Below are 144,179 nucleotides of genomic sequence, written 5' to 3' on the forward strand. Positions count from 1 at the left end.
CAAAACCTTTTTGCTACCACAGAGGGTAACATTCACAGGCCCAGGGATTAAGACATGAACAATGTCAGTCACTAATCTTCAGCCTAACCGTGATGTTGAACATTGTTTGCTTTCATCTGTCAGTCAGCATGCTTTGTTAACGAGGGATGCTCTTCACCCACCATGTTATTACCCAAAAAGTTCATGTAGAAAACTGAAGGATAAATGCTCAAATCTTTCCTTTGTTTACTTGTTTTCAATATAATGAATTGATTTCCTGTAATGTGCATCAAGTGATCGATTTTTTAAAATGTCATAATTAACCCTAGACCTGGAATCTGCTATTTTCCAAGAAGCCATGATTTCTTTTAGATAAATGATAATTTAAGATTGTAATTTGGGCCCTTCAGGATGCCCACTGCTTTTGAGTTGGTTGTTTGTAGAAGTTACCAAAAAACACAATGTAATATGAGAAGCTAGTCTGTGGACTCATATTGATACTTCTCATTCTAAGTCAAGACTTCTGAGCCTTGTTTTCTTTAACCTTGTGTCTGCTCTATCAATATGTTCTCTCTTCATTCCAGGAAATGTAGGATTCAAGGTCATAAGGGATGAAAACAATTAGAATAGACCATAACTTTTCACTTCTTTTATCCAAATACACAAGTCTGAATCTGATAATAATTCCATGATAACTGAAAACATCTCGATGGTTGATGTACACTCTTCCTGCCCACCTCCTTGTCTTAATACTGAGACAGCATTTACATGCAGCAAGTTACCCAGTTTAGGTATGCAGACATATACTTCTGACAAACTGACAGGGAGCTTCTGCCTTTTTTATTTTAAGAGATTTATTCATCATTCTAAGTGAAATACACCAGTCCCCAAAAGATGGGTATCATGTTTTCTCCAATTTCTGGTAACTAATATGTAGAGTGCAAAAAAAAAAAGTGATGTGTAAGAGTGAAATTGATATTTTGAGGTTTGATTATTGGTTAGAGCCCCTATCTATACTCCTGAGGAACAGTGGTTTTTCTACTTACTACTTGTTGAATTCTTTATTTAGTGGAGGATTAAGCTTATGATTATAAAGTAAATTGAAAGTATGTCATTGCAAAAATTGAGGAGGGAGGGTATGTGTAGGGTAGTGTGGGAAGTATCATTTTGTTCTTAAAACTATACATATGGAATACATGAAATCTGTTCCATTTATGTGAATAAATAATTTTTTAAAGATTTATTTATTTATTTGAAAGGGAGAGTGAAAGGCAGAGATGTAGAGATAGAAGGAGGGAAACAGAGATTCCATCCACTGGTTCGCTCCCCAAATGGGCACAACAGCCAGCAGGACCAGTCCAAAGCCAGGAGCCAGTAACTCCGTCTGGGTCCCCCATGCGGGTGACAGGGGCCCAGGCACTTGGGCCATCTCCTGCTGCTTTCCCAGGCACTACTAGTAGTGAGGAGCTAGATCAGAAATGGAGCAGCTGGGACTCAAACCTTTCTCTGATATGGGGATGCTGTTGTTTTCAAGTGGCGGCTTAATCCTGCACACCACAGTGCTGACTCCCAACACCCTGTATTCTGGTATTTAGTTGTACTATAGTTACATTGTCAGAGCATGAAGTCATTTCCTAGTATTTTCTTTGCCTTGTCCTCATCTTGTCTCGGTTCTCTTTGTCCTAGTAGCTATTTATTTAATGCTCATTACCAATCATTAGTCATTGCCCATTTAGTTATTTTGGTTGTCCAAGATTCTATAGATTACTCAGGAAAGGTTTAAGGGAACAATATTTCTTAAGTGTTTATACTTTGATAAGTGTTTCTCTGTCCTTTGTACTTAAACATCAATTTTTTCTGCTGGATACAACACTTCTGATGCTATTTTCTTGAGTATCTTAAATATATTACTCAATTTTCTTCTGGCATGAAACATCGCTTTCAGTGCCACTAATGATCTCATTTTCTTTTCCTTAAAAAAGCACACTTTTTGGTAGCTATGAAATGGGTTTTTAATGTCCCATATGATATTACTCATTGTGGGTCAGTATTCTTGTATATGCATTGTGTTCTTTCAAGCTGTAATTTCAAATTATTTTTTAATTTCTGGGATGTTTTCTTGAAACATAGTTTTTAGTATTTCTTTTGTTCCCTTGTTTTGGTTTTCACCTTCAAAAATTCCTGTTTTTGGTGTGTTCAATCTTCTTTGCCTGTTTTTTAAAAAAGATTTATTTATTTGAAAGGCAGGGTTACAGACAGGAAGAGAGAGAGAGGAGAGAGTGAGATATCTCTTATCTACTGGTTCACTCCCCATTTGGTTGCAATGGCTAGGGCTAGGCTGGGCCAAAGTCAGGAGCCATGAGCTTCATCCAGATCTCCCACACGGGTGCAGGGACCCAAGTGTTTGGGCCATCCTCCACTGCTTTCTCAGGCACATTAGCCGGGAGCTGAATTGGAAGTAGAGCAGCCAGGACATGACCCAGTACCCATGTGGGATGCTGTCATTGCATGTAGCAGCTTAACCTGCTGCACCGTAGTGCTGGCCCCTCTTTGTCTGTTTTCAGCACTTGTTACTGTCAATTATCTCTTTCTTCACAATTTTAAAATTATAACGTGTGTGTAACATAAACTACCATTTTTAACTATCTTAAGTCTTAATGTCAGTAATATTAGACGTGTCTGTGATGTTGGGCTGACTGGTACAGCAAGAGAACCCACAGTTCAAGGACCAAGTTCTGCATCTGTGACGGTGATGACCCTCGAGAGGACAGGCAGCCGAGGGTACTTCCTATACATTCATCATTGTGCAAGTATCTTTGAAATCCACATACAGTTTTACCATAAAGATATTTTCCACTAAGTTTTTGAAGACCCTTTGTATGGGTATCAGAATTTTTTAATCAAAGTTTACCTTTAATTCCATTTTCCAAGACCTTTTAAAAAATGTTCTTTGGTTTTTATTTATTTGGAAGGCATTGAGGGAGATGGAGTATGGCAAGAGGGATGAAGAAGGAGAATATACTCTGTTTTACTGTTTCACTCTCCAAATGCCCCCAAACGGCCAGGGCTGGGCCACACTGAAAGTAGGAGTCTGGATTTCAATGTAAGTCTCTCACATGGGAGGCAGGAATCCAGTTACCTGTGGCATCTCTGCTGCCTCCCAGTGTGTGCATTAGCAGGAAGCTGGAATTAGAAGTAGATCTAGGACTCAGACCCAGGCACTCTGATATGGGATGAGGGTGTCCAAGCAGCAAGTTAACCAAACACCTGCCCTTCTATTAACTTTTTCAAGTACAGTTACATGGCTGAAGCGACAGATAGAGGAGAAATGCAGGAATGCAGAGAGATCCTGTGCATCTGAGAGCCTGGGTCATTAGTTGATCATGGGAGAGCATGTGGGTAGTGATGTTTCATATTTGCCATGCTGTCCATTGCAAGGATTCTGCAGACAGTGGGAGTGGACTATGGGGAACTGACCCTTGAGTTTTTATCTGGGCTTTCAGTGTTTCTGACATTTGCTTTTGCTTGCCCTATCTTCTGTTTAATTTTCCATGAAGAGCCCAGAGACTTCTTGGTAGCATGGTTATGATAGCCCTGGACAACAATATGAGCTTTTCTGAGCTTCTCCCCCTACATCTCCATCAAAACTTGTCTCTCCTATGACCCCCTCTTTGTGAACTTTCTCGACCTTGCAAATTGGACACAAATCTCTGTGCTGAACTGTGGCATGTAGGTGGATCTGTTTCTTCTCCTTCGAGGAATGTTTTAATGAGCACTTTCTAAAAATCTCATTGTGTGAGCCCAAGCATGGCATTGATTCTCTCCAGTGTGTTCTCTCCCATCTAGAGCTGGCAAAGTGGAGAGAAACCGCGTCACTCACACATTGCTGGTGGGATTACAAAATGGCACAGCCACTCTGAATAATAGTTTGGCAGTTTCCTAAAAGACTAAACACCGAGCTACCTTACAACCAAGAATTTCATTCCTGGCATTTATTCCAAAGAAATGAAAACTTGTGTTTGCAAAAAAAAACTCTTCATGTAAATGTTTACAATGTTTTACACATAGTATCTCCAAACTGGAAACAGCCTGTGTGTCCTTTAATGAAGAATGGTTAAATAAGATGTGGAACAGCCATACCATGGAATAGTATTCAGCCGTGAGGAAGAACAAAATGTTAATGCATGCAACAATGTGGACAAGTCTTCAGAAAACTGCTGAAGGAAAAAAGCTTGGTTTTCAAAAGTTTACAAAAATCTGTAATTCGATTTATAAAACATTCTTAAAATGCAAATTTATAGATATAAGAAAGGAAATGGGAATGGTTATTCAAGAGAAATATTAGTGGCTTGTGTAGAGATAGATATATGCTTTATCTTTACTGTACCAATGTCAATTTTCCTAGTTATGATATTGGGCTAGACTTTTGCAGTAGCCTACCATTGGGGGAAACTGAATTAAAGGGTACATGGGATATCTATTATTTCTTTTTTAAATATTTATTTGAAAGGCAGAGTTACAGAGAGGCAGAGGCAGAAGTGGAGGGGGAGGTAGGGAGGTCTTCCATTCACTAGTTTACTCCCCAAATGGCTGCAATGTCTGGGGCTGGACCAATCTGGAGCCAGGAGCTTCTTCCAGGTCTCCCATGTGGGTGCAGGGGTCCATCCTCCTGGGCCATCTTCCCCTGCTTTCCCAGGCCATAGCAGAGAGCTGGATTGGGAGTGGTGCAGCCGGGACTTGAACTGGCGCCCATATCGGATGCCAGCACTACAGGTGGCGGCTTTACCTGCTACACCACAGCAACTGCCCCTCTGTTATTTCTTTCAGCTGCACGTGAATCCACAGTTATCTAAAAATTCAACAAGTTTTATTTTAAAAGTGTAAATATATAAGTCCTCAGGATAGTGATTGGCACAAGGCTGTAGCTATTTAAACATGGCTATTATTGATCATGACAACATTTTAATTTTTCTTCCCCACTGGGTCCCAATCCCATAGATAATAAGAAGTGGAATAACCTCTGTCCTGGAGGCTGAGGGTGCAGAAGTGATTATCATAGACCAGCGCCTATAAAGGCAGCTAGAGGAAACCTTTTTGTTGTTCATGAACCTCCCTGTCTTAGGGTCACTGAAAGCTGAGCCCTTCCATTCTTCTCCTTGGCCTCCAGAGGACCTTTCATACTATCATGGGCTAATGTCAGCTTTGCTAGGAGCTGTTTAGGCTTGTAGCTATGGGGTTCATCCAGCCTTTGGGAAAGAAATCTCCTCTCCGGTTTTTTCTAAAAAAGTTTAAGCAGAACCCAAAGCCTGATTGACTACCACGTAGATGGTGTAACCTCTTCCTCTCCCTCTCCCTCTCCCTCTCCCTCTATCCCCTTTTCCCTCCCTCCCTCCCGCCCCCCCATGCCTTGCTAATGTTTGTATTCAAGCCCATGGAACTGGCAATGCCATTTCCTGGGGACTGGGGCATTTGAGAAAACACTGCCAGGGTTTTGGTGGTCAAAATGAAAACCGTCACCCCACCACAGTGTTCCTAGCTCAGAAAAAGTGGTGTTTTCCTTGGTTTGACTGCGTGGTGCATTTCCCTCTAGCTTTGATTTCAGTCACAACCTGAAATCATGCAACATGATTAAGAAGCCACGAAGACTCTGCATGCTGTGATGGAATGCAGTGTTGACATTAAGCAAAATTTCCAACCAAGTGATCTGACACCTATTTAATGATAAGCATCATCACTGTCGCTGGGCTGCAGGGCAGCTGGGTATACATTGTGTGTCTTCTTCACGAAAATGAAAGCAACTTCTCTGTCCAAATGCCAGACCGGGCACTCCTGGAGTTAAGGGAATGCTGGGTGGGAACGGAGGGTGAGGCAACACTGCCTCCATCCTTGCTGGAGAGAGGTATTTCCCTGCCTTGTCCCCATCTGAGTCTAACTTCTCACAGCTCTGAAGCTCCTGTCAGAACCAACACCAGCAGGGGCCTGAACTAGCAACTCTCCTGTCCACCCTGTATTTATATCCTTAGGAAACATACTAAAATTCAGATTCCTGGCCTATCTCCAAAATTAGGTAATGGAAAATTGCCCAATGTGTGGGTTTCCACTTTTAAGTGTTTGGTACATTCTGTCCCAGGAACTTAAACTGTCTAAAGTGATTAGAAAGGAGATTTTGAACAGACAAGAACTCACTCCCGTAGGAGTGAAGGTCTGAAAGGTACTGTCTGCAGCTGGAGAGATCCATGTTCTTGGTTCCTCTGTGAACTGAGACTTTGTCCTTGCCTCCCTGAACTTCAGGGTCATTAATTCCAAAGTGTGAACATCAATACTGACTTGGCTAAGTTTGTTTTGCAGGTTTATATTATTTGTGTTAAGTTCCTGATACATAGTAGACATTCAGCAGCTATGAACTATCATTACTTATCAAAATTCAGAGAGAAGTAGAGAGATGACAGCCAAAATCCCATGATAATTATTGCTGATATGTGTAAACTTGATGTCCACTGGGGTTACTTTGATGTTTGGAATTCCAATGGAAGCAGCTTTACTTTCACGCTATCTCTGGTAGGGGAGCCAGGTCCTTTCCAGTCCCCAGGGGACTCTTGGAGTGGTGCTGATTGGTTCTTTTGCTTCTCAAGTCACTCTGTATTGGCATTTCTGCTTTCATAGAATTAGGTTGGCTTTGGACCACTTAGTTGAATCACAAGCACCAGCCACAAAAGGTAGAACCCTCATCTTTTCACTTCTCCAAGTTTGTTTCAAAGTTATGTTTGTTACATTGTTGGTAAAAGTTTTAAGACCAAAATATTGGACTTACTTTTTCCTTACACACACACACACACCCCTATGACCACCTGCCAATAGGAACTTAGCACTGATTATTAGACTTCTCTACAGGTGCCATCTTTCTCTTCTGTTACCTCTCTTCTTTCTCACCCCTCTGCTCTTACCTTAGCCTAACCATCTTTGCTTGCCTCCCATCAAACTCCCCATCAACCAGAGAGAGCCTCTACCAAAGAAGCCATCTCCAGGTAGGATCTGTCCACACCTAAGGTACCCCTCAACCTTTTTCCTAATCAACTTAGCTCTTGCCGTTAGAGGGTGTCTTGTGCCAAGCTATTGAAATAGCAATTTTTATTAGACAACATGTGAAAATTCAGAAGCACAAGCATCTTAGGACTCTGGGTCTGGGCTGCCATTTATTTATTTGTGTGTGTGTGTGTGTGTGTGTGTTACTTTATTTAATTTTTTTTATTTTTTTTTAACTTTTATTTAATGAATATAAATTTCCAAAGTACAGTTTATGGATTACAATGGCTTCCCCCCCATAACGTCCCTCCCACCCGCAACCCTCCCCTTTCCCACTCCCTCTCCCCTTCCATTCACATCATGATTCATTTTCAATTCTCTTTATATACAGAAGATCAGTTTAGCATACATTAAGTAAGATTTCAACAGTTTGCTCCCACACAGAAACATAAAGTGAAAAATACTGTTTGAGTACTAGTTATAGCATTAAATCTCAATGTACAGACCACTAAGGACAAAGATCCTACATGAGGAGTAAGTGCACAGTGACTCCTGTTGTTAACTTAACAAATTGACACGCTTTTTTATGGCATCAGTAATCACCCTAGGCTCTTGTCATGAGTTGCCAAGGCTATGGAAGCCCCCTGAGTTCACCGACTCTGATCATATTTAGACAAGGCCATGGTCAAAGTGGAAGTTCTCTCCTCCCTTCAGAGAAAGGTACCTCCTTCTTTGATGACCCATTCTTTCCACTGGGATCTCACTTGTGGAGATCTTTCATTTAGGTTTTTTTTTTTCCCCCAGAGTGTCTTGGCTTTCCATGCCTGAAATACTCTCATGGGCTTTTCAGCCAGATCCGCATACCTTAAGGGCTGATTCTGAGGCCAGAGTGCTGTTTAGGACATCTGCCATTCTATGGGTCTGCTGTGTATCTCACTTCCCATGTTGGATCGTTCTCTCCCTTTTTTATTCTATCAGCTAGTATTTGCAGACACTATTCTTGTTTATGTGATCCCTTTGGTTCTTAGTCCTATCATTACGATCAATTGTGAACAGAAATTGATCACTGGGACTAGTGAGATGGCATTGGTACATGCCACCTCAATGGGATTGAATTTGAATCGCCTGGTATGTTTCTAACTCTACTGTTTGAGGTAAGTCAGCTTGAGCATGTCCCGAATTGCACATCTCTTCCCTCTCTTATTCCCACTCTTATATTTAACAGTGATCACTTTTCAGTTAGGTTTCAGCACTTAAGAATAATTGTGTATTGATTACAGTATTCAACCAAAAGTATTAAGTAGAACAAACAAAAAAGTACTAAGAGGGATAACATATTAAGTTGCTCATCAACAGTCAGGGTGAGGGCTGATCAAGTCACCATTTCTCATAGTGTTCATTTCACTTTAACAGGTTTCCTTTTTGGTGCTCAGTTAGTTGTCACCTATCAGGGAGAACAAGTGGTATTTGTCCCTTTGGGATTGGCTTATTTCACTCAGCATAATGTTTTCCAAATTCCTAACAGGGATCACTTTTCAGTTAAAATTTAAACACCTAAGAATAATTGTGTGTTGATTACAGAGTTCAACCAATGGTACTAGAACAAAAACATACTAAAATGGATAAAGTATTACATTGTACATCAACCGTCAGGACAAGAGCTGATCAAGTCACTGTTTCTCGTAGTGTCCATTTCACTTCAACAAGTTTTCCCTTTGGTGCTCAGTTAGTTGTCGCTGATCAGGGAGAACATATGATATTTGTCCCTTTGGGACTGGCTTAATTCACTCAACATGATGTTTTCCAAATTCCTCCATCTTGTTGCAAATGACCGGGTTTCATTGTTTTTGACTGCTGTATAGTATTCGATAGAGTACATGTCCCATAATTTCTTTATCCAGTCTACTGTTGATGGGCATTTAGGTTGGTTCCAGGTCTTAGCTATTGTGAATTGAGCTGCAATAAACATTAATGTGCAGACAGCTTGTTTTTTTGCCAATTTCATTTCCTTTGGGTAAATTCCAAGGAGTGGGATGGCTGGGTTGAGTGGTAGGGTTATCTTCAGGTTTCTGAGGAATCTCCAGACTGACTTCCATAGTGGCTTAACCAATTTGCATTCCCACCAACAGTAGGTTAGTGTCCCTTTTTCCCCACATCCTCGCCAGCATCTATTGTTGGTAGATTTCTGAATGTGAGCCATTCTAACCGGGGTGAGGTGAAACCTTATTGTGGTTTTGATTTGCATTTCCCTGATTGCTAGTGATCTTGAACATTTTTTCATGTGCCTGTCAGCCATTTGGATTTCCTCTTTTGAAAAATGTCTATTGAGGTCCTTGGCCCATCTCTTAAGTGGGTTGTTTGTTTTGATGTTATGGAGTTTCTTGATTTCTTTGTAGATTCTGGTTATCAACCCTTTATCTGTTGCATAGTTTGCAAATATATTTTCCCATTCTGTCGGTTGCCTCTTCACTTTCCTGTTTCTTTTGCAGTACAGAAACTTCTCAATTTGATGCAATCCCAAATGTTAATTTTGGCTTTGACTGCCTGTGCTTCTGGGGTGTTTTCCAAGAAGTCATTGCCGGTACCTATATCTTGCAGGGTTTCTCCAATGCTCTCTAATAATTTGATGGTGTCAGGTCATAGATTTAAGTCTTTAATCCATGTTGAGTGAATTTTTGTGTAAGGTGAAAGGTAGGGGTCTTGCTTCATGATTCCGCATGTGGAAATCCAATTTTCCCAGCACCATTTATTGAATAGACTGTCCTTACTCCAGGGATTGGTTTTGGATCCTTGATCAAATATGAGTTGGCTGTAGATGTTTGGATTGATTTATGGTGTTTCTATTCTGTTGCATTGGTCTATCCATCTGTTTCTGTACCAGTACCATGCTGTTTTGATTACAACTGCTCGGCTGCCATTTAAGATTTTTCAGATTGTTCACCATACAAAGATGTCTGGTCAAGAGTGTGAGTAGGGGTCCAAAGGCAGTCAGTTCTCCACTCTCTAAGCCGTGGGCCTGTTGGTGTAGGGTAGGGGTGCTTGTTAGCCACTGAGATGGGAAAGCACTTTTCCTGATTCTCTCCTGGGGCTGGGGGAGTAGTGGTGGTGACACATGCTTCTAGTTTAGGTGTCCATTTTCCAGTTCTCACAAAGATGGTGTTTGTGTCAGCAGTGGCCTTGTTTGGAGCATTTGTGATCAAATTGGGTACACGAGAGCTCAGAATTGAGGTAATGCAGTGTCAGTGACAGAGCGGAACAGCAGTAGGGCTTGTCGTGTTGAGGGAAAGACATTGGCAGTCCTCCCCAAGCTGTCACCAGGAGGTATCATTTGCATATTGAACAAATATTTAAAATTAGCCATGCAGCAAACACTGCAAACATCACTCCTTCACAGCAACAGCAGGGACTAAAAAGTGCCTCCAGGTGAGTTCATCTGGGGATTGCAGTGGTACAGCTTGAGTGCAGACTAGTTCTGTGATAGGTGACTTTTCAGGTAACAAAGGGAAATGAATAGAATAGAATACTGTCTTCCTTATAACCCCAAATTCAGAGGGTTATTTTGAGGATTAAATGCATACAGAATCTTGTCTGGTCACTTTAAGGTGTCAATACTGTTAGCTATAGCTGTGATTATCCCCTGGGTGACAGCCAAAATATTTGAAAACTGACCAATCAAGTCAGACAACACTTAAGCACAGTCAGCACAGCTACTCTCTGACCTGATTGCCTCACTTGGTCAAAGTATATTGTTTCAGTAAAAGCCCAGTTTCTTTGAGCAGCCTAAGAGCTGTCCATGTTCCATTTAATCTTTGTGAGAACTTCATCTAGTAGGGAATAGTATTATCCCCATGGTACAGATGAGGAAACTCAAAGAGAAGTTGGCCCAAAGCCCTACTGCAAGTGTTGGAACCAGAGTTCCTATCCTAAGGCCACTCTGCTGTACTGTTTGCCTCCTTCAAGCCTGCTCAAGGCACAGAATATACAAAGCCATCCATGATTTAATAGGAAGGCCTTTTTGATGATGTAGTCTTGTGCCTGGGTAAGTAAATGTTTTTAACCACTTCAGACTTTTTTTTAATCCAATTGTTCCTCAGTTGTCATAGGAGTTGTATAAGTAGCAAAAGAGTGATAAATAAGAGGATGTTAGTAAGATTTAAAGGAGGAATAAATGGAAGCTTCCCACCCAACCAAATGGGCTATCGATTTGTGTCATTGATTAGAGTGCTTTTAGGCACATGTAGTGCTTATCCACAAGCTCCTTTCTCTCACGCACGTTGGGAGGGTGGTAGGCCCTTACGCATACTTGAATGAGATTAAACATCCCAGAGGGACCTGGACACGGGCAGTGCACTGGCATGCAGCTTTGATTCTCGCGTTCCCAGTCCTCCAGGGCCTACATCTTTGATGCCGAGCATGGGTGAGGAGCACCATTGCAGGCATGCGGAGCAGGGCGCTACACACTCGTGCTTTAAAATTGCTGTTTATTCATTCTCCAACTAGAGAAATGTGTTTGTTTACACTTAGTGAACAGAAGAACGATGTAGGGTGCTCATTGAAAAATGCAGATCCTCACGTTAATAAATTCTAACTTCTTAAAGCTGGAGTGGGTTCAGAGAGTGCTCTTTCCCACCCTAGAAGGTTCAGCTGAGCGTTCTCCTTCCACTTGGCATCACATGAAGATTGCAGAGGTGCGGTACAGAGTGGGAACTTTGGGCAAAGCCCGAGCCAAGCCTTCTAGGAGCTTTTTTCCCTCCATATAATCGATACAACTTAGGACCACTTTGTAGATAAGTAAATTGAGTTTCAGAAAATTTAAGCCAATGGCACAGCCAGAGTTCTGACCCAGACCCTAAGGCCTGCCTTGTTGACCCATGTGTTAACAGTGATTTCCAAGTCAGGTTCACTACCAGCTGGTCAATTCATGCTCACTAAGGACTTTCGTCAAAAAGATATTAGACCCGCCCTAGAATCACTGAATCCAAACCTGAATGTCAGAGCCAGAATCTGATTTTTCATTAAGTGAGCAGGTGGTTTCTATGGCACAAACTTACACCCTCTCTTTTGGTCCCAGCAGTATTGTTATCCAACCATCTAACTTGGTTAGAGATTGAAATTCTTCCATCTGACTTGCAAATCTGGGGTCTCCCGAGGCTCCACTTCCTTATAGCTCCTGCATCCTCCAAGATTTCCCATGATCCACCAAACCATCAAATAGAGAACTCTTGCCCAGCTTACGGAGTTACCAGGTGCCAAAGCCTTATCTGTTGGGGTTTGTGTGTTCATGTGCTACCACTGTTATGTGGTTTTGAAAATCATCCTGAATAGGAGTTCATCTCCCTCATTAGATTGTCCTGCAACACAGGGAAGATGACTTACATGTGTTGAATTAACAAACGGGATACTCGGCATAGTTGGATGTTTATCAAATTTAATAAGCTTTTTATTTCAAATAATGACTGTATGATTTTTGTCATATTATAATCAGGCAGATAATCTGAGAGCTCTTCTTTAATGTGTATGCCGATGGAAACATGCAGACAATAAGCTTAGTTACAAGCTGAAGGGAATATATTTGGGTTGTCTAAGCCAAGGAGCATGATGGCCTCTTGACCAAAAACCAGACTCCCTGAGCTGCCAGGATCTGCAAGATTATTATGTTTTGAGGGAAGTTATACTATTCATTAAGTTTGGAGAAAATTCCAGGAAGGCTTATGCATATCCAAAAATGGGCAAGAGTGCATGCCTACTGAGTCATCATGGGTTGTGGCATGTGTTTCTTGTTCAGGTAGGAGTGGAAGTTTAACACAGTAGTAAGGGGGCTGTGCCACCAGACTCAGAATGGCAAATGCCCTAAACAGCACTCCGGACTCAGAATCAACCCTTGGGGCATTCACATCTGGCTAAAAGGCCTATGAGAATCTCACAGGCATGGAAAGCCAAGACACTGTGGCAAAAACAACCTAAAAGAAAGATCTCAGTGAACAAGACCCTAGCAGAAAGAACAGGCCATTAAAGAAGGAGGCACCTTTCTCTGAAGGGAGGAAGGAACCTCCACTCTGATATGGCCTTGACTAAACAAGTTTAGAGTTGGTGAACTCAAGGGGCTTCCATAGCCTCGACAGCTCATGGCAGGAGCCTTGGGTGATTACTGACGTCATAAATAAGAGTGTCAATTGTTAAATCAACAACAGGGGTTACTGGGCACTTGCTCCCCATGCAGGATCTTTGTGCTTAATGTGTTTTACTATGAGAGTTAAAGATAACACTACTAGTAGAACAGTTCTCTATATCTTGTGTGGTTGTGTGGGTGCAGTCTGTTGAAATCTTTGCTTAGTATATACTAAGTTGATCTTCTGTATATAAAGATAATTGAAAATGAAACTTGATGAAGAGTGGGATGGGAGAGGGAGTGGGAGATGGGAGGGCCATGGGGGTGGGGGTGGGGGGAAGCCACAACAATGTAAAAGTTGCACTTTGTAAATTCACATTTATTAAATAAAAAAAAAAAAAAGAGAAAAAAGGGGGGCGTGTGCCAGACAGGGGAAACTGAGGATGCCACTGCTGCTCATGTGCAGAACCCATAACCCAGCTTCTGTTGTGTAGGGGCTCGGGTTGCTTATCGTTGGGGAGTTCCCCACAGTGATGTGTCTTCATCAAGTCGGCTGTGACTTATGTGCACCTGGAAGAACACCTGGTTGTTTTTTTATTAAAGATGTATTTATTTGTTTGAAAGGCAGAGTTTCAGAGAGAACTTCAACTGCTGGTTCACTACCCAGGTGGCCACAATGGCTGGAGCTGGGCTGATCTGATAAAAGGAAGCTAGGAGCTTCTTCCAGATCTCCCACGTGAGTGCATGGGCTCAAGCACTTGAGCCATCTTTTGCTGCTTTCCCAGGCACATTAGTAGGGAGCTGGATTGGAAGTGGAGCTGCTGGGGCCTGAACTGGTGTCCACATGTGGTGCTGGTGCTGCAGGTGGCAGCTTTACCTGCTAGCCACAGCACATGTGGTTAACTTTAGGATTAAAACAGAGAATGTTAATATGTGTAGTAAGAGGGAGCCCATGTAGAATGGGCTACAGTGGAGGTAGAACACAGAGCTTATTCCTGGAGCCTGTTCATCAAGGTGGACCTGAGAAGTCTGGACCAAATAAGGGCTCCAGTGTTTGAGAGACTTGGGACAAGGCTAGCAGTGATGTGGCTAACAGTGAGGTGCTCATCAGGCCACAGACCATCAAAGAGTCATTTGCTCAGTGTTAGGTAAGGAAACATAACAAGAGAATTGCAATGGGACTCATTTTTCACATAATCTAAAGGGAAGAAAGGGGCCTGTGGGTAGAAGTATGTCAGGTTCAATTCCATCATAGCCATGGCATGTGAAAAAGACATGAAAATCCCTGGAAGGAACCCATTACACCAAATAAACGTCACAGTAGCCAAACATGATTGCCTCCCTGACTTCCACAGATAACTTTGAAGATGGTTATTTTCTGTAGTTGAGAAATTATGACCAGGTCTTTTAGATGGAAATGAATTTTGCCAACCTCTAACATGTTTGTGGAAAAGAAATATTTTGACACTCCATTCCATTAATAGATAATGCAAAGTAATCTGCCAGGTAAATCAGCAATGTGGAACAATTTGCTTCATCACAGAGAGGCTGCTTCTCCCCTGCCCCCACCTTTTCTTTCTGGAATGTCTGTATCATCTCCCATGCTGCTCTCAGTGCTTCAGGAAAGTAATAGGAAATTTAGGATAATATACTGTAAACGTGTGTGTGGCACCAAGCCGCATTTCTGCACGGCTGGCACGCCTGCAGCTTCCCTGGCACCAGGTTAGGGTGTTGCAATGGAATCTAAGGACGTCTAACTAATTAACCCCTGATTATGGCAAAATAAGGTTTATAATAGAGGTGATTATGCCAAAGCTGCATTTGGGAGACATAGAGGAAAACTGAAAAGTAAGACTGTCACCCAGCCAACTCAGAGCATGAGAAAGAAATCGAGCCAAATGCAAACAGATGACCGGACTACTCCCTGCTGATCAGATACAGGATTTCCAAGGTGAGGTCAACTTTGAAAATACATTCTCCAACCCAGCCATCCAGTGCCAGTTCCTAACCATCCTAGACCTTCATAGCAGGAAATGGATGCAGCATCACTCTGACCCTAGTGAGGATTCTCAAGGCAGCTCTGGGGTGGGCAGCCTTTTGTCCCCTAGGAAAAGCGGCACTGTTAGAGGAGGGCAGCTGACGCCCTACATCTCTGCCTCCTCTGTTTTGATTTCTTCTGCCTGTTGGAAAAACCGAGGTCATAAACCTTCTTGGCGAGGAAGCTTTTCCATTCCTTGCTGCCGAAATGAGCTCAGTGTTTTCGTTTTCTTTCCACAGCAGTGAGTTGTTGCCGGAGAATGAAGTCACAGGGTTTGCTGATGTCTTGAAATCACTTGAAGAACTTTCTCGACAGGAAGCCATTCTTAGGTATCCAGAAATACTGATGTCAGGGAGATATTAACCAAAGATAAAAAATACCAGAGATCTCTGCTGTCCTATTTCCAGTTCCCCAAAGTGCCATGGTTTCTTCAGAAAAAAGGAATCTGAGTTCAGATCCCAGCTCCATCCCTTCCCACTGAGTGACACTGGGAAAATCCCTAAGTTTGCCTAAGCACCAATGGTCTCTGTTGTAAAATGGGGATTGCCATTTCTGGCCCAAGGTAGTCCAGAGTCCTGGGACTGGAGGAAGGGAGAACGGGCTTCTCCCTAGGTTGACTTTGTACTTCGTCATCTGCTCCTGAATTAACGCTGAAAATATCCAGAGTCCATGAAGGCCCTATGGCCAAGGTAGTTTGTGAGCTTCCGGCACATGCAGGAAAGGGGAAATCTAAGGGACTCGATGAAGATGGACACTCATGTATTCTCACCCAAAGTAATCGTCTTTCTCTCCACATTTAATCCAACAACACGCTTGCCCCAAGTTCTTCCCTGATTCTAAAACAAAGTTTCCTTGTGTATCAATAAGTGCATTCCCAATTCTTGAGAAGAAAGACAGCTTACAGGGCTGGCGCCGCAGCTCAATAGGCTAATCCTCCACCTTGCGGCACCGGCACACCGGGTTCTAGTCCCGGTCGGGGTGCCGGATTCTGTCCCGGTTGCCCCTCTTCCAGGCCAGCTCTCTGCTGTGGCCCGGGAGTGCAGTGGAGGATGGCCCAAGTCCTTGGGCCCTGCACCCGCATGGGAGACCACGAGAAGCACCTGGCTCCCAGCTTCAGATCAGCATGGTGCGCCAGCCGCAGCGGCCATTCGAGGGTGAACCAACGATAAAGGAAGACCTTTCTCTCTGTCTCTCTTTCTCTCTCACTGTCCACTCTGCCTGTCAAAAAAAAAAAAAAAAAGACAGCTTACCGTATTCCATATGTGAACAGCAGAATGTCCTGACACTTTGTCATCATCGTAATTATTAACATTATGATCAAAATAGATCACCCCGAAATATACTGCTTTGGCAAAATTTCAAGACAGCTACTGAAAGGGATGCAGACACAGGAACAGCTATGCAAAGCCTCAGGGGAGATTGCATCTGGAATAGAAGTAAACAGCAGATGCAGACACGCTTTCTCTGAGGCCCCTTTATCTACCTTATCCAGACCCACCTGAGATTGCCACAGGATGTCACATATTCCAAAAGCTGGTACCTATACAGCCTTATCTGCATAATAAGACAACCTTTGTGGTGCTTTTCTCCCTCTTCCATGAGTTGCACTGCCACCCTATTCCCAGCAGTCTCAAGCCTCTGTTTCTCTCCGTAACTCAAAATGCTATGTAAGAGAAAACCATCTGGCACATTCTTTGAGTCTCAGATTTCGTGTGTGCCTCCTGTGTTTCTGCACATTGATACATGCCTTTTCTGTTAAGCTGTCTATTGTCAGTTTATCTCTCAGGCTGGCATTATCCAACCTGCAGAGGGAAACTTTGAACTTTGCCGTTGTTGAAAAGATATGCCTCCCCCTTGCTTTTCACTCAGGACTGTTGCAGAATTTTCAGAACAAAGAACAATGATGTTCTGAACTTCAGAAAAAGTTAGTCTTCAAAGCTGAGCACAAAATGCACATGGACATAGTTAATATTTTCACAGTAAACTTTAAAAGCAATCACAAGACCAATATGGGCCATGCTGATTAGACAACAGAGTCTGAGAGCGATTTTAACCCTTGTATCCCAGCACTGCCTAAACCTTACGAAGCTGATTTAATTGGTCTGGGAAAAGACCAAGGCATTTGTAATATCATAGCCCATAAGACAATTCCAACATGCCGTTGATGTTGAGAGCTGCTCTGATAGTTTCTGCTGTGGTTTATGAATGTGTGAGGTGTTGGCAGTTGTGAAGCCCTTTCTGATTCTGATACCTAGTGAAAACAACCTAGAGTGCTCTGTCCAGGGACTATTGGCACTATTGGATAGGATTACAGATTCAGAGGACCAGACGCAGAGCAAAGATAATTTAGCTCAGGAAGTTGCTTTGGCCATGGTTGTAATCTCTGGTGGACAGAAGAGATTGGAGGTATCTGTTGAGGATGCAAATAGTGGGCCAGATATTTGGCACAGCATTTAAGTTGCTGGTTGAGTCCTTGATTGAGTTCCTGACTTCCAGCTTTGGCCTTGCCCGGTGCCAGTATTGTGGTCATTTAGGGAGTGAACAAGCAGATGGGAGCTCTCTTTGTCTATCTGTCTCTCTCATCTCTCAACTAATTTTAAAACATTGAGATGCTTCCCATAAGAATAAATAGCCCTAACATAGCCATCCTGGTAGTGAAGACACTTTCTGAACACAAATTTGACCGTTTGTCCGTAGAAAGATAGCCTGAGAACCCTTCCAGAAATGGAGGAAAGCTAAGCATCTCTGTATGACCTTGAACATCACAGCTTCATTACTTTCACCTGGCCTGAACCAGTTTCAGTACATGAATCTTGAGTGAGTCTTCACACCAGGGTACCTTAGAAATAGCTGTGGCCTATCTCCTATATGCATCCAGGCTTGGGAGAAATGCCCTGTCTGTCATTCACTCCACCATAAACCTGCTCAACTCCTTGCACTCTTCTTCGTTTCCCCTCTCCAACACAGAAAGCACTCTCTCTCTCTCACCTTCCTTCTTATATCATTGTTAAGCAAACAAAGGCTATCTTTGAGGGCTTAATTGTTGGTCTTAATTATTCCCTCTCCTGGAATAGTATTAGAAGCCCAACCACTTTCCATGACCATGTGGTGCACAGTGTTTTAAGCCGTGGCCTTTAGGCTTGGCCATATGAGTTCCTTTGGTGAAAGACTTGAAATATCATTGTATGATTTCACTTGCTCTTGTTATTGCCATGATATAAACCCACCCTGGCCTGATAGCCCAGCAGACATGTAGAGCTGCCCTGAGCTCAGCTCACTGCTCATAGCAGAATGTCGCGTAAGTTGTGGTGGAATGAGAAGGCCATGCCAAGATGGCCGCTGGCAAGCGAGCATCAGTTACTCAGGAATGGCTTTGGAAACCCCCTGGGAAACCACCTGGCAGTGGAGCCTGCCTGACAACAGGCTGTGATTGGTTAGGGCATAAACTGCCCCTTTACAAGATTAGCTGCCTTGGCTATATAAACTGCTGTACCAACTGAAATAAACGAGTCTGCGGGCTGCTCGCCTCTGGCCCACTTTCACCCGACTCCCGGTGACGGTGTGGTGACTCCGCACCTCTTGCCCCACTGCGCTTCTCTTCTCAGAACGAGTCCACAGCAACATCTGGCGCCAAACGTGACTGAGACGCAGCATGACAGACTTGGCGAGGTCCCCTCTTCATTTCGACAAGTAGGCCCCTCAGTGTTGTGTGTGCTGTTCATTTCTGTGAGGGTGAGCACAGAATCCTCTCCTACGCCCCTGTCCTTGTCCTTGTCCTTGGTTGAAGTGACCCCAGGTTAGGCACACAGTGCTCAGAAAGCGTAACTTCTCGGCTCCTCCTTTTACTTTCAGTTTGCCCAGCGAATTCACATAAGGGGCTGATCATCCCCGAATTTGGAACCAAGTCATCTTCCCTCACTCAAGAGAGGTGACACTCCGGAGACACCGTGTGGGCATACAGCCTTGACCTAATGAATCAAGGAAGTCCCCCACTAAGCCAGGACATACTTACAATCTGATACATCACTGTCTGTTCGTCTAACATAGGGAACCCCCTGCATAATGCCATCAGCCACTGAGGTGCTGGGAATTTGTTTTGTTATGGCAGCAGTGCTGTGGTTGTCTTTCCTTTGGCTAGAGTTGGCATGGCATGCCGCTCTTAAGTGCTCAAACATGGGAAAGATACCCCTCTCAGAAGCCCACATGGATTACCAAACATAATAAATCTGTGGGTGATAAGAGCCTGTCACTCCAGGCCTCTGCCTCACAGGTAACAGTTAATGACTTAGGGAGAGAGAGCTCCGACAGTGAAAATGACATGACAACAGACAACACAGCAATGCCTAGTCAGCCACCCTACAAATATCTGTGGGATGAACTTAGATGACCTCGAGGCGATAATCCATGTGGGGTCATCCTATCCGCATCCAGTGAGGATCCCCATATTTGTGGCAGTTTCTGGGCAACCCAGGCTCTTAGGGCAGCCACTAGACCCCATCCCACCTGCATATTTGCTGTAAATGTCAGAGTGGACACAGAATTCAGGCCCTGGATTCCAACACCCATAGAAAGGCTTCTGTTAACCAAGGGCCAAGGATATGCTTGTGACTTTGTAGAGAATGCGGGACAGCCCATTTGGGTCCCAGCCAGAAACATCAAGCCTGCAACTGTCAACCAGAACCTGCTGAACAAGACTGAGAGTCCGCCTTGTTAGCAGATGCACCTGCTACCAACTGTCAAGCTGCTGCCCCATCATCCTGCCCTGAGGAACTGCCCATAGCCACATCAGCTACTGCTTTATACCCCACTAGCTCTGGTCAGCCACTCAAATGGCCCACAGCCTGTGTGTGGTCATGCCATTCATGATTACCATTGTTCCTCATTCCTACCCCTATCTGAGAAAGCACTCCTGTGGTCTTCCATTTTGAGGGCTGGTTAGTCAATGACGGGTAAGATCCCCTGGGGGACAACCTAAGATAGGCACAGCCACGTACGGAGACCACATGGAAATGGGGTCAACAATGGTATGGCCAAGGATCATGCCTCCCATTGCTCAAAAATAAATGAAAAGGGGGAAATGTGGTGGAATGAGAAGGCTATGCCAAAATGGCTGCTGGCAAGCGAGCGCCAGTTAAAGGAATGGCTTTGAAACCCACCTGGCAACAGAGCCTGCCTGGCAACAGGCTGTGATTGGTTAGGACATAAACTGCTCCTTGACTGAATTGGATGCCTCGGCTATATAAGCTGCTGTACCAACTGAAATAAATGAGTCTGCGAGCTGCTCACCTCTGGCCTGCTTTCACCCAACTCCTGGTGTCTGTGTGGTGACTCTGTGCCTCTTGCCCGCACCGCGCTCCTCCTCCTCAGAACAAATCTACAGCAGCAATACGTAACTGAACCCAGCTGGCCCACAAGTGTGTGAATAGCAAATAAATGCTTGTTGCATGCCACTGAGCTTTGGCATGATTTCTTACATAGCATCTTTGGGACAATACACATCTAGCGTTGGACTCTTTACATGAATATGCAGGCTTTAACTGTTATGGCTTTCCTAATTTGATACGTGTGTTCTCATTCTGTAGTCCCATTCTGAAATAGTGTCTTCAACCCACCCTGTCAACTGGCTGACATGGTCCCATCTCTGTGACCTGTGATCTTTATCTTGCTCTGTTGAAAAGGTGCTCATGATTGCCTCTCTGGTTTTGCCTTCTGCTCCCTATAAGGCAATAATGCTATTTGGTTTCACCTCAGCTTTGCTTGTATTGTTTCAGCATTCATTGTGGATACTGGGACTCTACAGCCATTCTTAGAGCCTTGGAAGCAATTCATGATCTGTGCTCCTCTGTTCTGTGAATGGGATCATAATTCCATTTCCCCAGTATTCTCCCAAGCATGACATGAAGATGCAGTATAACTTAGTGACTAAAGCACAGATTCAGGGGCTAAGATGTGTGACTTTGAGCAATGCTTTTCTAGTTCTTTACCTATAAACTGAGGAAGCCGATTCTTACCTTCTAGGATTAACTTACAGAAATCTCTTAACACAAAACCTGGAACATAGCAAGCATTATGTACATTTTTGCTATTATAATTGCCATCCCTCAACTCATTGGAGCCACTGTTTGCTACATCTGATCTCTCAATAGCCTCCTCTGTGACTGTGTGGAAGACAGACATGAATAATCAAACAACAGTTCTTGTTTAGGAAAATCATTGAGAAAAGTTCTCCCTGAAATAAAAGTGGTGACTTAATTCTTTAGTGCCAGGCTTCTCTTTCTGGAGTCTGCCCATTCCTGTGGTATAAGATCCTGTGAGAGCGAGTTTGGAGAAGTCACAAAATAAATATGGGACAACTTTCTAGAATATTCTCTTTTCTTGATGTATTAGAAACTTATTTTTGTGTAGTAAAAATTTTTTCTCTTCCTAGGTAGAGGGAAATTCCTCCTGAGGAATAAAAAGGCTTGATTCAACTTGGAGTGAAATTGAGGTCCTTGAGACAGAGTAAATACGAGTTAAAGATATTTTTAATTTTCAGGTGCCAGAAAATCCAACTCCAAAGGACGTTTCCAAAGAGGATCCACTTGTTCTTGTATTTAAGAATAAGGAATATCTAGCTTCAGATAAGACTCATCAAGTACCTCAAGTAACTGTGCCAAGGATCCAGGTTGTTCAACTCCTTTGCTTTCTGTGGTGTTTGGCTTCATCATCAATTTCTGATGGTTTCTCTGTCCTAAGACAGGAGCTATCTTCTTGTGATAGTAAAATGGCTTAAATAGTTCCTATCTTATAATATGCTGTCCAAAGAAAAGGAGTACATCTCTTCTGATATTTCTTCCTTAAGTTTTGGAATTCTCTCTCTGAGATTGGGGTTTGTGTTTGGCTTTGAACCAATCCCTGTGGCTATGGAGTTGGAACACACTGATTAGCTTAAGTCCATCAGAGCCAATTCTTCAAACTGGGCAGTGGGATTAATTCTACCCAAACAATAGTACTGGGAATAGAAGAAGGGTGTCTTCCCCATGAAAGAGCAGATATTTGAGGCCAGTGCTGTGATGTAGTGGGTAAAGCTGCCACCTGCATGCCAGCATCCCATATGGGCACTGGTTTGAGTGCTGGCTGCTGCACTTCCAATCCAGCTCCCTGCTATGCTATGGGAAAGAAGTGGAAGATGGCCCAAATGCTTGGGCTTCTGCACCCACGTGGGAGACCCAGAAGAAGCTCCTGGCTTCAGACTTGGGATCAGCCCAGCTTCAGCTGTTGGAGCCATTTGGGGAGTGTACCAGCAGATGGAAGACCTACCTCTCTCTTTCCCTCTCCCTCTCTCCCTCTCTCGCTTTCGCTCTCTTTGCATCTGTGCCTTTCAAATAAATAAATAAATATTTTTTTAAAAAGATGTTGTAAGGAGAAAGGGAGAGATTCAGGTGGTAACCCATAAATGTCCAATACATTGATAAAAGAGATATAAGAATATACAGAAAAGAATTAGGAGGAAAATTGCATGTGATGAGGTGAGAAAGTATATATACCTCTCAGGGTATTTAATGTTCAGTGTATTTATGTTATTGTAATATACCCTGCTTCCACGTGGTGGACTGGTGTATATTTAACAACTAGGTGTCTGGGGAAACATATGTATGTTTCTTATGAGTTTTACTGACATACAACTTACAGTAAGAATAAATCATACAGTATTCTTTACCATATAGTCAATTGATTTCACAGGTGCTTTTGTGGAATTTGTCTATAGCTGGTCTGTAGTCTCAGTGTAACTATGATTTGACAAAAATCATTCTATAAACCAATATTCTGGTAAAAATGTAGCTCCAGTATGAATGTTGATTGATATTTTCCTTTTTGTTAATGAATAATATGAAACCAAAACAAGGATAACTTGTGTCAGAACTTCATTTATCATTAACATGAATAATTTGCTTACTGAAACATGTTTTCCAACACTGAGAAAAATATTTCTTTGATTTTTGTGCTGTTCATAATAGAACAGCTATAGTTTTTTAAAAGTTTTGATTTTTTAAAAGATTTATTTATTTGAAAGGCAGAGTTGCAGAGAGGCAGAGAGGCAGAGAGAGAGAGAGAGGTGTCTTCCATTTGTTGGTCCACTTTCCAAATGGCTGCAATGGCTGGAGCTGTACCTATCCAAAGCCAGGAGCCAGGGACTTCCTCCAGGTCTCCCATATGGGTGCAGGGGCCCAACAACTTGGGCCATCTTCCACTGCTTTCCCAGGCCACAGCAGAGAGCCAGATCAGAAATGGAGCTGCCGGGACTCATATCAGTGCCCATGTGGGATGCGGGCACTGCAGGCAGTGGCTTTACATACTACACCGCAGTGCTGGTCCCTACAGCCATAGTTATAACACATAGTTTGTATGGCTAACATTTCCTCCACTGATTTTTAGGTTTAGAAAACCAATAAAGTAATAAATAAAGACTCAGCTTGTAGATCTACCGGTTTCTATGGTGTAAATACTCCTGTGATGGCCAATCTCAAGCTACTCAGAGATGTGTAAGGATACCTTATTTTATAGTATTTCTACACAGATACAATTAACATGAATAATTTTAAAAGCCTAGATAATATTTAGTAGAACAACTGGCAAATGATGAGTTTCTAATACTTATTCCTTTTGTTAATCATATAATTTATGTGATTGTATATCCATAGAAAGTTTAGTAGTGACCATGTTTAACAACGAGGTTGTTAAATTCCTGAGAACTTCACAGGGCCCCCTCATAGTCCTGTCTGAGCCAGGGCAAGAATCATCGTTAGAGTGCACTGTAGAGATCAATACCTTCTGAGAATGGCTTTTAGAGGAAGTCACGTGTAGTTCACTGTGTATGCATCAAAAAGTAGAGATGGTCCCACACTGGGAGGATTTGGAAATGGAACAAATTTAGTGGAAGGAGTTCAGAGCCCATAAGTGAACCAGAGGCTATTTGTACCCTACCCCTAAGCCCACCAGGGATTTGTAAAAATCTTGGGCAAGCCTGTGTTTGACCACTGGGTGGTGCTAGGCAGTGGAACAGTCTCCAGGGATAAACACATATGCAAGCAATGGTACATATACACATGTAGATATACATGTGAATATATCTGTCTGTACATATATGTGTATTAGGATGGAATACAAAATTATACCAATCCTGGGTGATTGGTGCAACACTTAAGTTGCCACTTGGGGTGACCACATCCCACATCAGAGTGGCTGCTTTGAGTCCCAGTTGCTCTGCTTCTGATCCAGCTTCCTGCTGGTGCACACCCTGGGCGGCAGCAATTATGGTTCAGATAGTTGGGTTCCTGCCACTCTTGTGGAAGATCCAGATGGAGTTCCTGTTTCCTTGCTTCAGGCTGGCCCATCTTGGCTGTTACTGGCATTTAGAGAGTGAACCAGAGGATGGAAGATTTTTCTCTGTCTCTCTGCCTTTCAGATATAATGAAAATAAATAAAAACTTTAAAAATATTCAGGACAAATGGTAAGATGTCAACGAAATTCCCCTGTGGGAAGCTACCTTAGCTAGAATCTCTATTCTCCCATGGTTGAGTCCCGTCTCTGCTACTTAGTACTCTTGGTGCCTTCCTTGTTCCTTGAAAACTTGTGGTTTTGCCCTGGTCTCACTATTTTAATCAGCTGGCTCCTTTGCCCTGCTGGTGACCATCATCTCTCTGGAGGATGCTTGAGAAACACAGATTCCAGGATCCTGATCAAGAGGTTGTGATTCAGTAGATTCCAAACTCCACCCAGATGGCTCAGTCATGCTTGGTAGACAAAGTGCTGGTGGGGTTTAGGGTCAAGATTGGAGGCCCAGTGTGCCCTGCCTTGGATTTCCCGGGGTGCCAATCCTGTCTTCTGCCCCTCGGGAGAGCTCCTGTTTCAGGCCCTGTGGGGTGGAAGGACCCCTCACTTTGTTCCAGTGGGAAGGCCTTTTCTACCTTCGCATCAGCCCACCTCTGTTAGCAAGGCTGGGTTCTATTTGACAGAAAAACCCTCATTCTCTCATTGCAGTGAGATGTCCTGATTGAAAAAAAAAAAAAAAAAAAAAAAAACTTCAAAGTTTCTCTCTAACAAGGAAAACTTGGCTCCTATCTAATTTGCCTGGACCAGAGGGACTCTGCAAGTCAGACTTCATTTCATGTTGGAAAAAAAAAAAAGTTGGCCTGAACTTTTAAATCAGCTGAAAAAATTATTTTTAATCTGTCTCATGGGACACACCAGGGTCTGACCAAGTGCAGGCAGAGTAAGGAGCCCCAAGTATCTAATTTAACACCCAGAAATTCCCAAGGATGATTATACCATGGAAAGAAGACATATTGAGGATTGTAAGGAAAGGTTTAATAAAAAAAATGTAAACGGAAAGGCCATAAAATTCAAATGAGTCTCATTCTCTGGGTTATAACAAGCTCCATGCTCACACCTTGTTAATAGCTTTTATAAAAAAAATAATTTTATTGTGCCTTCTATTTTTTCTGTCGGTGTAATTAGAGCTTAATTAATTCCCCCCTAAAGGGGAGAAAGAGGACAAAATGATATTTGATCTGAGACGCGTACAGCAGGCAGAGTAATTAGCATCAGCAAGTTCCCTTCCCTTTGCTCTGTTCCTCGTTGGCTCTTCCAGATGACAGGCAGCTCTGGACAGCCGCACCACAGTCGCCCTGGACCAGAGACTCGGCAGTGCCAGGGCATGCATTTGGGCCGAATAATCTTATTTTGATAGAGATCACACAATTAACAATAGAAAATGGAAAGAGAAAAAAAGAAACCACAGCTGCAAAAGCCTGTTGCCTCAGCTCTCTGGAGAAGATAAGGATTGATTCGGTTTTGGATGTAAAACACAGTTCAGAGTACTAGAAGGGCAGCTCAGCTAGGGGACCAGAAAGGACATGACCTCAGTAATAACCCAGTCATGGCACTGCGTCCCACCTCCAGCACTGAAGCCGTGTGACTCAGCAGACCTCTAGGCCTTAGTTTCTTCAGCTGTAAAACAAGAATAGCAATTGGGAAAAAAAAAAACCTGCAAATGAGGAGGACATGAGGGTCATATAACTGAAAGTATCAAGTGTAGGAAGTTGCTCATTGATAGTATGATTTTCCATTTGGTCCTCAATTCTGAATATGTTTTAATAGAATTCATTTTGAGCTGTTCCCAATATTAGAATTAAATATCTTTGCTTGTATGGCAACAACTGATTACACCAAGCCCATTGATGTGACCTCTGGTGGCCCCACAGCCTCAGAAGCCACTGGCAGTACTGGTGCACTGGCTAATTAGAGGAGAAATTGTGTGCTCCAGAATGCCAGTCAGATGGGGAGCTGTGTGTTGCACACCAGGCACTGGTGTGCTAGGGTGGGTTGGGGTGGGAGTGACAGCAGGACACACATTTGCCTCCCAGAAGCAGTCTAGGACCTTTGACCCTGTAGCATCCTGCCAGGGCCTCCAAGATGATGGTCAGAAGCAAGACCAAGGCAGTGAGTCACTCTGCTTCAGTCCCTAGCAGGACTTGAGATGAAAATCTGGAGTCAGGGCTGACCTCTGGCTCTCGCTTCTTGGCCTGTACATAATACTTCTTTCTTTGCTGTTACTGTTCTCTGGGCAGCTCACTCTGATGCCAATGTTATCCCCTAACATAGTAAATCCAGGCCACCTGTGATAAGCGCTCCTGTTGCCCTGTAGCACTTTATGCACAGGTGAGCGTATTCCCTGAAGATCTGTAAGCCCCACTCGTGTGGGCATTGCTTTGCTGTTACTTTTGCTCCTCTCTTTGTTCTCTGTCTCTGGCACCAGTTTGTTGAATAAGCAAACAAGTAGGAAGAGAGAACAGCAAACGAAGGGCTGAGTCAGCAGTGAGAAATTCCCTTCTTCCACGTGCCCCTACCTCCTCTTTCAGATCCTGTTTTATCCCCTACATCTTTCCTGACTCTCCCAGACAATATACCTCTTTTTGCAGTTTGAGGCCACTCTCATTTAAAAAAAATTTTTTTCTCTGTATTCATTTATTTGACAGGGAGAGAGACCATCCAGCTGCTGATTAACTCCTGAAGCCAGGAACCATGAGCTTCATCTGGGTCTCCCATGTGGGTGGCAGGGGCCCAAGGACTTGGGGCATCATCTGATGATTTCCCAGGCACATTAGCAGGAAACTGGATGGGAAATGGAGCAGCCAGGATGTCAACTGGTGCTCCAGTATGGGATGCCAGTATCTCAAGTGGTAGCTTAACCTGGTCTACTACAACACTGACCCCACGGCCTCTCTTCTGAAAGAACAGTGGACCATGTTTGGAATTCGGCAAGGAACAGGAGGAGGTTGGAATTTGTCTCTGCGTTTTCTTTTCTTTTTAACTTTTATTTAATGAATATAAATTTCCAAAGTACAGCTTATGGATTACAATGGCTTCCTCCCACCCGCAACCCTCCCCTTTCCCTCTCCCTCTCCCTCTCCCCTTCAATTCACATCAAGCTTTATTTTCAATTCTCTTTATATACAGAAGATCAGTTTAGCATACATTAAGTAAAGATTTCAACAGTTTGCTCCCACACAGAAACATAAAGTGAAAAATAATAGATGATTTTTAAATGGTGATGAAATCAGAGCAGACCTATTGTCATGTTTAATCCCAGTGAGAGTCAAGTTGGGAATTGATAATTTCTTTTTTTTTTTTTTTTACAGAAGATCAGTTTAGTATACATTAAGTAAAGATTTCAACAGTTTGCTCCCCCATAGAAACACAAAGTGAAATATACTGTTTGAGTACTCGTTATAGCATTAAGTCTCAATGTACAGCACATTAAGGACAGAGATCCTACATGAGGAGTAAGTGCACAGTGACTCCTGTTGTTGACTTTACCAATTGACACTCCTGTCTATGGCATCAGTAATCTCCCTATGCTCCAGTCATGAGTTTCCAAGGCTATGGAAGACTTTTGAGTTCTCCGACTCTTATCTTGTTTAGACAAGGTCATAGTCAAAGTGGAGGTTCTCTCCTCCCTTCAGAGAAAGGTACTTCCTTCTTTGAAGACCTGTTCTTTCCACTGGGATCTCACTCGCGCGAGATCTTTCATTTAGGTTGGTTGGTTGGTTGGTTGGTTTATTTATTTATTTATTTATTTATTTATTTTGCCAGTGTCTCTGCGTTTTCTGATATGGCCTGAGTGTTTGTGTCCTCCAAGACTGGTGTGGACACGTGTTCTCCAAGGTCATCTATTACTGACTTCTGGAGGTGGGGTTCTTTGGAAGTGTCAGGATTAGATGAATTCATGAGGGTGGAGCCCCCATGACTGATTCGTAGCTGTGTAAGGAAAAATGAGACCCAGGTGGGCCAGCTTGCTCTGCCTCCGCATGTGACACCCTCTGCCACATCATGAGCCTGCAGGCGAGCTCCCCTCTCTGCCGAGCAGGTGCAGGTGCTGTCCTGGTGGGCTTCCTGAGTCACAAGCTGAGAAAACCCTTCTTAAAATAGGCTGCCGCACCCCAGGTATTATAACAACTGAAAACAGACTGAAGCATTCTTTTTAAAAAAAATTCCCAATTGGTAAGGTTTACATATATTCATGTCTTCTTCATGGCTCCTTCCCAGAGCTTAGCTCTGCCTTGGATCAGTAGATCACTTGAGGGGCTCACACGAAAGAGAAGGATCGGAGTTCCTCGATTGATTTCTGGGTGTTCATGGTTTGTGTTGTCTACGCCATGCTCGCGTAGAAGGCCAGCTTCTGTGTTCATAGCTACTGTGTGGTAACCAAACGTACTGCTACTGAACTGAAGGCAGAATTAAGGTCTGAGAGCCTCGACCTCCTCTCTGCTCACCTGTTTTTCATTTGGAAGCAGTGCACCATCAGAGATTGAACAAACAGTTGTATCTTGGGAACTACCCCCAAGGTATAGCTGGAACATCCACCAACTCAACCTTCATCCAAACAAGGTGGAATAACAGAAGCTGGATTTAGTCTCAAAAGGGCCCAAACCAGCTGCAGACACAATACATACAACCTTTTCTTAATGTACTGGAGGTATTAGGTAAAGAAGATCAGTGAAGCCCGACAAGCAAGGAACAGATGAAGAAATCCCTACAGTTGCTCCCAGCTTACTGCCTTGAGGAAGTCTCTAGGCTCTAGCAAGGCAGGAAGATCCCAGGAAGAGCCCGTGGGAATTTTAAGAGCAAGAGACTCATCAGCACTTAGATTTATGAGAGTTCAAGGGCAGCAAAGTTCCCAGGGCAAGTGTCAAACAGGAGAGAACTCACAGAAAGACACCCCTGAATGTCTGTGAGGGTTCCCCTTGACTACGACCAAGCACTGACCTATGCCTTTGTGAGAGGACACTCCTCGAGGCCAAGGAAAAGGCCACCTGCGAGGGTTAGCAGGAGCAGTGCCCAGTACTTGAAGAGGGCTAAGGACACAGCATGCTCCCACCATGTGGCTTAAACACACTCAGAATGCATGGGCATTTGGTAAAGTGCAAGTGGTGGGCAAAATTAATGCTATATAAAACACCGCCTTGATCCTGCCTAGCCAATCTTAAATATGAGACTGAAGAGGCTCAAACTGTTCCTAACTGATATAACTATGTCCCAAAACAAAACTCTAGAATAAATATGGGATACAAAAAAAAAAAAACCACCCCAGTGCCTAATAAGTTAAAATGTACAATGCCTGACACCCACTCAAAATTACTAGCATGCAAAGGAGAAAGCACACTATAATGAGGAAAAAAAAAATCAAAACTGATCCAGAAATGACACTGATGTTAGATTTATCAGATGGAAACATTGCAACAAATAATATAGCAATATTCTCTCTGTTCAAAAGGTTAAGAAGAGACATGGAGATATTTGTTAACTCCAGATTAGATTTCTAGTAATGGAAACTCTAATACACCAGGCAGAATTAATGGCAGATTAGACATTGCAGAGTATAAAGAAACCTGAAAATAGAGTGACAGAAAATTTACAAAGTGAAACACAAGACAGAGAAAATGGACAGAGCATCAGTGAACAGCAGGAAGTCCTCTAGCAGCCTGATGCACACCCAGGTGGAGTAGCTAAAGGGCAGGTGCTGTGGCGTACTTGGGATGCTCCCATCAGCATCAGAATGCCTGCCTTCAACACCACTTCCTGCTTATGGGCACTCTGGGAGACAGCAGATAGCTTAAGTGATAGCTTAAGTTCTTTGGTCCCTGCCACCCACGTGGGAGACTCAGATGCAGTTGTGGGCTGCTGGCTCAATTAGTTCTCTGTTTTTATAAAGGTTTCATTTATTTGAGAGGCAGATTAACAGAGAGAAAGACACAGAGAGGTCTTCCATCTGCTGGTTCACTCCCCAGATGACCACAATGGCCAGAGCTGGGCCAATTGGAAGCCAGGAGCTTCTTCTGGGTCTCCCACATGGCCACAGGGTCCCAAGCACTTGGGCCATCTTTTACTGCTTTCCCAGGCCATTAGCAGAGAGCTGGACTGGAAGAGGAGCAGCCAGGACACAAAGTGACGCCCAAATGGGATGCTGGCACTTCAGGCGGGGGCTTTACCTGCTGTGCCACGGCACTGGCCCCAATTCTAGATTTTAAAACACACTTCAAAGATAGGAAAATCAAGACAGTGTAGTACTGGCATAAGGCTAGAAATACAGATCAGTGAAATGGAAGTCAGAGTTCAAAATTAAACTCTTTCATTAATGATCAACTGATTTTGACAAAGGTGCTAAGATAATTCAATGGAAAAGCATAGTCTTTTCAATAAATGATGTTAGAATTGGATACTCACAGATAAAAGAGTGAAACTGAAGTAGACAGGCATACAGGTTAAAATCGATTAGGTTTGTGAGCTGGAAGACCACACCTTCACCACACCCCTGTGTGACCTCATGCCCCTACCTGGCCACATCTGGGTGCCCACCAGCCAATCAGGTTAATTAACCACTCCCCTTTGGAAGTGGGTTAAAAGCCTGGGACATGGTGTGTACCGCCCTTCTCTTCTTCCCTGGCCTCTTGCCAGGAGGGGGCTTGCTGTAGCCCTGCGCCTCCAGGCCACCAGCCCTAGGCTTCCTGGCCTAGATGCTCCTCCACGTGGCTGGTTCCTGGTGCTTGGTATGAACCCCTATTTACCTCTCTCTCTTAGATAAAGCTCTCACTCTCCTATGCATCTTTCTCCCTAAATAAAGCTTAAAATGTACCATGCTGCCTTGTTTATCTGTGCCGGTATTTAGAATTCTTCTCTAAATATTAGGCAAGAACTCTCTCAAGCTTATTAATATTGGGGATTTATTAATAAGCATATGGAGATATAGAATGGCAACCCCAATTCCAGTAGCATATGTGGCACCCCAGATGGCACTTCTGGGGAACTTTATTTTTTTTTAACTTTTATTTAATGAATATAAATTTCCAAAGTACAGCTTATGGATTACAATGGCTTCCCCCCCCCATAACTTCCCTCCCACCCGCAACCCTCCCCTTTCCCTCTCCCTCTCCCCTTCCATTCACATCAAGATTCATTTTCAATTCTCTTTATATACAGAAGATCAGTTTAGTATACATTAAGTAAAGATTTCCACAGTTTGCACCCACACAGAAACACAAAGTGTAAAATACTGTTTGAGTACTAGTTATAGCATTAAATCACAATGTACAGCACATTAAGGACAGAGATCCTACATGAGGAGTAAGTGCACAGTGACTCCTGTTGTTGACTTAACAAATTGACACTCTTGTTTATGGCATCAGTAATCACCCTAAGCACTTGTGATGAGTTGCCAAGGCTATGGAAGCCTTTTGAGTTCACCGACTCTGATCATATTTAGACAAGGTCATAGTCAAAGTGGAAGTTCTCTCCTCCCTTCAGAGAAAGGTACCTCTTTCTTTGATCACCTGTTCTTTCCACTGGGATCTCACTCACAGAGATCTTGTTGTGTGTGTTTGTTGTTGTTGTTGTTTTTTTTTTTTTTTTTTGCCAGAGTGTCTTGGCTTTCCATGCCTGAAATACTCTCATGGGCTTTTCAGCCAGATTCACATGACTTTTAGGGCTGATTCTGAGGCCAGAGTGCTGTTTAGGACATCTGCCATTCTATGGGTCTGCTGTGTATCTCACTTCCCATGTTGGATTGTTCTCTCCCTTTTTTATCCTATCAGCTAGTATTTGCAGACACTAGTCTTGTTTGTGTGCTCCCTTTGGCTCTTAGTCCTATCATTATGATCAATTGTGAACAAATTGATCACTTCTGGGGAACTTTAAAGGACCAGATTTTGGTGTAGATTTTAGGGAGTCATCACCAATATCAAAACTGTACCACTACCTCACACCATACACAGAAAATAAAGTATGTGTTATCAGTCTAAATGTAAGAATTAAAACTATAGAATATCTGGGAAACAGGAGTATAGATTTGTAGCCTTCTGGTAGGTAATGTCTTGTTAGATATGAACACCCAAAATGCAAGTGAAACTTTATCAAAATTCAAAATCTTTGTGCTATAGTCAAAAAATCGAAAGGTAATGTGTAGCATGGTATATAATGTTTACAAAGTCACATACCAGACAATGAATTTATATCCAGAAAATAAAGTCTCACAGTGCAGCAATAGTAATTATTAAAACTGAACATCAAAAGGGAGAAGGGCAAAAAAGAGGAAAGTATTTGAAGGATTTCTCCAAAGGCAATGAACAAATGGTCAGTAGCATACAAGAAGATACTCAATATTTTTCAGTAGAGAAATGATTATCAGAATCATAATGTGACACTACTTCACACTTTGACAACTACTGACAAGAAGATCATAACAAGTGTTGGCGAGGACACAGAAATTAGAACATAAATAATAACCAATGAGATTGTGAAATTGTGCAACTACCTTTGGCAAAAGTTGGCAATTTCTCACAATGTTAAACATGACTACCATATGGTAGCAATTCCATACACACACACACACACACAGATTTGAAAACATATGTCCACACAAAAATGTGTAGACAAAAGTTTGTATCAACATGATTCATGTTAGCTAAAAACTGAATTAACCTGAGTGCTCATCAATTTATGAATGGAAAAGTACCATCTGGTATATCCGTGCAATGTAATACTAGTACCGTATTATTCGGTCATAGAAAGACATGCAGTGCTGATGCTTGAGACGACAGGGATGGACCCTGAAAACCCTGTGTTAACTGGAAGAACTCTGGCACGTGAGGTCACATATGTTTCATGCCATTGGTGTGGGATGTCTGGAACAAACAAATCCAGAGATCCAGCAAGTCGAACAGTCGTTGTCAGGAGCTGGGGACAAGACAAGAGGGCAGTCACTACTGAATGGGTATGGTGTTTCTTTTTGGGATTATGGAATGTTCCAGAGAGTAGCAATGGTTGAGCAATTCTGAATTTATTACAACCCACTGAATTTTATACTCTAAAAGGCTGAGTTTTATGGTGTGAATTACATTTCAATAAAACTATTAGTTTTTATCTATTGAAATCATAAAATTATTTGATTAAGAAAAGGAAGAAACAGAAGAGAGGGAAACAGAACAAATGAGCCTGATTAAAAAACAAACAGCAGATGACTGATATCACCCTATCAACATTACATTAAATTTAAACCATCTAACCATCCCTATTAACGTGCAACAACGTCCAGGAGGATAAAAAAGTTCAAGGTCTAACTATAAACTACACACTGCCTACAAGAAACGCACTTTAAATACACAAGTAGGCTGAATGTAAAAGGATAGAGAAAGACATGCCATGCTAATAGTATTTTTTTTATAAGAAGCTTAAGTGATTATATCAACATCAGAGAATAGAATAAAGGTTAGTTCCAAATAATGAAGGGGTCACTTATTCAAGAGGGCATGCATGTTTCTCCAGTAATAGAGCTTGAAAATGCATGAAGCAAACACTGATGGAAATGCAAAGAGAAAGAATTCCACAAATATAGTCAGAAAAAGCAAACTCCTCTCTCAGTAATGGATGGAACAATAAATGGAAAAGCAACAAGGATACAGGAAACTTGAACAATAGGATGAACCAACCTCACTGAATTAACGTTAGAGAACACTCCACCCAGTAGCAACAGCATAGACTTTTGCTTCTGAATTTTCACACAGAAAATTTACCACATAGATTATATCCTGAATCAAAATGCAAGTACCAACAGTTTAAAAGATTCAAGAAATTCAAACTATATGTTCTAACCACAATGGAGTTAAACTAGAAATCAATAACAGAAGACCCCAAATATTTGGGGATCTTTGGAAAACCTAAAATACTTAGAAACTTAAGAGCATATTCCTAAATAACTCATGAGTCAAAAAAGAAATCAAAGGGAAATACAGTATATATGACTGAGTGAAAGTGAAAACACACCAACGTTTGTGGCATGTATTCAAGCAGTACTGGAGGATATTTGCAGTGTTAAATGCCTGTACTTAGAACATTACAAAGGTCTGAAATCAATGGCCTGAGTTTCCACCTTAGGAAAATAGAAAATGAGGAATAAATTAAACTGAAAGTAAGCAAGAGAATGGATACAATAAACATCAGAGCAGAAGCAAATGAAATAGAAAACAGAGAAAATCAATAAGATGAAAGGCTGGTTCTTTGAGAAGATCAATACAATTGATACACATCTAGCCAGACTGATAATGAAGAAGAAATACTGATGTTAGGAATGAGAGGGGTGATCTCATTACAGATGATACAGATATTTAAAATTGTAAAGGAGGTGGAGTATTTGGCACAGCTTGGGAAGCTCATATCCTGTGAGAGTACCAGGGTTCAAGTCCCAGCTCTGCTTCCAATTCCAGCTTCCTGCTAATGCACTCTGGCGTGCAGCTGGTGATGGCTCAGGTGCTTGAGGTCTGTCATCTGCATCGCAGGCCTGGATTGAGTTTTGGGCTCTTGGCCTTGACCTGGTCCAATCCCAGTTGCAAGCATTTATGGAGTGAACCAGTAGGCAGAAAGGTGAATCAATAGTCATTCTCTATCTCTTTCTCTCTCTCTCACTCTTCCCTCCATCCCCTGTCTTTCAAATAAATCAAGACTAAAATATTTTTAAAAATAGAAGAATAATTGGATGGATACTTAAAACATTCCTAGCAGCCTTGAACAATGCATAGGACATAATGGACAATACGCTATCTGTTAACTATGAAAAGATTGTATTCTGGTTAAGGTGAAGGAGACGTAGGCCTTTTGTGCTGTGAATGTTTGCAGCCAGCAGTTATTTTTCAATCAACAAAGCGATTTCAAAACTGTTGGCTTTTGAAAGGAAGAGTTAAATCCTCTGTAACTACATATGTGACTTATCGCTTATACAGGAAGCACTAGTCGTTTTCATTTTTCTTCTGAACTAGGAGAATGGGAGTTTTTTTTTTCTCTCTCTCTCTCTAATCCAGTGGACAAATTCCTTTTGGTCATTTTCTGTCCTGCTGGCCGAGGACCTGACTTTACCATAGAGCAGGCACTGAGTCCGCGCTAAGAGGTCCATGCTAAGAAGTTCCTCTGGCTGGAATCACCTGGTTTGCCCAGGGCCTCATGGCTCTGGAGAGCATTACATTACATGGTTCCTAACTGAGCCCTCCCATGACTTGAGGAACAAAAACCAAGAGAAAGCCCTGAGTGCTTAACTCTGCCTTATTTCACCCCACATTCCTGTTACTGAGACACCAAAGTGCAAAACATAGATGGCATGCAGGACAGGTTTGGAGTCCAGTCCTGAGCATTTGAATTCGAGGCTTCCATGGCCGGTCTCCTCTCTACTCCTGCTGGCCTCAGCAGGGGTCTCCTGTTGCTTAATTTTACTGCATGGGCCGGTGCTGCAGCTCACTAGGCTAATCCTCCGCCTTGCGGTGCCGGCACACCGGGTTCTAGTCCCGGTCGGGGCGCCAGATTCTGTCCCGGTTGCCCCTCTTCCAGGCCAGCTCTCTGCTGTGGCCAGGGAGTGCAGTGGAGGATGGCCCAAGTACTTGGGCCCTGCACCCCATGGGAGACCAGGAGAAGTACCTGGCTCCTGCCATCGGATCAGCGCGGTGCACCGGTTGCAGCGCGCCGGCCGCGGCAGCCATTGGAAGGTGAACCAACGGCAAAAGGAAGACCTTTCTCTCTGTCTCTCTCTCTCACTGTCCACTCTGCCTGTCAAAAAATAAATAAATAAATAAATAATAAAAAAATTTACTGCATGGATAGACAGCAGGAGAGGGGGAAGAGGACTTGCTGTGTGCGAAGGCAGATGTGACCAGAGGACGCAGGTAGCCTGTTGCTTGTGGTGGGAACTTTGGAAGCACGAAGACTGCTTATTGACATGCCTCTGTAATTGCCCAGCTCTCTCATGGAGTGGACCACCTAAGTCAGTAGAGAAGCAGACTGAACTTTCTGGGATGTTCTTTCCTCCTTTTTGGGGCCTAGGCCAGGGTTTCTTCACTGTGGCATCATTAACATTTTGGACAAGATAATTCTCTGTTGTGGCAGGACTATTCTGTGAATCCTAGAACGTTTAGCTGGATCCCAGGTTCCTTCCCAACTTGTAATAACCAAAATACTTGCCAACATTGCCAAGAAGTCTCTGGGAGCAGCAGTGGGGGCAAAAACGCCTGACCTGTGCAAAAGCACGTGAGTAGAGGTGGTTCTCCTGGTAGCCACTGTGGCCTTCACTTTGGAGAAAGAGGAGAGGGATACAGACCCCTGAAGCTGACTCAGCAAATCCATGGTGGGTGGGGGTGGGGGTGGGGGTGGGGGTGGGAGAGAAAAAGCCTTGTCTTCCAAATGATCAGAATCTGCCCAAGTAGGAAATAAAGCACAAGTTTATTCCATAAGAATGTAGATCATACAAAGACCTTTGTTTTCAGGGTTCTATGGTCTTTGCTTAGCTAAAGATGTGGAAGTTGTCAAAAACTAAAATGGAGTGTGTTGTGTGAAACCATCACAAAAATAAGGAAATAAAGCCAGTAGGTTATAAAGGAAGTGTGTTCTCTTTCCTCTCCCTTCCTCTCCCCTGCTCCCCTCCTCTCCCCCTTCTTTCCACCTTCCTTCCCCCTTCTCCCTCCCCTCTCCTTCTCCCCCCTTCTCCCTCCCCTCTCCTCCCTCCCCTCTGCTTTCTCCCTCCTTCCCCTTTCCCCTCCCCTCCCCTCCCCTCCCCTCCCTTCCTCTCCCTCTCTCTTACACACACACACACACACACACACATACACCCTCACACAGAAGCACACCTGCCATCAATAACTATTCACAAACAACTCTGCCGGAACCACAACCTTGCACAAAGGCCACAGCAACCTTGCAAGAGAATACTTCTGCCAGGATGTCTGCCTGAGACTGCCTGTCCAACCTTGGAGTGACACCACTCATGTTATGGACTGATACCACCCATGTTATTGATCCTTTTAGCCAATTATTGCTCCAAAATGGTTTACATAATCCTTCTCTTTTGCATTCAGAAACTTCCCCATGCCTCAGTCTCCTTGAACATGTCTGCTTTTACTCTCGATGCTATGTCCTCTTCTCAAAAAATGTCTTAACCTTTAGAGAATTTTGCTTTATCTAGAATGACAGAGGGCACAGGATTACTGTGTAGGAAGGCTAGGAATACAAGACAAGCCCAGCATACATGGGCAGGTGGGATAGGAGGGCAGTGTACACAGAGCTTTATCAGTCGTAAGTGTACTGTTCTCCCCTCTGATAAATACAACCCAGTGTGGCCGTCCCTTATCAACCAAACTAGCAGGGGACCAGTCCAAGAAACAAACTTGGAAATGGGGACACAGTCCCTTCCTCTTCCACTGTCATCATTGTGGGTTTGTGACACAGCACAAATAGGAGCTGACCTTGCAAACTCATGCAGGTATGCGTGGTGAATGGATGGAGCCATGGCAGGGTTAATAATGGCTTCCTGAAGATGTGCATGTCCTAAGCCCCAAGCCTGTGGGTAGGTCCCCTTACCTTACATACGGAAGGAAGTTTTGCAATTTTGATAAATTTACAAATCTTGAGATGGTGAGATTATCCTGATATAATCACAGCGATGCAGAAGTCCCAGGTGTACAGAAGGCAACATAACAGCAGAGACAGCTGGGAAAGGGAGAAATATTGAAGATGTTATGTTCCTGGCTTTGAATATGAAGCGGGGGCAGAGGGCCGCTGAGCAAAAAGAGGTGGGCGACTCCTGTAAATTGGAGAAAGCAAGGAAGTGGATCCTCCTGGAGCCCCCAGCAGGAGTGGGGTCCTGCAGACCATTTGAGGCTCCGGCCTCTGGATCTGGAAGATCTCTTTTAAGCCATTATGTGGGTGACAGTGTTATGGCAGCCATGGGAAACGAACACGGAACCATCCAGACGATCTCCATGGTTTAGGCGTAGATGCCCAGCTTTCAGGCTATGCATCTCTGAGCCTCATTTCACTGCTCTGTGAGTGTGCCATTGGCAGCACCCCTCCTGCAGGCACCCTTCACATTCTGCCATCTGACCTCTCTGCAGATACCCAGGAGCCTCTCAAGGGACATGCTCGGGTAACAGAGCGGAGGCTGTGCTATAATTGGTGGGAGGAAGATGTGATCTTTGTCCTTGGTTCCTGGCACAGGGCTTCAAAAGCCACTGGAATTCTCTGCAGGATCGGAATGTGCATTTTTGCCCCTAAGGAGCTCCTCTGGACCATGGCTGCACTCAGGCTCATGCAGTGACCCAGCCTGGATCCTGAGATGGTGTCAAGCAGCAGCTGGCCAAGCATGTGATTTGGATGTTGAAACTTTTAACCTCAGGCCAGACCTATAGGGAGCAGGGAGTGCTGGGGATGGTGTTCAGTCATGTGACCAATGACGCAGTCCTGTCTATGGAGTGGAACCTGGGCAAAGACTCTGGACCACAGGTTCGGAGAGCTTCCTGACGGGTGAGGGTATTGACGTCAAATGCACCCTGACTCCACAGGCACAGAAACTCCTGAACAGGAGATGCTTCCAATCCTTGCCACCTCCTGCATCTCTCATCTTGGGATTCATGTGGATCCTTTATAATGCAGTAATTGTAATGGCCCTGACTCAGTATCTGTGGGGTATTGGTTCCAGTATCCCCATCTCCCTGCAATTCCAAAATCCATACATGCTCAAGTACCTTATATAAAACACTTGTGTAGAGCCTCAGTATGTCTTTCCATAAAATTTAAGTCATCTCTAGATTACTTGTAATGCCAACACAATGTCAATGTTATCTAAGTCCTCGTACTGTATTATCTAGGGAGCAATGGCAGGGAAAAGAGTCTGTTCACTTTCAGAAAGATGCGGTGTTTAAAATGTGTTCAACCCCTCGTATGTTCAACCCTGTATGTGGAGACTGAATATACAGAGGGCTGAGTGGATAGCTCTTTCCTGAATTGTATAAATCGTTCTAGCGTATTTTTGAACCTAAAGTTGTTCATGGGACTCCTCAAGTTTGGGGCCAACTTGGCCACTTGGCCAGGCAGAACTACAGATGGCTCGTGGAACTTAGAGCTGGCATTGAAAGGTGGAGTGGTTCTGTGGCCCCAAGTGCCTTAACAAATGGAATCTGGCACTAATTCCAAGCAGTTTACATTGGAATTGAATTGAGGGGCTGAATGGAGTTGGAGTGTACATTACCTCCTTGGAGCCCAGCTGCCTTCAACTCAGATTAGGGACGTGCATGACTCAGCAAAAACCTTTTGTCTCTAAGGAATATTTTTTCCCACAACACAGACACTAAAACAAAGCAAATTGCAGGCCCTCATTGCTTTCCAAAAATTCTTTCTCCCTGCCCTTAAGATACCTTTGTAGAAACTCAGGATCCTGCTCAGGGACTGGAAAGACACTGGCCCTGGTGACCCTGGATCCTTGTCCTCTCAGGGAATTTTCTTGAGCATTCTTAGTCTAATACACAGAGATGTGATTTCCCTGGCTCTGAGTGCCTCTACACCATCCCCTCACTCGCTGCAGTTAGGGGGTGGTATGCTTGTTGGCTGACTTGGAAATGAGCCCTCTCCCCTCTACATTTCCCACCCTGGGACCCAAGGTCAAATGTGTATGGTCACAGAGCCCAGTTCTCTATTACCAAAAATAAAATAAGCTCTCACTTCCCTCTCCTCCCTGATGCGAGGCAGTTGGATGTGCTGGCCCTATCTCCAGTAATATCAGGTTTATAAGAACAGTTTCTCACTTGTATTCATTTGAGAATTGAATTAGCTTTCACATTTGCCTCCACAGCTTCAAAGAACATCTCCCAGCCATCAGTTAGCACACTATTAGATCGAGGAGCATCTTGTCGGTGCATCTGATAATTTGATTCTGAGTGATGTTTGTGTTGTTGCTAAGCAGTCTCGCCAGCAAGAGCAGTGCTACCAAGGTGTGGTTGGACCTTTTAACAACCAACTCAAAAGAGATTTCAACAGCTGGATGGAGTGCTGGTAATGAAGAGACTGGATGACTTTAACAGTTGTTATGTTTCGATAGGGAGAACTGGATTCAATTTAAAGATACTCCCAGTTCCAGACGAAGTAACATCTCTAGTTTCTCACATGAAACTAGGTAAGATCGGATGTGTCCACAGCTGGAAATTCCTCAGTCTCAGCGTATTAAATAGGCTTAAGGCTGCTCTACTGAAGTTCTCTGGTTAGTTCAACCCTATAGGCAAGACTTACAAAGAGTCATAAAATAGAGGGTAAGAAGACAGAGTTTAGATGCAAAAGGCTGAGGTTCAAATCTCAGCCCTGCTACTTGGGCAGCTTACATATTCTTCAGTTTCCCGACTGTAAAACCAGGAAAATAATAATATTTGTCGCAATAACAGTAATTGAATTTTTCAGGGGGTTGACTTATATCAGGATTTCTTAAACTTGGCACTCATGAAATTGGGGGCTGGACCATTCTATGTTGAGGGACCAGCTCCTGTGTATAGGATCCCTGGCTTCTTCCCACTAGATGCCAGCAGCAGATTCTCTCTCCCTGGCAGGAGGACAAGTGGAACTGTGTCCACACATCTTCAGATATCCCCAGTGGGGGAACATGGCCCTCAGAGTCCTGAGATGGTGCCTGGTGCCCCTGATGCCCTGTAAGGACTTAGTAATTGGTGACTGTTATGTAAGTGTTGTGAAGTATCTCTTTGCTCAGCTGGACTACTGACAGTAGTACTCCTGGGCTGAGTGTGTTGTCACTGAGCCTCTGTTCCCCTTGGTTTATCATCTAGCCCTAGAGAGCATCTAAGGAGAAGCAAATTCTGGTGGTCTTTGTAGGTTGTGACAGCCTGAGCTCTCCGTTCTTTGGACTTACATTGCGAAAGTCAGTGTGGTTACCACTTTGCTGAGAACAGTAATTTCCATGGATAAGTGAGGTTGGCCAATGTAGATTTCTTCACCCCATCCGTTTGTTCCATCAACTTTTTAAAATTTATTTCAGAGAATTACTGAGAGAGATCTTTCATCCACTGGTTCACTCCCCAAATGGCTGCAACCCCCCCGGAGCTGAGCTGATCCAAAGCCAGGAGCCAGGAACTTCTTCACATGGGTGCAGGGGCCCAAGCATATGGGCCATCTTCTGTTCTCTGCAGTTTTTCCAGGCTGTAGCAGAGAGTTGGATCGGAAAAGGAGCATCTGGGACACAAACCGTTGGCCATAGGGGATGCCAGTGCCGCAGGCAGTGGCTTAGCCCACTACACCACAGCGCTAGGCCCTGTTCCATAAACTTTTAATGAGTGTCTATTTTCTACTAAGCACTGTGTTGAACATGTGGAATAATGAATAAGCACTGGTGTTAACTTTCTAGAAGTTACAGGGTAGCATGAAAGACAGAAAGATAAGACAATCATCATGTATAGAACAGAATTCATAGCTGTTTCTAGTGTGATGTGTGGTTACCAGAGGGGAGGTAGAGTTGGAGGGAAGGAGGAGGAGGGGAATGTTAACTAAGAGAGCAGTAGGCTATAGTTAGATAGAAGTAAGATGTCCTGGTATTGGGTTGCACAGTACAGTGACCACAGATAATGATACTGTATTGTGTATTTCTCTTGAACAATTAGAAGAAATAACTTTAAATGTTTTCACCATAAGGAAATGTTAAATGAGACAAATACATTTATCCTGATTGGATGTTACTCTGTGCATTTATGTCTAGAAACATTGCACAGTGTCCCAGATTAATGTACAGTTTTTTAATGTGTCAGTTAAGAATAAAAGAAAAACAGAAAAGAAGGGAAGAGTTTGGTTGTCAGAGAAACAGTCCCTAATGAGGCATCAGCTTAAGATTTAGCACTGGCTGTTCATCCATCCCAAAAATGGTTGCAAAAATCTCTCTTCACTTTTCATGTGGGAAAACCCACAGAGGGAAAACCAATGAGTTTGTGCCATCTTTGAGTTCAGGTTTCTGCATACCTTTGGTCTCCCCTTGGTAGCAAATCAATCAATGCCAGAGAGTGAATTCGTTCAATGAAAGGTTGTATTCCCCAGAGGGAAGTCAAGTGGTTTCTCAATGTCTGAGCACATGGGTGTGTGTTTGTGTGTGTGTGTATTAGAGAGAAAGAGAGCAAGTGCCTATTAAGAGTTTGGCTAGATCTGTATTAGATCTGTATGAGATATGTCTGTCCATTGCTGGATTTTTTTCAAGTGAAACTCATTGAGGCAAGGGAGTCCTCATATGTCCACCTGCAGAACAGAGGTGTAGTGTTCACCCCGTTGTTTGGTCTGTCCAGCTTGGCTCTTTTTCTGGGCATTGGTCCAGTAACAACATCTGTTTAGTTTCCTTTTGAAAGATAGTTTTCTCAAATGATCCTGTATCTATAACCATTGTTAATTGGTCCATGAGTCTGGTCCAGAATGGATCATAGTACATTACTATACTGGAGACAGCTGATTGGCCCAAGAAGGGGCATCTGACCTAGCTAAGTCAATGAGTCCCTTCATTAGGAAATTACAGCTTGACATTGAGGGAATGAACTCATAGAACTAACCTCCTAGGTTGAAAACTCAGGAGCTGTGAGAAGGTCACCTTTCTGCCATATAGTCAAAATCAGCTCGTGTAGATAAGAACTCAAAGAAAGAAGTAGACAGTTGCTACAATAAATACAAAGAGATTCCAAATCTGCCTTCTCTTTGACTTGGTTGCTCCAATTCTTTCACAAGCTTCCTCAGTGTCTTTACAATTCCATTTTTCCTTCACCTATTTTGAGTCATGTCTCTGTCACTCTGAAGCTCCCTGGCTAAACACACAGGCTAGACATCAAGAAAGTTAATTTCCTTTGCATAATTTGTCTCTTCTGTGGGTAATACCAGGCAGGTACGCCCCCTCCAAATCATAAATCATACACACAAAGCCCTTGGTCTATAATAAAGCAACATTCTTCTTCAAGTGTATTCAATACACCTCTGTAAGAGCAATAGATCAGAAGTTGCTTTATAACAAAGATGCCAATAGTTTAGAAGCTCAAGATGGAGAATTTACTAGGGAGGAAAGAGTGGTCTATTGACTCACTACAAATGTTCTGGCTCTGCCGTTACTCAAATATTTCCATTGCCTGGAGTCCTGAGTTTTTTTGCCTCTACCCTACAAACATGCTCTTATGTGAATGGAAGAAACAATCAACCAAGCCTTCCCTACCTGTGTCATTTTGAATTAACACTGCATTGTGGAAATGGCTGTTCATGGTATAGTAGTTTGTAGCAGCTAATAGCTTAAGCTGGTGATTAATCTACACAGTTTAGATGCTTCCACTGGGACAGCAAGGAAAACCAGTCTTTATCCACTGCCAACTGCTTTTTTACATATTTGGCAGTATCCAAATAGTGTCTGTTATTTGATTCCCAGAAATGTACAGGGAGCTTTTAGCATCCTCATTTTGTAAAGGAAGAAACCGGGCCCAGGGTGATTAAGGAAGTGGTCCAGCTGGGCAGTTGTGGGGAAGCAGCTGGAAGTCAGACCTGCCCAGCTCCACAATCAATGCTCTTTACTTGGTGTGTTTCATCAGAGACACAGAAGGACCACTGGGGAATTCTGGACTCCCTAGGGTTGCAGGGAGTCCTGGTTTGTACCCCCAGGCTCTTCTTACTGAAACACAGGCACCTGTAGGCTCAGACAGGTCTAGGCACTTTGTGAAGTCCACCACAGGGGACCTAAAGTTTTATAAAATAGGAGAAAAACATGCAAATGCTTTTTGTCCCATAACTCCCATCACTTCTGGCTTCTCCCCGTAGATGCTTATGTCACATTCCTCCCACACAGGTAGGTTCAAAGCCTGGGAAATCTTTGGCCAACTTTTCTCTCGCTGTTTCTATGTCACAGCTCATAGCAAAACTGACATCTCAAAAAGTGCAAGTCTGAATGGTGTTGCTGCTTTGCTTGAAAGAAATTCTCCCGTTCATGGGACTTTGAATAAAGTCTGAGACCCTGAACTAGACTTCGGTCCTCCACAACCACACAGGGCTTCTCTTCCCTTGTGTTTCATTGCTCTGCTTTGTTTTTATCTCGAGCAAATCCTATTATGTTGAACTCCTGCCCATCCCTCCCAGTCTCTCTCTTCCATTCCTGTCCTCCTCTACCCTGAAGGTACCAGCTTCACGGTGTTTTGTGAGCCCTGAGACAGGTTAGGAAGCCACTCTAGGCTCCCTTGGCACCCACATCTCACCTTTGGTGATGTCACGTTCCTGCTTTTTCAATATCTTCTGTCCTTGTTAAACTGCAGAATGATGAAGACATAGCTGTTGTGTTCCCAGGCACCTGCACTGGTTACCTGTAATTGCCAGGTAATTCTTCCTACAGAGAATCCTTGGTATTTGATGTTTTATTTCCATTCTTTTCACCCCCAAGTATTATATATCATACAATTTGTCCCAGGTCTTGCTCTTTTTTTTTTTTTCTGTGCTGGACAGCAACTCCTTAAAATACTGCTTTGAACTTGAAGAGTCCTTGCTCTGAAATGTTCATTGACTTTAAGTTGCCTACCCAAGAAGAGCAGAATGATATTCAGAGCTCCTCAAATGTGGCCCCAGTGTTGATTTCTGGATTTAATAACTTTTCCTTTTATGAGTCCCAGTCTAGCAAGAGACTTCATTTCTCTTCATTTTCTTTCTGTTGCCTCTCTTCCTCGCTTTTTCTGTTTTCCTTTTTCACTTCTTTTCCTGCCTCTTCTCTCTCCCTCACTCTTTCTCTCACATTAACTCAACAAATGTTTCACCCTTGGATGCCTGCCCTGTGATCACCACCCACAGTGCAACATGACAGTAACTTGAGAAGGGTTCTATTTTCTGTGGATTTCTAGGCCTTAATTCCCCCACTCAGATTCCACACAGAGATTCCAGTGTGGGGTCAGATCCTGTGGTAGAAAATTTAAAGCTGCCTCCATGAAACCACAGTTGAGAAACACAGATGAACATTTACCAGACATTGAAATTATTTCTTTCTCCCATGGACCTCACAGTTTAGTAGACTATGAAGTAGTGATATTCGTTGGAGACAATTTTATGTCTCCCCCAGGGGTCATTTGTGCAATGTCTGGAGGCATGGTTGCATGACACCACTTGCGGAGGAGATACTTCCGGAATTTACAAGGTAGAAACCAGAAGTGCTGCTAAATGTGCTATGACGCACCAGGGCAGAGTTTGCTCCATCTTCCCCAATCCTTTCACACACAGCAGGAAGTTATCTGGCCAAAGCATCTTTAGAACCAGTGTTGAGATACTTTGCCAAAGAGAAAAGTCACCATAGAAATAATCACCAAATAAAAATGTAGGGTGACAATGAGTGGGCCGCACAAGCAGCTCTGAACTGCCCTGGCTAGTATTCCCAGAGAGATATCCAAAGGAACGGAGTAAACTAATCATTATTCTCAAGGATTGGGAATGGTAGAGTCAATTCTGGTGGCCTCCACAGCCTGACAGAGCATTGGAGAATTTGTTGAACTCAGAGCAGATCAGATGGGCTGAAGGAGCAAGAAAGAGAGGTGGCTGGAGAAGAATTTTAATCTCAAACATCAGAGCAATGGGAAACTGACTGAGAGGCAAGGAGGGCAGCGTTTTTAGCAGATCTGCATTTGCAGAAGATCATTCTGGCTGGCAAGTGGAGATTGTGTTGCAGTAGAGCAAGAGTGGGTGTCCCAGGAGTCTAGGTGAGATACACAGCTGAGGTGCTGGTGGGACACCCAGGGAGAAATAGAGGCAAGAAATATTTAGGGGGTAAGTCTGATCCCCTCTGTGTATACCTGTGCTTCTCAGTCTGTTAGATGGTGTCATTCTTTACTTGGAGCTTTGTTCCTGTTTTGACATCCTAACCACTTGAAATTCTCATGGTTAGGATTTTTGTTTGAAACCTTTAATCCCCAAGATAGATAAATGCCATGAGAACCTCCTGATGGCCTCATTAGCACCTTTGAAATCCTGGGGTGGGGTGTTCTTGGGACCAAGCTCTCACTTGGAATGTACAGTTTGTATGCCTTGGGTTGATCTTATACAATGCGAAGACATCTGTCTTACTCACCTTTATTCCCTCCTCCCCTTGCACAGCACTTTGGGAAGATTTTTTTCTAGATATCTAGTCAAGGGACTGTTTGGTTAGCCAAAAACCAGAAACCTGCTCAGACTAATTTAAAACAGTGCTTTCTTTTAAGGTGCCTAGTGTGAGACTGGTGCCTCCTGATGCCTGTCCAGCCAGCATCCACTGCCCAGTCACCATCATCCTAATGTTCCTCTGAGCAGTGGCTGTTTGCTTTCCCTTAGTCCTCTTGATTTGGCTGGGGCTGGTTCCACACCTCAGGGAGCTTAAGCGTAGACTGAGAAGTCAACTTGACCCACTCAGTGGGCCATGGCTTCTTGGTTCTCAGGTAAATATGGGACCCAAACTATCCAATGAGTATCAAGATCCCCATTTTTCTAAACCTATTAGGAACCTGAGGTGCTTTCCTGAGATCTTTCAGTGAACTCCTCTGAAAGTGAAGCCACCTCAGAGGAAGACAGACACTAGAGATGGAGAAAACCAGTGGTGGTGATGTCTGAGCACCTTATCATATCTGCTTGGACTTTGCAGCTCTGTGAACCAACAAACTCCCTTCATATTTGAACTGGTTTGAGCTGTGTAGGTTCTTTTGTCAACCAACCTAACCCCAACTAGCGCTGTGGGTATCATTTAGAAAATTCCAGCCCCATCTCAGAGGAGCCGAGAACTGGGAATTCAGGAGGCCAAGTCCATATTGCCATATTAGGAATGTGCCTGGATAGGGAACACATATGTCTCCCCTCTGTCGTCATGCATGTTTGTCTGTTTCATTCTTCTTGTTTGCTCTCTCTGCATGTCAGCTGTGTCTTTTTGAGCCAGATAAGCGTCAGAATCGGATGACTCCTGACTCAAGTGCCTAGCAGCAATAGTGCATAGCCCCTGAGCTTCATTCTCAATCTCTGAGTAATGCCCTGGTGATCTCAAATCAGATTTATGCTCCATGTCTACTCTTGGCCCAATCTGCAGTCATGGGGCAAAATCAGAAGGTTCACTATACACTCTGTAGGTTCATAGAGGCAGGGTGTGGGTACAGCATGCAAGCGATGACCGTGCCAGTTACATGAAGGGCTCCTGCTCACCATTATTAAGTACAGATGCAAATCACATGGACTTGTACCAGCTTCAGTTCCTGAGCTACAGCCAAGCTGGTTGGAAGGTCAGGTGAGCATTCCAGTAAAAAGGATGGCTGTATTCTGGCACTTCTGTTACTGTGTGTAATTATGCATTCAAAGCAAAATCCAATGATATCTCCCCTTTGCTTATCCAACACACAAGCTGTGAAGTGCCTCCCCCATCTGTCTATGGAGATGCGTATAACAAAGCAACCAGTCAGGATTCCTAACTATGGAGCTTTGAGGAGGATATGCCTTTGTCACGTACTCTACCCTTTTGGAGATGCATGGGCTCCATTCAGAGACCTCATCATATCCTTCGTAAGAACATTTCTCACACTATATTGCTCTCACATGTCTCCTTGAAAATGAGAAATAAAATGGATGAGCTGGTGATAGGTTTTCTTGATGTTTGTCCAGAGGGTCCTGTTATAGTCTGGTAAGGTACAAAGACATACATGGTATCTTGGGGCTCCCCTTGGAGTCCAGAAAGTTGAAGATGCAAAGTTCTAAGATCCTAGCCCCCTAACATCAACTACTGGCTTTATTTTCTTGTATTTTATAGATTAGGGTTCTACCACACCTAAAAGTCCAAAGACAGACAAAGCAGATTAGCAGGTGCCAGTGGTCGGGGGTGATGGGCGATGAGGACTAATAGTTGCATAGGCACAGAATGTCCTCCTGAGGTGATGAAGATGTCGTGGAACTGGACTGAGGTGATGGTTGCACAACACTGTAAATGTGCTTAGTGCCACTGACTTGCACATTTTAAGTCCTTAACTTCGTATTATCTGAATGTTACCTCAATTGAACAAAAAGCTTAGAAACAACTGGGTTGGTTAGTCTTGTTTAGAAGTCATTTATTAGCTGATGTGAACAATATGCTGTCTAAGCCTCAGTTTTGTCATCTGAACAAGGGGTAAATTATTGTGGCTAGATCATGGGCTTCATGTAAGGTTTAAATAAGAACATGATTTTGGAGTCCCAGGTCTAAAGCAGCCCCCTTCCTCTCTGTCCTACTCTAAGCGTTCATGAGCCTACCTCGAGTAGGTAGATCACTGGGAATCTCCCCGGAGTGTTGGCAGGGACAGGATGTGATGCCAGTGTTTTGTTGTTCCTTGACAATGAGAATGTTCCTTGCCCTCTTTTTTTTCCTTCTCTGGGTGTCTCTGGGGGCTCGCTATATACAGGCCAGATTCTTTCCCAGCCTGCTTCAAAGACTGCCAAGAATGTTGATGAAGGGATACAGAGCCCAGGATGAATTGCCAGTCTCTCAAGTCAATACCTGTTCAGAGGCTACCCTGAAAGTGAATGATTATGGGCTGGGATAGCTTGCCAAAATGGGCTGATGAATTGGGACCCATACAGTCACAATAAAGATTGCGATGCTGTTAGGAGACCAGATTAGATTTTTCTGGACTGCAATAGGCTGCAATCATCTTGTTATGTCAGCTTGTTTATTGTTTTGGGTCCCGACTTATTTTCTGCGTGCAAGGTGCATACAAAATAACTGCTGTGAACACCAAGATCATTTGGGTAGCAGCCATTTAATCCCATCAGTGCCCTCCCCCCTTAATTAGCAGAATGGGTCGCCCTAGGGGGACACTTTCCCTGTATTGTTCAGGAATGCTTTATCATGGTGGAAATTTCACACCCAGTAAATTGCTAATGAAAATGTCATTTTCCTGCTGAGTTTACCTGACGTACTATTTATCTTACCCCTGCCATTAGAGATAGAATTACTGTCAGATTTACTACAAAAAAAAAAAAAAAAACAAACCAGAATTGATTTTTAATTAGAGTTTCCAGAACTAAAGGTTAAAGATGGTTTGAAGAAATGGAGCTGTGGTTTTCTACTTAAGTATCCCTAAGATTGCTGGCTGGTGTTTAGTACGGTCAGAGCCCAGAGCGGTCTTTTACACCAAGAATGCCTCACCATTAACCCTTCATCCTTTCCTTTGGAACAGGAACGTGGACAAATGCCTCTCCCTACCTGCCCTCATCCCTTTTGCAAGCCAGGAGTGTCAGAGTGTCAAAGTAGAACAGATTGCTTTGGTTTATGTAACAAGGGTCGCTAAAATTGCAATCTTACCTTCACAGACGACTCGGGGAATACTTCGATAACCTCATGCAGGCATTTCATACACAGGCAATTATAGGGAGATAGATTAGAGTGTCCAGAAGAATCATAACTTCCCTTTGCCTGATTTATAAGCTGTATCCTTATTTTTTCATAATACCATTTATAATATCAACACCATCTAGACAGCTGTCTGTGGGAGCTGGTTTCTCCAAAGCATATGCTAGTGCCTGGCTGACAGGGCGGTGTAATACTGGAAGCAAACTCCTAAAGGAAAGCTGATAGAACAGAGAGCTTGTGTGCCTAGGCTCTGGGGTCAAGCCTGGGTTTGGGTCTCGGTTCTGCCGTCTTGAGCTGTGTGACGGTGGGCAACTACTTCAACCTCTCTGAGCTTTAGTTTCATCTGTCAATACAGAGTAATGGCAGTTCCTATACTGCAGGCTTGTTGACTGTAGTAAATGAATTGAATATTTTAACTGGATTAGCACTGGACCTGCAAGTAATGAAGTTGAACATCTTTTCATTTGATTATTATTTATAACCCTTGCCTATTTTCTTTGTGGGCTATGGTCTTTTTCTTTGTTGAACTCTTTATTTAGTAGAGCCATTAAACCTTTGTCTATTATGTAAATTAAAAATATGTTGTCTCAAAAATAATAAAATAATGGAAAATGTTATCAGTAGAAAGGCAGATGAACTGGGACTTGTGCTTGTAATTCATTCTCCCACATGTCCATTAGTTTGCATGATGTCACTGGACACTTAGCCCTGATTCTACCGGGAGATGCAGACTCAATTTTCTTTCATTGTGGGAGAAACTGTTTCTACTACCCTTTCTTCTCTTTTGTTCTCATGGTCCCGATCCCTTCCCGTGTGGCCAGGTGGAATGCCCTCTTGGTCATTATTGGCCTGTCCTTTCTCACTGTGGTGCCCCACACACGTGAAGTCTGAGTGCTCTGTTATCTCTGATATCCTTAGTCCCCAGTCTAGGGAAACAAAGGGTGAAGAAGTGAGGCTGGCAAAGGATCTCCACCGTACTCAGCAATCAGGGTTTAGAAGCAGCAGAAGAGTTTCCACACTGCCCTTGGCTGGCTTCCTGTAGGAAGCCCCGACTCGCCCCTCCCGGTGAGTGCTTTATGCCTTAAACAAAAGAGATTACTGGAAGGAAGAACATGAGTGTCTCGAAGTGGTATTTTGGTGCTGAAGGATGTCTTAAAATAGAATCCTTATACTTTCCACTGGAGCAGGAAGGACTGAGGAGAGAGAAAGAACATTACGTCTGGAAAAGCCAAAATGATTGCTGAATGGTATCTTGCCCTGATGGGGAAGAGGGCCCTCTGTGAGAAGTGGCTGTGCTCTCCAGCTGATGAGCTGCCTGGAGAAGAGAGGAGCCTTGTGATTAACTGGAGACAGGACACACCCTGCCCAGGGACAGCACCAGCAGGACCAAGTGAGCCAGAGCCCATGCAGGCCGTAGAAACAGATGGTGATGAGTTTATATCATTCTTCCCAAGCCTGGCCTGAGGACTGTCAGCAAGGAGGCTGTAAGTGGCCAGATGGTGGCTGCTTCCACTTGCACTGCCTCTGTCATTGGAGGTGCGCTTTGAGCCCCGTTGGAGAAGGCAAGACTCTCAAGCCATTGTGACCAGTGCAGACACAACAGAGAGTCCCTGGGGAAACAGGAGAAGCACTCCAAGGCATATCCCATTGTAAGCAACCTGAAAATCAATGACATTTCTGTTCTCCCAAATACGTCTCAAAGGGACTCTTTTTCCCTCCTTCTACATCAGGGGTCAGCAAACTTTCTTAAAAAGTCACATATAGTAAGTAGTTTAGGCTTTGCAAATCAAGAAGCAAGCATCAAAGATATTATATAGATAGTTATATAATCATCTAAAATGTACTGATTTGAAACAAAACGTAGAAGCAGGTTTTTAGCCTAGTAGTTAAGATACCCACTTCAGACATCTGGATCCTACATCAGAGTAATAGGTTCAGTTCGTGGCTCTGGTTCCTGACTCCAGCTTCCTGCTATTGCATTCCATGGGAGGCAGCAGGAGGCAGCAGGGATGGCTCAAGCAGTTGGGCGAGTGCCACCCATGTGGGAGAACTGGTTTGAGTCTCTTAGTTCTGGGTTTCAAACTGGGACAGTTACAGCTGTTGTGGGCATTTGAGGAGTAAAGGCTCTCTCTGATTAATAAATAAATTAATCAATTAAATGTTAACCATAAAAACCATTCAGAGCTCAAAAGAACTATGAAAAGAGCCAGATTATGCCAGTGTGCCGTAGTTTGCCGACTCCTGTCCTATATAAGTTTCAGCATTCTGGCTGTAGATTCCCCCTGCCCTGAAATACCCACAGCACCAGATCCTTCACCGTGGCTTCTACTTGTTTCCTATTGCAAAGACAGACTGGTGCTACAACAAATGGTTAAGCAGCTCCAAACAGCTAGCAAGACCAAAGTTGTCTAAAAAAAATACGGAATTGGAGATAGCTGATTTTTCTGAGTATATGAGAAAAGACTGGGGATATTGGTGGAAAGGGACGAACATCTCGGGGTTTCTACCCATGAGTCAGTGAAATTAGGTCATCCTTCAAAGCGAGGGTAATGCCTCTTGGTCTGTTCTGAGAGGAACGAGTCTGGTGATTTGTGAAAGAGAACAAGACCTGCTATTGCTATATCCATGTTTATGTCCAGCTGGACTACAAGGTATATACATCCATTGGGTAAGATAAGGCCTCTTAATGCTGGGCTTATTTTTCTTTAGAAACCTTCTAAGACAAATCGCATGGCTACTAAGCCACACCGAAGTCTGTATTTCTTGAGACACAGCAGTCAGTAGCAACTCAGTGATCATGTGTTTGTTCAACAAACATTTATTAGATGCCCACCATCTTTAGAGATAAAAAGTACAACCAAAGAATTAATGGAGCATCAGTCAAGGTTGAGGAAAAGTGATATAAATGGGAAAACACAAAATAGTCTCATGAATGCTGGGATAAGGATCTACCCAGACTAAAACTGAGGGTGTGTGGGAGGAATACCACTCCAGAAGGTTTTGTGTAAGGAGAAAAAAAAAAAAAAAAAAACAACAAGTAGTCCAGGGGTCCAAAAGGCTGAAAAAAAATTCAAAACAGGGACAAATGTATCTGAAGAGTCTTCAAAAGCTTCCTGGAAAATTCATGTTATAGAAAAAAAAGGTCATAGTTTTCAAAATGTTTGCACCAAACTAAGTGTATATTTGAATTCCAGTTTTCCATGAACATTTTTGGCATGCCCTTGCAAAAGCATAAGAGAGCCCCATCTCTTAGAGAACTAAATGTGTGTGGGTAGATGTAGTGTTGAGGGCACATGTGTCTGTCAGGCAGGGACAATAGTGGACCACAGTGAAAGAGGATGAGTCTGAGCAGATACGCAGCAGAGAAGGAATGAAAGGCTCTCCCTGCTTCCCTTAGTGCTAGTCTTTTGTGCTTAAAGCAGTAGGAAGATACTGAGCAACTTAAACAATAGAATGGCATGCTGAGATTTGTATTTATAGGGACAGAAAACTGCACAGGTCTGGTCTCCCCATAATGGCATCAAAAGGTTGAAACATAGGCCGGCGCCGCGGCTCACTAGGCTAATCCTCCGCCTAGCGGCGCCGGCACACCGGGTTCTAGTCCCGGTCGGGGCACCGGATTCTGTCCCGGTTGCCCCTCTTCCAAGCCAGCCCTCTGCTGTGGCCAGGGAGTGCAGTGGAGGATGGCCCAGGTGCTTGGGCCCTGCACCCCATGGGAGACCAGGAAAAGCACCTGGCTCCTGGCTCCTGCCATCGGATCAGCGCGGTGCGCCGGCCGCAGCGCGCCGGCCGCGGCGGCCATTGGAGGGTGAACCAACGGCAAAGGAAGACCTTTCTCTCTGTCTCTCTCTCTCACTGTCCACTCTGCCTGTCAAGAAAAAAATAAAAAAAATAAAAAAAAAGGTTGAAACACCTGGGCATACATCTCAAGGTTCTTTGCAAAGTGGGCTTCCTCTGCCTTCCCAGTGCCCCTTCTCAAGTGTTCCTGTCTCTGTGTCTACAGGTGCCTTCAATACCAGCCATTCTGGCCGGCACCGTGGCTCACTAGGCTAATCCTCCGCCTTGCGGCGCCGGCACACTGGGTTCTAGTCTTGGTCGGGGCGCTGGATTCTGTCGCGGTTGCCCCTCTTCCAGGCCAGCTCTCTGCTGTGGCCCGGGAGTGCAGTGGAGGATGGCCCAAGTGCTTGGGCCCTGCACCCCATGGAAGACCAGGATAAGTACCTGGCTCCTGCCATCGGATCAGCACGGTATGCTGGCCGCAGCGTGCTGGCCACGGCGGCCATTGGAGGGTGAACCAACGGCAAAAGGAAGACCTTTCTCTCTGTCTCTCTGTCTCACTGTCCACTCGTGCCTGTCAAAAAAAAAAAATTTAAAAATTAAAAAAAAAATACCAGCCATTCTGTGCCACTTGCTCCTCCCCTTAGCATTTAACTTGATGTGTATCAGTTATCTGTTGCTGCGTAACGAATAGCCCAAAGTTTAGCAACTTAATACACAGACAGGCATCACCTTGCTCTGTTTCCAACTTCAGGAATCTGGGAGTTTGGTTTAGCTTGGAGTTTCTGCCTTTGGATTTCTCGTGAGATTATAGTGAAGACGTCAGCTGAGAATGTCAGTCATGTGAAGGCTTGACTGGGGCTGCAGGAGCTACTTCCACAATGCTTGCTCCTTGTGTTTGACTGCATCCCTCAGCTCCTCACTGGCTGCACGAAGGAGGACTTGCTTCCTCTGCATGTAGACCTCTTCACAGTGGTTTTCTGTGTTCTCAGAATTTGCACGTAACTTCCCCTGGAGCAAGCAGTTCAGGGGGAGGAAAAAAGAGGAGGCCAAAATGCCTCCTGTGACCTAATCTCATTGTCATTATACTGTACAACTTGCTCCCTCTATTAGTCTCCTAGCGTTCTCCATACTCAAGGGATAGGAACCAGACTTCACCCTTTAAAGGAAGAGCGTTAAAGACTTTGTGGAATGTTAACAGTTTTATTTAGTTAGTTGAAAGAGAGAAGGAGAAAGAGAGATCTTCTGTCTGCTGCTTTATTCCCCAAATGTTCTCAACAGCCAAGACTGGGCCAGACCAAAGCCAGGAGCCAGGAACTCCATCCAGCTCTTCCATGTGGTTGATAGGGACCCACCTACTTGAATCACTGCCTGCTACCTGCTACCTCCCAGTGTATGCAACAACAGGACACTGTGTTGGAAGCAGAGCCAGGATTTGAACTGAGGGACTCTGATATGGGATATGGTATCCTCAAGTGGTGTCTTAACTTTACCGAACACCCACCCCTATGGACATATTTTAAGAGTACCCATACTGTCATGTTGAAATATCCATGTGTCTAAATCAGTGGGTCTCAGCTCATAATTTTGTCCCTGTCCTCCTGCCAGGGGACATTTGACAATGTCTGGAGACATTTTTGGTTGTCACAGCACAGTGGAGTGTCCTGCTATCTCTCCCCGTCACTAGGGTTCATGGATGATGGTAAGATGTACTTACTGCAAGGCATGGTGCAGCCCCTGACCCCTGCCATCACATAGATTCATCCAACCCAAAGTGTTAGTAACACTAAGGCTTAGAAACCTTGGTCTAAACAGTTGGTACTGTATGACGTTGGGAAAATGGATTACTTTGTCCAAGCCCAGTTTCTTCTGAGCACACAATATGATCATGGAGTTAAAAAAAAAAAAAAAAAACCGCGAGAAAGCAAGCAAAACACTTACACAGTCTTAGAAAGTGGGACCTTCTCTGGGCTCGGCCCTTAGTTTGCCAGACACCGGGGGGCACAGGAAGAACCAGTCAGATGCACTTCCTGATCTCACAGCATTTTGTATCTGGAGCCTTAAGAATCAGCCCGAGTTTTAGTGTAATCTGTCACGCATAGACCACGGTCCCATTTGTCTCTGAAAATTATGAAGTGGAGTTCTCCTTCCATGTCCGGCGTACTTGAGAGCTAGCAACAGGCTTGGCACTGATTGCATTCACAATCAGTGCTTGTTGGATTGAATCCTACCTGCTCCTTTCTTAACTACTTTGTGTGTGATTTTGAGTTGCTCAAGATTATAAATTGTACCATCTATTTAATAATAGCTTTTAACTTGTGGTAGAAGAGCTTAGGTTGGAAACACTCTATTAACTGTGTTCTTCAATTGTGAGATACATCCTGATTTGAGAAACATTAAAATGTGAAAAATAAGTGTGCATCTCAAAATTATGTGTTTGTATTCCTAGTCTAATTTTTAACCAAAGAGGCCAGTGCCTCAGTTCTTGTATTATTTTTCCTACAAATGTGTTTTCCCCAAAATATTAATTAATTAATTAATTAATTTGAAAGAGAGGGAGAGATAACGAGAGAGAGGGAGAGTACACTTCCATTCACTGGTTCATTTCCCTGATGGCTGCAATGGCCAGTGCTGGGACAGGCCAAAGCCAGGAGCTTCATCCAGATCTCCCACATGGGTGGCAGGGAGCCACACACTTTGGCCATCTTCTGCTGCTTTTCCCAGGCCATTAGCAAGGCGTTGTATTGGAAGCAGAGCAGCCAGGACATAAATAGGTGCCCGTATGGAATGCCAGCTTTGCAGGTTGAGTTTACCCATTATACTGCAACATCCATGTGTCAGATTTCAATTGCTGCTGCAACAGAATGCCTTCACTTAAGTGGATTAAATGTCACAAATTTATGATCATGACAGTTATATAAGGCAGAGGTCCAACATAAATCTTGCTAGGCTAAAATCAAGAAGTTGGCAGGGCTGCATTCCTTCCAGTGGCTTTGAGGGAGAATCTGTTTCCTAACCTTTCCCAGCTCTTTGAGGCCTCCAACCCTCCTTGGCTCATGGGCCCATCCTCCACCAATGCTCCTTGCCACAATGGAAGATCAAGTTTTTACCTAGCATCACTCTGACCTCCTTCTATAACCACATCCCTCTCTGATCCTCCTGCCTCCTCCTCCTATTGTTTTTAAGCACCCTTGGGATGTTTAGGAAAAATCTAGGCACTCCAAGTTAATGTAACTGATTAAAGTCAACCAGTTAACAACTTAACTCCGTCTGCAACTGGAATTTCTCCTTTGCCATGCAACCAAACATGTTCACCAGTCTCAGAGATTGATACATGAACACTGTGTGTGTGTGGGGGGGGGGAGACCTTATTGCATGTACTGCGATTATTATCAGAAAGTAACCAAAAAGTCCCCCTAGGCAAGGGGAAGTGATCAGCATCATGTCTCATAGCATAGGGAAGGCACATGAGTTGTAGCGTCCAGTTGGATGGATGAATTCTGGCTACTGCTTTTGAAGAGTAGAATCCAAAGAAATACTGCACTTCTGTGATTGTCACTGTGTGAAGAGTGACTCAATCCCTTTCTCCACAAGCAAATGGAACCTATAAACCTCAATTTGGCTACTCCAGTTTTCCAACATAGCGTTGCTCAGTGTTGTGAGACGTGACTCTTCAAAAATCTATTATGTGACAAGCTGGGTGGTTTATGACACAAATATTGTATTTTGCACACTTCATTTGCAGTTAAATTATTGAACATCTGACAACACAGGCCATGTTCTGTTTCTTAGTACAAATCCATTAGAGAGGGTTTGTGGGTTTTTTTTTTTTGTTGTTGTTGTTGCTGTTAAATTAGGGCTTTAACATTTCCAGACATGAAGAGTGAATTTATTTTACAATGATTAAAAATCATTTTGTAATTAGATTTGAATGAATAGGGAATTATTGGAAAAGCTAAGCCTCATGTTCGGCTTCTGAAGGCACCACCCCATTGCTCGTAGTTTCACAGTATCTGCTGTTGTGTCACTTGGCTGTTTCATAAAAGAGAGAATTAAGGCCAAATAAGAACTGACCAATGCAAGTTGAGACCCAGAAAATCAACCTTACAAATATTTGTTTGGATTCAGGTTGGAGATAGATCAAACTTTGGATTTTAAAAACCTTATATTGCTTCGTTCTCCCAGTGATCAGACCATCTATTTCCTACAACTGGAGTCATAACATAAAAATCTGTTAGGGAAAGAGAGAAATGAGCATGGTGTGTTAGAGAGGGGCAGAGACTGGAAAATTGGAGAGCACATGCCATTTCCAAATGAATATCTATTATTCAGCTAAAGTCAATGTTTCCAAAACAGAATGGGAGACCATTTCCAACTTCCCATGTAAACCAAAATTTTGCAATTATATATATGTAAAATCTTCAGATTTCAAAATACAGATTCTTAATACATTTTTGAAAGTATTAATGTAACACAGAACATAATAAAATCCCAATATAGCCCAAAGGTTTTTCATTTTATATTTCTAGGTTTCAGTGTGCTAGGCACCATGTGTGTTGTAGTTCATCCAGTGCCACACAGTTTGCAGTAAGCTGTGTAAGGGCCGTACCAGCCTTAAACATTCTAGAAACAGCATTTCCTGTTTCAACCTTGGTGCGTGCAGCTACTCACTGTTGGTTACCTTGGGCAAGTTAGTTAATGTCTCTGACTTCATTTTGGTTTCATCCTCACATAAATTGTAGATGATATCAATCACACAATTAATTCCTGTTGGATTCCAGTAGTTACGGAGGTAGGAGGTGCTTGTGTGGTGGTGGTTATGTATAAAGAGACCATGACTATGATAACACGTATCAGTTTGATGACTGCTCAAGGACACATGGAAGATACGACCATGTACTTCGCTCCCTGTGTCATTACTAGAAAAACTGTCACTGAGTGTCTCATGCTCCAAAATGGGTAGACATGAGGTCCATTGTGGGGAGCAACTCGGACTGGACTGAGTTACTGGAATTAAGACTTATTCTATGCATCTGCTCTCCCACAATATGGCGCTGGGAGAGGAGAAAACAGCTTCTACGCAGCTGCCTCTTGCCAACTTGAGTGCTGACCTCCAGGAGCTGATCCTGCTCCTGATTGGAGGAGAGCAGTGTACTCGGCGTGTGGGTAGCAGAGTTGGGATTGGTGGAAGAGGACTATAAAGGAGGAGAGAGACAACTTGCACCAGGAACATCTAAGAGGAACATCTAAGGGGAACACCTGTGCAGCCCCCGAGAGAGCCGGCCGGCGGTGTGCCGCTCCCCCGCGGAAGTGGGGAATGTGGCAGGGGGAACCGCCCTTCCACGGAGGTGGAAGGGACAGTAGCCAACCCGGGAAGGACCAGCAGCCAACCCGGGAAGGACCAGCAGCCAACCCGGGAAGAACCAGCAGCAAACCCGGGGAGGGCCGAGCAGACGAAAGAACAGCGCAGGGTCTTGTGTCGTTCCTCCACGAAGAGGGGGAGTGACATAATGGTGCCGTGACTCGGATATGAAGCCTAGGCAGGGTCCTGTGTTGTTCCTCCACGAAGACGGGGAGCGACATAATGGTGCCATGACTCGGATAGGAAACTTAGGAGGGAAGAAACGGGAAGAAGTGGAAAATACCGGAGAGAGAGAGACTAGCAAACAGCCTAGGGAAAAGCTGGACGAAAAAGGTGCCGGAAGGAGCTATTGAAAGCCTAGGCATAGACTCGGATACGGACTACGGGGGGAAGCTGGGAGAAATCTCTAAGGTCGAAAGCGAAAGTGAAAGCTAGAACAGACAGACTCGGATACGGACTGTGGGGAGAAGCCAGGAGAAATGAGGGAGGAATATTGTTGGAAGAAAACTTAGGGAAAAATAGGAAAAATGTTAGGGAAATTGAAGCCGCGGGGGCAGGCTGAGGCGGAGACGAAAGCTACCTTGGGATTCGTCGAGTTAGCCCGGGGAATAAGGGGCGAAAAGTTAAAACCAGAAGCGGAAACGTAAGCCAGGTTGGAATCCGTCAGATTAGCCCGGGGAGCAAAGGACGGGAAGCCAAATCGTGGGGCGGAAACGTGAGCTGGGTTGAATTCGCCAGGTTAGCCCGGGGAACTTGGATTGAATGCTAGTGGCAGAAACGTGAGCTGGGGCTGTGTGACTCGCGGAGGCTGCCGCGCGCAGAGAGAGCGTGCGGGGCACAAGTAGATAGGGAACGCTGGGCTGGCGCGAGTCCGTGGTGCGGGCGCGAAGTGTGTGGAGACCGCGGAGTGTACGCGCGAAGCCGAGCCGCGCCGCGCAGAGCCGGAGCCCGCCGCAGGACCGGCGCCGGGAAGCCGCGCAGATGAGAGAAGCGCGGAAGCCTCCGAGAAGCAGCCTCGGGGCGGGCGCCGGGAAGCCGCAGGGATAAGAGAAACAGAAGTTTAGAAGTAAAATGAGAGAAATAGGAATGCTGGTAGATAGAAGTAAAATAGGAGAAATAGGAATGCCCGGAGATAGGGAAATAGAGAAAAATAAGGCCTCCCCACAACATGGCAATGAGAGAGCTTGGATTCGGTCTGCCTGATTAGGGAGGTGGTGAGCACCTGCGGGCGGCTAGCAGCTTATGCGCCGCAGGTCACCGAAGACAGGCACGAATTAACATCAATAAGTCTCCCCACAATACCGCAATGAGAAGGCTTGGATTCGGTCTGCCTGATTAGTAAGGCAGTAAGCACCAGCAGGCAGCTCGACCAGAGTATGAGCTGCAGGTCACCGAAGATAGGCATGAATCAACACCAATAAGTCTCCCCACAATACAGCAATGAGAAGGCTTGGATTCGATTTCCTGATTGATAGGGCTTGTAAGCACCTGCAGGCGGTTCTGGCAGAGCATGCGCTGCAGGGCACCGAACACAGGCACGCATCAGCGCCTAAAAACCTCCTCACAACATGGCGAAGAGAGGACCCGGATTCGGTTTGCCTGATTGGTAGGGCTTGTAAGCACCTGTGGACAACTCTAGCAAGCAGAGCAGAGTGTGCGCCGCGGGGCACCGAAGACAGGCGCGTATCAACGCCAAAAATAAAAAGAAAGGGGGATCTGTGGGGAGCAACTCGGACTGGACTGAGTTACTGGAATTAAGACTTATTCTATGCATCTGCTCTCCCACAATATGGCGCTGGGAGAGGAGAAAACAGCTTCTACGCAGCTGCCTCTTGCCAACTTGAGTGCTGACCTCCAGGAGCTGATCCTGCTCCTGATTGGAGGAGAGCAGTGTACTCGGCGTGTGGGTAGCAGAGTTGGGATTGGTGGAAGAGGACTATAAAGGAGGAGAGAGACAACTTGCACCAGGAACATCTAAGAGGAACATCTAAGGGGAACATCTATCTGAAGGAACACCTGTGCAGCCCCCGAGAGAGCCAGCCGGCGGTGTGCCGCTCCCCCGCGGAAGTGGGGAATGTGGCAGGGGGAAACCGCCCTTCCACGGAGGTGGAAGGGACAGTAGCCAACCCGGGAAGGACCAGCAGCCAACCCGGGAAGGACCAGCAGCCAACCCGGGAAGAACCAGCGGCAAACCCAGGGAGGGCCGAGCAGACGAAAGAACAGCGCAGGGTCTTGTGTCGTTCCTCCATGAAGAGGGGGAGCGACATCCATGACTTGGGTGAAGAGGCCCAAAGCCCACTTCATGAAAACTTGACAGATCTGCCCTATGAATACAGATCAATGTACTGAGCTTCCGACTCTGCTTAGTCTGGCTCCACTGTCTGGATTATTTTCTCATTGTTGGAGTTTAAAGCAAACAAATAGCACATTCGTGTCACTTAGAATTCTTCAGTGGCTCCTTATCTCACTTTGGATAAATCCTGATTCTCTAAATACGGCTTTGCAGGCTCTGCATGATCTGGGCCCTCCTTCCCACTCCCTGTTCTACGTTCTTCCTTCCAGGCCGACTGAACTCGCTCTACCCCAGAATGCGTTGTAGGCCTACCTGTGACTCTAGAACTTAGATGTGCCATTCCTTGTGCCTGAACTACTTTCCCCTACTTTTTTTTGTTTTGTTTTCCTGATTATTTCTTTGTTGGATCTCAGGAGCACAGAGAGGAACCAGTTAATCATGTTTCCTGGTGCCTGGAATATCATCGTGCATGGTCGATTATTGTCTTAAGATTCACTTATATCTTCCCATATACACCTAGTCCCCATTATCATTTCCCACCCCCTAGGGGCCGTTTCCATGTGTTTGATCTTCACTTGTAAATAATACACATGTGCAGTTATTTTCATCATAGGTGCTTTTAATTGTGTTAAAAACCTCCTTCTGAGGCTTCTTCATGCAGCACATTTTACCCTATTTCCATATCGCTTTCTATATATTTAACTTGTGACTTCTTGCTATGTGATTTTTTGAAATATATATATATATATGTTACATTTATTTATCTAGTCTCTTAGTGGTGGATGTATGAGTTGCCTCCACTGTCTTCATACCACAAATAATCTTAGCTCCAAACTCAATCTTTTATGAATGTATAAACATTTTTCTGGGATATCATCTAGAACGAGATTAGTATGCCAGGGCAAACACCTATCTAAGTTGATCAATGCCCATCAGTAGCTTTGCCAGGTGGTGTTGCCGACTGGCACTTCCACCAGGAAGAGAGTTTGCAGCTTCATGCTTCCCAGCATTTTCCATCTTTCTAGTAATTTGTCGTTCTAATGGTTATAAAGTTGCATCTCATGTTTTAATTTGCATTTCTCTGGTTATTAAGGAAGGTGCGAATCTCTTAACATATCACAGAGCTGTTCATGTTTCTCCATATCTTAATCATCAGTTCCTGGGATTTTTTTTTTTTTTTGCATTTTTGTCCTTGAGTTCCCTGTCTTGTCTTCATCACTTTCAGGAATTCTTTGTTGATTCTAGATGTTTCTTCCTTGTTGGCTCTGGAGGTTGCAAATGTCCCTCCAGTTCTGTTACGCAGCTGTGACCCTGCCTCTTCCTGGGCTTGCTGAGTCCCACTCGTTCTTCAGCAGCAGCCTAGACATCCTGTCCTCTGGGAGGCATCACACAAGCTGCCTGGGTTCCATTACCCATCTGTGTGCACTCCTACACCCGCAGTGGTTCTCCTGCTATTATGTTTGTCAGTCTGTCATAATCACCTCTTTCAAGCCCGGTTTTGCCACTGTGGTTTGGTGCTCCCTAAGTCTGTAGGTCTCATCTTGTTCAGCGTGACATCGCCAGATCCTATGTCAGAGCTTAAAATGAAAAATCAGAACAAATATTTGTTGAATCAATGAGAAGTAAACTCATTTGTCAAATACTTGCTGTGCATCTAGCTCTGATAAGTGAGCATTGTAGCCAGTGATCCATTAAATGACACTGAGGTCTTTGCCTGAGAGGAACTGTTATCCCCATTTTACAGATGGAGAAACAGGTGATGCCTGCTATTCTTCACTCATGAAATATATGCAGCCCCATAGCTCAAACTGCAGTTAGGGATTTAACAGTTCTGGCCAAAAGTGTAGTCATTTATCAGCCTTCAAGTATTTTTTTAATATGGCTGCAAGAATCTTATGTGGTCTGAGCCCTCCCCTCTCTCTCCAGCCTCAGCCCTACAATCACTCCCACCTCCCCCACTTTCTGAATGCCAGGAGTTCTAGCCTCTGACAGTTCCTCAAATGCTGATTCTTTGAGAGCAACTCTCCTCAGCCTTCCATGCAAATATAAACTACTTGGAGATCTTGTTAAAAATTCAGATTCTTATTACTTTTGATGTAGGGCTCGTGTATGCACATTTCTAACAAGCCCCTAAGTGATGCTGATGCCACGGGTCTGCAGACCACACTGATTTATCTGCAGATCACACTGATGGATCTGCAGACCACACTGATGGATCTGCAGATCACACTGATGGATCTGCAGATCACACTGTTGGGTCTGCAGACCACACTGATTTTTCTGCAGATCACACTGATGGGTCTGCAGACCACACTGATTGGCTTAATGTACGAACCACATGAACTCCTGGTCTAATCACATAGGCCAGGGTTTAGACATTGCTTACGCAATCCTATCCTCCTGACTACTTATACTGAGTTCGGCTTACATATCACTACCTCAAGGGATTCTTTCCTAACGCAGGGTAAGCCAGGAAATGCACTCTCATGACATTTTGGCCTTGTTTGTGAACTTCTTAATGCTGTTCATGTGTCTCCAGTTGAGTTATTTAATGTCAAGAATGCAAGCTCCTTGAAGGAAGGAACATCCATGAGGTTTCCCCTCTCAGGCCGTGCAGCTGACCACAACTCGCCCACAGTGGGATCTCAATAAGTGTATGTTGAATGAAAGAACGACTGAATAGAGCTGAATATCGTAACCTATTTGATTGAAAGACCCCCCACAGCAGTAGATTTTTAACCTCTTTTGGGCCTAAGAACCCTTTGAGAATCTGGGAGAATCTCTCCAGAACAACCTTTACCCAAACATTGGGGCATATAAACAAAATGTTGCCTAACCATTAAATTCATTTCGGGAGGTGGAGAATCACAGCCCTGTGTAAAAATGATCATGGGATATCGTCAACAGACACCAGATGCTGAATCGCACTTCCCTCCCTCCCTCTCATTTCAGTCTCCTCTGTTGTCTGACATTGGAAGGAGCAGGAACTCTCCTAACACAGTTACAGTGATGTCACCCTTTACTCACTCATTGTACAGAAAGTGGCAAAGAGCAGGCAAATACGCTGACAAGTCAGGGGTGTGTGTGTGCATGTGTGTGTGTGTGTGTGTGTGTTGACAGGGAGGGACCAAGCCTTGCAAACTCAACAGCCAACCTTGCAAAATCAACAAAAGGACTAGCTCTGAATTAATTGAGACTTGAAATTGTTATGGGCCTACATAAATTAACCTTTACTCCCAGTTCTTGCCCCCACAGAGATAAGAATTCAAAGCAGAAGTATAAAATACTGCACAAGTGAGGGCAGAACTTGAGAGGGAGACAGTGAATATACAGTCACACGGGAGTGTGGGCCACCCCACACAGAGAGATGTCTGTCCTGAGTGGGCCAATGAGCTTCCCATGAGGAGAGAGTGGGAAAGGAGGCCCAAACGTGGTCAAGAAAAATATACAAAAAGAAACCTCCTGTGTTGTCAGCTCTTATATGAGATAGATGGTGGTGCTTTAATTGAATAAACAATGGGGAGGGGCCTGGTTGGAGTCTGGTATACCTGAGGCTTTCTGGGATTTTCATGGCACTTCCACGTGGAGTTTAATTTCCACATAACTGTTAGGGCATCTCCTCCTTCCTGGTCCTGGATAAGACACAGATGCACCATGGGAAAATGGGCATATTAAATTGATAGGTAAGGAGACAGAGTTACAGTGCAGGAACAGGGGAAATTCCGGCTCATCTATCCCCATCTGGCTCCCTGCCTGGCTTTTCCACTTCAAAGTGAGCTAGAAATCACCTTCCCTGGAAATAGGCCTGAGGAGACCTCCTCAGACACGTCGCACACTTACCTGTCTTGCCATCATTTCTGTGTCTCTGTATGTCCTGGGGACTGAAATGTCTCCACTTGTGCACTTCCTGGGACCGTAGCAACAAAGGCGCCTGCTCTCAACTCCCGTTAATCAAGGCTGACTGCTTTTGAGACCTGTGGATCAGAGTTAACTGTCTAACACCTCTGCCTCCTCCTCTGTGAAATGGGTCCCATTCAGGTCTCCTGTGAAGTCTTGGAAACTACTTCCAGTCCTGAAACAGCCTCTCTCATTTTCATTGTTCTTGCTTTAAAACAGAAGCATCCCCATACCACTCCACTATCCCACCTGTAAAGGAGCCAGCTTAGAGGAGGCTTGCTTTCCCCTTTAAGCCTATGATCTAATCTCTCTCCTCATTTCTCCACTCCCAGCCCTCCGGGGAATATAGTACATTAAAATCTGTCATTGACACAGCTATTTATTGGAGCCTGGGATGTTTTATTCTTTTTCAACTTGTACAAATCCAGGTGTGGCTTCCATCTACAGCTAGATAGAGAAATTATAGCACATTACCAGGTGGGCATTCATTGCCTGGTATTATTCTAAAAGACTTCTAGGGCTCAAGAGATTTCGAACAGTGAATTTGAGGAAGACATCCCATAGGTTGCAGTAAGAGCCTGTGTAGGTAGTATTTAAGGATTTTTTTAAGTCTTTAATATTCTTTCAGAGGTTCAGTTATTTACCACGCTGGCTTCTGGTGGAGAAGAGTTTGAATAACACTGCCTGGAGAGGGAGGAGAAGACAGCAGTTTGCAAATTGCAGGGGCCAGCTTTGGCCTTGGAAAATGGCACTGCGATGCAGAAATGTAGGCTTACATTATTGTCCATGTTTTAGTTTACTGATTAAAAAAAACACACAGGTAATATACATTGCTGTTCTTAGAGGCAGTATCCAGAATCCAACCACAGGAACAAGGAAATACCTCAGGCTGGAGTTGGAGACCTCCTGGAAAGCCACGGCATTAACCCTTTACTCCCTGGATCATGGGGCAGTCTGGAAAGTCAGGAGAGCAGGAGACTCCTCGTCTACTACAAGGAAAATACTTCAGTCTCATACCAGTTGCAGTGGTCCCAGAGTCCCTAACTACTGAATATCAGCCGTATTAGTTGCAGTATTTCAGCCTCACCTCTCCTCACTCTAGCAAAGCATCCCACTCATTTATTTTCATGCATACCCTAGGGCCGTCTACATCTATGGGTCAATTTCTTTTTTCTTTTTCTTTTTTTGTTTTTTGACTCACAAAATGTGAAAACCAAGGCACAGAGAGGTTACTTAGCTTGCAGATAGAGGGAGCCAAATCCGAGCAGCCTGGCTCAGAAACTTCTTTCTCAGTGTCACAAACTAAGCTAAGCTAAATCTGTTACTCCACGCTTTTAAAAATCGCCTTGGGTTGGTTTGGTGCTGATTTTTAAATCTCCGAGTCGTCTCGTTGCTGCTCTTCCATGTCTGTGCACGTCTGTGTGACGCATGCCTCTGGATGACCACATCACGTTGCCTTTCTGGTTTACCATATCTCCTTCATCTTGGTGCCTACGCATTCATTCTGAACAACATCGATGCAGAATGCTTTCAGTTCTCAGGCTCTTGTTCTGTGTGTGTGTGTGTGTGTGTCTGCTACTATCTCTTGTTTTTCCTTTTCCTTTTCTGTGTAGGAGTCTCTACAAACAACGCTACCGTACGCATGTGTCATTACACAAACGGACCTCATTGTCCTTTGTTTCTATATGGTCTTTGTTTGAAAAGATCTTAAAATACTTTTTTTTTTTAATTTGTCAATCATTTGCTTTACAGCTTGTGGACTTTTTGTCTAGCTTGGGAAACTCTTCCCCTATTCTGAGTTTATACAGTCTGTTACTTTCTTTCCTTTTTAAAGGCACATTTACATATTCAATCTATTCAGAATTGATTTCTGTATTGACGTGTGAATCTGTGTTCCTCGACTGGAGAGCCAAATAGACCTGTGCCATTGATCACATTACTGTAGCCTTCCCGAAGCGCTGCAATGCCACAGTCAGCTCCAAGTGCAGAATTGCAGGACTGCCCAGACTCAGAGAGGTAGGGACAAACCAGGACCATGGCCTTCTGCCACCTACCCTGCATGCTCTCCTCAGCCACATGTGTGGCAAGAACTGGCCCAGGGCCAGCTTGGACTTGACACTGCTTTCCACAACCACCTCTTCCTGAGAAAGCAGGCGGTGTCAGAGCAAATCCCAAAGGAAAGGAAAACACAAATTCTCTTCCCAACCCTGCATTGCACAGGCTTAAGTCCAGTTCCAGGAGGCTAGGTCCTCAGGAAACCCAATCACATCCTGGATTTCACACCAGCCTGATGGCATCCTGCCCACCAAGGCTGATTTATGCAGTCATTTCCTGCCTGCTGTTTGAAATACCCACTGACAGCCAAAAACTCCTGCACACATGAGCTGGCGGCATCTTCTGATTTTACCTGGGAACCCATAGCAGCAAAAACCTGGGTGACTGACTTCTAATCAGGTCTCAGCGTGCAGATATCTGTATCAAAGTTTAGCCAAAGGCACTGTCAACCAAACTGGAAAGTGGGAAAGCTGGTTTGGCTACTACTTTTCCCCTCCTTTTTGTTTTCTTTTTTTCCCTTTTCCTTTTCTCACTCCCTCTTCCCTCCTTCCTCCCCTCTCCTCTCCTGCCCTCCTTCTCTCCCTCACTTCCTTCCTCCCTTCCTCTCTCCCTCCCTCCTTCTTTTCTCCACTTTGTTCTTCCCTACTCCCTCCCTCCTTCTCTCTTTCCTTCCCTACCTCCGTTGCTTCCACTTTGCCTTCCTCCCTCTTGCCTTCTCCTTTGGGGAAAGATGAGATCAAAGTGACCTCATCTCGAGCTCTTCTCCCAGAGTCTAGCAGCCTGTTCTGCGTTTGATCAACACTTGAGGTGGCTGCAAACACTCTCACTTCTCATTTAAATTTGTATCGATCTCCCAAATGGGAAACAGGCAACAAAAATAAATTATATAAATAGAGTTAATCAGGATGGAGCCAATGCACGAGAGGAACCTGGTGCTGGCGCAACAGATTTTGCTGATGTGGGAAAGCTGCTGGAATGAAATATGCATGCTTTGGAGAGAGGAAAATAAACAAAAGCCAGTCCCTCAAGAAGTCAGAATTGCTGAGAAGTGAACCAGGGCCTCCTTCAGCAAAACTGCTCCGTGGCTGCCAAGACTTGTAGTTAGGAACACAGGGATCATTTGTGGTGGCCTGTTCTCAAGGGTGTAGAAATTCTATATAGTAAGGAAAAATCTGCTTAGAATAGATGCATGTATTCTTGTTCAAATCAAGCAGTTTCAAGCTAAACAATGCATGGCTTTAGGGGGGAAAAGCAGTAGGGATTCTGGGTGATGTTAGTCTTTTCGATCTGTGCCTTGTTTTAGACATACGCAGCTTTTGTGTAATCTTTCCCCATTCTGACTTAAGGAACCATCTCAAGGAGAAGCTGAGCCCTACACAGTGCCTTGAACACAAGTGCTGGATGCCTGGAGGTCCTAGTCTCCCAGCCTCCCTCCCTCAGCGTAGTGCTCCCTTGTCCTGCTTGATTGTGAATCAACCACTGGCTAAAATCAGCTCACTGAATTGATGGAGTGGTGTAACCAGCCCCATGTGGTCCCTGATCATCAGACTTATGAGGTCATTTATTTCCCCTGTAGATGATATCTTGGTTTTCAGTCTTGTCTCTACAGGTTTCTTTTCTAGGAACTCCGAACCCAGAGCAAAACATAACTGCCACCTGCATGGAGCCCCAGACTGACTGAAGGTCATTTGCCATCATCAACATTCTCTCAAAAACACAGTATCACTGACCAATTGAAGTAAGGCCAAAAGCACTTCCGACCAACCAGAGACCTGGACACACACTGAACGTGTCCCTTTCTTCTCAACTTCAGTCTATAACCACCTTCACCCCTAACTCCTCAGGGGCGGAGACAGGAATTTAAGCAGTACCTGCCCAGCTCCTTGCTCTGCACCTTGCAATAAGCCCCTCCTTTTCTCAACCACCTGGTGTCACAGATTGGCTTGTAGCTCATCAGGTGAGCAGACCCAGTTGGGGGATTCTGTAGCAATAGAACAGAACCAGTTTTGGGGCATTTTACAATAAAGGGACGTGGACACGGAATGCAAGCTTAGTCAAGCAGTTTCTCATTCTCCTCCTCAGGTGCATTGGTTTGGCCAAGGATCAGATGGAGTTAACATAAATGTTTGGTGTTGACAACACTTTTTCTTCATTTGCCTAAATGATTTAGTTGCCAGCATGCATGCCATTAGGATGTTTTATGTGATACTGTGGATTTCTGGCTTCTCTTAGAATGTCAGATGATCAGGTGACTCTGGGCTGACGTTCCCAGCTGGAGTTGAACAGCTCTCTCATGAGCAGCTGCTTTCCAGTTTTCCAGATTCGTCAGCTTGCTAGTATGGCTTCCTTGCCTTGTTCCTATGTGCAGTTGAGTTTCTGATCTGCTGTAAGATAGCAGTTACGTTATTTTCATTCCAAATGTCTAAATCAGCAGAGACCTCATGCATCGTTTAATCCTGTTTTTCCCGTTATAGATAAAGAAACTAGTATTCTGAGAGGGAAGGAAGTTGTCTAAGTCACACAGTAAGTTGGTAGTATGATTGAAAATAAAAACCCAAGATTTTTTAATTATCTTTCAAAAACTGACGACACATCTTAGATTTCGTGCCAGAAAAAGGCTAAGTATGCAAGGATGCCCGAGAAGGTAATATCTATGATACATTCCATTAAAGGCATTAAGTTGGAAATTTCAGAACTCATATATGATGGGTGTTTTTAGGCAACAGAACTGAGTATTCTCTCTCAAATTGCTTTTCACAAGCCAATGCCAACTCCTTTTGTGGCCAGTGCTGGAGGCTGGCATATAAAAACATTCTTTTTCTGACTATTATAAAAAAAATGACAATTCCTGCCCTGCTCTGTGACATCTTTAAGTGGGTGACCTATGTCAGCTTACAAATGGACAAAAAAGGAATCTGTCTTTATTCATTCATTACCCATCCTATTTTACTGGTGTGTTCACTTTGGGCCATGTACTGGGCTAACTTCTGAGCCTCTTAGTTGAGCCGCAAGCTATGATGTCAAAATGAAGGGTGGGTGATGTCACCCAGAAGTTTCCATGTTACTGATCCTTCCAGGACAAGGAGGAGTCTCTCTTGGGTAGAGGTCAAGAGCCACTAGCCAGGAACAGCACTTAGAGCTCAGATCCACTTTGAAGGGGCCCAGAACTTGGTACAGTGGTTCAGTTACTGCTTAGGATACTGCACCAAATATTGTATCTAGGATTGAGCCCTGGCTGTACTCTCCATTGCCACTTCCTGCTGATGTGTACCCTGGGAGGCAGCAGGTGATGCTGAAGCAGTTAGGTCCCTGCCATCCATGTGGGAGACCTTGATTAAGTTCCTAACGCATAGCTAGTGTGCTAGTCCAGACCTGGCTGTTGCTGGCATTTGGGGAGTGAGCCATCCAGTGGATGGGAATTTCCCTTCCTTCTCCCCCCACCCCCGCCAGAGGAGTACTGTGCTGTTTATGCTTTTGGAAAACCAATATGCAACCATGGAGTGAATAGCCTTGACACAGGGAGTGAAAGGGGCTGGGAGACCACTTGGGCAGCTAGTGTCCAGGTCCAGGATAGAGATTAGGTCTCTGGTGATCCTTACTCTATGTCCAGTGTGGTAGACACTTGGCAAAATGTGGGTGATGACTTAGAGATGAATGGTAACTTCTCAAAGACTGTTTATCCCCTTTATCAGTCAATAGTCACCATGAAGACCCTATAGGCTTTCTGTGGCTAAAGTTAGGCACATGATCAGAGTAGGCAAAATGGGATACTTTCTTGTCTAGAAAGTGCTTTTTTGGCAAAGTACACTGGAATTTAGACTTTCTCAGTAGTAATTACATTATATAAAGACCTAGGTGCCCCTGGGGTGTACTCATAGAATTAATGGACCTCCCAGTCTCATTTACTTCATAAGGTCCCAGGTTCTCCTCCCATAAGGGAGGGAGCATTCCTAGTGCACTGGTCGAGGCTCTGGAGGGCTAGGAGAGAGATTGCTTCCCTCAAAGGTGAACCAGAGTTGAGTGCCAGCCTCTGGAGGATGTCTCTGGCCACTGATTGGGGACATACTGCAGTGACCGAGGCAAAAGGCACTCCCAAGGCAAAGAACATTACTGCAAGCAAATAAGGGAACCCAGCAATTGTTTCCACTCAAAAGTTGGTAATGAATAGACCTGTTATTTATGCTTTCATTAAATGGAGGCAAATAAGCAACCAAAGAGGAAGCCATATGAATCTACCTCATTTCTGAGTGAAATGTGGGCTGTACAGATGAAATGCTGAAATCGGGAAATATATTACCCACTCAGGAAGCCATCCACCCAGCCTTAATTAAAGAAAATCAACAATTCCTGCTTGCAGTGGGTGATGATGGAGATCAAATTGAAGAACTTAAAAGCAGACTTTCCAGGCAGGCTGGGCTCACAGAAGCCTGGGAATCAAGTGAGTCTGTTAGAGACAGTGCTGGGTGTCCAGGATGTCTATTATGCCAGCATCGGCCAAGACATTTCAGGGAACTGGTGAAGTTACAGAACATCAAGTTCTTTTCAATACAGCTTTGGTGATTTATTCAATTTTTCATTCACTCATGTGCTCATTCATTCATCTACTCTAGAGAATTTACTGAGGACCAACTATGTGTCAGGTACCATAATGTAGCTAGAAAATTCTAAGCAAAGAATGAACATTGCCTCAACGTTATTACTCTTAAATTGTGAAGGAAGATGTGTGTCTTAAGCAGGTAACTGTATACAAACACAAAGTAGAGCCCTAGGTGTCTCTTGTGTGCACAGCTTCTAGCACTCTGCTTGGCATGCAGTAGGTACTTAATAAATGCTTGTTGAACTGGTGAACAAATTAACTTGTGAAAACCTATTTGAGCGTGAACAACCTAAATTAAATCAGCACAAATGCTTATTTGGAAACAGATGCTACTCTGTTTCTAAAAGTTTATTCCTGGAATTTATTCAGCAATGAAAAAGATCAATGCTGATTCACTCAACAATGTAGATGGATCTCTAGAGAATTATGCTGAGTGAGGAAAGCACTGATCTCAAAAGGTTGCCTACTGTATGATTCCTCTTACAGAAAATTCTTGAAATACACAATTACAGAGAGGAGGAGTAGTTTAGTAGTTGCCAGGGGCCAGGGAATGGGGCAGGGGCAGAAGCAACACTGGATTTAGAAGGGGACAGAAAGATCATTGCCATGATATTATTCTGTAGTTTGGCTGTGGTGATCAGCAAGTCTACATGCAGTAAAATTGAATAAATTAGATGACACAACACACAGGAGCACCCGTCAGACTGGAACATCTGCCTGTGGTTGGAATGCACCAAATCAGTTTCCTGTTTGTGATGTCCTTCTCCAGCCATGCAAAATGTTTCCATTGGGGGAAACTGAGTGAAGGGTCTATGGGATCTCTGTATTCCGTCTTAAACTGCATGTGAATCTACAATCATCTCAGGTAGAAAGAACTAACACACATGCATACACACACACACTGAGATCCCATACACAGCTATCAGATTGACTAAAAAAGACCAGTCACATCAAATCCTGGAAAGGATATGGAGCAAGTTGAACTAACATATTCTGTTGTTGAGAGTGTTTTATAGATACCAATACTTTGTGAAAATGTTTGGCAGTTTCTTCCACACTTTATGGTCCAGCCATGTTCATTCTCAGAGATACAATCCTTCAGGAAAACATACACATAGTCACCAAAAGATATGCATTAGATTATCCATAACAATACCTTTCATGCTAACTTGCAAATCTGAAACTGCCAAATGCCTGTGTGCAGTAGAATGGAAAATGAATTGTGTCTTCCATGCTCTTTTCAGTTTGAGATGCTATAGCAAATCATCATACACTGGGTGGTTTCAATAATAAGCATTTATTTCTCACTTTTTGGGAGGCTGGGAAGTCCATGATCAAGACCCCAGAAGATCCAGTGTTGGGTGAGGGCTCTCTCTGGTTTGCACATGGCTGATTTCTCATGCGTATTTGGCCTTTCTTTAGTGCGTGGATGAGCAGGAAGAGCCATCTCAGGTCTCTCCCTCTCCTTTGTGTACAGGCTTTGACCCCATGGTAAGGACCCTGCCTTGTGACCTAACCTAACTCTAATTACCTCCCAAAGGCTCTACCTCCAAATACCCTCCCATGGGGGATTACAGATTCAGCATAGGCGTTGGGGGCGGGGGGACATTCTCTCTGTGGCACCTGTGATGGAACAATACCAAAGTAATGAGAATGAGCAAGCTGAATCTACCTGCATCAACAGGATGGATTTCAGAATCTTAACATGCAACAGAAGAAGACTCATGAAAGCACACCTACCAGATCATCCCCAAAGGAACATCACTCCGTGCTGTTAGAAGTCAGGAGACTGCTTCTGCGTGCTGAGCAGTGATTGGAAAGGGGCACGAGAGGAACTTCTGAAGTGATGGAATTGTTCTGTCTCTTGATCAGTCAGGATTCTGGTTTCATAGGCATCTTCAAGTCTATAGAGATTCATCGGGCTAGTGCTGTGGCATAGTAAACTAAGCCTCTGCCTGCAGTGCCAGCATCCTGTATGGGTGCCAGTTCTAGTCGTGGCTGCTCCTCTTCTGATTCAGCTCTCTGCTGATGGCCTGTGAAAGCAGTGGAGGATGGCCCAAGTGCTTGGGCCCCTGCAATGCTGTGGGAGACCTGGAAGAAGCTCCTGGCTCCTATCTCTGGATCGTCCCAGCTCTGGTCAGTGTGACCATCTGGGTAGTGAACTAGTGGATGGAAGAACTTTCTCTCTGCCTCTTCCTCTCTCCATCTGTAATTCTACCTCTCAAATAAATAAATAAAATCTTAAACATTCATCTAATTGTACGTATAGTATATATGAACGTTTAAGTATGTGTATTATATTTTAATAAAAATGTGTAAAAAGAAGAGTTCATTCATTTTGCTCAGCATTTATTATGTGCCTGTCTGGTTCTAGACACTCTGCTAGGCTTTGGGGAGAAGTCAAGGTAAGCAAGACTCTACTTCAGAGACCCAAAGTCTGTGCAGAAATCTCTGATTCTTTTTTTTTTTTTTTTTTTTTTGCCAAGAGTTCTAAGTAGCAGATAAGATCGGGAGAAACTTTTTTGTTAGCAGTGGATGTGTTTTTAATTAGTTATTGAGCTAAAAGAACTTGCACAAGACAGACTTTCCCTTGTCTTTACCACAGAGCAATGGAGATTTCTTTTTTATAAGGTACTTATTGAACTCCAAACCCTGAGCTACAGACTCCCATGGATGATTCCTTTTAAGGCCTCCTGAAACTTATTTTCGATCGAGAGAGGAAAAACAGTGAAATGTAATTGCTACAAAAGAAAGAAAATCCCTTTATTAAGAAACCTATAACTGACTTCAGGAATTCAAAAATTAAAATACTCAAATGGAAGAATCCTTTGGTTCACGTGAAAATGTCTCAGCAGGGAGGAAATTTTCCATCTGTGTCTGCAGACCGGGCTGAATGGGCCCCAGGACAGATTACCCCCAGTCATTTAAATAAGGGACAGTTCATGGCTTTCACTATGATTTGGTGAAAACAGTATTTCTTGTCATTCCATCCATAATCAGCCTGTAATTTGCAGAAACACAGGCTGCACTAAAGCGTGGATAATATCACCTTCCCATGCCAGAGTTGTAAAAGAGAATTAATGGAATCAGTAAAGCTTCTCTCACAGGAAAAACAGATACACAGATGGGAACTGGTAGCAGGGTTGCCAAGCCAAAGAACTCAGGGCACTATTTGCAGCCCTGTCTTGAAGCCATGGCTCCACAGCCAACCTCACCCCAACACCTCCAGTAGAGCCCAGCGTTGGCAGTGCTCAGAGTTCTGGCCAGGATGGGAAATCAATAGGTCAGCAGGTATTGATGGAATACTGCTACATGCTTGGCACCAGTCAAGCATCACTGTGATGTGAAGACTTAGGAAATATGGCCCATTCGTCAAAGAGCTTATGGTCTACTTTGAAAGAAGGTCAGATGTCTTCACCCTTCTGGTACCACCACTGAGACTAACAGGCGGTAAGGGGCTGAACATCCAACCAGGATTTACAATAAAAATGTTATCCACTTTCAAAAAATGCACATAAAATGGGGAGATAAGAGCCATGGAAGAAGGGACTCAAAATGTGTTTGTGGCAGAGGGCGGGAGTTTTGACAGAGTACTGACATGCTGCTCAAGACATCTGCATCCTGTATCAGATGCCTGGGTTGTAATTCTGGATCCGCTCCGGATTCCAGCTTCCTTTTCATGTCGCACCCGGGGAGGTCCCCTGCCACCCACGTGGGAGACTTGGAATGAGTTCCTGGCTCCTGGCTTCATCCTGACCCAGTTCTAGCTGTTGGCAGGCATTTGGGGAGTGAACCAGTGGATATAAGATCTCTTTATGCTTCTCTCTTCCAAGTAAAATGTAATTTTAAAAAACATATGCATCCTAATACATGCATTAGGTTCTCAAAACAATCATTAGAAAGAAAAGTATAATCACAGCTCATGTACAGATGGGAAAATCGTGGCTCTGGGGTAATTACAGTTTGCCCAAGGTCCCACAGCAGTCAAGAAGCCAAGTGAAACTGTAATTAATCCACATCTCATTCTGACTCGGAGCAGCAGCCTTTCTTGTGCAGGGAGTGCTTCTGCCTGAAAGAGGCAAATCTGCAAGTAGAAACTGGGTGGATGTTTTAAGTCCTGCAGTCATGTATTTGTGTTAATATTTCTAGGAAAAATATATAACATACAGCAAAGTCTTTTATTTATTTGACAGGTAGAGTTATAGAGAGAGAGAGAGAGGTCTTCCTTCTTCCTTCCGTTGGTTCACCCCCCAAATGGCTGCTATGGCCCGCACACTGTGCCAATCCGAAGCCAGGAGCCAGGTGCTTCTCCTGGTCTCCCATGCGGGTGCAGGGCCCAAGCACTTGGACTGCACTCCCAAGCCACAGCAGAGGGCTGAACTGGAAGAGGAGCAACCGGGACTAGAACCCGGCGCCCATGTGGGATGCTGGCACCACAGGTGGAGGATTAACCTAGTGAGCCACGGCACCAGTCCCCAGCAAAGTCTTGATTTAATAGATATCATTGCTTCAAAAGCAGTGCATTTTTAAAGACATGTTAAAGTAAACAACTCTGCAGGTAATAAGTGTCTGTGGCTGAAGATAAACCCATGCACGATTGAAGCTGGGCCAGTTTTGCACCATAGAAAGCAACTCCCCCTGTCACAGGAAGGAAGGCCTGAGAATGCCTTTTGGGCAGAACACTTCTCCTGGAGCACTCCACTTGCTGTCTGCTCACCTTGGTGGAGGCAGCAGAGATAAAGGGCAAAGGCAGGGGATGTGGACCAGAGAGCAGCAGGCTTGTGAGGGCTTCTTCCCAGGCAGGTTTCAGTGCTCTGTGCTCCGTGGGATGAGTAGAGGCCCCCAGCTCCTTTCTGGCCCCTAGGAATTAGCTCTTTACAGTCATAGGGGAAGAGGGAAATGGGAGGAAGCAGAGGGAGAAAGAAGGGTTCAGAAGACTGGAAGGGTGGTGGATGGAAGGAAGGGAAGGAGGAGAGAAGGAAGAGAAAGGGAAGAAGGGAAGGACAAAGGGAGGTGGGAAAAGGAAAAGGAAGAGAGGAAGCCGGAATGAAGGATGGAGGAGGGCAGAGGACGGGAGGGGAGCCGAGTTGTCAGTATTCACTCCTGATATGTTTTTCTCCCTTCTCTTATCCCCATCCCAGCTTCTGAGACTGGCTTCTCCTTGGCACTCACTGATTTTCTTTTTGATATTTTAATTTATTGCATTATCATTGGGACCTCTTTCCCTTTAAGGTGTTGTAATTAACGGGCCAGTCTAATTTCCTCTGAGACAACAGGCTTAATTGCCGCGATTCTCTCTCATGTCTTTTAGGCATCCCTGTTGGTGCTGATTCGTTTTCATTTGCATTCTCTAACTCTTCAATTATAAACGCGCCATCAATATGGGCAGACAGCTCTCTTCCATCGCCACAGTGCTGCATAGGGTGTGCGCGCTTTGGGGGCTCTGTCTACCTTTTAACGTCTCATTTATAATTGAAAATTTTCTTGGTCTTTGTGCACACTGGAATTTTTATGAACTTCTGCAAGGATGGGTTGTGTGTGTGTAAAGTATTTACTGTGTTTTAATCATTTTTTTAATGGGAGGATTTAAAGTTGCTTTCTTTTAAAGCCAATACCAGGGAACTTCAAAATTTAATGGAAAATGGAATTAAAATATAAGTTGATTTTTTGTGCAAGAAAACCCAAAATCTGTGTATGGGGTTTTGATAAGATGCATTTTTCTTGAACTTTTTGGATATCCCTTGTATGCATGGATTTCAAAATTGTTTGCACCAAAATACTCTTCTAATTATATTTTCCATCAGCTTTTGGAAGTGTCTCATATATATTAGGATATGGCCTGGGCAGGCAACACATTTAGGTGCAGTAGTGGTAGCCCCTTCTTTACCTAGGAAATTAACAGTGGTTCCATACTATTTTTTAAAAGATTTGTTTATCTGAAAGAGCTACAGAGCGATAGACAGGGACACATCTTCCCTCCGCTTGTTCTCTCCCCAAGTGGCCACAACAGACAGCACTGAGCTAGGCAGGAGCCAGGAACTTTATCCTGGTCTTCCAGGTGGGTGACAGGGGCCCAAGTAGTTGGGCCATCATCTGTTGATTTCCCAGGTGCATTAGCAGGGAGCTGGATCAGAAACAGAGCAGTTCTGTTATTAGATGTTGGCATCACAGGCACTGACTTAACCCTCTGTGCCACAATGCCAGCCCCAATTGGTGATTCCATGCTATTGACAAACACACCCTTCCCCCACCTCAACCCCCGGTAGCACCCACTTGTGTAATTTTGATATTTGGAGAATGTTATATAAATAGTGTCCTCATACTTTTGACTCTAGTTTGTTGATGCCTGTTTCCCCAGTTATGTTAACTTATTTTCTTTACCTACTATGATAATATATGCTACATTAATATACTTTATTTTAATGCCCATAACACCCCTGAACATGTCCTCTTTTAAGGAATTCGTAAAATAGTTGGGAGACGCAAGACAGAATTACCAAGCAGAGAGGCAGCCATTCAGACCCTTACACATGATGTCTAGCCCTTGTGGCCCCATTCCTCCCAGGCACAGGAAAGAGCTTTGCTCACACTCAGCAGGGACTCACCAGGCTTGGCTGTAAGTGTGTGGCCCTGGGCAGTTTATTCTCCCTCTCAACCTCACTTGCCTTGTTTTTGGGATGAAGAGAATAGTGCCTGCCTCACAGGCCCGCCCAGTTGTGAGGGTTACATCAGTGAGAACAAGTAATGTGCTTAGAGCAGCGCCTGCACCCCACGCGGGATGTGTTTGCTGCCCCCACAGCCTCCTCTTCCTACCCCTCCTCCTCATTTCTGCCTCCTCTTCCTCCTCCTCATCCCATCCTCACCTGCCTCCTCTTCCTCCTCTTCCATGCCCTCTTCCTCTTCATCCTTCTCCCCCTGTTCATCATCATCCCATCCTCGTCACCTTCCTCCTCCTCATCATCATCCCATCTTCATCTTCCTCCTCTTTCTTCTCATGTCCCTTCCCCGCCTCCTCATCTTCTTCCTCCTCTTCCTCATCATCACCCCATCCTCATATTCGTTACCTTCCTCCTCCTCATCTTCCCCCTCTTCATCATCTCCACCTTTGTATTTATCATCATCCCATCCTCAGCTTTCTCCTCCCCATCTCTCTCATCTCAGTAAAGCGCAAGTCAAGCAGGGTTGCCCCTTGGCATGCCAGTTCTAAAAACAGTCCTTCAAAGACGCTGGAGCTAGAGCAGGGAGCCAGCCAGTGTTGAATCACACAGAGGTGGTGATGCAGCTAGAGGGACATGGGCCCCACTGCACCTACTGTTCTTCAACATGCCTGGCCCGACTTACGTATTGAGCAAAACCATGAACCTCTGTTCCATTCAGATTTGCCTCAGGTGTCTCCACAAGGAAGATGCCGCAGAATGGCCCACACTCAAGCTTCCCTCCGGGGACTGCCCCGTCCTGATGATCCCGGCCCGGTGTGGTGCCTGTGATGTCAGTCACTCTTTGCTGATAACCTAGGGGAGTCGATGTCCTCTCAGTTGTGACCCAGTATATGATGATTCTCTAAGCAACCCTGTTGGAAAAATCAGGATTTTTCAAAAAAAATTTATTGATTTGAAAGACAGAGTTAGAGGGAGAGGGAGAGGTCTTCCATTTGCCAATTCACTCCCCAGGAGCTTCTTCAAGTTCTCCTATGTAGATGCAGGGGCCCATGTACTTGGCCATCTTCCTCTGCTTTCCCAGGCACGTTAGCAGGGAGTTGGATCAGAAGTGGAGTGGCCAAGACACGAACCAGCACCCATATGGGATGCCAGCACTGCAGATGGCAGCCTGATGCCTTACATCACAGTGCCAGACCCAGGAATTGATGTTCTACTTTATCTTGTAATAGTTATTGTCCAATGAACAGTATTTATTGTCCCTACTGCCTTGGTAATTTTTTTTTCTTTTTAAAAAATTATTTATTTGAGAAGTAGAGTAACAGAGATCGATTGAATTCATCTGCTGATTCACTCCCTATATGGCTGCCCCAACCAGGGCTGGGCCATGCTAAAGACAGAATCCAGGAATTCCTTTTTTTTAAATTTTTTTATTTTTATTTTTTGACAGGCAGAGTGGACAGTGAGAGAGAGAGACACAGAGAAAGGTCTTCCTTTGCCGTTGGTTCACCCTCCAGTGGCTGCCGCAGCTGGCGCACTGTGGCCAGCGCACCGCGCTGATCCGATGGCAGGAGCCAGGTGCTTTTCCTGGTCTCCCATGCGGGTGCAGGGCCCAAGTACTCGGGCCATCCTCCACTGCACTCCCTGGCCACAGCAGAGAGCTGGCCTGGAAGAGGGGCAACAGGGACAGAATGCGGCACCCCGACTGGGACTAGAACCCGGTGTGCTGGCCCCGCAAGGCGGAGGATTAGCCTAGTGAGCCGCGGCGCCAGCCCGGAATTCCTTCTGAGTATTCCACGTGGGTGGCAAGGAATCAAGTACTTAAGTCATCATCTGCTACTTCCCAGGTGCATTAGCAGGGACCTGAATTGGAAGCACAGTAGCTGAGACTCAAACCAATATCGAATTGAATGCAGGCATTCAAGTGGTGACATAATCCACTATACCACAGTGTGTGACCCCTTAATTTTTTTCAATGTTTGAAAATATCATAAAGCTTAGCACCTTAGCCATTTGAAGTATACAGCTCAGTGGTATTAAATATATTTACAATGTTGTGCAACCATCACCACCATCCATCTCATACTGTAAAACTGAAACTCGGTACTCATTCAGCTAGGGTTCCATGCTCACCCTTCCTCCAGCCCCTTCCAACCATTGCTCTACTTTGTGAGCCTGGCTGCTTGAAGCTCCCCCGGTAAGTGGAATCACCTAGTGTTTGTCTTTTGCAACTGATTGCCTTCCCTTAGCATAATATGCTTGAGGTTCTTCACGTTGTGGTAGGCGTCAGAATTTCCTCTCTTCAAGTCGGAAGAGTACTCCATTTATGGACACATCGCATTTTGCTTATCCATCCTTCTGTCAGTGGACACTGGACTGCAGTTAACTTCTTTGAAAATGGCCTTTGTGTAAAGGTTTCTGTTACTTGCTCTTCTTCTCTAAGACATAGCACTGTTTTGTGATTAGTCTAACCAGGTCATTTTCTGATCAGTCACTAACCGAAGTAATTCCTTTGCTCAGTTATCCGTGTTGCTTTATAAAGAGGCACAGTAGCCATTTTTCTGCTTTGGCTTCTGCAGTAATATTTGCAAATGCTCTGCGTGATTTGAGGCTGGGAAAGGTGGTTTTCTTTTTTTTTTCCCCAGTTACTATTGGTTGAATCCCTATGTTGCGTCTCTGAAGTTGATAAGGTTCAGCTGCTATGAATATCAGACCACTCAGGATGACCGTGGCTCAGATTTGCAAGGTTCACTCTTCGATGAAAGGCAGTCTGCAGGTAGGAGGCCCAGGACCAGCACTGCAGTCGCTCCCACCCTCTCAGGTTTTCCCCTCAGACACCCTGAGCCCACAACAAATGTCTCCGTTTTCATGATAGCTTCATGGTCAAGTAGAGTCGCTAGAGTCCTGGCCATAACAGGCATTCTACCGGCAGTCAGCTCCCTCTAAGGGGCATTCCTTGCGATACCACACAAAAACTTGTATATTGGCTGGAACTTGGCATGTACATACCTGACTGTACAGAAGGCTGGGGATGTGTTTTAGTTGGGTGCATCACTTCTCTGAATAAAAGCAAAGCTGTGCTGTCAGGAAAGGGGGTGCCGGAGATTGGGCAGGCCACTTACATACTTGCCCTGGTTCCAGGAATCTCAATAGTTGAGTCAAGCAGTGAAATACCCCGAAGTGCTGCTTGTAGTTGGGGCTCTCAGAGAGAGGTCATGCATGGTTTCTACGTTACATAGACTGTACAATGCATTATCAGCCCCACAAGAATATCTGGGCCCAAAGCACAATGTGTTCCCATAAGCATTGGTTGAAATATGCGCTCACTAGCATTGCAAACTGTATTTACATCCATGAGATGGGACTGTGTTTACATGTAAAGATTGTTCATGATGGGCTTGAAGCCAAGAAGCTTCTTGGAGTAAGTGTAGACATTTCATTATTGCTAAGGATATTCCTAGGCTGAGCTTTGAAGGTTTTGTGACAGGACAAGGAAGGGGAAATATTCCAGACAGAGGCAAAGGCAAATACGAAGGCCAGCAGGCTAGAGACAGAGGTGCTGACAAGAAGATGAGGAGGTTGGGGCTGGGCTGTGGCATAGTGGGTTTAGCTATCACTTGCGACACTGGCATTGCACATAGGTGCTGGTTCAAGTTCCAGCTGCTCCACTTCCTATGTTTTTTATAGGTACAAAGTAATCACTAAAAGTTGTAGGTCATTTAGCAAGATCCCAAGACAAACAATATCACAAAAAGCAGTTGTGTTTTAACATACTCAATGAACAATAGGAAAATGTAGTTAAGAGTTACACTGAAAGTCGAAAACCAATTCATGTGGCACAGTATAGAAAGGGAACTCAGAAGGAGGACACAGGAGGTATAATGTTCGCGTCAAAGAGAAAGGTGTGCAAGTGCCTCCTGGCTCTGCCATTTTTACCTTCCGGTATCTCTCCTGTCCATCCCCTCTTCTTCCTCCCTGTGTGTAATTGTGGCCCCTTATACCAGATTCAGAGTAATCCCTCAAACACAAAGCTGAACCATACTGCTCTCTGGATCAAAGAACTGTCCACAGGACCATTTCTGAACTCCTCGGCATGAAGCAGAATCTCTTCCATGACTTAACTTCTGCCTCTACTCTGTGGCCTTATCCAGCCACACAGCAGAGACAGTGATGTTTTCACTAAACATGTGTCCTCTCCTCCCAGGCACACAGTCTGACCACATTTCCCAACCTCTCTTGCATGTGGCCATGTGCAATGCCAGTCAAAGAATTCAGGAGGAGGCATTGAGTGCCACTCTTCATCATGGCCCATTGAACTTGCCAGTGGCTCTCTCTTCCCTCTTGTTCTGTTCATCAGCTGAGGGCAAACGATGGTGAGACTATGGGGGATGACAGAACCCCAAGATGGGAGGATCTTGGGTTCCTGCGAGATACTGTGTGAAAGAAAAGCAAAGCAATCCCTCCTTCCCTCCCTCCCTCTCTCTCTCTCTCTCTGTTTCATATTTTGATATTGGGGTTTAGTTTGTTATAGCAGCTAACCTCATCTCATTGGCATATGCCAGCAGACCTGATTCTCCTTAATCAAATTCAACTCAACAGCGAGTTATCCAGCATTTAGATGCCTGGTATTGGGCTAACCAGTTTAGTTACAAAACAGTATGGCACCAACGTATTTCCTGTCCTCATAGAGCTTTGTTTCTGGGCTCCTCCAGTGTTCTGTGCTTTGACCATGGTTAACACTTCACTTCATTGTGTATTTGCTTGTCTGCCTTATTGAAAATAAAAGGTACTTAAAAATAGGCCAGAATGTCTAAATTATCTTTCTAGCACCATGGTGCCTGAGGCATAGTCAATGCTGGTAAATATTTAATGAGTAAATGTACCACCTGCTGGTCTCACGTTGTGCTCCCCCAGCCCTGGTCAGTGGGGATGGCTCATGCTCCACTTCCGTTTATGTAGCTTGCAGCTTCCTAGTTCTTTACCACATAATGTTCTCTTCACAAGCAAGACATAGTCTTTGGACCCTAGGGGATATTGTATGCCTCAGTGGTTCCCCCCTTCAGTGAGGAAATGAGATACTGGCCATTTTCTCCATTGTCCTACTTTGCTTTGAACTGGGCTGAATTCAGCAGTGTTTCTCCTGCTCAGAAATGATGAATGTCCTTTAAACCAGCACAATGTTATTTGCAAATGAACTTAAAGAGGAACAAAATTGCACAGGGCTAAAGTGGGCTCTGGCAACAGCTTGGAAAAACACATTTTTCAAGATACCAAGCAAAAGGAATTTATCCAATTTAATTTTCAGGTAGGTCTATAAAATTAATAAGTATTCTGACTGAAAAGCATAATTAAACCAACGGTGAATGTAAATGAGGGAGGGAAGTATCGTGCTATGACTGGAATATCGTTTTGCAACCAAATGGCCCATACCAAGAAAACAAATTATTAATGCAGTCTTATTTCTTGAGAATATTCTGGGAAATGAGGAAGCGCATGCTGCTCTGCATAATCATCTTCTCGGGAATGTCTGAGCGAAGAGCAGTCGCTCAGCCTCAGGAAGTGGTCATGTCCACGGCCCTGAAGCCGAGAGGTGGCTGACATCTCTCCCATCTAGGACGAGGTGGTTGCAGTAAAACCAAGTCCCACCTTTCACCCTGTGGCAGACAATGCTGGTTCTCTACCAAGCAGCCATTCTGCTGCCGGACAGAATCTCAGTTTTGTTTGCTGGGGCAATATGCAAGTTCCAGAAGGAAAATCATTACGAATCTGAACCATCCATGACACCCGGATTTACTCTTGCTAGATACCTGGTTTCTCTGCTTCCCCTGCAGTTAGGAACGACCACTTGGCACCATTCTCACAAGTGGATCATCGACGATGTTGAGGGAACTTTGGAAAGTGCTTCCTCCCCATCCAAAGGATAAAGAAGTAAAATAACTCTTTCTTGATGTCTTGGCTCTTCCTGCTCATATTTTTCTTCCTGTCTTTGAAGTAGCCATAATGCCTAGGGCAATGGCAGCCATCTCTTTATTTTTTTTTTTTATTTTTTTGACAGAGTGGACAGTGAGAGAGAGAGACAGAGAGAAAGGTCTTCCTTTGCCGTTGGTTCACCCTCCAATGGCCGCCGCTGCAGCCGGCGCACCGCGCTGATCCGATGGCAGGAGCCAGGATCCAGGTGCTTTTCCTGGTCTTCCATGGGGTGCAGGGCCCAAGCACCTGGGCCATCCTCCACTGCACTCCCTGGCCATAGCAGAGAGCTGGCCTAGAAGAGGGGCAACCGGGACAGAATCCGGCGCCCCGACCGGGACTAGAACCTGGTGTGCCGGCGCCGCAAGGTGGAGGATTAGCCTATTGAGCCACGGCGCCGGCTCAATGGCAGCCATCTTACAGACATGAGACAACAAACTGAGGCTCAAAAGCCACAATGCGGCCGGCGCCGTGGCTCACTAGGCTAATCCTCCGCCTAGCGGCGCCGGCACACCGGGTTCTAGTCCCGGTTGGGGCGCCGGATTCTGTCCCGGTTGCCCCTCTTCCAGGCCAGCTCTCTGCTGTGGCCAGGGAGTGCAGTGGAGGATGGCCCAGGTGCTTGGGCCCTGCACCCCATGGGAGACCAGGAAAAGCACCTGGCTCCTGGCTCCTGCCATCGGATCAGCGCGGTGCGCCGGCCGCAGCGCGCCAGCCGCGGCGGCCATTGGAGGGTGAACCAACGGCAAAAGGAAGACCTTTCTCTCTGTCTCTCTCTCTCACTGTCCACTCTGCCTGTAAAAAAAAAAAAAAAAAAAAAAAAAAAAAAAAAAAAAAAAAAAAAGCCACAATGCCAGAGTCCACGCTGGAATGGATCTGGGTCTTCAAAGACATAAATGAGTTTCTGGGCAACTTCGGAGTGTCTGCCTCGGGTCTTCTCAGTAATGAGATAGGAGATGTCTGTATTATTTAGCCTAATATTGATTAGAATTGTTACAGCCAAACACAATGCCAGTATAGCAGCCTCCCCAAATTCTGTGTTTATGTAACATCTCTAAAAGTCCTCTTCCTTCTGCTTCTCAGGTCAGACCTGCTCATCATCTTATCCGAATTCTTGCTACAGAATTCTAGTCAGGCTCCCTGCCTCCAGTCTCACCCAGATCATCTTCCATAGTGCAGCCTTTGTGATAGAAGTTTTCCCCAGATTCATACTTTCAACAAATGCCTGTTCATCCTTTAGTCAAGATCAAACCCATCATTTCCTTCTCCTTTCCCATGTATAGCACTATGGCAATCTCCATTAAGCTCCTCCCTCTAGCCCTCCCTTTCTTTCCTCCCTTCCCTCCCTCCCTCTCTTCCTACGTTTCTTTTCCTATTTCCTTTTCTTCCTCCATTTTTCCCTTCTCACTCCCTCCCTTCCTTCCTCCCTCCCTTGAACATGTTTTATATCTATGAGCCAGGAGGCATATCGAGTGTTACCTTTTCAAATTATAGTTGCATCTACATGCTCCAGCAGAGATCTGCCACTCCAGCTTTCTTAGAGATTATATTTGATTCCTTTTGTATCCCTAGCACCTAGAGCAGGATCTGTTACCTCATTAAAAACTCTGTAATCATTTATGGCATACATTGAACCTTCTATGCCTGGGAGTTAATGAATGAGACAGAACCACCTCTACCCTCATGGCCTTGACATTCTAACTGGGGAGGCTGTATACAGACCATCACAGATACACATAGGCTTAGAAAATACAGGGAGTGCTACAAAGCACAGTTAGAAGTCGCTGTGTAGAGTGTAACATGTGGATCTAATTGGGATTTTGGAAGGGGTCATCCTACTAGGGATCTTGGAGGAAGTCACATACATTGTGACCTCCAAGGTCACCAAGATGGAAGCAATTGGGCTTTTCCACAGAACAGGAGGAGTCAACTGAGCTGTAGCATATTGAGGAAGGAAAGAGAGGAGGCAGGAGAAACCATAAACAAGGGCCAGACCATGGAGGGCTCAGAAGTCCCTGCAAAGCCCAACTGCTGCAAACTGTGTGTGTGTGAATTCTACTTCACAAAAAACCCAATATACAGAATACACTGATTGTCAACTTATCAGATCAATAATACCTTTCCAGCATTTTGCAATAACGTACACATAGCTTATCCTATTGCTGGAATAAATTAGCAGTATATTACTAAGTGCCCATTTCCCAGATGGATTGAGGAATACAAAATTTTGGGTTTTTATTAAATTGCAATTTTAAAATACCAATTTTCAGGAAAATTTAGTTTAACTCTCTTATCTTTTAGAGGGGTAGGAGTACTTAACATGAGATCCACCCCCTGAACAGGTGCAGTGTTTACAGCAAATATCTAGAACATGTTCATCTTGCTTCGTGGAGACTTTGTGCCTGGTGAACGGCAGATTCTAATTTTCACAGTAAACATGGGAGATAGGCAGTAAGCATTGTTCCTTCTGAGTCTGTGAATTGGACTGCTCTGGGTACTTCATAGCTGTGGAAATGTGCAGTGTTTGACCTCTTTCCGACCCTGGTGTTTCACTTAGCGTGATGTCCTCAAGGTTCATCCATGTTTGTGCACGTGGCAGGAGTTCCTTCTTTTTTCAAGGCCGAATCCTACTCCATTGCGTGGATAGACCACATTTTCTTTATCCGTTCATCCCTGGATTTATGTTTAGCTTGTTTCTGTGCATAAAGGATTTTTGATATTCATCCCAAGTGCCACGGGAAGTGACGGAAGAGATTTAGACCGAGGTGCAAGGAACCAAAATATGTATCAAGACAGTCACTGTTGGCTCAGATGTGTTGTTAGTAAGAGGAAATGGGGTGGGGAGAATGGTCTGTGGGGAAAGCATGGTAGCTTAGGGGCGTGGTGGCAGTGGGGCTGAGAGAAGCAGGCAGATGGGAGAGAAGCTGAGGAGTGAAATTGACAAGATGTAGTGACAAACCCCAGTAGAGCTGAAGGGGAGGGCGTGGTTCCAGACACATGGGGCCGTCTGCTCCTTCACTCTCCTGATGCAGCCTGGCTCCCTTCTTTGGGGCCAGGGTCATCTGTCTCTGTGCAGTTGCAGCCTCCTTGTCCCAAGCAAATCCGCCTGTAGGAACAGGTCAGAAAACGAAGTCTTCTCTTTCTAGCAAAATCGATGAAATTCATAAACCAGAAGAAAGGATATTAACCTTGCCTACGTTTCTCTCCACATCTCTGTTCCTGCCGAACAGTGGCCAGTGGTGCTGGAATCACACGGCCGAGGGGAAAGGCGGGGCCGTTTCGTTCCCCCAGAATCTGTCTCCCCTGAAAGGTGCTGCTCGGCTTCTCTGACTCCTGCCAGAGGTGGGGTTTTTCGCAACCTTTGTCAGGTTCCTGCTGCGAGCTGCGGTCTCTGCTCTTGTGGTTTTCTCTGACCTCGACCCCGTTGGGAATTCTTGTCGTGATCTCTGAGAGCGCCCTGCACCTTACAGTGAGTGTCAGTCTGTCCTTAAATAATTAATCATGTAAGTAGCTTTTCAGTATCCTGTGAGGGTAGGAGGGCACGCCTAGTTTTCTTCAGCATGCTTTCACATTACAGACTGGTTTAACAGCACTAAATGAACTCACTGCCAAGGGCTTGCCTGCATCTGACACCCCACCCCCACCCCACCCCGCGCTGCCACCGCATCACTCCTTGCGTTTGTAAAGTCCATTCCATTCCAGATTCTAGCCAACCCCAGTCCTGCTGTGCTTTGCTGTGCAGCCTTCAGCAGGTCACTTAATCTCTCTGAGTCTGTTCCCAACTCACTAAATTGGGAATTGTACCCATCTCCTGTGTTTACTGTGAAAATTAGATAATGCATTATATAAATAACCCCAAACTCGGCATTTGATTAGCTACTCAATAACTGTTAAGTGTTATCGTGATTACAACTGGTTTAGCATTTCTCCTAATTACTATAAGGAAAGCACATTAGTGCATTAACTAGATGTTCAGATGACAACATCATCAACACCACAGACATTGACTAAGATGTGCTGAATGCTGACCATGGAGTGGCGCTAGTGGTTTCTTTGTTAACTCCTTCAGTCCTCAACCAGCAACCTTGAAAGGTGCCTCTAAGAACACCTCTGTTTTAATAAGAGGAAACCAGAATAACTCAGTAAATATTAGATAATGATATTATCTGCAAGCATTTGATCTGCATTTACTATCTGCTAGCTACTGTGCTCAGCACTGAGAATACAAACATTCTTTCCTTCTAGAAATTCATAGACCAACAGAAGAGGCATATAAACAAATAACTAACTTAAAGTGCTGTGCTCACAGTGTGAATAAAATCTTATGTAAATATTGAGTTAATAAGCAACTTTTTCTGAGCAGTAGGAGAGGATTAAATCTAATGTATGGGAGAAGGCTGTGTTTCTTGAAAGCACACACCCACAGCTAAATATTATCATTAGCAGTTAGAAATAGCTTTGTATCTACCTGCCACAGTGAGGAAGAACCTGCCTCATGGGTGAAGGGAAGAGGGCCAGTGTGGACCCACCTTCCTGCCATCAGCACTCCCTTGGCTGGTTCCCTGGAAGGCTGTGAGATCGCCCTGTCGGTTTGTTTGTGAACATGGGATGATCCATCTAATTCTGACATGCTGTCCTCCTGGGGGCAGTCAGGGCCACTTCTGTGCCCTTTTGGAGGTAGGAAAGCAGTTTTATTAGAAACCAACAATTTCATCCATTCTTTCAACAACTGTTTAGTGAGAACCAGACTGTAGTCTAGGTGCTAATGATACATCAGTCTACAACCTAAGCAAAGGCCATGCCTCCATAACACTTGGATTCCAGTAGGGGGAACAGACTAAGCAAACAAACCAAGTAAATATCTAATGTATCTTTCAATGATGAGTGCCATAGAGGGAAAGGAAGTAGACTGGGAGGAAAGGTGAGGGCTGGGATGGGGAGTAGAATTATTATTTTACACAGGGTGGCTAGAGAAAGCGTCCACCATCATATTATGTTTGACCAAAGACTTAAAAGAAGTGAGGGGGTCATGTGGATGTTTGGAAGGGCATTCTCGTAGAATAGCAGCATGGGCAAAGGTCCTGGGGTGGGAATTGTCTTGGTGAATTCGAAGAACAACAGAGACTCAGTGGGGCTGGATGAGTCTCCTAGTCCATGGCTAGAGCTGTGACTTTTACTCTTGTTGAAATGGAAAGTGTTTTTGAAAGTTTCAAGTGGAGGAGCTATATAGACTGCATCACTTTTGTTGTAAGAGACTACTCTGGTTGTTCTTCTAGGAACGTATTTTTAGGGAGACAGCACAGGAGAAGGGGGGTTGGTTTAAGAGGTTATTGAGACTATCTAGTTGAAGGATGAGGGTGGTCTCACCCCAGGTGGCAACCTCAGAGGTGATGACAGACAGAGGTGGATCATAGATCTGTTTTGAAAGCAGAGTGGACGAGACTTGCTGATAGGTTGAACATGGGAGAGAGAGAGAGCAAGAGAAAGGCATTAGGAAGTCCAAGTTCTTTGGCCTGGGCCACCTGACAGATGGAGCTGCACTTACTGAGATGGGCAAGACTTGGTTGGACAGTGTTTAGGGGGTGACTCGGGAGCCCATTTGGACACACGTAGGGTGAGATGCTGCTGCAATTGGGATGTTTGTTTACTGCCACAATTCGTGTGTTGAAAGCCTAGATCCCACCGTGGGGCCTTTGGCTGCTGATAATGCTGATAATGCCAGGCATTTCCGGTAAATGGAGTTCATGTCCTTATAAAAGATATCCCAGGGAGATCCCTGTCCCTCTGCCATGTGAAGACACAGCATGATGGCGCCATGTAGGAATAGGAAGTAGGTCTTCACTGGACACCGAATCTGCCAGCACCTTAACCTTGGCCTGCAGAATGTGAGAAATAATTTCCTGTAGAAGCCCCCAAGACACTCATGGAGAGCTACTCTCCAGTGGGAGTTTCTGGAGGAGCAGGGGTTTGCATTCTGGCTGCTGATAGACTCCAGGACGGTCATGAACTCACAGAGGGGAGGTAAAGTGCAGCTTCACTCTCCTGACTTCTAACCGAAATTTGCCCTGGTCCTCAATTATGAACAAGGGAATAAACCAGAGCAGTAATGGTGTTGCTGTGGCCATGTCCCCCGTAGAAATCACAGATAATTATCACATTACAAGTGTTGCAGATATTTCAAAATACCATTTACCCTTATCCCTATTTCAAAATTATGATGTCTTTAGACCTGCCACTGGAGCTTTTTCTTTAACGCATTAATCATGAAGCCCGTCAATTACCATTTCACACATTCATTTTATTAAATATTTTGATAACTTTCTCAATGTAATTAGTTTCCTTGAAATGCAATGTATTTCATGCATTTTTTAAAAAATGCATGTTATTCTGAGCAGTGCATGAGTTGTAGTGTATCTCCTAAAGGCAGCCGAGCCACACAGCAAAGGTGTGGACCTATGGTGTAAGGGTTGGAAGAGCAGCACAGGAGCTAGAGATACTAAGGCTTCCACATTGAGTCCACAGACACAGCCCCTCTCCTTGCGTCTACACTCTGTCCCACCGCTGTGCTCCATGCAATTTGGCCTCTAAAATGGGCAAGCCAGGCTTCTTCCCACAATGATCCTTTGTCCAGGTGGAAGACAAGGACCCAAATAAGTATTATGCACATCACAGATTCGTATAAGCAAGACTCTTAGTCATGCTATGCAAGCGCCAAAGACTTTCCCTGTGCAGCATTCAAGCTCAGGTTTTTACTGCTGGGAGCAGAGAATTGACACTGTCATTGTGTGCTTTCATGGCTTGCTTTCTTTGGGAAGTCCTGGACTCGGAGAGAAGATCTATTTAGAAAGCGTGTCCTGTCTGCATTGATGGCCTCCCAAGAGGAGTACATCCCTCAGAGAATGTGTGGCACTCACAAGGCCACTCTTGGGCAGCAAGTTCCTTTCTTCTGGTGACATCGTCTGTGTTCCCCTAGCCGATTGAAGTCCTTCCCATTCCGGGCTCGAGTTAGGAGCAGGGGGGAGGGACTCGTCAACGAGAGCTATTTGGATTGTTCTTTTTCAGAGTTTCCATCTAAAAACCTGTGGGTACCATTTATCCCACTGCACCTCTTAAAATAGAAGTATCAGCATATTCAGATCTGCATTTTAGGACCTGGAGCTCGAGGCCCTGTATCTCATTGGTGCCATTTTGGGATGTAACAAATGGCTAAATACATGTTCTTGGCTCACACCCACTGTCTTGAAGCAGTAGTCAGGCGGGTAGAGAATTTCAGAGCATCAGACCTAACCCAAAAGGAAACCAAAAAAAATCATAAAATATCCTCCTGCCTGAAATGCTAGGGAAAGCCTGTACATCCCATTTCCAAAGCTGGCAACAAAAATACACAAAAGAGTAGCTAAATACTGTGGGGAATATGGAAATATATGTGTGTGTATGTGTGTGGTGTCATATCACCTATCAGTGAGCTTTCAGAGACTTTTTGAACCACCACTTACTGATAAGTCCTAGCCCTACAAAATGAAAGAATGTATGTATGAGAATACTCCAAAGAGTTAAAAGTAAGCTTATTTGGGGGCAAAGGTTTTTAAGAAGTGTGCATTAGGTGCAGTAATGAAGACACTGGTTGGGTCCTCCACAGCCTACACTGGAGTACCTGGTTTGCATCCTGGCTCTTCTGCTTCCCATCCAGCTTCCTGCTAATGTGCACCCTGGGAAGCAGCTGATGATGGTTCAAGTACTTGGATCCCTGACATTCCTGTAGGAGACTTAGACTGAGTTCCAGGCTCCTAGTTTTGGCCTGGCCCTGCCCTGTCTATTGCAGGCTTTGGGGGAGTGAATCAGCAGATGGAAGTTTATTTTAACATTTGAATGGGGAAGGCCCTTAATAGGCATTCTTTCATTCATCCAACAAATAACTTTTAAGTGTCAGGCACTAGGACTCTCAGGGACACCTGTATTTGTCTCCCAGATGGCTTCCTGTAAACATAGATGAGGATTGGGGCATTTAGAGAAATGCTTGCAAAAACAAGGCTTCAAGAACACTGAGGGAAGGACTCTTAGAGGTAGGTGGCCAAAAGCAAGGCTTTTGTCATTTAGCCTCATTAGGGTTCAAATCTCAGTGCTTCTACTTACCAGTCATGGGACAACAGTAAAGTTCCCTGATACCTCCGCACGTGTTAGAAGAACCAAAGGATAATTCTGTAAAATACTTAGCATAGCACCTGCTTCACAACGATAGGTGCAGTTACCCAGCAAAACCTCTATCATTAAATAAGCTTCCAATGCTATACAAATGTCATTCAAACATTCACAACAAAAAATTAAAACAAGTTTATTTTGGTGCAAAAATTTTGATATTCATATATAGTTTTTTTTTTATAATAGGAATTTCAGGAATCTTCCATGAACTTTTTGAATACCCCTCACTTATGTTCCTGAAGAATCTGACCTGCAACAATAGTTTTTTTTTTAAAGATGTATTTATTTATTTGAAAGAGTTACACAGAGAGAGGAGGAGAGGCAGAGAGAGAGGTCTTCCAACCGCTGGTTCACTCCCCACTTGGCCACAATGGCTGGAGCTGCACCAATGTGAAGCCAGGAGCCAGGAGCTGCTTCCAAGTCTCTTACGTGGTTGCAGGGGCCCAAGCACTTGGACCATCTTCTACTGTTTTTCCAGGCCACAACAGAGAGCTGGATCAGAAGTGGAGCAGCCAGGACTCGAACTGGCACCCATGTGGGATGCTGGCACTGCAGGTGGCAGCTTTACCCACTACACCATAGCACCAGCCATAATAATACAGTTTTATGATAAGTTGGTGCTCCTGGTTAAATCCAACTATTGAAAATGCTCTTGGGGCCAGCACCGTGGCTCACTTGGTTAATCCTCTGCCTGTGGCACCGGCATCCCATATGGGCACTAGTTCTAGTCCCGGTTGCACTTCTTCCAGTCCAGCTCTCTACTGTGGCCCAGGAGGGCAGTGGAAGATGGCCCAAGTGCTTGGTCCGTTGCACCCACATGGGAGACCAGGAAGAAGCACCTGGCTCCTGGCTTCGGATCAGCGCGATGTGCCGGCCGCAGCGGCCATTAGAGGGTGAACCAATGGCAAAAGGAAGTCCTTTCTCTCTGTCTCTCTCTCACTGTCCACTCTGCCTGTCAGAAAAATAAATAAATAAATAAATTTTTTTCTTGAGGTGGACATTTAGCCAAGCGGTTAAGATGCTAGTATCCCAGACCACAGTGCCTGGATTCAATTCCTGGCTCTGGCTTTTGAATCTAGCTTCTCATCAATACAGACCCTGGGAGATAGAAGTAATGGCAGAAGTAATTGGGTTTCTGCCATCCAGATGAGAGACCTGGATTTAGTTTCTGGCTCCTAACATGGACCCCAGCTCAGCCTCAGCCAAGAAAGACATGTAGGGAATGAACCAGTGGACTCACTGCCTCTCAAATAAGTCAATTTTTAAAAATTTAATACTCTATTCTCTGTTTCTGTTGGATAAGAGAAATATATGTGCTCATATAGTACCCTTTCACCCATTCAGTCAGCGTATTTGGGGACCATTTGTGTTATGGGGGTGCTGGTGGAACCCAGTGCATGAGTGGAGTTCAGTGATTCTGCTAAACACACTGTAATCACAGCACCCCACCCCACCCCACAAAAAGAATGTTCTGGCCCCATGTGTCGATAATATCCAGTACTCAAGAATGAGTTAGCACCCTCTCATCCATGCCTGTTTGCTCTCAGCAAGCAAGCATTAAGCCATGCTGTGTGTCAGACTCTCTCAAGTATTGGAAATACCATGGTAAACAAGAGGGACATGATCCCTGTCCTCATGGACATTGCCTTTTAGCGAAATACTTGGATATGAAGAAATTTTTTTTAATTTTTATACATTTATTTTTTTGACAGGCAGAGTGGACAGTGAGAGAAACACAGAGAAAGGTCTTCCTTTACTGTTGGTTCACCCTCCAATGGCCACTGCAGCTGGCGCGCTGCGGCCAGCACACCACGCTGATCCAAAGCCAGCAGCCAGGTGCTTCTCCTGGTATCCCATGCGGGTGCAGGGCCCAAACACCTGGGCCATCCTCCACTGCCTTCCCAGGCCACAGCAGAGAGCTGGCCTGGAAGAGGGGCAACCGGGACAGAATCCGGCGCCCCGACTGGGACTAAAACCCGGTGTGCCGGTGCCGCATGCAGAGGATTAGCCTATTGAGCCACGGCGCCAGCTGGATATGAAGAAATTGTACAAATAATGGTTTAGCAGTTGCCACACAAGTCTCCAAAGAGCACACGTTGAGAGTATGGGAGTTGGGGAAGACTGTTCTGTGGAAGTGGCAAGTAGGTTGATATTTGAAAGATCTGGCGGGAAGTAGCCCATGGCCTTGGGGCTCTAGTAGTTCTGAGTTGGATCACTGAACCCAGTGATCACCTGGTACTGCTGATTGTGAAATCAGACAGAGACCGAATGGCATGGGAGGCAGGTGAGAACATGGTTCTGGAGGAGCCACGTAGCCTTAGTTCATAACCATCTCATGTGGCTTCTCTGTCTCACTTTTCTCCTCTGTAAACTGGGGATGAAAATGGTGCCTGCCTCATGGATTCATGTTGAAAATTGAGTCAAATAATGGGATCAGCTCCTGTAAAACACTCAGAGCAAACACTACACAAATACCATTTCTAGAGCTAACATTGCTGTTTGCATGGGTCCCATACATCCAGGCAATGGTGAGAAGAACCACACATGGCAACACGGGCCGATCCACACAGACCCTCTTGTGTTCCGTGAGTCCTGTCATCTTCAGGCGAGTATAGCCACCCTTGCTGGCAGTGACAGCAGCTGAGCCAGGGAGCTGGAGTTCCCTTCTTCTGGCACAAATGGACCATCAGTGTGAGAACTACAGTGATGCAAAACCAAAGATGCGGAGTCCGGTTGTCAGTCACAGGCAGCGTTTTCAGATTCACCTTTATGGCCCTAAGTATTTAAATCCGTGGTCAAATCATCCAGATCCTCTCTTCCATGGAGCATCCACCCTATAGGAAAGGGGGGGAAATGTTGCGTCTGTAGCTGGTATAAATATATTCTTCAGGGATTCTGTTTTTAGAGAAACATCTTGATAATAAGCTTAAAGTAAGGAAATGCAGTAAAAAAAAAAAAAATAGAACACCAGGATGGCATCTCATAAACTTTGGGTTGCGAGAAGAATATCCAACAAAAGGGCTGGAATTCATTTACAAAAACATGAAGTAGGAATAGCTGAAGGATTTTTAAAGAACATGTATGCCTAAAAATTCAATTTTCAAGTTGTATGCTGGGTGGAAGTCACCCATCTTCTCTTACCTTCTTTTAAGGCTGTTACATACTCAAATAAACTTTGGACTCAAAAATGGAAGAAAACTTTCTGGCGCCCACATCTACTGGCTTTGCCAGAATGAGGGCTTGATGACATTAACGAGAGGAGGACTGGAGGCAAACGTAAGAAGAAAAGATCCTGGTATCTGCAGAAATCTTGGAGCAGAGATGAACTTTCCTAGCTGAGCATGGAGGTAAGGGCTCTAAACAGTTTTAAGAAGCAAAGAAAGAGTGTTTACTGCAGACTGAAATAAGAAATTGTTTAAGAGGCAAGCATGTGCGTGTTATGCTAACTGAAGATTCACTTTCTCTTCTAGATTGAAAAGCTATACTTCAGGACAAGTTTTTTTATTTTTTTTAAAGATTTATTTATTTATTTGAAAGAGTTACACACACAGAGAGAGAAGGAGAAGCAGAGATAGAGAGGTCTTCCGTCCACTGGTTCACTCCCTACTCGCCCACAACAGCTGGAGCTGCGCTGATCTGAAGCCAGGAGCCAGGAGCCAGGAGCTTCTTCAGGGTCTCCCACATAGGTGCAGGGGCCCAAGGACTTGGGCCATCTTCTGCTGCTTTCTCAGGCCACAGCAGAGAGCTAGATCAGAAGTGGAGCAGGCGGGATTGGAACTGGCACCCATATAGGATGCTGGCACTTCAGGCGGCAGCTTTACCTACTACGCCACAGCGCCTACTCCTAGGGACAGGTCTTTAACCTCCCAGTTAAAAGATGCCGAGTCCCATGTTGGTGTGCCTGGGTTCAATGCCTGCCTCTGACTTCCAACTCTAGCTTCCTGCTAATGCATACCCTAGGAAGCAATAGTGATGTCTCAAGTAACAGGGTCCCTGCCACCCACGTGGGAGACCTGGATAAAGCTCCTGGCCTTGGCATGACCCTGCTATGGTTGTTACAGGCATTCATTTTGGGAATGAAAAAGGCACCATGCATGTTCATTCTCATTCTCCCTCCCCCCCAAATCTCAAACACACGCATACACAAACATTTTTTTAAAAAACAAAAAAATTTAACTTGTATTTAAATTCTTACTTGCTTCCCCCAAGGCCACTAGGTCTTGTTCTGGAATATAGTTGATTTCCAAGAGCTTTCCTTGGAAGTGTCTTTCACTTAGACGGAGCACCCTGGAATCGTCCTCTTTCTGAGGTGGGAAAGGCTACTTTAATTAAAAAATGCAGGTGCCTTTCAGTGTTTAGCATGATTTAATCAAATCAGAAAATATCAAAATGGCATAGAAAGACTATGGGTGATTACTTCTGGCAAAACTGGATCCGTATGACCTTGGGCAAGCTGCTTAGCCTCTAGGAGCCTCAATGTCTCCATCTGTCAAGTAGTTATAATACTACCTACCTGACAGGTTGCTGTGAACACAAGAGGTCAAAAAACTGTGTGTATATGTGTCTGTACTCTCATCATTTACAGTAACGCCTCCATGAGCACTGAACTCTGAGTGCTAGGGGAAATGCAGGTTTCCTGAAAATTGGTCATGAGACAACAGCCACCAGTGGTGTTGGTGTTCCCAACCTTTCCCAGGTCTGGAAACAGCAACACCAATAGATGGTTAAACCCCAGCACAGAAACCCGTATTTCCTGGATTCTGACCATGACCTGGGAGTCCTGCCAGCTCTTGTCATCATCTCATAACGTTTACTCCCAACCCCCTGGCTTTGTCACCCTCCACCCTGTTGACATTTGGGAGCCAAATGGTGCTCTGTTGTGGAGGCATGCCCTGTGCACCACAGATGTCCAGCAGAATTCGTGGCCTCTGCTCTCAGAATGCCAGGAGCAGCTAGGAAGCCAATAGAGGTCTTACATTTCTTTTGCATCTGCAAGGCCAGGCACTAGGGAATTACTGATTTCTGTGCCTTTCCACAGGGCCTTAGAAACTAGTCTTTATTGGGGAAGGCAGGACTGGCAAGAAGTTTCTGTAGAGTACCTGGCTTTTCTGATTCATCCAGGATGCCAGGCAGCCCTGCAGAGAGAGGCATTGCCCCACGGTTCTGCCATCTACCTCACTGTCTCCATCCCCAAATTCCATCCCACAAATTTTCGACTTCAGTCAATAGCATCTGTGTTAATTTCCCAGTGTGCATTTCCTCCATCAAGCAGAAACCACCACTGACCTGAGGGGTGACTCTTTCACAGGTGACATTCTTCTCGCTTTTCATCCAAATGATGCCAATACAGAACAGACAGTTCCCTTCCTGTTCCCCCTGGCTGGTTGGCAGACTCTGTCCACGTCCTTGGCAGTGGATAGGATAGTACTTTGAGATCGGAGACCTGTGATTCTCAACCTTATCTGATCCAATGGCCTTTGTTAATAATAGACCATTTGTAATGCATCCCATATTATCCTGAAATGAAATTCACAGCTAAGAGAAGCTACCTATGCTCATAACCATTATAGAATGTCAAGCTATAAAAAATGTATTAAGTATTTTAATGCATAAGTGCTTGGGTATGACTTCAGTTGGAAGAGTTAATGAAATAATGAGGTGCATGAGCCTGTGTAAAACATCACTGTAACAGCTGCAAACCCAGGTGGAAGGGGAATTGTATTTGGTGATTCCAGCACCATGGTACTGTGGCATTGGTCATGTGATTTTCCAAGTGGGTGAATAAATCTTGCCATAGTTCTGATTGTATAAGACACACATACGGACTTGATTTTTTATGGTGTTTAAATGTTTAGAAAATTCAGTGCATATTGAAACTGCAAAAATTGTGCTTATATGCAAAAGAGTTTTCTTCAATAGTGGTAGTAATAAGTAGATTTTTTTACTTATATGAATTTCTAGTAGAGACATTTGAGTGTAGTCCGGAAAGACAGGAGTTCTGCATCAGCCTGCCTTATGCATTGCCAGAGCTCTGTGCCCTGGCTCGTGCCCACCGTATTCTAGTGTTTCCTGCCACCACTGAGATAACAAAAATGTCTCTGCATTCCCCAGATGTCCCCCTGGGAGGCTGTGCCACCCTGGGGAGGGTCGTTGCTGTAGACTTTAGACAGCGTTGTCCCTACTCTGTGCCTTCCATGGGCCCAAGTTTACCTCCCCTGTTCTTGTATTCGAACCCAAGACTCTGGTCCTTGGAGTCAGAGAGCAGATCTCAAACCCCAGGCACCACCCTCACAGCCCCAGCTGTGATCTCATCTGCATTTCTGGCCCCTGGGGCGTTCTCTCAGGGACATGAAGTTTGGGTGTTTTCCCGTGTCTAGGATTTTTTTTTTTCTGTCCGCACACATTTGCAGCAGGAAGGGTGCCGTCTCCCTCAGCCGAGGCGGATAACTTACTGGAAATCGTGAATGTTCCCATTTCTCTCTCCGCCTGCCCCTGGGGTGATGTTGTTCACATCTGGCTATGGCTATGGAAACTTGTGCTTCTACTGTGCGCGGACACTGGACCCAAGCCTCAGGGTCTTAGGTCTGTTGTGAACACTCATCTCACTCCATTGGAGGACAAACGTGTGCATCAGAGTCCTCATCACATGGGGTCATGGTTCCCCACTCACTCTGCAGTATCAGAGTGTCAGCATCTAGAGAAGTCTCAGACATGGCCCTACACCCTCCCAGGACCCCGAGGGTCAGCACAAATATCCTCTAACCTTGAGCCTCACAGATGAAGGGGTCAGCATCTCCATGCCTTTCCCATGGAAGAGTTCTCTGCCCCTATGCAATGTGCCTTCTTCCCCCATCTAAACCCCTCACTGTCAGTTACTTTTTGCTGCTATAACAAATCACCACAAAATGGGTGGCTTCAAACACATCTCTCTACCATTCTAGAGGTCAAAGGTCCAAAATGAGTCTCATGGGGGTCAGGTCACAGTGTCAGTGGGGTGCTTCCTTCTGGACCCTCTGGGGAGAATCTGTCTCCTTTCCCTCTCCAGCTCCTAGAAGGGGTGCTCATTTCTTGGTCTAAGTTGCACATCGCATCACCTTCCCCCTACACAACCCTGCTTCTGTCAGCACCTCACCTTGTTCCCCCTTTGACTTTCTCCCCTCCTCTTGTTAGGACCCTTGCGATCAGCAGGAGGGCCCACCCAGACAATGCGCGCGACAATCTCTCCATCTCAAGGTCCCCGGGGTAATCGTATCTGAAAAGTCCCCTTTTCCATGGAAAGCAACAGTAACTGTATCCAGGGACTGGGACTTGGCCATCTTGGTGGGGATGATGATATGTTAATCAGCATATTTCATTCTACGTTGTCTCCTAAAGGAGAACAGGAGCATTGAGGCTATCAGGCTAAAGGAGAAAAACGTTTCCATTCTGTTGCCTGTAGCCTTCTCTCTGAATTAGTGGTACCTGCTTCAGTTGTGTTCATGACTCTGAAGCCAACACTGCAGTGGTCCTTAATGATTCCGAGAGACATGAAAAGGGATGACAGTGTTTGAATAGAAATATCTTTTCTTGATCTGGTAATCGTTATAATAACATGTCTCAGCTTACCTTGAGTCTTGCTGATAAGAAGGAATAGAATTCTGGTTTTACTTACTTATTTGAAAGGCAGAGTTAGAGGGAAAGAGAAAATTTCCATCTGCTGGTTCACTCCTCAGATGGCCGCAAAAGCCAGGGCTGGGCCGGGCTGAAGCCAGGAGCCAAGAACTTCATCCAGGTCTCTCATGTGGGTGCAGGGGCCCAAATACTTGGACCACTTCCACTGCTTTCCTCAGACCATTATCAGGGAGCTAGATCAGAAGTGGAGCAGCCAGGACATGAAAGAGCATCCGTATGGGATGCTGGCCTTGCAAGCCACAGCTTTAACCACTGTGCCACAACCCTGGACCCCAAAATAAAATTCCAATAATTAATAGGCATATGGTTTACAAGCTCTCTGCCAAGTCATTCATGCTCTTTATCTCAGTAGATCATTTCCCAAAACCTAATGGACACCCTTATCATCCTCATTGTTTGGAATGAAGTAACAGAGCAGAGAACCTAAGGCGGTTGTTCGGGATTCCTCAGATAGTACAAGTCAAACCCAAGGTTTGGAGCCACGGTTTCAGGTTCCAAGTCTTGGCCCTGATGATTATAGACTGTTCTGCTGCACAGTTCTCCCACCGACCTGCAACTGTAAGCCGCTGTCCCCCTCTGGATGCTGGTCAAAGCAGGAGCCTTGAGCTAGGCTGTGTTTCTCAACCTTAGGACAACTCACACCAAGAACAGGGAAATTCTCTGTAGAGGAGGGCTGTCCTCTTCACTGTAGGGTGTTTATCCACCTCCCAGACACCATGCCTGGTTGTGGGCAACATAACTGTCTCCAGACAATACCCCGTGTCCCTCCGTTGAGAACTGCTGAGCACAGAATCCACTGGGAATTTTCTATCTGAGTTTCTTTCACTCTGTCTTTGAGCTGCAGGTTAGGTGATCGCTTTACATTCAAGCAGCTCTCCAGGCAGGCAGGAGTTCCGATGCAATGTGTGAGCTAACCAGTCTTATAAATTAGTACAAGCATATGTCAGTGGTGATTAATTAAATACTCCGGTTGCATCACGAATACCATGGGTTGAGGACAATATTACCATTCAGTAGCACCCCCCATGCGCTTCTCAGTTTTGCCTGGCGTGAGGTGTGAGAGTAAGCTGTTCAGAGGCTTAAACAAAAGCTGTTGCTTTTTCACTCTAAAGGAAACAAGATACCTCCCAAAATAGACATAAAGTCTTCTCATCCTACCATTTCCCATGGTGCCTTTCCAGGGAAACAGTTTTCATGCAGTGAACACAACGGCTGGTCCTCAGCGCCGGCTCCTCTTGCCCCCTCTCTCCATGGTCTCGGGACTGTCGGTTTGCTGTGGGGAGCAATTCGGACTATACTGTTACTGGAATTAAGACTTATTCTATGCATCTGCTCTCCCACAATATGGCGCTGGGAGAGAAGTAAACAGCTTCCGCACAGCTGCCTCCAGTTCAACCAATAAACTGTAGGACTTGCTACTGATTGGAGGAGAGCAGCGTACTCGGCGTGTGGGCAGCCGAGTTGGGATTGGCGGAGGAGGACTATAAAGGAGGAGAGAGACGGCAGGCACCAGGGAACATCTAAGGGGAACATCTGAGGGAACACCTGTGCAGCCCCCGAGAAAGCCGGCCGGCGGTGTGCCGCTCCCCTGCGGAAGTGGGGAATGTGGCCAGGGGGAACTGCCCTTCCACGGAGGTGGAAGGGATAGTAGCCAACCTGGGAAGAACCAGCAGCAAACCCGGGGAGGGCCGAGCAGACAAAAGAACAGCGCAGGGTCCTGTGTCGTTCCTCCACGAAGACGGGGAGCGACATAGTGGTGCCGTGACTCGGATATGAAGCCTAGGCAGGGCTTAGTGTCGTTCTCCCACGAAGACGGGGAGCGACATAATGGTGCCGTGACTCGGATTAGGAAACCTAGGACGGATAGCAAACTTAGGAGCGAAGAAACGGGAAGAACTGGGAAAATATCGGAGAGAGAGACTAGCAAACAGCCTAGGGAAAAGCCGGACGAAAAAGGTGCCGGAAGAAGCTATTGAAAGCCTAGGCATAGACTCGGATACGGACTACGGGGGGAGGCTGGGAGAAATCTCTAAGGTCGAAAGCGAAAGTGAAAGCTAGAACAAACAGACTCGGATGCGGACTGTGGGGAGAGGCCAGGAGAAATGAGGGAGGAGTATTGTTGGAGGAAAGCTTGGGGAAACATACCGGGTAGAGAAAAATGTTAGGGAAATTGAAGCCGCGGGGGGCAGGCCAAGGCGGAAACGAAAGCCACTTTGGGATTCTCAAGTTAGCCCGGGAATAGGGGGCGAAAAGTTGAAACCAGAAGCTGAAACGTAAGCCAGATTGGGATCCGTCTGATTAGCCCGGGGAGCAAAGGACGGGAAGCCAAATCGTGGGGCGGAGACGTAAGCTGGGTTGAATTCGCCAGGCTAGCCCGGGGAACTTGGATTGAATGCTAGTGGTGGAGACGCAAGCTACGCTGTGTGACTCGCGGAAGCCGCCGCGTGCAGAGAGAGCACGGGGCGTGAATAGATAGGGAACGCGGGGCTGGCGCAAGGCCGTGGTTCAGACGCGAAAGGGTTAAGTGCGAGACCGCGGAGTGTGCGCGCAAAGCCGAGCCGCGCAGATGAGAGAGGCGCGGGCTGAAGCGGCTCAGAGCCAGCGAGGTGCCGAGAAGCAGCCTCGGGGCGGAGCCCGCCGGCAGGGCGAGGCGCCGGGAGGCCGCAGGGATAAGAGAAACAGAAGTTTAGAAGTAAGATGAGAGAAATAGGAATGCTGGAAGATAGAAGTAAAATGGGAGAAATAGGAATGCCCGGAGATAGAGAAATAGAGAAATAGAAAGGCCTCCCCTCAACATGGCAATGAGAAAGCTTGGATTCGGTCTGCCTGATTAAGTGAGGCGATGAGCACCTGCGGCGGCTAGCAGCTTATGCGCCGCAGGTCACCGAAGACAGGCACGAATTAACATCAGTAAGGCCTCCCCACAATACAACAATTAGGAGGCTTGGATTCGGTCTGCCTGATTAAGGCGGTAAGCACCAGCAAGCAGCTCGACCAGAGTATAAGCTGCAGGTCACCGAAGATAAGCACGAACCAACACTAATAAGTCTCCCCCACAATACGGCAATGAGAAAGCTTGGATTCGGTCTGCCTGATTAAGGCGGTAATCGCCAGCAGGCGGCTCGACCAGAGTATGAGCCGCAGGTCACCGAACACAGGCACGCATCAGCGCCTAAAAACCTTCTCACAACATGGCGAAGAGAGGACCCGGATTCGGTTTGCCTGATTGATAGGACTTGTAAGAACCTGTGGCAACTCTAGCAAGTAGAGCAGAGTGTGTGCCGCGGGACACCGAAGACAGGCGCGTATCAACGCCAAAAAATAAAAAGAAAGGGGGATCTGTGGGGAGCAGCCCGGACTGGACTGAGTTACTGGAATTAAGACTTGTTCTGTGCATCTGCTCTCCCACAATATGGCTCTGGGAGAGAAGTAAACAGCTTCCGCACAGCTGCCTCCAGTTCAACCAATAAACTGTAGGACTTGCTACTGATTGGAGGAGAGCAGCGTACTCGGCGTGTGGGCAGCCGAGTTGGGATTGGCGGAGGAGGACTATAAAGGAGGAGAGAGACGGCAGGCACCAGGGAACATCTAAGGGGAACATCTGAGGGAACACCTGTGCAGCCCCCGAGAAAGCCGGCCGGCGGTGTGCCGCTCCCCTGCGGAAGTGGGGAATGTGGCCAGGGGGAACTGCCCTTCCACGGAGGTGGAAGGGATAGTAGCCAACCTGGGAAGAACCAGCAGCAAACCCGGGGAGGGCCGAGCAGACAAAAGAACAGCGCAGGGTCCTGTGTCGTTCCTCCACGAAGACGGGGAGCGACATAGTGGTGCCGTGACTCGGATATGAAGCCTAGGCAGGGCTTAGTGTCGTTCCCCCACGAAGACGGGGAGCGACAGTTTGCCTCTTGGCTTCCACTTCTCCTTCACAGTGTTACACCAGAGCTCCCTAACCCAGTAATGTTGATGCTCTTTTCATCTTATTTGACATTATCTCCCGCTCAGATCAGTTATGGTTCAGGAAAAACATAGACATCTTTTTCTGTATTCCTGCTTTGCCTGCCAATTGCATGTGATTCTGGGAAAGTGACTTCCTGTTCTCTGAACCTCAATTTCACATCTGTAAAATGGGAACAGTGGTATGTATCTTCTAGATGACCATAAAGATTAAATGAGATCATGCATGTTCAGCACCTGGCCTTGCTGGGCAGGTGGTCATTGCTCACTTACGCAAGAGTCATTGGTCCATAGTCAGGTAGTGACTTTGAGCTGCTTCCTTAGTTTCTTGCTGTCACTGTTGAAGGCAGTGCTAATGCATGTGAGATGGTCTACACGAATGTCTGGTCACTATTGCACCACCTAATGATAAACTCTGTGGTTGATGACCCCTCCCACACCCTGTGTCAGTCAGCTTTCACAAGGCATACTGTGTAACAAACATCCCCCCAAATGTCAGTGATTGTAGAAACTGAGGCCTTTCCTCATCTCGTCAAACGCTAATGGCTGAGGTCAGCTGCAGCTCTGCTACACATGTCCCATTCTAGGATCCCGGGTGAAGCAGCAGCCTCTATCACAGACACGCCACCCATTGGAAAGAGGGCAGCAGAAGGAAGGCTGGAAGAAGCACACGGTCTTAAAACTTCTGCTCGAACACGGATTATGTGACACCAACTCCTATGCCATTGGTCAAAGCAAGACCTGGAGACGAATCTGACATCCATGGGTCGAAGAAGCGTACTCCTCCCTTACAGAACAGCACAAGTCACATTGCCACAGAGGAAAGTGTGTACCCCTAGAACAGGGAGAACTGGTGGAAACTGGGGGACACATCTCCAGTGAGAAGTAGGCCTCTTGAGATTTCAAACTAATTTTAATGTTTTAGAAGACAGGACAGATCAGAAGCCTCTTAGACACACCATGGGTGTGCCAAAGCTCAGAGCTCCTCTTGGAGGATTTTAAAGTCTGTGGACTCCAACTAAAGTTCCTCTAGCAGAGATTCCCCTGCATGCGTTTAGTTGGAGCAGGGATCTGTTGATGAGAACGGGAATCCATGGAAAATCATCCCTTCCAGCTGTCCTTGTGGCTTTTAGGTGTTTTCAGCTGATGAAAGGTCACAGTTGCTTTCCAGCATTGTTACATCTATGGTAGAGCCGAAGGCACATGTATCCTGTGCGCCCTGGAGGGCTGGGCCTTTAAGGAGTATGAAAATGGCGATTGCAAGATGATGAGGAGCATAGGGCACAGCCCAAGCTGCAAGGGTTTTCAGAAAAGCAGCTCCTTCATTGGTGTCAGAGGCCTTGATCCCATCCAGTGTGTTGTAGGTCTACGTTGAGAAACCACCTTCTCCATCCAGACTTCAGGCCAATGGCAGCATCACTTCCAGATGCGGTCCTTTCTCCCACACCACTCACCCTTCACCCTGACACTTGCAAAGAATTTCCCTACTGTCCTTCATTCAGCCCTTTGTTTCTTTCTTCCTGTTCACGAACACCTTCTATTCCCAGCACCCATCTGCCCAGTCCTTGATTTCCCACATTTTCCCCATGACTTCACCTTGGATGCCCTTGCTCTCTTGGATGTCCCCTCTCTTCATGCCTAGCTTGGCACTGGGTGGAGTTCTTGCAGCAGTCAAGGGAATATGCCTACAGCACCTGGTGCTCGCCGAGTGTGTATGCACATCCAAGGAAGAAAGCCCGTTCATCTTCCATGTTATTGCCACATTGGCTATTTATTGAGTAGCTCGTCACATTCCAAGTACTGTGCTTCATAATTTTCATCTATTATATGCAGTCCTGAGGATAAGAAAAAAATACTGCATTACCTCAGTACAAGAGCTGAACCAATGGGGGCTCAGAAATGTGAAGGGACTTACCTGAGGTCACAGAGCAGGAATTCAAACTCAGATTTGTCCGAACCCAGTGTCCCTGCCTTCCTGCTACATCATGCTTCCTTCCATCTTAATACTTAATGAAGCAAGTAGTATGAAAGGCACGCCACGCTGGGCCCGAACAATGCTCATTAAGTAGAACTCACACCTACCTTGTTCTTTCTGCACACTCCGATTCACTCAACAGACTGAAGAATGGAACGGCAGACACTTGCTCCTCTGCAGACAATAAATCATTGGCTTTCTATCTGTCACCGACTCGATTTTCCAAAGATTTGTTTTCGTCAGTTTAATGAATTATTGGATCACCTGGAAATTGCTCAGAATTAACCTGTGGCTGACATTAATGGATCTGCAACACAAGTGTCGAGATCTCGCTAACCAGCCCAATTCATCCTTTTGGAGCAGGCCAGCTGCCTGGCGCAAGGCGGTTCATTTGTCGTAATGCTGCACCTGCCTGCTTCTGCAGTGGGGATGTGCAGGTGTCAGTAGAAAGCGGCTGCCTCTTCTCCAGAGGACCTGGGCACTGCAAGCCCCTTCAGCCTTGTTGGTGTGAACGGCAGGTGGGAATCACAATACATCTCATTATAATACACAATGTTCCTCTCATTTCTTTCAGAAGCCCTTGGCAAGCTTTAGGCTTCTTTGAGAGAATATGTCCTAACCATCCAGGAGTCCTCTTTGCTCTGACTTCAAATAGATTCTAAATCCAAGTAGTTCTCTCTCCACTGCTCTCAACCCAGTCAAGCTGCCGCCACCTCCTGCCTTTGTAACAGCGATAACCTCCTTCCTAGGCTCCCTACTGCCGTCTGCCCCCTCTAGTAGTACATCCTCCATAGAGAACGTGGAGCGGTCGTTCAGATCAGATAATGCCAGCCTGCACTTCACTTAACAGTTCTCATTTTACTTGAAATAAAATCCCATGAGGTCTTCCAGTGTTGGTCCCTGCCTCCCTCCCAGCCTTGTGAGCGCCAGGATCTCAGCTGTCACCAATTACTTGGACCTTCTTTCTGTCCATCCCTCATTCTGCTTTTCTCACAATTCTTTCCACAATACCCAGAACTGAGTTTGGCACCTGACAAGTACTTAATCAATCCAGTGACTTGATTCATAGGTGATTTTCAAGTTCTCCATAACAATGTGAAGAATGAGGAGACAGATCACTTGTAAGAAGTTCTACAACACAGTTCCTCCAGCTGAAAGTCCAACAGCTCAGTGTGATCACCTTCCAGCTCCTCAATCCTCTTGCTATCAGTGTTCAGTTTGCCTGTCAGCTGACTCCCTACACCAGGCATCGGCACACCACTAATCCTAACCCCAACCCCAATCCCAACCCTAACCTGTAGCAAACCCCATGTTCTGTAAAGACTCTGATGGTAAAGATTTTAGGCTTTGAGGACCATCTGGTCTCTGCTGCAACTATATGACTCTGTCATTCAAGTGCAAAAGCAGCCACTCAGAAAACTTAAAATAATGGGCCCAGTGTGTCCCAGTAATAGGTGGTTTACCTGAGCACGCTGGATCTGGCCCACTGGCTGTAGTTTGCTGAACCCCACAGTAGACTATAAACTTCTTGAGTAACCCCCACTTATGGCTGGCCATCTCTCATGAAGAGCCCGTTGAAGAAGGTGCAATGTGGTGGAGAAAAGAATTCATCTACTGCCATGGAAATCCAAAAACGTACGGCCTTTCATTTCTGGGGCCAGCTTTTGACACCATGGGTGTTAGAATCAGGCCTGTATTCCATCAAGGGCTTCCTCATTGACAAGCTGTGCAATCTTGGACAAGTTACAGATCATTCTGAACCTCAGTCGTCCTTCCTATAAAAGGGGACCAAACGACTGAAATCTTTGCTTAATGTACACTAAACTGATCTTCTGTAAAAAAAAAAAAAAAAAAAAAAAAAAAAAAAAAAAAAAAAAAAAAAAAAGAAATTATCAATTCCCAACTTGACTCTCACTGGGATTAAACATGACAATAGGTCTGATCTGATTTCATCATCATTTAAAAAAAATCATCTATTATTTTTCACTTTATGTTTCTGTGTGGGAGCAAACTGTTGAAATACTTACTTAAGGTATACTAAGCTGATCTTCTGTATATTAAGATAATCGAAAATGAATCTTGATGTGAATGGAAGGGGAGAGGGAGTGGGAAAGGGGAGGGTTGTGGGTGGGAGGGACGGTATGGGGGGGGAAGCCATTGTAACACATGAGTCGTACTTTGGAAATTTATATTCATTAAATAAAAGATTAAAAAAAAAAGGGGGGGGGACCAAATGATCTGAGGATTGTTTTAAAGCCACAGAGGAGCTAACAGAAGTGATTCCATATGAGAGAGCCTGCATGTGCACACACACACACACACCCCTTGCAAAAATCATTTTGATCATCTTTGTTCAATGACCAACCTGACTTGTTTTTCTGAGAGTGATGTTTACAATCAGAGGCACATTTGGATTGCTTGGGACAATAGAAGACATTTCTCTTATGTTTTTAGAGAAAGAGGAGACAGAAAGGTGAGCAACTGGTAAAGAGAGAAGACTTGGGGCTGGGGACAAATGTTAAAAGGAAATGTTCATGTGGTGTGTTTGAAACCTCTCTCTCTAGTACCATGTCTTATCTCATTGAGGAGTTAGGCCTACTTGTTTTGGGGAGCAAAGATGGGAGTAGATAATATGCAGAAGAGAATAGTCCTACATGACATTAGTCATGCGCTGGGAACAAGACCTTCCTCTCTGACACGTACTAGGTGTTCATTCAATGCTATCTAGATCAATTCCCACTATACCTTAATAATTCCAACCCTGTTAAAAAAGATCTTGATCATTCAGACTGAGGGCCAAAATTCCATAAGCCACAAGTACTGGAAGTTAAAGGAAGACAGCATTTCAGATGGGACTTGCCCAGTGGAGATCCCTCAAGGATACACAGAATGATTACAATTAGTATGATCATTCTTTTTTTTTTTTTTTAAATGAGGATTTTTATTTATTTTTTTGACAGGCAGAGTGGACAGTGAGAGAGAGAGACAGAGAGAGAAAGGTCTTCCTTTGCCGTTGGTTCACCCTCCAATGGCCGCCGCTGCAGCCGGCGCACCGCACTGATCCGATGGCAGGAGCCAGGAGCCAGGTGCTTTTCCTGGTCTCCCATGGGGTGCAGGGCCCAAGCACCTGGGCCATCCTCCACTGCACTCCCTGGCCATAGCAGAGAGCTGGCCTGGAAGAGGGGCAACCGGGATAGAATCCGGCGCCCCGACCGGGACTAGAACCCGGTGTGCCGGCGCCGCAAGGTGGAGGATTAGCCTATTGAGCCACGGCGCCGGCCATTCTTAATATATAAATGGATTCTCCTAAAGTGCTGAAGAGTGTGCTTAAAAGTAATTTGGTTATAAGGAGTTGAAGCATTCTCTTTGCAATATTTTCCCCACCCTGTTTACCCTACAATGAGGAAGTTTTCCCAGGAGGAGGGAAAACTGTAGGCCAGTCCTTGCCTGAAGTATCACAAGATTCAAGTGAATGCCCTAGTCCTCCCTGGGGGAGAGAACTCAACTGAGTTAGTTGGAGACCTGGACTTCAGTTGGCGTTTTCCTCGTTTGTTAGCTCGATGAATAAATCACTTGTTTCTGTGTTTCAGTATCTTAAACAAATGGAAGTACATCTAGTTTTTGTGGATTGGAAGGCTTAATTTTGTTGAAATAACAATATACCAAAAGTGACCTATAGTGTGTCCTGGCATCGTCTCACAGCTGAGCTAGATTTAAGTTACTCGAAAAAATTGTTGTTCTATTGTTTGTCTTCCTCTAACCCTGGAGATGTGTGTGTGTGTGTGTGTGTGTGTTTCTGTAATGGGCACATTATTTCTTTTTTTTTTTTTTTTGATGATGGTTTTGGTATCATATCTAAATTTCAATTGCTAAGTCAAAAGATATGAATATCATAAGAGTTTTTATGGTTGTAGCTCTTACATTTAGGCCATTGATTTTTTTAGAAATAATTTTGTAAAGATTTATTTATTTGAAGGCAGAGTTACAGAGAGGCAGAGAGAGATCTTCCATCCACTGGGTCACTCCAAATGGCCACAATGGCCAGAGCTGGGCCGATATGAAGCCAGGAGCTTCTCCCTAGTCTCTATATGGTTACAAAGGCTCAAAGACTTGCACTAACTTCCACTGCCTTCCCAGGCATATTAGCAGGGAGCTGGATCAGAAGTGGAACAATCAGGACTTGAACCAACACCCATATGGGATGCTGGCACAGCAGGTGACAGCTTTACCCGCTACACCACAGCACTGGCCCCTAGAATACCGTGTGACAAAGGGGTCCAGTTTCATTATTTTACATGCAGAAATCCAGTTGTCCCAGCACCAACTGAGACTATTTCTACACTGAATGAACTTAGCAGCTTTATCCAAAATCTGTCATCCAGGGGTTGGCATTGTGCTGCACCAGTTTAAGCTGCTACTTGCAATACCAGTATCACATATCTCAGAGTGACAATTTGAGTCCAGGCTCTTCTCTTTCAATCTAGCTCCCCGCTAATGTTCCTGGAAAGCAATGGGAGATAGTTCAAGTGCTTGGGCTCTACCACTCGAGTGGGGACCAGGATGGAGCTCCTGTCTCCTGACTATAGTCTGTCCCATCCCTGGCTGTTGCACCCATTTGGGAAATGAACCAGCAGAAGGAAGATCTATCTGTTTCAGTCTCTGTCCCTCTCCCTGTCCCCTCCCCTCTCTCTTTGTTACTCTGCCTCTCAAATAAACTTTTAAAATATCCGTCAGACAGCAGATGTATAGTTTATTTCTAGACTCTCATTTCTTTGGCATAAGTCTATGCCTATGCTTATGCCAGTATCACATTGTGGTTTTTTCTTTGTTTTGCTTTGTTTTTTAATTTGAGGAAGAGAGAAAAACAGAGACAGACATAAGAAGCTCTGGGGAGATAGAGAGACCTCTGATCTGGTGGTTCACTTTCCAAATGCCTGTAATGGCTGTGACTGGAACACAGCCTAAGCCAAGACCTGGGAGCCCAGTGTAGGTATACATAGGTGGTAAGAATCCAATGACTTGGCCGGTGCCGTGGCTCAATAGGCTAATCCTCCACTTGTGGCACTGGCACACCAGGTTCTAGTCCCGGTCTGGGTGCCAGATTCCGTCCCAGTTGCCCCTCTTCCAGGCCAGCTCTCTGCTGTGGCCAGGGAGTGCAGTGGAATATGGCCCAAGTGCTTGGGCCCTGCACCCCATAGGAGACCAGGATAAGCACGTGGCTCCTGCCTTCGGATCAGCGTGGTGTGCTGGCCGCAGCGTGCCAGCCGCGGCAGCCATTGGAGGGTGAACCAACGGCAAAGGAAGATCTTTCTCTGTCTCTCTCTCTCCCTGTCCACTCTGCCTATCAAAAAAAAAAAAAAAAAAAGGAATCCAATGACTTGAGAGATCACTGCTGCATCCCAGGGTCTGCATTAGAAATCTGGAGTTAGAAGCTGAATAGTGACTGCAGGCACTACTATATGGAGTGACCACTAGGCTGTACATCTGCCCCAACACACTGTTTTGATTACTGCAGCTCTGCAGTAAGTTTTGAACTGAGGAGGTGTGGATTCTCTAACTTCCAACTTTTTTTTCAACATTATTTAACCTACTTGTGTTCCCTTTTAATTTCATATGTATTTGAGGATTGGCTTTTTCATTTCAGCAACAATATTGGGAATTTTTTTAAAAGATTGCTTTATTTATTTGAAAGGCAAAGAGACAAAGGGAGAGACACAGACACACACACACACGGGGAGGGAGGGAGGGAGAGAGAGAGAGAGAAATAGAGAGTAAGGAAGGATATCTTCCATTCACTAGTTCACTGCTCAAATGTCCACAGTATCCAGGTCTGAGCCAAGCTAAAACCAATGCCCAGAACTCCATCCTAGTCTCCCATATGACTTGCTGGTGCCCAGATACTTGGGCTATCCTCCTCTGCTTTCCAAGGTGCATCAGCAGGGAGCTGTATTAAAAGAAGAGCAGCTGAGACTCGAACTTGCACTCTCACTTGGGAAACTGCTGTCACAAGCAGTGGCTTAACCAGCTGCTCTGCAACACTGGCTGCAAGCATTTGATAGAGATGACATTGTATTTGTAGGTTATATTTGGTATATTCTTAACAACATTGGCTTCTAATCCATGATCATAGGATGTTTTCCATTTATTTAGCTCTTTTTAAATTTCTTCCAGCAATTTTTTGTAGTTTTCAGCATATAAGTCTTTACTTTCTTGGTTAAACCTATTTCTAGGTGTTTTATTCTTTTAGATGCTATTGTAAATGGCATTGCTTTCTTAATTTCCTCTTTGGGTTGTTCATTGCAAGTGTGAGAAACATGAATATTTTTGTGTTCATCTTATACCTTGTAACTTTGTTTATTGGCTCTAGCAGCTTTCTTATAGTCTGGGTTTTCTATATATAGGATCAAGCCATCTGTGAACAGAAATAGTTCTTGCTATTCCTTTCCAATCTAGATGTCTTTATTTCTGGCTAGAACTTGCAATAAAATGTTGAATTCCAGTGATGAAAGCAGGCATCCTAATCTTAGGGGGAAGCTTTCAGTCTGTTAACATTTGTATAAGATTAGCTTTGGGTTCTTCATAAATACCTTCTATCATGTTGAGGCATTTCCCTTCTATTTCTTATTTTCTGAGTGTTTTTAAAAGCAAAATGTTGGATTTTGTCAGATGCCTTTTCTATACCAATTGAAATGATGATACCATTTTTCCCCTCAGTCTGTGAATGTGATGCAGTGCACTAAGAGGTTTTCTTACATTGAACTGCCCTTGCATTCCTGGAAGTAAATCCTCGGTTCTGATAGATCATCCTTTTAATACACTGTGGGGTTTGATATGCTAGTATCTGCTGGTTTAAAACCACATATTTTTTTTTTTTGACAGGCAGAGTGGACAGTGAGAGAGAGACAGAGAGAAAGGTCTTCCTTTGCCGTTGGTTCACCCTCCAATGGCCACCGTGGCTGGCGCGCTGCGGCCGGCGCACCGCACTGATCCAATGGCAGGAGCCAGGTACTTCTCCTGGTCTCCCATGGGGTGCAGGGCCCAAGCACTTGGGCCATCCTCCACTGCACTCCCTGGCCATAGCAGAGAGCTGGCCTGGAAGAGGAGCAACCGGGACAGAATCCGGCGCCCCGACCGGGACTAGAACCTGGTGTGCCGGTGCCGCTAGGCGGAAGATTAGCCCAGTGAGCCGCGGCGCCGGCCCTAAAACCACATATTTTGAAAATTATATTTATTAACTGTATTTATTTGAATGACAAAAAGAGGGAGAAAGAGATAGATATCTCCCATCTACTAATTCATTCCTCTAGTGCCCTCAACATCCCGCCCTGGGCCAGGAGCCTGGAATTCAATCCAGGTCTCCCATGTGGGTAACAGGGACCCAACTACTTGAGCCATCACCTGATGCCTCCCAAGGTCTACATTGGAAGCTGGAAGCAGGAGTTGAGTCAGGGTTCAAACCCAGGCACTCATACAGGATGTGGGCACCCCAGTGGCATCTGAACTGCTAGGCCAAACACCCTTTTGTTGTAACTGCCTTGTAATAAACAAGCCCTTTTTCTCCTATAAGGAACTTGTCTTCCTTGTAACAGTGTTATATTTTGGCATCTTTGTGGCATGACGGGTGACTTGTTAAATGACTGTTACTTTACATATTTTGCTGATACTGTATGTGTATGTGTAATGAAAGCAGTACAACAAAGTAGTCTATTCTGAACTTTGGAATCAGAAATATCTGCATTTAACCCTTGCTCCATCCCACACCATATGTGGGAACCTAGACAATGTCTTAGCATTACTGATTTGATCATGACAATATAAGGGTTTTTTTTTAATGAGCAGATGAGATACTATATACAAAACACCCAGCAAAATGCCTACCACAAAACAGAAAATCCCAATAAAAAGAGCACATGGCTCATTGATATTATTCAGCTTTGATAGTATTGGTTGTTCATGTATTTTTATGGCCATTACTTTTGTTGGGAAACAAATGAACAAAATGCTAAATGAGTATGAACCTTTGATGGGGGCTGGAGTAGCAGCCAGCCATATAGGTGTACCATGAAAGCCATTGTAGCAGGTATACAGAGGTATTCACGGTGGCAAATAAAGGCTTCGACGTCTCAGCCAGATGCTGAGCCCATGGCCTCCGCCTGTGACTTCCTTACTCTCTTGCTTTCTCTGCCCAGGCAGGGTCTCCCCTGTTCTTCCTCAGTGGTCCCTGTCCCGGACTGATAGTAGTGTGCGGTTCCTGGATTCAGTCAGTAGGTGGCGTGTGACCGATCCTAGCAGAGTGGCTTAGGCTGAGTGGTGCCCTACACCAGGGGCTGCGGGCATTTAAAATAGGGTCAAGTATTACAGTTACAGCCCAGAAAGTCACAGCCTGATTACAGCCCGGTAGGCAGAGGTGGGGTAAATGAGACTTTGTGCAAAACTCAGAGACTAGTGCCTGGTACATGCTATGTACTGAACAAGTGATGGCTCTTTTTTTTTTTAAGACTTATTTGAAAGGCAGAGTTATAGAGTCAGAGGCAGAGAGAGTGAGAGAAGGAGATGGGGTGGGGGGAAGGGAGGGAGATACCTTCCATCCAATGGTTCACTCCCCAAATGGCCATAACGGCTGGAGCTGGGCCAATCTGAAACCAGGAGGTTCTTCCGGGTCTTCCCATGGATGCAGGGGCACTAGGACTTGGATTGTCCTCTGCTGCTTTCCCAGGCACATTAGCAGGGAGCTGGATCAGTAGTGGAGCAGTTGAGACTCTAATGATGCCCATATGGGTTGCCAGCACTGCAGATGGCAGCTTTACCCACTATACCACAGTGCCAACCCCAACAAGTGATGGCTCTTCTTTATTAAGCCAGGATTTATGAGAGTTCATAACAATACCTTAACCCCAAACAAAGCGAGCATTAAATGAACTAACACAGGCCAAGTGCTTGGAATCATGTTTGGGTCAGGGAAAATACTCCACCAAGGGCTGCTGTCAGAATCTTAAAGAAAAGTAGTTTACAAGCACTGATGTTGAATATGATCCCATTTTAAAAACATGTCATGGGATCTCTTATCTCTTTGCCTCTGGCAGTGATCTGAAGAGCTCCAGTACAAACAGTGACAACCAGTTCTATCCTGCAGTCTTGGGATGAGCATTTTGCTGGGTGGTCAGGAAACCTTCAAGGCACAAAGGAAAGAGCTTCCTGATGGTGGGATTCCAGGTACCTCTGCCAGCTGCCCCTGATGTGACTTGCATTCAGTCTTGTGCAGCAGAGATCATAACGCCTGTTGTGCCATAGACCCTTTGCAGCCTCTGAAAACCCATGACACCTTTCTTTCTTTCTTATTTTTTTTTAAGATTTATTGGGTGGGTGCTGTGGCTAGCATATAAAGCCACCACCTGTGGTACCGGCATCCCCATATGGGTGCTGGTTCAAGTCCCAGCTGCTCCACTTCTGATCCAGCTCTCTGCCATGGCCTGGGAAAGCAGCTCGCTCTCTCTTTCTGCTTCTATCTCTCTGTAAATCTGCCTTTCAAATAAATAAATAAATAAATCTATTTTTAGGAAAAAAAGATTTATGTATTTGAAAGGCAGAGCAGGCCGGCGCCACGGTGCACTAGACTAATCCTCCGCCTGCGGCACTGGCACCCCAGGTTCTAGTCCCGGTTGGGGCGCCAAATTCTTCCCCAGTTGCTCCTCTTCCAGTCCAGCTCTCTGCTGTGGCCCAGGAAGGCAGTGGAGGATGGCCCACGTGCTTGGGCCCTGCACCCGCATGGGAGACCAGGAGGAAGCACCTGGCTCCTGACTTCGGATCAGCGCAGTGTGCCGGCCATAGTGGCCATTTGGGGGGTGAACCAACGGAAGGAAGACCTTTCTCTCTCTCTCTCTCTCTCTCTCTCTCTCTATCGTTGTCTAACTCTGCCTGTCAAAAAAAAAAAAAAAAGGCAGAGAGAGGGAGGGAGAGAGGTCTTCCATCTGCTGGTTCATTCCCCTAATTGGCTAGAACAGCCAGAGCTGCAGCAATCCAAAGCCAGGAGCCAGGAGCTTCTTCCATGCAGAGGCCCAAGGATTTGGGCCATCTTGTACTGCTTTCCCAGGCCATAGTAGAGAGCTGGATGGGAAGAGGCATAGCCGGAACTCGATCCAGCACCCACATGGGATGCCGGCACTGCAGGTAGCAGCTTTCCCTATTACACCACAGCACCAGCCCCCCATGGCCACCTTCTTAAAATCAGGTTTTTAAATATGTAAACTATGTCAGATTGCAAAAAAATCTGACGTGATATAAGCTCTCCAGGATGGCTTTGGGTAAAAAGTCACAGGTGTGACTACTGTCATTTTTGTCAATAGTCATAATTAACTAAAATGCTAAATTTTAGATGGAAGTTAGTCACAGACCCCTGAACTGCATCTCCAGACCCAGACCCTTTGGGTCAGTGAGCCCCCAAGATAGAACCTTGCTAGGACAAGTAGACACCATCCGCACCACCCTCGGCATGCTGGCTGAGTATTCTAGATAGTGTTTTCTATTTCTGGAACAACAGACGCTCTGGTATGCTCCGTGAAATCTAAGTGAATTGATTCAGAACACATAGCTTATCACCGCTCCTTAATTATGAGATTGAGAAAAACTACAGCTGCACCTTATGTTGAGGGAGAAATCCATCTAACTGGCACTGAATGGTCCCAACAGCTAATTTTTTTCCCCTTAATACCGCAATTCTACGCAGAGTAAATTGGGTTGGATGATCAATGGGAAAGAAGACTATTTTGGGGCTTAATGAGAAACAATTTCTCCCTTCCTTAGAAAGTTCTCTCTTCACAACCGGTTGGATGTGCTGCTTAGAAGTGAGTTTGGAAGTAGTCCTACATATAGCTTCTCATTTCAGAAAAACACCTTTCCTGGAAACTCTTTTCTTTTCTTCTTCTTCTTCTTTTTTTTTTATTTGACAGGCAAAGTTAGTGAGAGAGAGAGACAGAGAGAAAGGTCTTCCTTCCGTTGGTTCACTCCCCAAATGGCCGCTACGGCCAGCACACTTCCCTGATCCGAAGGCAGGAGCCAGGTGCTTCCTCCTGGTCTCCCATGCGGGTGCAGGGCCCAAGCACTTGGGCCATCCTCCACTGCCTTCCCGGGCCACAGCAGAGAGCTGGCCTGGAAGAGGAGCAACCGGGACAGAATCCGGCACCCTGACCAGGACTAGAACCTGGTGTGCCGGCGCCACAGGCGGAGGATTAGCCTAGTGAGCCGTGGTGGCGGCCTTTGCTGGAAACTCTTAGTCCCATGTCTGCGTATATGCGTGTGCATATGCCTATGTGCACGTGTACATGTACATTGTAACCTGGATTTACAAGACTGAGAGAAGTCCCTCCCTCCCTAGGAGAAGAAGCCTTTTTGAGATTGCAGCAAAATTCAGGCAGAAGGATAGGAGAGGCTAGAGTGATAAGAAAGCGAATGTGTTTGCTTACTTATCTTCCTTTGTCAGATGGGTGATGGCGACTTTGTCCTATCTGGAGTCTGCCCTTACAGCATTGATCCAAGTTCCAGGGTTCAGGGGAATAAAAAGGGTTTTGTAAGCTGGCTCTTCACACACCCCCCCACACTGTGATTACCTTCTACCACTTCCCTAGGCAGAGCCCTGAGCGCATTCCTTTCCTGCCCTATCAGCAGCACATCTCCAATGCAAACACTTTCCCTTAAAACAATCCCTATAATAATCTTTAGCCAGCAATTTACCTAAGTGAGATCATATCCGAGCAGACTAGCCTAAAGTTGAGCTATGGTTATTCCAACACAGAATGAAGCTGAAATGTTGGTTTGGTCAACACAGCAATGCTAGGAAAAGGGCTACCTCTCTCCTCAAACTACATGCCGCTGCTGCTGCAGCATTGTGTGCCAGGACCGTCTAAGGAGAACATTATACAGAGTGGAATTTCTAACAAGGAATGTGGTACGTTGGTGGTTGCGTCCTACGTGTGTATACTTCTGCGTGTGTTGACATCTTTGTGTCTTGCATTGTTTGTGCTTGGCTCTGTGTGTATGTGTGTGTGTGTATAAAGTGGGTGTGCCCATGCGCACTGTTGGTTAGAGGATAAGGTGGATACTGCTGCTGCTAGGCTGTAGAATCATGCCTTCACTGATGCTTACCAAGGGCCACCAGAGAAAATCCAGCTGGGCCCTGGAAGTTGAGAAATCCCTGGAAATGGAGAGTGGAATCCCTCGGTTCTTTTAATTCCTACCAAGCGGTGCCAGATAAATGGAGTTGAGTGAAAGCTTGGAGTGGATTTAAAAAAAAATTTTATTAATTTATTGGAAAGTAAGAGTTACAGAAAGAGAGGGAGAAGAGAGAGATCTTTCATCTACTGGTTCACTCCCCAGATGGCCACAACTGCCAGTGCTGGCCAGGCCAAAGCCAGGAGCCAGTTTATACTCAGTGAACTCCCTGGGTGCAGGGGTACAGACACTTGGAGCATCTTCCATGGCTTTTCCCAGATCATTAGCAGGGAGCTGGGTGGGAAGAGGAGCAAGACATAAACAGGCAGCCATATGGGATGCTGGCATCCCAGGTGGCAGTTTTATCAGCCGTACCACAATGCCAGCTCCAGGATGGATTTTTTTTAAAAGACAAAACTTGAGACATTTTGCTGGTTGAATGCACACAAATGGAAAAGTGCCAGAGACATTTATATAAAGGCTGTTTGGTGGTAGGCTGTGGAAGGCCTTGAATGCAGGTTGAGAGGGTGACCCCAGGGGAGGGTAACTTAAGCTGTGCCACACTAGGAGGCAGGCGTGCCATCCCCAGTGAGGTCCTGGCATTAGCTGTCAGACCCTGGGTCTTCCTTGTGAGTCACTGTGGACATACAAGGGTACTCCACAGTGCTCATATGTATTTTCCCTGAGCTTTCTGAAGACCTTTGATTCTAAATTGAGATCCTATCAGCATCAGCCTCCAGATGGAGAGAGGAGAATTTCAGGCAGAGGAAGCAGTCCAGGGGTTCTGAGTCTTGCTCTGTGTCAGGGACCATGGAGAGCCCAGTGTGGGTGGAACCCAGGGAGTGGAAGGGGAGGCACGGTTAGAGGGCTGGCTGAGAGGTGGGTCTTGCAGGGTCACTCAAGGTCGCAGAGTTCACATCCAGGCTCTGACCTCATCCTGGATTCTGGGAAGAGTAAGCCGTGGGAGGTCAGACAGGAAGTTTGCATCCTTCAAGCCAGCACCTGACTTGCCTCTAGAAAAGGTAGACGAAGTTCTGGCATGTTTCTGCAGAGGCGCTCACAGCCACCTGTGGGTGGTGACCACAGCGACAGGCTGAAGCAGTGAACAAAACTCCCTATTTAATTTCCTCACAGCCTGCGCTGAGGACTTCTTCAAAGGGAAATTGTGCGGGTTGCAACTTCTGTTCACAGGAGAGGCTCTGGGGTCCACGTCCCACAAGCCCTCTCTCTGCAGAGAGTGGCTGTGCCATCCACCATGGACTGGACACTGAGGTCCCTGAGGGGAGGACCAAAAATATCCAGAGCTCTGTTTTGAGGAAAACAATGGAACCTGGGCTCCTTTTCATCTCTCTCTCTCTCTCTGGCTCTCTCTCCTTTTCACACACATCTGGATTTCAAAGGAAATGGAAGCCACGTGTAACTGATGAGTCACTGACATTGAACTTGCAGGACGGATTTTGCAAGGTCCATTTGATATTTCCACCATGAAAATGCAGTCCCTCTTCCTCTTCTTCCTTTCCTTTTGTTTCTCCTTCTGTGCAGACAGATAAAGTTCCTTTTGCTTGGCTTGACTTTCTCTAATTTTTACTTATTTAATTTTTGGGCTAACCTGGCACTTTGCACAAACACTGGGACCCCCTTGGCTGTGCCTTCCTATTCAGCCAGTCCCCACCCTTGCTGGGGGGGGCAGCTATCCCCCCCTCTGCCTTTCATCCTCCAGCCCCTGCCTGTTGGAGACCCCACAAAGAACAGAATTAGTGAAGTCGCCATTTCCTTCCGGGGGAGTCGTGAGTTAGCACAGGGGATTTTCGCCGTCTCACAAAGCATGTCACTGACATGGAGGTGGTGTGTTATGAAAGCCCCACGTGTGAGGCAGGTGATTCCAGCCCTGACTCGCCAGCCAAGCTCCACCGCTACTTGGAAAGAAACATTTCCTGGATTGCAAGTCTGTTTCTGTGTGGTATCAAACAAGCATCTAGAAATGCCACATCAGTCCAGCGGGGCATTGTTTGAATGAAATACGGCTCGAGGGGATCCCAAAGGAGTTAGGGGTTCAGCCCAGTCCAACTCGGTGGGTGAAATTTGAGAGAGAAACCAAAGTTGTCCTCACCACATGTTTCTCTTTTATCATCCCAGTACCACACGGACTTTCTCAGCTACGCAGACTCGGGTGCAATGATGTCCCCAACTTGATTTTGTTTCACGTTAAACCTTGAACATCCTTCCCTCCAGGGGTTGGTAGTCCTAGAAGTTAGAAGACTTTCACAACCTCCAGGGTGTCAGGTGTCTTCAACAGGTGAGCAGGGTGTTGGAGCCTCCTCAGACCGCTGCTGCTGGTGCCTCTTTCTGCCGCGCATACCGTGTTGCAGTTGAAGATTGGTTCTGCATAGTTCTGTGACCCTTCCCTTTGTAACCTAAATCCCAACAGAAGTTACAGTATTTCGTTGAGGAAAATGATCCTGCTGCTGCCTCAGGGTTCGGCGTAGTCAACAGTGTTTTATGCTTGGTCATTCGAGAGTCTAACTCCTCACTACTCCTGCAGTCAGCAGCTGGTCCCACTCCCTCCTCCTACCCCACTTACCCCTCGTTTCCAGCCTTTTATACTTCCAGTCAGCTCCCTGCTTATGCTTTGATGCCAGCCCCAGTCCCAGCTCTCCTGATGCACAGGAAGTGGGATGGGGTCACGGCTCGGAAATATGGATTCTGGACTCAAGTCATGTGTGTGTGTGCTGCCGCTGCTGCTGCAATCATGGAGAATTCCTCACCTTCCCTGTGCACCAGCTAGGAGGATGAACTGGGGTGAGAAGTGTGAAGGCCGTAGAAAGTAGCATAGCCCCTGACTTAAAGTTCCCCTAGGCTCTGGGCTGCTTCATTTAAAATCCCCCATGGGGAAGAATCTGGTAGGCTCAGTTCTGTGGGACTACAGGTGCAGAGCTGTGAGGCAGACAGTGGTGCTTGGGGGTGGTACTCTGAGGAGGTGCCACTGCACATCTTGAGGGACACAAAGGCAGTTTTGCATGGGAAAGGGGAGGGCCATTCTAGCCATTCTAGACAAGTGGAAGATGTCTAAGCTAAGGGGACAAGAAAATGAGAGCAGGAGCTGATGTCCTCTTGGAGTTCCAAGTCAGAGAGGCAGTGAGATGGGGGCAGTGAGAGGGCAGTGGGCAGGATGAACAAAGCCCCCATTGCTGCACTCGGGAGCTTAGCTCCTGAGTTTGGGTGGCAGCAACCCAAACACTTGGGCCACACTGTGCTACTTTTCCCTGGCCATTAGCAGGGAAGTGGAGCAACCAGGACTTGAACTGGTGCCCTGATATAGGATACTGGCATCATAAGCAGCAGCTTAACCCACTGTGCCACAACCCAGGCCCTGATTTCAATAAACTTAAAATCAATACAGGCATTTTTCAGTCACTTGGGTGACCCAATAATCTAGCCCCCCAAGGGCATTCCAGTGCCCGTGCTTGCATTACCATTTATGATTTCTTGGGGTCCAGTTAGAATATCTTGCATTATCATGGGTTAATGGGAAAAGAATAGATATGAGTTTGATCCATAAGGAGTAGTTTTGTGGTAGGTGAGCTTCTAGTGGCGTGATGCCTGGTCCTCAAAGGTATCCCAACTTGGTCAAGAAGAGGCAAGTAGAAGAACTGAGCCATCCTGGGGTCCGAACCGGAAAGGGCATCGCCATGGAGAAGAACCCATGCTCCAGGAATCTGTGCCACTGACATAATGGGTCGATTTGTTCTGTAGTCCCTTTTTAATTAAATAACTTTGTTTTACTGAAAATAATAATTAATACTTATAAATATATTTAATATGTATAATTAGTTTTATACATAAATAATTTATAAAGGGGCCAGCATTTGGCACAGGGCTTGGGATGCCACTTAGGACACCAGCATGGTACATTGGAGTACCTGGGTTCAAGTCCCAGCTGCACTCCCGGTTTGTTTTATGCTGATGCGCACCCTGAGAAGCAGCAGGTGATAGCCCAGTTACTTAGTTCCCTATGGCCCACATGGGAGGCCTGGATTGAGTTCTGGGCTTCTGGCTTTGGCCTGGCCCAGCCACAGCTATTGCGGCTATTTGGGTTCTAAACCAATGGATGAGAAGATTTTCTCTGTTTCTCTCTCTGTCTGTTTCTTTCTCTCCCTCTCCCTCTCCCTCTCCCTCCCTTTCCAGTAACTAAATAATGGTTTTGTAAATGGCTTGGCCATAGTATCAGAACTATTAGCATAGAAATTTATGCAGAGTTTTATGTTGGCACATATTTAAGTAATACTATAGTAAAGATCATTTAAGGCACTACTAAGAGTGTAATTTTTTATGATTACTCACATTTGAAAGTACTGTAGACAGTGGTGGGAGCATCGGGGGGCTTTTAGTGTAGAGGGACAGGACTCTGCATTCAGGAAGCTGTGGCAGTGGTGGAGATAATGGGTGGAGATGGGGGAGGAGGAGTCTTGGGTCAGTAGCAGGTGTTGCTGTGAGAATCTAAGAACCCGTTGGGAGTAGAACACATTTGCTTTTGTGTATCTCTGTATTGGGAGTGGAGCAACTCTCTGCCCCTTAGTGCTGGGACCAGGCCTGGCTTTATGAACTTGGAACTTACTTCATTTACTGAAGCCTCCACGCCCCACAGGGCGCAATATTTGGCCCAATCTTCTGTCGTTCCAGTCTGGAAATTCTTATTCACCTTTTGAATAAGAGCTTTATATTTTGATTTTGTCCTGCAAATGATATAGCTGATCTTTGGTGGCTGGAGCGGTTTCCCAGGGCATGGGATAGACATTCAGTGCTAACACTGTAACAGTCCAAGGCAAACTGGAACAGTCGGTCACCTTTGCAAGCATGGAAGTCCCAGCCAGGAAGGGAAATGGGTGCCTTGCAAGGGTGCCTAGTGGGTCTCCTTCCAAGCTTCAGACTGCCCCAATGGGGGCACCTGGCAGAGGGTTTGCTGATGTCCCAGGCCCACTGATATGCCCAGACCAGGCACAAGGTATCAGCTTAGACACAGACTGGGCTGTTTCTCCAGGGGTTGCTTTATGCAGGGGTGGTGGGTGCTTGGTTGGAGACATCTGGGGCAGTAGCTGGATCTCATTTTGCACACAAGGGGTATGGCCCTCTGCAAATGATTATGACACTCCGAAGGAAGCAACGTCGTTTGGCCGCTTGCTTTCTCCAAAGCGCAAGACAGTAGAAGGAGCCCCTTGCTCACCTTGAGAAGTGGGCATGGCTGCTTTATCTGAGGCAAAAAAAAAAAAAAAAAAAAAAAAAAAAAAAAAAAAAAAACAAACAAACAAGCAGAGAGGGTCCTGGTGCCTTCACAGCCATCTCCCAAATTCAGCACAGCTCTGGGGCCTCCTGCCAAGTCCCAGATGTTGGATGAGGCAAGGGAGAGGAGAAGGAACAGTAGTAAATCCTTCAGCTTTAAGGAGAAGGATTCAAGGAAGCACGAGAGAGCCAGATGCCAGGGTTGTAAGGAATAATGGAAGAGGCGGCCTCAGGCCAACCATGAGGGGACTTTGAAAAGTTCGTGGAAAATGGAATTTAAAGATAAGTTTAATTTGGTGCAAAAAAGTTGAAATCCATGAATACTTTTTCATCATGGGCATTTCCCATGAACTTTTTGAAGACCCCTTGCATGCATGGATTTACCGAAATAAACTTTTCTTTCCATTTTTTTCCATGAAGACTTTGGAGTCCCCTCATGTTTCTCTGCCTTTACAGCCAAAATGCCCTGCTTTTCCCAGAGCCTCCTAGCCATTGCATGTGAACTAGAAAGAGCCACCTTCTGAGGTGAGACCAGCAGTCTCTAAGACAGGGACAGGCACCTTGATCCACTACACTGCAAGAAGGGACATCAAATATTGTATTTGAAGGGCAGAGAGATAGAAAAAGAGACAGAGGGAGACAGCCCCCATCTGTTGATGCACTCCTTAAATGCTTGCAATGACCAGAGCTGAAGCCAAGAGCCTGGAACTCAGTCCAGGTCTCCCACATGTGTGGCAGGAACCCAAGTACTGGAGCCATCATGGCTGCCTCCTAGGGTGTGCATTAGCAGGAAGCAGGGATGGAGAATGGAGCCAGGTATTAAACCCAGATGGTCCAGTATGGGACAAAGGTGCCTTAATTCCCAGGCTGAACACCCACTCCCTGAAACCAACTGATTCCTCTCAGCCCATGGACCAGGGACCGTAAGCGAATGGCTCAGAATCCTGAGGAGGAGCCGAGGACGCTTCCAAGGGGGCGCCTGTGCTGGGGCAAGAAAGGGACTAGTTACAGAGGTGCAGGCAGGGCCAGGGAAGACCAACAAGGGACAGTGAGGCACCCGGGAGCCAGCAGGTCGGGGAGCTGTTAGCGCCCTTGGTTCTGCAAGGGCACAAAAGGCAGAACCCAAGCACAGTCGCCTCCCCAAGTAGTCAGGTCAGCTGGGGGAGTAAGGTGCTGATCTCCGCTTGCCTCTCGTCGACTGGATGCAGCCAGAGGGCTGAGGACCCCACTGATGGGTCCCAAAGGAGCATAGGACAGGGCGGGAATGACAGGCAAGTAGAGAGCACCGTGCGTGCCTGCTCTCCCCATGCACAGAGGGGAAAGCTGAGGCAAAGAGAAAGGCTAACGAGCTGGGGCAACCCTCTGATACCTTGACAACCACGAAGGCTTCCCGAGGAAGTGACGGGGTGCGAAGGGAGCAGCAGAAGGGAGAATGTTCTGGAAAGAAGGATTTTCATGCCCAGGGACCCTAAGTGAGACACGTTCCCCATGTGTTGGAAAATGAGAAGGTGGTCAGAGTGGCTGTGGTGTCTGAGCAAGATGGCGAGAGGCCCGTTCAGAAGCGCTCATGAATCTGACAACTGGGATTTGTCCCTGGGGGCTGGCACTGGAATGCATTGGCTTCACATGAGGTCCTGCTGCAGACACCTGGCTGATTGGTCCACCCCAGGCTTGCCCGATGGGTAGGCAGTTACCTGAGGGTGGCCTCACCAGTCGGAGGTTCCTGGCAGGATGCCTGGGCTGAGCTGGCACTGGGCCTCGGGGCCCTACGAGGTGACTGTCAGCCTGCTGAGTGATGAGGACTGCTTAATGGTGCTGAAGGTGTTTAAAATGCAGTCCAGGTACCGGGCCCTATTCTGCATGCATTACCATTAGGGAGGCTCCATCCTTGGCCGAGCAGGACTCCCATATCCACAAGGGCACCGCTCACGGTGAGATGGCACTGGGATTGACTTTGCAGGGACGTGGCCTCCCGGACTGAGCAGCAGACAGAGGGGAAGCGGAGGGCACCTCCACTGGGGCCAGGGGGTCGCTGCAGGTCTCAAATCTGGCTGTGCTGAGCTCTTGCCCAGACCCGCAGGAGGTGAGGTACACTTCGGAGGGGGAGACCACATCTTCCAGCTGGCTCGCATCCACGTGTGGGCGTTGCCTCATTGAGAAACTTACTTGTGCCTCATGCTGAAAACTTGGAGCTACTGAAAACTACAAAGAGAAAACAAAAAGCTACCTGCAGTCTTAGCACTATAAATATCTCCCGGTTTGCCTTCCCTGCTTTCCTTTTTCCCTCCTTCCCTCCTGTCCTTTCTCTTCCTCTTCCTGTCCCCTTCCACTGCCCACCTATCTCTATCCATCCATCTAATTATCTGTGTCTGCGTCATCCAGCTGTCATAAACAGCCAATTCTTGGGTAACGTGTCAATCACTTACTCAGTTCCAGAGACACAGTAGCTCATTTCATTCTCCCAGCTACCCCGTGAGTTAGGGGCTATATTGATTCCCACCGTAAGATGGTGACACTGAGGCACAGAGTGTGTGTGACACTTGGCAGGGGTGAAGTGAACCTAGGAAGTCTGACCCCAGATGGAGGCTGAAAGAATAGCCATCTTCTCACTCCTCCTACGTGGGTACATACACACAGATACACACACATACACACAAACACATGTACACACACACATATGCACATATACATATACATACATACACACATAAACACATACATACACACATACATACACAGATACACACATACACACATGTACACACGTACACATACACACATACACACATAAACACATACATACACACATACATACTTACATAAACATACATACACACACACATACACACGCACACAGATGGATGCTTTCCTGGCTTCTTTGAAAATAAACCGCATATTCTTAAATTCTGTAGCCTTCTATCCCTCAATTCTTCTTTTAAAATTCTTTCTTTATTTGAAGGACTGGATGGGGAGAGGGGAAGGGAGGGAGAGAGAGAAAGAGAGAGGATGCTGTTCTAGTCAATTCACTCTCTAAATGACTGAAACAGCCAGGCCAAGGCCAGGTGCTGGAAACACGATGCAGGTGTCTCATGTGGGTGGCAGGGGCCCAACTACTTGAACCATCACCACTGCCTCCCAGGTTCGCATGAGCAGGAAGCTGGGCCTCCAGTCCAGGCACTCTGATACGGGATGCAGGTATCCCAAGAGGTGTCTCTAAACATTATGCCAAATGCCCTGTCCATCCTTCCGCCCTTAACTGTGATCCATCCTGCCACGTGATAAACTCATCTTGGATCCTGGTTTTGGTGTGAGGTATAGTAGTGGTAACAGTGGTAACACAATTACCCCTAAGCACCACTGGGTGAAGGTCCATTGAGTACCAGGCACATTGTCAACAATATATTTTTGATTCCTGACAGTTCTGAGAGATTGCCCCATTTTCCACAGGAGCAAACAGGCTCCGAGACATTAAGAACAAGTTCAAGGTCATGCATCTAAAAGCAGCAGAGCTGGGATTCAGAATTCATGCAGGATGGACTTCCTGAAAGGCCGGCCATCACTGTGAGTGGGGCTGGCAGCTTATGTTTGTAATAGGAGCTCTCTCACAGGAGTGAATGTCCCAGGCATCCGGGCTCAGCCTTAGTCCTAGACCAGCTTCGTCTAATTATCATGTGAATAAATCCTTGTCAGAACCACTTAGAGCAGCCAGTGCCTCTTCTTCAGCCTGAAGGTTCACGGAAAGAGCTGCTGTCCAGGAAGTGGGGAGAGGTGCAGCCGAATTCCTGCTGAGGACACACGGCAAGCCGAGTCCAGCTCCAGGCCACCGGTGTGTGTCCTGCAGGCAGTATGTGTGTGATGTCTTGATATCATGTTGTAGGCTTAATTCATCAGTGTGATCTGCTTTCATTTGTGTGTTCGTGTAAGTGCTATCAGGTGAGGCACGCATTCCTCAGTCTTCAGCATCAACCACCATTTGCGTCAATTTGCAGGTCTCCAGGCCTCTCTGTTGTCAGTCCTTGCAGACTGCAGATAGCAACATTGTCATGTGCTATCCCTGTTGCTAGTGACCGGTTAAACCCTCAGAGGGAGGTGAGTCACAGGTGCTGGGACCAACAGAGGAGACTCAGGAGATGTGAGCAGGAGAGAGGGGAGGGGAGGGGAGGGGAGGCGAGGGGAGGGGAGGCGAGGGGAGGCGAGGGGAGGCCCAGTTTTGCAGAAGACAAAGCATCTGCAAGTTAGGGATTCTCCACTTCCCAGCCCGATGATTGAAATTTGAGATGCATGAAAGTAAATCCCAGTTCCTTCTTCCCCTCTCTCACCCTACAGACTCAGCTCATTCTCCCTATTAGGCGCTCCCAAGAATCAGATCACCCTCTGCCTCTGTCCATGCATCTAGAAACTTCCCTGCCACTGCTGCAGGGCACCCAGCTGGACTCTGTCTCCTATCGTCAGCTTCCTGCATTTCCTCTGACCATGAGTGGGGTGTGTTTTAGGGCCTGACTGTGGTGTGTGTGTGTTGTTGCTTTCTCTGCCCCAAACCCATTTCCTTACTCCTGGTTATAGAGGGAAAGCTGGTCATTGTGACATCTGGGTGGACTTACATAGATCCTGATCCACATTGGGACCCCACAGTACATGGGTGCATTGCTCTGAGCGACGGCCTTTCTCGGGACGGGTTAGGAAGCTGGCCACCATATTCACATGGCACATTGGTACTCGTGTATGGATCGTGATCTATGCATCGTTGTTCATGGGGACAAAATGTGGCATTTGACAAAATCCAACAAGAGGTATCTGTGCAGAGTTTGAATGAAAATTTATTTCTAGGAACTTGTATGAGGCAGGGAACTTTGCAGGTGATAGTAAGTCTGATGGACACAGTAGCTGCTGTGTGGTGGGCTCTTACACGTGGCCGCACTGTGCTAAGTAGTTTACCCACGTCTCATTTAACCACTTGGGGGGCTTTGTCCTCTGGGAGGCTCAGTTTGGAATTTGATTGCCAGCATTCTGTGCGGGGAGGTAGGACTTTCAAAGGGTAAGCAGATCATTAACAGGAATTAATACAGTCCTCACTGGACTGGATTTGTTACCACCAGAGTGGGTTGTTCTAAAGCAAGGCTGCCCCTTGAGTTTGGCCCCTTCCTCTGTGCCCTGGCCCTTCTGCTTGTCCTCCATGCCACGACTCAGCACAGGGCCGTCAGCAGAAACAGAGCAGGCACTGGCTCCATGCTGTTGGACTCCCTGACCTCCAGAACCCTGGGCCTGGCCAAGTCCTTCCCTGTGTCAGTTTCCCAGTCCCCTTTCAGTGGGACTCGAGATACAGTTGTCCTTCTGGTTTTGTAAATGGGAACATCAGAGCTCAGAGAGGTGACATTACAGGCCCCATCCCCAGAGATCTGCGTTTGGTGTGGGACCTGAGAATCCTCATTCCTAGCAAGTTTCCAGGTGAGGCTGCTGGTCCGAGGACCACATGTGCACACCTCTGAGGGACTGAGCACCTGCTCCGGGCCAGCTTCACCCTTCACCTACATTGACTGTCACTGCAATCCAGCCGGGTCCATCTGAGGCCAGAAGAGGAAACAGCGGCCTTGGGAACCTACAGCTGTGTGTGACTTCACACCCTCGCTCTGCAGTGAAACCGCAGGCAGCTTCTGACCCAGGAACCCATCATGGCCCCAGGGGCATGGGGGCTTTCGGAAATCAACTGGGAGAGTCCTTGAACGTGGCTTTCAAACTTAGCGGATCAAGTGGGGAATCCTGGGAAGGGTTGACCTGTCCCAGGGTTGCTGCAAGGAGCGCGAGTCAGGCCCTAGAATCGGTTCTGGTGCTTTCTGCTGTGATCGGGGTGTTTCTCCAGGTAGAGCTGGAAAAGAGGTCTTGGGCACTTACCTCCCCCTGCGTTATTTGTGGTCCTAACTCCATGTGTCCCATGCCCTCGAGTGGCAACCTTTCTCTTGCTGGTGCTGTAAATGGCCCTCTGGTGGAGCAGAAGAGTGAATGCAGTTTCCAAAAGGTCTAGTGTGGGCAGCACGGGGAACAGCATCTGCGTCTACAGCATCACCCCGTGGCGTGCATGCGTCGCAATCTCCTGGGGCAGGTGAAGAGTACCAGCAGCCGGCTCCCTTGCCACAGCTGCTTTGGCGTTTGGGACGGTGAGAAACTTGCCTCCCAGGCATCCTGTCATTACACACATTCCAGGTCAAATCCAAAACCAGCCAGGGCTCAAAAAGGCTGAGGCTGAATCAGATCCCCTGGAGAGCTTGTTAGAGCACAAACTTCATAGCCCCAGTCCGATTCCGATTCCCTGGGTCTGGGAGGATGGTGTAGACGAAGAACAAGTCTGTTTCTCTTTCTCTCCCCCCCCCTTTCCCATTCCTGTCTCCCTTCCCATCTGTCTCTTCCTCTCTCCCTCCTGTCTTTTTCTTATTGTTCCTTTCTGTTAGCAGCCTACCAGCTCCTGTCTTCCAGTTCTTTATATCCTGTATGTAATAATTACTGTGCTCTATTGTCACTGCTGTGGACACTGGAACTTTTTACCATATCTTACTGTGTTTTGCAAACCATTTTACAACCTCCCTCTATCTGAAACCATTACCCTTCCCAGTCTCTAATAATCACTATTCTAAATTGAGCTTTTGGGGGGTGAACCAACGGCAAAAGGAAGACCTTTCTCTCTGTCTCTCTCTCTCACTGTTCACTCTGCCTGTCAAAAAAAAATTTTTTTTCACATATAAGAGAGAACATGGGACTCAAGGAGAGACCTGTGTTCCCACATTCATGGCTACACGCTACACAGTAGCCAAGATACGGAATCAACCTGGGTGTCCACTGATGGGAGAACTGGTAGAGAATGAGCCTTTCCAGAAAGTTCCAGGTGATGCAAATGCTGCTGTCAGTCTCTACAAGGATGCTCAGCCTTGCCTCTCTCGGAGGACTAGACTCAGGGTCTCCAGGCCACCTAGCCAGGCACTCATGCAGCCAAGAGGAGCATTCAGCCTTCTGTCTGCAGACGGCAACTTGCTTTGCTGCTCAGCCCATTCTGTTCATCCGTTCAGTAGACAGTTATTGAGGACAGATTGAGTGCTTGACGCTGTCAGGACCCGGGATTTGGGACGAGGAGGGCAGACACAGTAGCTATCCTCGCAGACCATATGGTCTAGTGCAGCAGTTTCAACCAGGCCAATTTCATGCTCACTCCCACCCAGTAAGACTTGGCCACACCTGGAGACAAGCTAGGGGTGGGAGAGGTGTGTTCCTGGCATCCAGTGGATAGAGGCCAGGGTGCCAGAGTGCTGTTTAACATCTCACAGTGTAAGACTGTCCCCAAATGTGAACAGAGCTGAGGTTGAGAAATCCCTGTGTTGGTGGAAAGGCAGACACAGAAACAGGAAATTCAAACACACAGGGAACATCTGTGACGAAGGAAGACAAGATGCCGTTGGATCCAGGGAAAGTCTCCCGATTCAAGGATGTGGCATCTGGAGGGGTTCTAGGAAGAGGGAACATCTAAGCTGGAAGCCAAGGAATGAGACGAGGGCACAGAGGATTAGGGGGAAGAGAATGTGGCCCCGACACAGGATGCGGCAAATGCAAAGAAAAGGCAAGCACCATATGGGAGAATACTAAACACCATCCTCACTCCTGGTGTGCCAACCACTTGATTTTTTTCCCCAAGAAATCATTTATTTAACGAGTGTATATTTCATAAATACAACTTTAGGAATATGGTGATTCTTCCCATTGTACCCACCCTCTCACTTCCACCCTACCGCCCCTCCTCCCTCTCCCATGCCCAGTCCCATTCTCCATTAAGGAAAAAAAAAAAAAACTTTTCCTCGACAGTCAAGACAAGAGCTGTTCAAGTCACTGCTTCTCCAAGTGTCAATTTCACGTCTACAGATCTCATTTTAGGTGCTCTGTTAGTTCTCACAGAGCAGGGAGAACATATGGTATTTGTCCCTTTGGGACTGGCTTCTTTCACTAAATATGATGTCTCCCAGATGCATCCATTTTGTTGTGAATGATTGAATTTCATTTTCTTTTACTGCTGTGTGATATTTCATAGTGTTCATATCCCATAATTTCTTTATCCAGTCTTCAGTTGACAGGCATTTAGGCTGATTCCATGTCTTAGCTATTGTGAATTAAGCTTCGATAAACATGAGGGTGTAGATAACTCTTTTATTTGCTGATTGCCTTTCCCTTGGTAAATTCTCAGGAGTGGGATGGCTGGGTCATATGGTAGGGCTATATTCAGATTTCTGAGGTATCTCCAAACTAATTTCCATAGTGGCTTTACCAGTTTACATTCCCACCAGCAGTGGATTAGGATACCTTTTTCCCACATCCTCGCCAGCATTTGTTGTTTGTTGATTTCTGTATGAAAGCCATTCTAAATGAGTTGAGATGAAATGTCATTGTGGTTTTGATTTGCATTTCCCTGACAGCTAGTGACCCTGAACATTTTTTCATGTGTCTGTTGGCCACTAGGATTTCCTTTTTGGAAAAATGTCTGTTTAAGTCCTTGGCCCATCTCTTAACTGGGTTGTTTGTTTTGTTGTTGTGGAGTTTTTTGATTTCTTTATATATTCTGGTTATTAATCCTTTATCAGTTGCATTCTTTGCAAATAATTTCTCCCATTTTGTCGATTGCCTCTTCACTTTCCTTAGTGTTTCATTTACAGTACAGGAGCTTCTCAGTTTGATGTAATCCCATCTGTTGATTTTGGCTTTGGTTGCCTGTGCCTCTGGGATCTTTTCCAAGAACTCTTTGTGCCAATGTCTTGCAGGGTTTTCCCAATGTTCTCTAGTACTTTGGTGGTATCAGGTCAGATTTAGGTCTTTGATCCATTTTGAGTGGATTTTTGTATAAGGTGTAAGGTAGGGGTCCTGCTTCATATTCCAGCATGAGGAAATCCAGTTTGCTCAGCACCATTTGCCAATCACTTCTTTAGCACGGTGTGATGGTGAAGACACCACCGTCCTAGCTTCTGTCCTAGGCTTCTACCAGTCCCCTCTTCTGGATGAGACACTTGCATCCCGGAGAGGTCCACGGCCTTACCCAGGATCACAAACCCATGGTGAGTGTAGAGCTAGAGTTGGAACCCAGCACCACGGCTGCCAGAGTCCATAACCTTGGCCTTGCTACTATGCACTTGTGATGGTTCACCATAGCAGGAACATGAAGGAGAAGGGGTTATGGGTGGGTGGGCAGAAGTTAGGACCAGAGAGAGAGCCTGGGACAGGTCAGCAGGGCCATGCTATGCCCCTGAGGGCTTTAAGTGCATCTTAACCGCAGTGGGAAGCCATGGAAGAACCTGTCTGAGAAAGGGACTTCCTAGGTCTTTGGGGAATGGCATGGGACAGGAAGAGCCCAGGTAAGAGTGAGTTGAGGAAATAAAGCCTTTTCAATTTGTAATCCTAGAGGAAATATGGTTGGCTCCCTTTGAATTCTGGGGAAAGCTGTGTGAGTCCAGATTTCTTAAATCTCCCCAGACAGCCCGGCGGCCTCTGCCTGCAAGTGTCAGCAGGTCACCCATCAGCCGGGTATGAAATTAGAACCAAGTGGGGAAGAAATGGGCTCCACTGTTGTATCTCAGAGGAGCCTTCTGCGGGGCCAGCCCCTGAGCAGCACCGAGCTTCCTCACTATAGTTGGCTTTAAAATAACAGAATTGTTTAGTAGTAGAAAAATACAGTTATTAGCTGTGATTACAGGGGAATCCGGCTGAGCGTGAACATGATCCGCCTGTCTGGGACTAACTGGCAATTTCAAGCTGCCTCCTTCCCCCTCGGCAAAGGAGGCACCCAAACCTTGCGTGGGGCTCTGCGGAGTTTATTTGTTATTTTTACACAAATCAAACAGAAATTGATCTGCCTCCTTGGGAAGGCAGCGACTGCCAAATGGCCTGGCTCTCCTACAGGTTTTTGTGGGAACACCATCCGTTAACCGTGATCACTTCAATTGTGAATAATCAGGGAGCTAATTACGGGCCTCGTGGCTTTGCCCTCACCAGCAGGTAGCATAATTCATGACTGAGAGGGGGGAGCATGAGCCACTGTGCTTCGGAAGAGGCAGTCATTCACCTGCAACAGAACCTGGAATGCTGGGGTCGGAGGAGCATCCACTCTGAGGCTGGCCCGTCCCACCTCCCCCTTTCCCTTCCCTCCTAACCTAAGGACCTAAGTTTTCAGGTGCCCCTCGGTGGAGCTTGCCTCCTGTTGTGTGAACCAAGTACTGGGTCACCCAAAAAGATCAGTGGGGGTAGGGGTTGTGAAGAACAGGAAACACCATGCTCCCTTAGCATGCGGTGCAAGCAGGCTTCACAGAGGAGGTAGCATGTCACAGAGACCTGAATGATGAGAAGGGCACAGCCCTGCAAAGATCTAGCTGGCGGTAGAAGATGCTGAAAAATGCGAAGACCCAAGAGAGGGGGAAGTTCACGGTGCTCAGAAAAAAAAATTGAAATCCATGCATCACTTTATCATCATGCACATATCAGGAAGTTCTAAAGGCCCCTCTGTGCACGGGTCTCGTTGTGTGTGTGTGTGTGTGTGTGTGGCATCCAGATGAACTTACTTTTAATTCCATTTTTCAGGAACATTTTGAAGCACTCGAGCAATGGGATATCCTGGGAAAACTTCACAAACTGGGGCAGGCAGGGTTGGATTTCATTTCAGCTGCTATGAGGTCTTAGGATAGAAGGGCCTAGCAGGGTGAACAGATGTGTGAGCCTTGCTGGGTGGCTGGTGGCTTGGAGCAGGTGCTTGCTGTAGAGACAGGGAGGAAGGGAAGGACTGGGTAGATTCTGAAGGTAGACACTGGGGCGCTCAGTGGTGGTGCTGAGATTACAGACTCCCGAGCCCTCTGGTCATACGCTTACCCCTCTATTCCTCCCCCAACACACCAGATTAGTGCACTGAGGCTGTCTCTATTGCTGTATTTCTTAAACACCTGCTCCATGTGTTGGAGTTCTAAGTGTTCTGTCCACTGTAATAGTGACACTAACAGGTAATCAGTTTTTCTCAATGAAACCCTACAGCAGCTCCCAGAAAACCTATCCTACAAATTATGAAATGGTATTGATTTGGAACTTGGTTCATTTCTCAGCCACACGGGCTTCTAGGTCCCCCTGAGGACTGATACAGACTAAGTCCCAGAAAGATGCACACACTCACAACATTGCTGCTACGCCTCCTCCTGCAGACACAGTGTGTGGTTAAAGCTGGATAAAGCTGGAATAAAGCTTCCATTCCATCAAGTGATGTCACTCACTCCCTGGATCCTGAGAACCTCCTGATAGCATCCCTGTTCTCAGCACAAGTGTCCCCAGGTCAGGAGCCAGAGCACACAGGAGAATCTATGCAAGGCAGTTGCTCATCCCATCCGTTTTCAAATAGAGACGCTTCCACTGTTGAGTGAAGTAAGGTCACAGGGAAACAGAGCCGGGAGTCTAGGAGGTGGGCCAGAACCTGGCTCAGCCCACCACAGGATGATTTGAGGTCACAGACATGGCTGGGGGCACCAGACAACCTGGGACCAAGACCCAGCTCTGGCACATATTGGCAGTGTGAGCTTGGGGCTGGGGACTTGTTTCCTAAGGGTTGCTTTGTCATTGCCTAGAAAGGGGAGTTGTGTGTTTGTGTGGAGGCAGAAACAGGCCATGCACTCACAAGCGGCTGAGACCCCTCGGAGGTGGAGGTTGTGGGTGGGGTGGCTGCATGCAGTCCAGGGCACTCTGTAGCCTCACACAGTAATGGCCTTGCCCTCCTGGCCAGGCAGTTTGGATGATCAAATGAGAGAGTGTACGTGGAAGCCCTTCCCAGCCAGAGCAGGCAGCCCTGTGTATCACTGCTCTGGGTTGAATCCAAATGTGCTGCCGAGGCTTCCTGTGCAGAGGGGAGGCTCTGTGATTTAAAGCCAGCGTGCTTGCTTTTCGGCTGTTGCCACATCCCTGCAAATAATGGGTGACATCCTGCGAAACTGGGGCTAGACATTTTCAGCCTACACTCATACATCAGGTTGAGCAAAAACAGTTGTTATATTCGGCTGAGTAACTGATGAATGGCCCATTCATAACTGGTTGTGCTCCAAACGGTGGTCAGGTCTGGATGAACTGGAACAACCCAGGTTGAAACAGATCCATTGACAGTTCTGGTTATGTGAGGTTCCCCTTTTATATTTTGCTCGTGTGTTAAAAAATGATTTTCAAGACTTTGGGTCTATTGTCATTTTCTGTTAGTAGGTCATGCCCAGTATCAAAGTCCTCATGGAAATTGCACTTCACTACAAGGTCCTCACGCAGAGTGTATGTGTCAGGCAACAGAGGAGTGACCCCAGGACATTTGTTTATCCATAAAATAGAAAAATTTGTAGCTACTAAAATCTAATATTATAAAACAATATTTGATGACAAATGAAACCCAAGTGGGTTGGCTTGTACCAGGGGAGAGACAGAAGACAGACAGACAGCTCCCATCAGCTGGTTCATTCTGCAAATGTTTGCAACAACTAGGGCTGGGCCAGGCGAAAGCAGGAGCCAGGAACTCAGTGCAGGTCTCCTACATGAGTGGCGGAGACACAAGTACTTGAGGTATCAGCTGCTTTCTCCCAGGGAGTGCATCAGCAGGAAGCTGGAGTTGGGTGCAAGTCAGGCACTCTCATGGGAGATGTAGGCCTCTTACCTGCTAGGTCAAACACTCACCCCCCTGCCTGATTCCTGAAGGAGTCTCATGAAGTTTCCCTCGTGTAGCTGTGCTGCGCTTGCCTTGGTCCCTTTGCTCATGCTGTTGTCCTTGCCAAGAGTGCCCCTCCCAGCTGAGTCCCAGGCATCCTTACCTCCTCAGCTAAAAGGCCGGTTCCTCCAAGAAGCCCACCTTGGAGGGCTTGCAGCTTTCTCAAGGTCCCCACCCTCTCTGTAGAGCATTTGTGTATCCTGCTGCTCCAGCCCTGGTCACAACCAGCTTCCTTCTCTGCCTGCTGCACTGTAGCCGGCTCCAGTGACGGCAGGAAACACCTCCTGGCTGTGGCTACACCCAGAGTGCTTGGGGCCGGTGTACAGCAGCAGCTTGATCAGTGCCCCTGGAACTGTGTGGAAGTCCAGGGACCGAAGGCGGTGGGGTTCTTGAGAGAGTGCCTCTCCCTGTTCCTGCCTGTGTCCTGACATCCAGCACCCTCAGACCAAAGTAATCATTTTGACTTAAGGAAGATCAGGCCACGCCCAGATAAAAATGCTTATGTGGGACTCGTTACTTTTAGAATAAAATTCAACTTTCTTATCATGGCCTTTGAAGCCCTGATGGGATCTGCCTCCTGACAGTCTCCAACCTCAGATCATAAAGTAAATATGCTACAAGCATGATGATTGATAGGATGGATGGATGGATGGATGGATGGCCTCTCTTCCTTTTCTGTGAGTGTAAACTCACAAAGACTGCAGGTCGGGTATTTATTTGTTTCTCTTTAGAACACCTTTAAAATATTCCATGCAGCAGAGAAGTGGAGCTGGCATTTGAGTTTCGGTTTTGCCTCTTATCACCTCCTGTCCTTTCCGCGCGCTGTGGTGCCCTAGCACTCGGTGTCCTGGTCTGCCCACAGGGCACTGCAGACAGATACTCAGCAAAGAGGTTCTTTGTAGGCTGGTGGCCTCTGAGCCGCCACACGGCATCGCCTCGCTGGCGTGTCATGTCTCATCTCTCCTCCAGCCTCCCTCCAGGGGAGATCCCAGAGAATGCTGCAAATTTGTTTATTATTGAGTCAGCCTTTTCTGACCGGGGACTTCAGGGTCGCACTTCTCCTCCCAGCGGCTGTCAAGGTGTCTTTCTAAACAAAGCAGGTTTTGTCCCCAGGTGGGGCTCCCAAGCCAGTTGTCAAGATCATAGAGATTTCACTGCTCTACAAAAGCACACTCATCAGTAATTGAGGGGAGATGTCCAAAGCTTTTTTCCCATCCCCAGAACACAGGGCTCCCCAGCACCTCTCACTGCCAGAGCCCCCCTGCCCTTGCCGATGGAATTTCAGCTGCAGCTGTCAGTCAAGCCAGGTGTCCTGAACACTCTCTTTGCATCCATCTCACCTCTGCTTCTGATAACAGCTGAGCCACTTGCCACGTCCCTCCCTGGCCAATGGCAACGAGCTCTGCCCTGATCCCCCCACTTCTTCCACTCCTGGCCTGTGAGCTCTCTTGTCATTCACCAGCCAACAAGTTCTTTTACTTAAAAAAAAAAATGCAAGTCAGAACATGAGAATGTAAAATGGGGCAGATCTTATGGAAAACAGTTTGACTGTTCCTTAAAAAGTTAAACATAGGGGCTGGTATTGTGGCGTAGCGGGTTAAATCTCCACCTGTGATGCTGGCATCCCATATGGGCACTGGTTTGAGTCCTGGCTGATTCATTTCCGATCCAGCCCCCTGATAATGGCCTTGGAAAAGTGGAAAAGGACGTCCAAGCGTTTAGGCCCCTGCTGCCCATGGGGGAGACAAGAAGAGGCTTTTGGCTTTTGGCTCCTGTCTCTGGCTTGGCCCAGCCCTGGTCATTGCAGCATTTGGGGAGTGAACCAGTGGATGGATGATGTCTGTCTCTGTCTCTCCCTCTCTCTGTAACTCTTTCAAATAAATAACTAAATATTTTTAGAAAGCTAGCCATAGAATGACTGCATGACCCAGCAGTTGCTACCCAAAAGATTGAAAACAGGTGTTCAAACAAAAATTCACACATAAAAATGTTTATAGCAGCACTGTTGATAAAGGCTAAGAGTTGGAAACCATTTAAAAAGGTACAGCAATAGATGATAAAATGGTGTCTGTACATACAATAGAATATTATTCAGCCATAAAAAGGAAGTCCTGATACATGCTTCAGCATGGATGCACCTTCAAAACATCATGCCAAGTGAAAGAAGCCAGATAGAAAAAGTTGTGTGTGGGCCAGTGCCGCAGCTCACCAGGCTAATCCTCTGCCTGCGGCGCCGGCACACCGGGTTCTAGTCCCAGTCGGGGTGCTGGATTCTGTCCCAGTTGCCCCTCTTCTAGGCCAGCTCTCTGCTGTGGCCCGGGAGTGCAGTGGAGGATGGCCCAAGTGCTTGGGCCCTGCACCCCATGGGAGACCAGGATAAGCACCTGGCTCCTGCCATCAGATCAGCGTGGTGCGCCGGCTGCAGCGCGCTGGCTGTGGCGGCCATTAGAGGGTAAACCAACAGCAAAGGAAGACCTTTCTGTCTGTCTGTCTCTCTCTCTCATTGTCCACTCTGCCTGTCAAAAAAAAAAAATCGTGAGTGGTCAGATTCCATCTTAAACAACATCTAGAATAGGGAAGTCCATAGAGAAGGACAGCAGATGAGTGGTTGCCGGAGGCAAGGGGAAATGGGGAGTGACTGCTCCTCTCGAGTGATGCAGAGGGCCTGGAACTGGAGAGAAGAGGTGGTTGTGCCACGTTGTGAAGAGACGAGCGTGTATATGCTGCATACTTTAAAATGGCTTGATTGGATGCTATATGAACTCCACCCCAGTTTTTACAAGTCAGCCTGTGTGCCCTGCTTCCAGTGGTCTCCCCTGAGAGCTAGAGTTCCAGTACAAGCTCCTGCCTGGGCAGGTGAGTTTCCAGGATCTGGTTCCTACTTGCGTCTCATTCTGGGCTCTTGCCATGCCTACCTTGAATCACAACTCGCAGTCCCCCGCCCCCGCAGCCCTCAGTAGACACAGTCTGTCCTTGCTCTTCCTGTCCCTGTGGCCTAAGAAATCCTTCCCTAATCTCTGAGGGTCCCTGCCACGCCCACCCCCAACCAATGGTCTCCTCTACGTCGCCCCCTTGTGGAGACTGCCTTACATCCTCTCACCAACATCACCTGCATTGCTTTCATCCAAGGTGACTCTTTACCCCACCTCACTTATTGTTTTCCCATTAAATTCTCTTATATGCAATCATTTTAGTAACCTGCATGTTTAAAATTGAGGTGAATATTTGCCTGAACTGAAACGAACTGTTTTACATGTACAATCTAGCTGCATTGTGTCCATTCTCAATATCATGCAATCACCCGCTCCATCTAGTTCCAAGACATCTTCATTCCCAAAAGAAAACCCCACACTCATTCATCAGCCTCTCCCTACTCTCCCTTCCCCCAGCCCCTGAAAACCAGGAGCCAGATATTGTTGTAGAAATACAACATGTGAACTTTTGCACATGGCTTCTTTTGCTTAGCATGTTCTCAAGGTCCATGCATGTTGCAACATGTGTTGTAACATCATCCCACCTTATGGTCAAATGCCATTCCAGTGTCTGCACAGATCACACTTTGCTTATCCTTCCATCTGACGGTGGACATTGGAGTTCTTTCCACCCGCAGGCGATTTTTGTGAAAAATAAAAAAACACATGGCTGTGAACATTAGTGGTGCATTGCAGTATTTCAAGAATGGAGTTGCTGGGTCAGGTCGAGTGCTTAACTCTATGCTTGACCCTTTAAGGGGCCACTCATCTGGTTTATGTAGAGGCTGAACCATGTTATACTTCACCTGTATTTTTAAGATCTCATGCTCTAGACCCCAAGTTTGGTTCAGTGTCATCGTCTCAGCCTCTAAAAGGCTGGCCAGCACACAGTAGGTCCTCGTACTTCTGAAATGAATAAAAAGTAGTAGGTCCCCCTGAGGTCCCAGGCTTTTGTTGCTGGGTGACAAGGGAGGTCTTCACTCTGGAGCATCAGCTCTTTCCCAAGCAGCCTTGACCTCCAGCGGTGGCCTTCAGGTTCAACCCTAGATCAGCCTCCACCTGCAGCAGTGTCCTCTGGTCCATCTCCAGATTAGCAAAGCTCATTCCCCAGGGCTCTTCCAAAACAGCTCACTTTGCTGAAGCACATCTCAGTTAGTTTGGGGGCAACTGTGAGTGTCAGAGGACTCGGGAGAGAAGATTGGCAGGAGTGTGGCTGTGTCCCACAAGTGAATGGCCGTGAGGATCCGTGCCTGACTCCACAGAGCCCCCATCCCCCCCTCTGCCTTCTCTGTCCGGCTATCCTGAAAAAAGATGGCTCACTTCACTCCAAGGTGAAAGCCAAGGTTGGCAAACAGGACGTTGCCCAGATCATATTCGTCCTTGGGGTCTTAACCTCCTGGTGGCTGAGAACAGACTTCACGGCTCCAGGACCAGAATTAGAGCCTGAGCTAAAAGGAGCCTCATGACTCAGGTTAGGGAACAGATCACTCACTGGTTCCAATAGGTAGTAAATTATATCAGTCGGTAATGGGCCCAGGAAGGCAACTTGAGCAAAAACAGACATTTTACAATGAGATGCTTCGCTGTCTCCCTTTCCATCCACACTGCCTCACCTCTTCTGCTTCTACACACACACACATGCACACACACACATGCACGCAAACACACACACCTTAAATGGAACCCTGCAATGACTCATTCTTAAGAGAGACCAGGAAGAGAATGTGAATATTTTGCGGTTAAACCTGACAGCATTAGCACCCTGGCTCTTCCACTAACTCCCTGTGTGGCTCCTAGCAGCTTGCGTCACTTCTTTGAGCCTCAGTTTCTTAATTCATAAAATGGGAATGGCAGTAGTATGTCCCATGTTGGGTACCTGCTCGCCATCTGTGAGCCTCCCTTTCTCCTCCTGGATGAGCCTATGTCAGGAGAAGGGGAAAGACACAGCATACTTGAGCACGTGCAGAGGGTCATGGCCGCCGCATCCTGGGAGAGCCCTCTCGAAAATATGGCCAAGTAGATGTGCTGGGTGATAATTAAAACTTACAAAGAGCAGCACGTAACCCAGGAGTCTTTGAAATACCCATTAGTGCGAGCCACGAAGGGGAAAGCAGTGAGAGTCAGAGCATAACTCAGCACTTGATCGTGGGCTGACACACTTTAATCTAGCTCTTAAATTTTTAATTACGTTAATCTAATTTTAGACATTAATGAGATTGTGGCGCACAGTATTTATTTCCATTTCAGGTTGTTTTCTTTCCTTCTCAGTCACCCACTCTCTGCAGTAGCGCAGGGCACTGGAGCCAGCCAGCTTCCTCGGAACCATGGGGAATGCTTCCCCGTGTGCACCTGTCTGGCGTCTCGAAGTGTGGAGCACACTCCCTTGTGAAAGCTGGGCTTTTCAGCACCCTCCGGCCCTTGGTGATCCATCCTGTGAGCTCTCTTGGGCCGTGGAGCCCTGAGCTAGGCTGGGCTCAGACCCAGGCAAAGCCACCAGCGCCTCCCTGCAGAGCTTCTGTAGTTCTTCTCATTTCCGTTTGGCTCAGGGACGTGAGGGAACACCTGGTCCTGCGAAACCGGACACCCAGGGTGGAACGCCGTTCCCTAAGCCACAGTGGGTTGGTTCTCCCAATGTTAGCAGCAGTGGGAAGGACCCTGATGAGAATAAGCCCAGCCCACCTGTGCTCGGTGTGGACTGTGCCAGGCCCGGCTCTCAGTGCTTCACACACAGTAGCTCACGTGATCCCTATAGCAGCTCTGCAAAGTGGCTGCCATTGTTATCCCCATTTCAAAGATGAGGAAACTGAGACTCTTGACTTCCTCAAGACCACAGCTGTTCAGGTTCAGAAGCCAGGAGTCCAGGTCCCGAGGCTGAGCTTGGACCAAGCCAACCTCAGCCCAAGTGAAAATTGGACTCCTTTGTTTGGCAAAGTGTTTACCAAGTACCTGCGAAGCTCCATGCACTGGGGGTGCAATGGTGAACAGGAACATTGCCTTGGGGAGCTTGCAGTCTAGCGAGGAAGGACATTGACAAGGTCATCACACACATACACAGCTGCACACACACAGCCGCACACAAACACCCTCAAAAGAAAACAGGCAGAGGGTGCTCAGAGTAACCAGCAGAGGGATCTGCGTGAAATGATGTCAGAGAGCCCCTCCCCCAATAAAAGACGCTGTTTGAGCTCAGGGCTCACAGTGTTATTAGCTATGGGAGAGGGACATCCCAGAAGGTAAGGGCAACATGGGGAAATGTCCTGAGGAGGGGTTAAGTGGGACAGGAGCAGAATCAGAACGGGGCCCGGGGTGAGGGGCCGGGCTCAGAGGCTCCACAGTGGCCTTGAGAATTCCCTTCCCTCCATCTTTGGGCACCGCCTTCTGGATGGACGTCATCTCCAGTGGGATCTTTCCATGCGAAGTCCAAGATGACCCCTCCAGCTCTGTACCTGTATCCTGTTAGCTTTTTTCTTCCAGGGTAGCCTTTGCCCTGTGAGCTTCCCAAGAAGGATTCCTAGTGGGCAGCTTGGTTGATGTGCCAGCCCCTGGACCCGTCTCTCCAGTTAGGGAGGGGAAGAAGCTTCAGAATTCCCATATGAGGAACCATCTCTGGCGCCCAGTGCACCTTGAAGCTCCTGAGAAAGACTGAGCAGTGGGGGTCCCAGACAAGATGGGCACTGGGGGCAGGTGCCAGGCAGCAGTCCTGTGGTTTGATGTCCTTCAACCTTTCCTTTGTAGTCGGGCATCTTTTACTCTGTTTCTATTGGCAGGGGTTACTGAATCGTTCTTATTTAGAGGAATTTACTCCAGTTATAAAATGCCATTGGTTGTATCTAAAAGACTATAAAACAAACTTTTACCATAGAACAAATACTGGCCTTAGAAATGTTGTCACGGTAAGGCAACATCTTAAACTCTACAAGAAGGCATTGAGGGCTCTGCCAAGCCCTTAGTGAGGTCTTGGGTAAGGCACCAGGAAAATCTTAGAGATTTCTCATCCAATTTTCCTAGTTTTTCTATGTTCTACTTCCTCATGCCCAACAATATCACTTGTCACAGTTAACAAGGACACCATGATTTCTTCTGAGGACATAATTCTGTAGCTTGGGGTGAAGGAGACAAGACAGAAATACGAGTTGACTGACAGAGACAGATACACATAGAACAAGAAACCAAAAATAAAGCAGATGCTTACAAAATAACCTAAGGAAATACTCCAAACCCAAGTGTGAAATTACCAAGATGTCATTTGTAACTGGATATGGTTCTTGGGTGAAAGGACGGGAATCACTTGGACTTGGAACTGAACTTGCTCATTACTGTGCTTGGGAAAGATCAGAAATGGGAGAGGAGCCCCTCCTCTGCAGGCTTTACCTTCCCCTTAGACACAGCGCTGGCGCTGGCGCACAGCAGCCAGTGCAGAAGGAACTCCCAGGGCCCGAGCCTGTGGCATCTGACACACGCACCCCATGCTGCTGTTGATGAGACATTTACAAATTCAGTAAGAGACAGATGTGTTGTAAACTTGAAATTAGTGGAGCTATTGGAACCCATGAATCACAGAAGGAGGTAAAAAATTCAAATAGATATAAATGTCCATTAATAGTGGAAAAGTTAAGTAAATTATACTCCATCCATATCACAGAATAATAGGAAGCCATTATAAAAATGAGATAGAACTCTGTGGAGTGCCGCAGAAAGATCTCCAAGAAGTGCTGAATTAAAATAAAGGAAGCAA

Source organism: Oryctolagus cuniculus, chromosome 19, assembly GCF_964237555.1.
Source record: "Oryctolagus cuniculus chromosome 19, mOryCun1.1, whole genome shotgun sequence".
Lineage (NCBI taxonomy): Eukaryota > Metazoa > Chordata > Mammalia > Lagomorpha > Leporidae > Oryctolagus > Oryctolagus cuniculus.